Source organism: Mesoplodon densirostris, chromosome 2 (assembly GCF_025265405.1).
Source record: "Mesoplodon densirostris isolate mMesDen1 chromosome 2, mMesDen1 primary haplotype, whole genome shotgun sequence".
In the NCBI taxonomy this organism is placed as follows: Eukaryota; Metazoa; Chordata; class Mammalia; order Artiodactyla; family Ziphiidae; genus Mesoplodon; species Mesoplodon densirostris.
Genome location: NC_082662.1, coordinates 24,521,867 through 24,666,045, shown reverse-complemented (window position 1 = coordinate 24,666,045; position 144,179 = coordinate 24,521,867). Strand labels below are relative to the sequence as shown.

Here is a 144,179-nt window from a genome sequence, read left to right as displayed (position 1 = left end):
GGCCTCCCAGGTTCCATTACTTCCCAACTGCAATGTGTTCCCAACATGGCAGAAAAGAAATCTCAGAGTACATAACTGGTCACTTTCCTTCCTTCCTCTGGCCCTCCCTTCACTGCTCCATGGCTCCTCTTCTCTTGGGATAAAGCAAAGACCCACTCTGTTGGCCTGAAAGACACTGCACAGCCAGAACCCTCCCATCCTGGGATGCTACATAACAGCCCCCTCCCTCCAGACCTTTGGGCATCTTCATCCCCTGTGAGTGACACTCTTCTTCCTGCCACAGGCCTTTTCACAGGCTCCTTGTGCTTGTAGTTCTCTCTTGATCCCCCTTTCCACAACATACCCCTCACTCTTTAATCCCAGCTTACCCATCATCCCCTCAGGGGTACCCTCTCTGACCTTCTGTGACAAGGTCAAACCTCCTATCTATATGTCTTCATAGCACTGCACCCCTCTCCCTTATAGTATTTATTACAGTTGTGAATTCACATTAATTTATGATGTTCTTTAGTATCTGTTTGCCAAACTAGACTGTCAACTCCACAAGGGCAGAGACTGTACTGGTCATGGCTTACATTGTAGTCCCCAGGGCCTGGCACAAAGTGACAGTATAATAAAAACATGTCACAAGGTTGTGTGGTTAGGAGTTTGGCCTTGGAAAACATGCTGCACATCTCAGTCTTAGGACTCATTTCCTTTTAGGAATATGGTTTTGACCCTTGAGTGTGGTTTACCTTAGGCAGAACCTTTCTTTTTTAAAAATTTTTATTGGAGCATAGTTGATTTACTATGTTGTGTTTAGGCAGAACTTTTCATTGCAAAGGCCAAATGGCTTAAGCCATCTTTCCCACAGGGTGCAGAAAGCCTGCTTGAGAATGAGGTCAGCACAAGAAAGTAGAGATAGGAGACTGAAGGCAGGAGATAGAGCCCCAGATCCAGCCACCAATGAAGTGAGTTCTTCCCCTGTATTTTCTGGTTCCATGGGCCAATAAATATGAATCCCCTTTACCTTAAAACTTATAATATTATTTTTACAGAAAGAAATGTATGAGTTCATTACTTAAAGTTTCCAAGGTAACCAAAAGAAGAACTAAAAATATAATAATGTTAGCAGAAGGGGAGACCGGCTGGTAGAATGAGCTAAAGCCTCAATCACTCCGGAAGTCAGGAGATGTTGGTACAAACATGTTATTTAGCTTTATGAGGAAACTGGTAGGAGAAACAGCTAAACAAGTTAAAATTTGTTTCCTCTGACAAGCAGAACTCAGGGTGAGAAGTTCAAGAGACCACTACTTTTCATTATCAGTCTCTCTACACAATTTTTTTCAACTGTATGCATGAACCACTCTGCAAAATGAAATATACAGAAATAAGTTTGGCACATAACATAATTGCAGTTCCTTAAGCTGACTTGGCTGAAAGAGCCCATTCACTTTTTGTTTTATAAAAATAAACTCTCACACTTATAACTAAGGTAAACATTAAAAGCCGCATAGTTTATTTTGTTGAAGTGATTGTGTAATTAAGGTTTAAAAATAGAACCTGGGATAACTTTCTCCCTGGTGTTTAAAGAAAAACGGCTTGGACAGAGGTGGACTCAGTCATCAGGACCACTCCAGGGAGGCTTTTCCTGGAGGAACCAGGCTGGGCAGCAGGGGCTGGGCTTGGCCCCCTGTGGGGATCACCCAAGACATCCATGGCCTGAGGTCTCCTTCCATGACCCACACAGAGGCCCATCAGTGCCCAAGCCTGGGTGGCCTCGAGCCCACAGGTGAGCGTCCCAGAGGTGGAGGACGCAGCCATGGTGGGTGGGCAGATAGCCAAGCCTCTCATTGCCTCAGGAAGCCTGTTCCCAGCAGCCTCTGGCAGGGTTCACCCTATTCCCTCCTCCCTCCCTCCATGGCGGCCTTTGGGTAGCAACTCATACTGGGGCAGACTCCTGGGGCAATGGCAGATAGTGAGAAGGATGTGGGGACCACAGCCTTGGAGTGGATGAGGGGCCATGCTCTCTCCTGCATCCTGATTTCTTCCCTGGTTCAAAATAATCTTCTTCCTTCTGACCTCCCCTCCCAGGTCAGTCCCTCCACAAGCCTGGCTTTTACTTCCTCCTCTAGGGAGATAAAAAGATGAAGCTAAGAAACTCCCCTGAGTCCCTTCAACTCTGAGTTTCTGTGATTCTAGAATGGACCATCCATGGGGGTAGAAACTGTACATGTCTTGTTCAGCCCTGCACCCCTAGCACCCAGCTCAGCACCCAGCACAAAGAGGACATTTGGAAAATATTTATTGAATGAAGTAATGAATTCTAAGATCCTATAATTCTAAGTGTCTAAGACTATGATTCTAGGACTGTGTGGCTCTATGATTCTAGAGTTCTAACTTGCTATTACATTTTACCAAGGATCCCAACACCAAATGCCAACAGGGGCCAGTCAGGGGCCGTGTATAAGTGAAATAGCCAGATGCAGGTGCAAACTGACAGTTCCTCAGGCCCTGTGGAGCAGGGCTCGTGCAGGACTCATAGACTGGCTCAGCCGGGGCCTCTGTATTCAGCCTCGCTGACAGCTGGCCACCCTTCCTGGTGACACAGCCCGTTTTCTGGCATCTCAGCTCTGAGGCTTCTCTGCTTCTCCATTCCGGGCCTCACTTCCCTTCTGGAGTTTGGCCCTGCCCCTTTACTGCAGCTTGTTTGAGGCAGAACCTTTTCTTGCTAGGGGCAGAACCCGAAGACTCCTAGGAAAAGGTGTAACGATCTACATACCTGGAAAATACAGCAAGGTGGAACTGCCTTCAGGGATGGGTCGAGGCAGGGGCTCAAACCATCTCCCTGGGGCTCTACTTCCTTCCTCTATCTTCTTCTCTCTTCCTCAGTCTGTGCTGACCCCCTTCTCAAGAAAGCTTTCTCCTTACTGCGGGGAAGAGGCAGCCGCTCGAGGCCTCCATGGTCCTTACAGCTTGGAATCGTAGGGAAACAGCAACCATCTCTCTCCAAAGGTCCACACGTCCGATCTCAGGGAACACTCTGATTGGCTGAAGCTGGGTCACGTGCCCTATGTGGGCAGGGCCAACCACACCACAGAATTTTTTCCTCCTCACAAAGAGGATTCTGTCACCCGCAACCCTGGGGCTGGGCCTGGGGGTGTTAGAAAGTCAAATGCTCAGGTGTCCTCTACATGATATGGAGGAAACAAAGGTCTTCCTGGTGTGACTGCATTTCCCCTAAGTCACAGAGGGTGAGAGTGAGACCCCTGAGCTGGTAGACCAGCTCTACTCTGTCCAAACACCGTTGGCAAGGGTGCGGCAGCCGTCAAAGGGCTGGGAGACAGGCCTTGAAGGGGAAGCAGAAAAGTCGGAATCTGCCTCCTCAGCTCCTTGGGCTCTCTGCGTAGTTGCAAGAAGAGAGGAGGGCCCGGAGGCCCGGACCAGACTGCCCAGCACAGTCCCCAGGCCTCCTAGGATAGGTAAATGCCCCAGGCATTGTCCAGGTCTCTGCACCTCTACTAGGCTGCCTCGTGGGCTGCAGACAGAATGAATAAACAATAGGATGGTGGATGCTTTGGAATAACCTAGAGTTAAGAATGAAGGTATTTATCACAGTCAACCAAACAGACAGCTGTCTGTAGTTGCAGCAGCCATGAATCATAGGAGGAACGAATCAGCAGCTGCCTCCAGTCAGCTGGACCAATCAGATGAATCTGTTCGGCCAATCACACACTGATCGTTGATAAGCGTGCCTATTAAGAGATAGGTGGATAGAATTGGTGGTGGTCCACGTTCTCCATGACCTCCAGGGGTTCCCCACCTCTCCCACTTGGGGAACAGCCTCTCTGACAAGCTCAGAACAAAATGGCCTCCCGTGGGTACCCCCAGCTCAAGGCACACAGGTGGGGTCCTGCCTGGCATCTCAGTGGCACTTTGATATATACTTGAGTCATCAAGCTCATCAGAGGTGTCAAAATGTTATGACAGGAAAGAGAAGTGATGAGTGGGATCAGGTGGGATTAAATATTTGTCAGGTTCCTGAGTGGCATACTCAGGAGACATCCCCACCATCTCCACAGGGTCATCAATGGGTCACACATGGGCTGGGAAAAAGAAGCCTGTCCCCACCTGTCTGTCTCATTCAGGGTCTCTGAGGGTATTAGACTATTTTTTAACATTTTAACTATTTTTTAACATTATTGCACTAAAATTGCTGTACACAAATCTGCACATATTGAAATTGTACAGTCTGGAGAGTTTGGACAAATGTCTACACCCATGAAACCATCACCACAATCAAGATAATGAACATATTTATCTCCCAAATTTCCTCATAGGCCTTTGTCAGCCTCCCACCCAACCCTCCAGGAGCCACCAAACAGCTTTCTTTCATGATAGGCTAGTGTGCATTTTCTAGAATCATATATAGAATCCTGGTGTCACTCAGCGTAATAATTTGGAAATTCTTCCATGTTTGTGTGTGTGTGTCAATAGTTTGCTCCTTTTATTGGCTGAGTAATATTCCACAGTAAAGATACACCCCAATTTTTTTATCCATTCACCTGTTGGTGGACATTTGGGGCTATTACAAATAAAGATGTAATGTACATCTATGTACATGACTGCATAAGCAAATGCTTCCTTTTATCTGAGGCAAACAGCTAGGAGGGGAATGGTTAGGTCATATGGCAGGTGTATGCCTGACTTTTAAGGAAACTGTCAAAATGTTTTCTACAGTGATTGTACAGTTTTACATCCCACCAGAAGTGTATGAGAGATCCTGTCCCTCCACATCTTTAGTATTGTCAGACTTGGGCTTTAGCCTTTCTAGAGGGCACTTAGCTATAATTTCTACTTCCTTAATGACTACCGATGTGGAGAATCTTTTCATGCCCTTATTTGCTACTCATATATCTTTTTAAATAGAATATCTCTTCAAATTTTTTGTCCATTTTTTAAATTGAGATGTTTTACTTTATATTATCAAGCTTTAGGAGCTCCTTACATGTTCTAGGTAAGAATCTTTTACCAGATATATGTGTTGGACATATTTTCTCAATTCATAGTCCACCTTTCCATTTTTGAAAGTGTCTTTTGTGTGGTAAAGTTGTTAATTTTGATGAAGTCTGATTTATTGATTTGTTTCAATTATAATTTGTGTCATAATAAAGACCTTCAAATTTGTTCATCTAGTCATTCCCTCATTCATCAGATATTTACTTGGTGCCTATTATGTTCTAGACACAAAAAATACAACAGGATGCTCCTGCTCTCCCTATGTCCAGGGGAGGGGCAGACATAAATAGATAATCAAACGAATGAACATATCATTTGAAACTGGTATGCTTGTTAGACAGGGAGAGAATGGGACAACATGAGGGAAAAGAACAAGAGCCTTATTCACGTGGGGACTCAGGGAAGGCCTCACTTAAGAAACTCAGTTTAAAATGAGTCCAGGAGAGGTAAAAAGGAAAGGGAAGATCTTTCCTGATGGCCGGAACTGCCTATGCAAAGACCCTGGGGCAGGAAGGAGCTTAGGGCATCTTAGGAACAGAGCTAACTGCATGGCTGGAAAGAGGCTGGAAACTGACAAGGACCAGGTCAGGTGGGACCACGTGGGCCGTGCCAAGGTCTAGCGGCTTATCCCAGGGTGGTAGGGGCCGTGAGAGAGCTTTAAGCTGGGTTTTGATGCTACTGGGCTCGTTTTTTTTCAAGTTCTTTTGTCTGCACTGTGGAGCGTGGACTAGGGGAGGGTTAGGAAGGGAGAAGAGCATTCCAGGAAGAGGGAGCAGCTCGCAGGCAGGTCAGGCCTGAAGGAACAGGATGTGTTCCAGGAACTGCCGGGAGCCGGTGGGAGCATGGAGGGAGGGGAGGTGCTTGAGATGAGGGTGGGGATTTGGGGCGTTAGGGCCCTGGCTCTGTCCTTCTCAGCTGTGTGGCCTTGGGTGAACTCCTGAACCTCTCTGAGCCTCATCTCCCTCTTCAGGAAACAGGGTTGAGACCCCTCACTCCACAGGGCTTCCCTGAGGGCCTGACAAGCTCCTGTGTGTGGCTCAGTCCTCGGTGCTGTCACCCGTGGCGTCATGAATCCATCTCCCCACTGGTGAGGGGGCATCACAGCATCCCTGGGAGGCAGAAGGGCCAGGGCTTTGTCACTTCCATTTTCCAGATGAGAACCAAGGTCCAGGGAGGGAAAGTGACTTACCCAAAGGTGGCGAGTGGCAGGCAGTGCCCAGGAGACAGAGGCTGAGGATGGTGGGTGGTTAGCGTTGGCGCTCTCTGGAGCCCCATGGACATTGGTTCAAATTCCATCTCCCACACATTGGCTGGGTGCCTTGATCAGGTGGCCCAACCTCTCTGGGCCTCAGTTGCCTCATCTGTATAATGGGGCTGTGCTTGTACTGCTTCTCTCATGCGGTCGTTGTGAGAACGTAGGAGATGGTGCAGGTGAGGGGCTGCACCGTTTGGGCAACTTCACTTCATAAAGGGTGATTGTGGTGCTGGAATCTGGAATTTTCCCCAGACTTGGCAGAGTAACCGAGGCTGCTCCATATGTGGAGCCCAGGAATGGGTAGAAGCTCCTTAATACACTGGCAAAAAGGAAGAGCATCAGGGCGAGAGGCCGAGACGCTGACAGCACACTAATGAACTGCCCTCACAGCTCGGGGGGACCAGCCTCCCTGCACCTCCCCCACTGCCCTTTTCCCACTTCTCTTGGGTGGGCCAGCTGTCATTTCTCCACCATGACAACAATACCGATAATTACTGATACCCCTAAATCAGCAGCAGCAGTCTGAGGGGGGACTCTGAAAGAGGAATCTGCAAGCGGCACCATCTACCCTTTTCTCTGTGACCTTGAGCTGGTCCTTCCCTGTCCTGGGCCTCAGTTTCCCCAGTTGCAAAACAGTGACCCGTGGCCAGAGGGTTCAGCTCAGGACTGGGCAGTGAGAGGGCAGGGGAGGCTCAGAAACAGGGGAGATGAGCAGCTCAAGGAAAGAGTGAACACACAGTTTGCCCACAGGATGGGCTTAGGGATATGGGGCATACTGGGCGGTGAGGCAGAAGGACTAGGGAGGATGCTGAGTGGGGCTGACAGGCCAACAGTCCTAGTGCCCTAGTGGGGCTGAGCAGCCCAGAGCACCCGCCTCCCACCCAGCTTCCAGCCTCCCCTTGGCCTTGCCCACTTTGACAATGGTCCTCCCAGAGGTTAGAGGTGACCTTTGAACTCCCTCAGCTCCCAGCCCTCCCTGGCTCCCCTTTACACTCAGAGGAAAAGCCAGAGCTCCAGGCAAGCTCCCCACCTTGTGCCAATCTACCCTCCAGACTGCCCTGAGACCTTGTCCCTCTGGTCCCTCCCCAACTCACCAAGCTCCAGCCACACTGACCTCCTGCTGTTGCTCAAACAAGCTAAGCCCATTCCAGCCTCAGGACCTTTGCACTTGCTGTCCCCTCTGCCAGAAACATGCTTCCCTCTGCTCTAACCAGGGCTTGTCCCTTCACTTCATTCAGGTCTATGCTCAGATGTTCCCAGAAGTATCACCCACCTCAGCTTATCACTCTCTGTGATAAGCACCCGATCCTGCTTTATTTTTCTGTATAACACTTATCTGCTCTGACATTATTTAGATATGTCTTGTTTGTCACCCCCCCCCCACCTTATACACTATAACAGGAGCTCCACAAGGGCAGGGACTCAGACTCTTCTGCTCCCTGCTGTGTCCTCAGACCACAGGACAGCACTTGGCACATAGTAGGTCCTCAATAAATGAAGAAGTTGGATCCAAACATCCCTGAGTTCAAGTCCGGACTTCTTCACTCTCTTGCAGTGTGACTTTGGACTGGACCTTGTCCTCTCTGAGCCCAGTGTGCCTCATCTGTAAAATAATCGTGCCAACTCACAAGGGGGTTATGAAGTTGTCAGAGTTGATACAGACAAGGAGCCAACTGTGGGGCCTGGCACGTAGTAGAAACTCCAAAGGTGAGATACAGTTATTGCTGCTGCTATTGTTATAACAGTAGTAAGGAAGGGGTTTGGATGCAGTGATCTTGTTTATTTATTCCCTTCATAAACCCATATTGACACATCTGCTTTCAGATGCTGAGGACACAGACAGTTAGGTCTAGGGAGAGTCACAGTTTAGTGGAGGGAAGACCAAGAAGTTGGTAATGAGGGGCCATGTGTGGAGACAGAAATAGGCTCATTGGTAGAGACATACGGTTGGGGAGGATAAGCTTTACAGTAAGAATCACAGAGAAGTGGGTGTTGGAGTTGGGTCTTGAGGAGCGAGTAAGAGCTCGCCAGGCTGACAGTGAGGGAAAGGCTTCCAGGCAGAGGGAAAGGCAAATGCAAAAGTGGGGGCAGGTGTTTGTTTGGTGTGTACCTGGCTAATGTCCGTTCCTCTGCGTGGCTGGTGCAGGGCCAAGGAGCTTGGACCATGGCTCAAAGACATTGCAGAGCCTGAGATGGGTTTCCAGCAGGAGGGACCCAGTCAATTTTGTGCTGTGGAGTGTCACTCCAGGGCAGAGTGGAGGGCGGGCTGGAGAGGAAGGACTTGAGGGCAGAGAGGCTGTCAGTACTTAGAGCTGGGGCATGGATGGGGGATGGAGTCAGCCAGAGTACCAGGGAGGAGCCCAGTGGTGAGGACGGGCCCCAGATCAGCTCTGGAGAAGCATCCAGGCCAAGGGGCTTCACACGGCAATGTCTGAGCTGCAGAAAGAGGCTCCTTCAACTCCCAGATTACATCAGATCCTCCCACCTGACGAGGGCTGGGATGACAGGAGGCCGTGAGGTCAGAGAGCTGAGAAGACACTACAGTCAGCCTAGGAATCCCCCTCACAACCCACAGGGATGTCAGGAAGCAGTGTTCTGTTGACTGAAACCTCCGCAGAGAAACCTGACAAGACTAGAGAAGTGTCCTCTTCCAGAAAGCCAAAGGGCGACACATTTGTATCCATGACACATTCATATTTTTCAAGAGACAATGTGATTGTTTTCCTAATTTTGCTCTGGAAAGCAATGAATGGAAGATTCCACCTGCTGTGACAGCCTCTTCCTCCCTCAGGCACTCAACAATAGAAGTTTCCAGGCCCAGCTCACTGATGCCTGAAATTCAATCACTGGAGCGTCATTCCTTTGGTTTGCAGTTTTGTCCTTTGTAAAAATGCAAATGCCTACACAGCAAGAGGTATTCAACAAAAATAATTTATCTTCATTCACTCAACAAATATTTACTGAGCCCCTTCTCTAAACCAGGCAGTGGTCAGAGGCTGGAAATAGAGAAATTAATTAAGACTCAGTCCATACAAGGAACTCACAAGTTCTGTGTGTGTGTATCTATTTTGGGGAAGGGCAAACACAGAAACCTAACCACAACAGTCTTGCATGTGATGTGATGGTGGTGGGTACAAGATGCCATGGGAATCCACAATAGGCATGATCCAATTATCTGTTGCTCAAGGTCATACTAGGAATCTAATACGTCATGGAAGAAGAGAATCCCAGTTGGGGGCACAGCCAGGGTGAATGCATGGAGTCATGAATTAGTGGGGGGTGGGGATGGGGGACTCCTTGCCTCTCAGCAGGCTTGGACACAAGGCAGGACATGGGAGATGGGGCTGGAGCGGCAGGGAGAGCTCCTCATTGACTGGATGGAATTACCCATCTCAGGTGGTGGAGTCTGTCACAGTGCTTTGCTGCCTCCCCAGCTACCATCTCACCTCCACCCACCAAGCCCTGCCCTTTGGGAAACTGCCAGGTCCCAGCGCATACTCAGCTCCAGAGGTGGGGCCTGATTGGCTTAAGCCATCAGTCCCGTCTATCCTGCTGGTACATGATTGGTTCAGGGAAAGGCACACGATTGGTTCAGGGAAAGGCACATGATTGGCTCAGGGAAGGGCACATGACCCAACTCAGGCCAAGGAGAGGAGGCGAGATGTTTGCAGGGGTTGGGGGGTTTCTGGGAAAAGGATCCTTTCCTCTCCTCCAAGAGAGAGCCCACAAAGGACCCACACTTTTCTTCTGGCTCCAGGGAGTGAGGGTGTGAGTGGCCAGGGATGAAGACAGCACTGGAGGAGATAATGTCAGAGAAATGGAATCTGGCTGGGCCTACATCTGTGGGTCCCAGTTTTCTGACCCAGCAAATCTCCATGGTTGTTTAGTCACTTTATTGTTACTTTCAAGTGAAAAGTTCCTTATTGGGACAGGGCAATTCTGGAGGACAGAATTGGATAGATCTGGAAAAGAAGCAGCCAGGGGTGTCCGAACCTGAGGTGGGATGGGGGTGATCAAGTCTCTCTCCTTTTGATTTCGTCTCCAAGCAAAGTTCTTAGGAGTAAGATCTTTCTTCAGAAAACATCCCCTGACCCCTTACACTGCCCTAGCACCTGGATGGTAAGTCCTGGTTAGGGGACTGGATTCTATCCTAACCCAGCTTGCTGCCTGACTGTGGATTCTGGTGTAGTCGTCGCCCCTTTCTGGGCCTCTGTTTGTGATTCATCCCCCAGCTTCCAGACTGAGCTCCCCAAGGGAAGTGGTGATGGTCAAGCCAACCCTGCAGTTCCAGAGTCTAGGACAAGCCTAGCATAGAACCGGTGTCAATGAGGCTATTGACCAATCAATGTGGGAGCTACCCCTTCCTGCTCTAACCTGCCCAGGTCAGGGCCATGTGTGATGCTGACATTAACTGGCTGCTGTTCCTCTGTCCATCCCAGGAGTCTCATGGAGACCTCAGCCCCATGCCAGGGCAGCAGACCACATGGGGGAGGTGTCAACTCACACAGAACTTCTAATACAGCAGCAATTAGACTGAAGTGCAAGAAAAATCACCCCAAAACTCAGCCGTTTACTTTCTAGCTGCAGCTGACCTGGGCAGTCAAGCTCTGGGACTTTCTCTTCAGTCTGCTTATTGGTGTGTGTGTGTGTGTGTGTGTGTGTGTGTGTGTGTGTGTGTGTGTGTGTGTGTGTGTGTGTGTGTGTGTGTGTGTGTGTGTGTGTGTGTGTGTGTGTGTGTGTGTGTGTGTGTGTGTGTGTGTCTGTGTGTGTGTTGGGGACGGGAGAGAAAAATGGTCAAATGGTCCCTGCCAGAGGACAGACGCAAAGGATGGAGTGAACCAATGGGGGCCAGCCCAGAGCCACTGCTCAGCTTTGGTGGTGTGGACTGCACCTCAGAGTGCTTGGACGGGGAGGACACACGTCTGTATTCACAGGCATGATCAGAGAAGGCAGGGGTGGGGAGACCCACTGGATGTGGGTCAGGTGCCCAAGGACTGGACTTGCAATCTCAGGTCTGTCTCCAGTCTTTCTAGGACTAGGGTTCCTCTCTTGAGGGTAGGTAGGAGGCAGTGGAGTACAAAGAGTGAGAGCCTGGGATGGGGTACATTGGCCTTGAGAGGGTTATAAGGTTAAGAAGAATCATCACAGGACACGACATCACTCACTCACTTACTAATTCATTCGCTAGTGTTTTTCTTCTTTTTTTTTCTTTTTTTTTTTTTTTTTTGCAGTACGCGGGCCTCTCACTGTTGTGGCCTCTCCCGTTGTGGAGCACAGGCACCGGATGCACAGTCTCAGCGGCCATGGCTCACAGGCCCAGCCGCTCCGCGGCATGTGGGATCTTCCCGGACCGGGGCACGAACCCGTGTCCCCTGCATCGGCAGGCAGACTCTCAACCACTGCGCCACCAGAGAAGCCCTCATTCGCTAGTGTTTTTAATCCTGGGATTTGTTGTTACTAGTTGGGGAAGTCGGTAACAAATGGAATTACACAAATGTAATATACTATATTACATGCACTATATTATGTTATATTGTATTATAAATTATAATAAGATCCATGAAGGGGGGTGTGATGAGGAGTCAACTGGAAATGATGAAAAGAAGTGCAATAGATGTGGCTGAAGGGTGGGGGTGGGGGAAGAGTTAACTGATACTTATTTTTGCCAACATCTTAATCCTCACGATAACCCAGCATGTCAATAATCTAAACACGTCAATTAAAAAGGCAGAGATCTTCCGATTGGATAAAAAAGAAAGACACGACTTCATGCCATCTACACAAGAAAAACACTTTAAATATAAAGGCATGTAAGTTAAAAGTAAAAGGTTGGAAAAAGATATACCATGTAAACATCAATCAGAAGAAAGCTCAAGTGGCTATATTTGTATCAAAGTTTATTTCAGAGAAAATACTATTACTAGGGATAGAGAAGGTAATTTCATGACAAAGAAGTCAATTCATTAGGAGGACATACAATCCTAAATGTTTATGACACTAATAGAACTTCAGAATACATGAAACAAAAACTGATGGAACAACAAGGGAGATACATAAATTCAAAAGTATAGTAAAAGATTTCAATATTTCTCTTTCAAAACTGATAGAAAAGTACACAGAAAATCAGTAAGAATTTAGAAGGTTTGAACAACACAATCAATCAACTTGACATAACAGCAGAATATACATTCTTTCAAATGCACCTGGATCATTTACCAAGATAGATCACAGTCTAGACCATTAAAATGTCTCAATGAATGTAAAAGGATTCAACAATGCAAGTATGCTCTCTGACTACAATGTAGAATTGAATTAGAAATTAATAACTGTGAAAAATCTCTAGAAAATTACTATTTGGAAATGAAATAATACATTTCTAAATAGCCCATAGGTCACAGAAGAAATCAACAGTGGAATTAGAAAGTATTTTGAAATGAATGAAAATTAAACACAACATATTGAAATTTTTGTGATGCCACTAAGTCAGTAATTAGGATCTTTATTGTAACACTAATGGCTTATAATAGAAAAGAGGAAAGGTCTCAAATCAATGATCTCAGATTCACTCTTATGAATTAGGAAAAAAAGATCAAATGAAACCCAGAGAAAACAGAAGAAAGGAAATGATTAAGATCAGAGTAGAAATTAATGAAATAAATAACCAAAAAATAAAGCAGAAAACCAATAAAACAAGAGCTAGTTCTTTGAAGAGATCAGAAAAACCGATAAACCTCTAACCAGACTCTACAGGGAAAAAAAAAAAGACACAAATTACAAATATCAGAAATGAGAGAGGTGACCTTAATGCAGATTCTACAGATATTGAAAGGATAATAAGGGAATATATGAACAACTTTATGCCAGTAAATTTAACAGCTTAGAAGAAATGGATGAATTGCTTGAAATATATAAACCACCAAAGCTCACTCAAGAAGAAATATATAACATGAATAACTGTAAATCTATTAAATACATTTTGAAGTTAAAAATCTTTCCCAAAAGGAAAATCCAGTTTCAGATGGCTTCACTGGTGAGCTCTACTGATCATTTATGGAAGAAATGGTACCAATTCTACACAAAGTTTTTCCCCAAAATGGAGGTGAGTGACTACTTTACAACTCATTCTTTGTGGTCAATGTTTCTTTCATGCCAAAAACTCTGTAAAGACATAACAAGAAAACTACAGCCAATATTTATTATGAAATTAAGTGTAAATTTTCTAAACAAAATTTTAATAAGTGAAATCCAGCAATGTATGAAGAGGATACTACATTATGGCTAAACGGGACTGATGCCGGGAGTGAAGAGTTGGTTTAACATTTGAAAGTCAATGTAATTCATCATATTAAGATGATAAATTACAATGAAAACTCAAAAACAGAAAAAAAAACTATATGATTATCTTAAGATACAGAAAAAGCATTTGATAAAATCTAACATTCCTTCATGATAAAAATTCTCTGTAGGGTAGGAATAGGAGTGAACTTCCTCAACCTAATAATGGGCAGCTACCAAAGCCCTATAGAACCTGTCTCTCCCCAGAAAGACAATGCTCTACTCCTAAAATTGGGAAGAAGACAGATGTTTGCTCTTACCACTTCTACTCAGTATTGTACTAGAAGGGCTGGTCAGTGGAATCAGACCAAAAAAAAAAGTTAAGTCATTCAGTAAGGAAAGAAACAAAATTGTGTTTATTCACATATAACACAATTATTAATGTAGAAAACCTGATAGGATTTATAATACAGAAAAGATATTGGAACTTAGTATCTTTTAATAAGTGAGTTTAGCAAGGTTGCAGGATATAAGATCAATCTGAAAGTATCAGGTGCATTTCTACATGCTAGCAACAAATAATCAGAAATAAAAATTAGAAAAACAATACCATTTACAATAGCATGAAAATATGAGATTCTTAGGGATGGATCTGATAAAAGATGAGCAAGTCCTATACACTGAAAACTACAAAACACCGTGTTTCCCTCTAACTATTCTATAGATTCAATGCAATCCCAATCAGAAACCCAGCAATCTTTTTTGCAGATATTGACAAACTGATTCTAATATCTATCTATAAATGCAAAAGACCTAGAATACTCAAAACAACTCTCCAAGAGAAAAACAAAGTTGGAGAACTAACAGTACCCAATTTCAAGGCTTATTATAAAGCTATAATAATGAAGACAGTGTGATATTTGCATCAAGAATGACATATAGATAAATGGAACAGAAGAGAGTCCAGAAATAAACCCATACATACGCAGACATTTGATTTTTGACAATTCCCTTGAAAAGTGACAGTTTTTCCAACAAATGGTTCTGGGACAATTGGATATCCATATGCAAAATAAACAAACAACTTTGATCCATATTAAATGTGAAACCTAAAACTATAAAACTTCAGAAGAAAGCATATGAAAAACTATGTTGCTTAGGCAAAGATTTCTTAGATATAACATCAAACACACAGCTTATAAAGGAACAAACTGATAAATCAGACTTCATTAAAATAAAAAATTCTCCTCTTTGAAAGATACCTTTAAAGAGAATGAAAAGATAAGCCACAGACTGAAAGAAAATATTTGCAAATCATATGTATGCTAAAAGACATGTATCCATAATATGTAAACAATGCTCAAATCTCAATGTAAGAGAACTCACAGTTTTTAGAAGGGCAAAAAAAAAAAAAATTGAAATACCTCATCCAAGCAGATGGCAAATAAGCACATGAAAATAGGTTCAACAACAATCGTCATTAAGAAAATGCATATTAAAACCACAGTGAGATATTAAAATTCACCTGTTACAGTGGTTAATATTAAAAAGACTGCTCATACCTTGCACTATACATTTTACATGTAAACCTCTAGCAACTTACCAAGGAAGATTCTGTTACTATCCTCTTTTGACAAGTAAGGAAGTCCTAATCCTTACAGTGTGAGACCTGGGAAGGCCTAAGGGAATCAACCAATCCAACCCCTGTCCTGACCCACTTCCCCTACCACCTCTATTTTATAGGTAAAATAAGGGACCCTCAGTAGAAGTGGCTGCCCAAACTCACAATTGATGACTTTATTGAGTTCCTATGGTTTACTCCTACCTGGAGCTAAGTTTATGGATTTGAAAGAGCTGGATCACATTATGAAATGCTCCACCTGTTTATTCACTTGGTGTGAAATGAAGGTTGTACATATATATGTATATCTCTGTGTGTGGCCATGTGTGAATACACAGTTTTGTATGGGTAATCATGTCAATGTGCTTCTATGTGTATGTTCTGGTGTATGCATATATGTACTTATGTGTCTACAACCCTTCTAAATTTCTCAGAAACCACTCTGGATCTTTTTCCAAAAGCCTTTTTAGGATCTATAGTGACATATATGACTTACTCAACTTTTCAGCAGACCAACTCAATCCCCTCTGTCCCCAGGTGGAGGGTAGATGGAGTTGCTTTTGCCCTTTTCCTCATCGGTGTAACCACTGAAGAATAAAATCATGGTCCTTGGAAGGAAGGGTTAGCTGTTATTTTTATAGACAAAGCTGTGAGCTTGGATGGCTCATCTAAGTAAGATGTGATCCCAGAGAGGTATTCTCCTTCAAAACCACAAAGCTAAAATAAATTAGACACATAAGTGATATCAACACAAAATACAGACCTGAAGTTCTCTTCTCCACCACCTCTTTGCTTGACTAACACCTACTCACATCGGGTTAAAGTTCATTCTCCCCAAGAAGGCTCCTCTGATCTTCACATTCCCTTCCCAGTTTCCACAATCCCTTGTGCCTATTCTGATCCATGATATCCTACAGCACTGGATAAGGAGAGGTGGAAAGAGATTGATGGCTAACCGTCATGGGGGGACTTTCCATATCTTGATTGGGATAGTGTAATCAATATGTGTATAGGTTTGTCAAAAGTCACTGACCTATATATTTAATATGTGTCCATTTTTATGGCTTATAAATTATAATGTAATTAAATTGACTAAAACATATTTACCCCTCTGCCCTCAGTAGTACTCAGTTCCTCTATTCTACATTCACCCCTCCCAGAGCGGGGACAGAATAGGGAACTTTTGTTGAGAACTCATCTACTAAAATGTTAATCCTGTTTCAGTACCATGGACAGAGGCTGCTCTGTTGAAGAAGGGCTGGAGGATGTTTGCATTGTACTGGCCCAGGAAGGATAGCCTAGTATCTTCTGGCTAATGGTGTCAAGACATGTGGGAAGCCCAGGTCATGGCAGTTCATCTGGTCCAACTCATTGCATCTACTCAGCATGTTATCTAGACCACTACATATTTACAAATGTCCAGAGAATATCATCAAGCCGTGATGGGGAAAGCAAAGAGGGAAGTTCGAAAAATATAGGTCCAGTCCCTGCCTCCTTGCCATGCCATTCCACTTGCTCATGCCATGACCTTGAGCAAATCACCTTCCTCATCTGGACCTCAGGTTTTTAATCTTTAAAATGATGAGCTGCACTTTATGATTTCTAAGGGCCCTTCTAGTAATGACCCCCATAGGGACTTTACAACTTCCATATGACAATATATGTGGGTCCCCCCCTTTTACAGATAATCCTGACTTCTAGCTTTGCAAGCCATAGTTCCTGGTTATATAGCATTTATAGCCCATCAGCACTGTAGGATTCCACCCTTCTCACCCTTGATGTCCACATCCCTCTGCCCTGAGCCATCCTGGTACCTAGTCCCACTGGGCAAGGAAAGTCAGGAACAGTCATGGACAAAGACTCAAATATGGTCAACTGTGATAGGTAGGTGGAATTTTGGCATCAGACAGAACTGAGTCTGGGTCTGGACTGCTACCCACCCTCTGTGGAATTTTAGAAACATCATTTCATTTTCTGAGCCTCACATGATATTGGATATTTGCCTGACAGAGTAGTCATTCACAGTCAAGTTGAGCCAGTAAATTCCCCTCTCCCATCCTTCTAACATTTGCACCCCTTGTTTTGCAATTGTACACGGGATAATGATTCACTCGTAATTCTCCATTTAAGTCTCTTCTTGATTGATCTACTAGATGAAATTTGCCTTCAGCTTCTTATTACAATACTCATTACAGCCACCATTAGAACATGGATTCATGACTGTTCTTCCAACTAATATAATTGCTGTTAGACTGATATGAATAATCCCTCCTGCCATTAACATAATCAAAAGTTGTTCACTGCACTCCTTCACTTGCATGGTTTGGATCTCTGTGCTTGTCCAGCTTTCCCTCAGCTTGGGCCAACCCATCTGCTCCTCTCCAAAAACACAGGCTTTTCTCCTCCTGTTGCCACAGCAGGTTCTGCATCCCCTCCTTAAAGAACATCTCTTTGTAGATTTGTAGCAACTACTGCCGCTGCTATTGTTGCCCCTTCTAGAAATGACCTGGGCCAGGTATGGTGCTAAGGACTTTGTCAGCATCATCCCTATGAGAGAGTTGCCATTCTCATTCCCCATTTTATGGATGTGGAAACTGAGGTTTAGAAACGTTGAGTGAATGTCCCTCAATCATTTGACTAAAGAGTGATGGATCCAGCATTTGATTTCAGGTGTTTCTGATCCTAGAGCCCATAGTTTTAGCATTTTTCACCACAGAAGGGAGCCTGTCCTGTCCCTTTCCTGCCCTACCTCCTCTGCATTCCTTTCCCCTCATCCCCTCATGATCTTTGTCCACAGCACAGAACTTCTGCCTTGGATAGAGAGCCTGAAGTCTGTGATTCCATCTAACCTTCTGTGACAGAGAAGATATCCCTTTTCATAGGGAGCATTCTGCAGACCCCAAGCACTGTAGCCTAGCCTGAGACCCCTCCCCTGACTCTAGACCTTGTCTGGGAACTAACATATCAATTTCCCCTTTGCTCCTGCCAGCAGCTCGGATGTGTCCTTGACTCTACATCAAGCAGCACTTCGCTACCAACCTGTGATGTATGGATTTATTTCTGTCAGGGTTTATTTCACACAGTTCTGTCAGGGTTTATTTCACACAATTGTGCTGCGGAGGTTTTGGAGCTCATGTGATCCTCAAGCATTTTGGGAAGTAGAATATTATACCCACTTGAAAGACTGGAAACTGAGGCCAAAGTGACATATTTTTGGAACTGAAAGAAACCTTAGAAATCATCGACCTCCTTGTGCACATGAGAAAACAGACCAAGAAGGAAAGCAACTTAGCAAGGTAGCCAGTACCAGATCTTAGGGCCCTGGATTTTCAGTCCCCATCAATAACACAGCCTGTGAATAGGTTCAGGGTTTTGTTTGTTCATTTGTTTGCCTTTTCAGCATGATTCCCACTTAGGCTGTTTTTTAGAAAACGCTGAGTGGGGCAGGAACTGTCTGGATTCAGCCTCAGAGTCCCAGGTCTGTCATTGATTCAATGTGTATGGCCTCAGTTTTCTCATCTGAAGAATGCTCTTTCCCTGACCAGCATGCTGAGTTTGAGTCCCCAGGGTATTCTGGATATGCTTAGAGTATCTTGCTCCCCTGCCCCCCACCCCCGACAAAGACATCAAAGCCAGATGTGGTCTTTGCAACTCAGCTGATCTGAGCTTGGAAGCAGGCATTTCAATTCTCCAAAAATGATTTAATTCCTCCTACTGGAAATCCTGACCCATACATGTGGGCTCAATAATGTGTTGAAATTACCATTTCCTAGGGCTGCTCTCATCAGCTGTGAAAAAGTAGTTGTCCAGGTGTTTCTGAATGAGCCCTGGAGTCCAGCTGGGACAAGTCTTCTCTCCATAGTGACATTTCCTGGAAGGTGGCATTGAATTATGTTATATTATAAGAGCATTTCACTCTGTTCTTTAACCTTTATTTAACTGGAGTTGGAACTTCCTGCTGAGTCTGAGGACTCCTCCCAGCAGGAGGGTGTCTGGGTTGTATAGACCTGACTGTGTTACGGATGGTGGAATGGGACAGAATGGGACAACACAGTGAAGGCCTCAGGGTGGTGGGCTGTGCAGTCGACAGTCCTTTGGGTGTGGTGGGAGAAGGCTTACTGTGGCAGAGCCAGGCATGCTGGCATAGATGTCTGCAGTAGACGCCCAGCTTAGATGCCCTAGAGAGACTACTGTTTGTTCATTCACCCATTTATTCACTTATGCTCTCACTCACTCAAGAAACATATATTGATCATCTCTTTGTTGGATGACAGGGATACACCCTCGGTCTTGCACAGGAGAGAGGCTATGAGACTTGTCTTAAAAGACATCGCAGCATTTAAAGCTCTGACGTTAAATGCTCTGAGGGGAGGAGAGGAAGACATCTGTCTTAGAGTGGGTGCCCCAAACCAGACCCAGGACAAGCACTTGGGTTCTGGTGATTGATTTGAGAGGTGATTTCAGGGCACACAAGTGAGAGTGTAAATAATGAAACAGGGAAGAGAGTGAAGCCAACACAGGGAGCATCACTGAGTGGGTACCTCTGTGAGCTGCCAGGGCTCAGTCCCTCTGAGGACCTCTGAGGAACCATGTGGAAACACCTCAGAACCATCTTCTTGGTGGCTGGGGTCATTATCCCCCAACCCTCAGCCCCACAGTGCGAGAGGTGTTCCCAGGATGTGTGAAGCCCCCTGCATTTGGACTTCGTGGTGCCAGAGAAAACCCACAGGCAGAGAGGAGGAGAGAACTAGCCATTTGAGGCAGGAGGCTGTCTGTGCTGGGAGCCGCCCACAGCTGCAGGACCGCTCGGGATGGGCCAGGGGACATGGGCTGAGGTGGCGACAGCATCTGCTGCAACATTTTAGAAGAGGTGACATCTGAGTGGACCTTGAAGAAGGACTAGGAGTTTTCAGCTGAATCGGGCATGAGGCATGGCTCACCCAGGCAGTCGGGAGAGTGCCAGATAAGACAGAAGGCAGGATGTTGTTTAAAAAACACTTCCTGCTGATAGGAAGGAGAGAAGCAGCTTGAGGGCCAGGAGAGCTCAAGAGGATCTATTTTCGGACCTAGAATGGGAGAAGTTTGGGCAGCTCGTACGTAGAGAAGGTTTGGGCCACCAAGGTGGAGTGTCTGAAGAAAAGAGAGAGAGGTAGAGACGCTGGATGCCGGGAGAGACAAGCCCTTGCAGACACCTCTGCTGGAGGTGGGTTCATGTACAGAGAGCCTTCCTCCAGGGCAGGGCACCTCTTCCCCTGAGATGGGTGGGAACAAGTAGATAAGGGGAAAGGCGGTGTATTCCTCAGCCTCCATTTCCCCATCATTGGAGGAGGCAATGCCTGGCAGCAGACAAAGAGCCAGACAGGAGTCTAGGATAGTCCTGGGTAAGGGGAGGGGACGCAGAGCAGTGAGGAACAGGACGAGGGTGATGCTGGTGCCAACAGATGCTTCTCAGTTTACAGACGATCGGAAAATGATGCTCCTGAGCAGGCTTCCTCTTCCCACTCCAGAGATAGAGGGCAGGAGGAGGAGAGTTTAGATTTGCTTTCTCATGAAAAGGCTTTCTCAGCTCCTGGGCTCCTGCAAGCTTGGGTTGCCACCACCATGTGCACATTCATCAGACACTGGTTCATCCAGTGGTGCTTTCTGCGGCCCTACTGCATGCAGAAAACCGCCTCAACAATGTGCAGTTTTCTCAGAGCTGTTCCACACTCATCTGGGGGTGGAGAAAGCAGACGATGCCTCACAGTGACCAGGGCTGGGACTCAGCAGAGAAGGGATCCCACAAAGAGAATGTCCCCTGACTGCAGACAGGAAGGCTCTCCATCTCTTGGACCCAGGGAAACATGGGCAAGACTGGAATTGTTAGGGGGCTGATCCTCTTCCTCTCACTTTAGCTTTGCCTCTGGGCTAGTTAGTCCCCCTCTCTGGGCCTCCAGTAATTGGAAAGATAATGAGATCTGTCCATCCAGCCTCACAGGGTCCTCATAGGTCCCAGGAAGTATTGGACATTAATGGATGGAGGAATCTTTGGAAGTTGAATAAAGAAGCTCAGATGATAGGTGTTATTTATCATGATTTCTCCTCCTCAGTTTCTCCATCTGCAAATGAGGGGGCCTAGAACCCAGATACATCTGGGCTCCTGCCAAGCCATCTTTGCAAATCACCCTGAGAGAAGCTGATTGAATCAAAGGCAGGGGTTTTCAGTGCCTCTTTTTGGCAAGTTCTCAGAAAAATCTTTATCTTTGCACAGCTACCAGATGGTCCTCAACATAGATCTGAAAGAGGAGGAGGTGAGGAAAGAGGCCCGGATGAGAGGAGCCAGAGGGAGCTCAGAGGACACTGCGCGCCAGACAGATGCTGCTGCGGGAAAGAGGCTGGAGCAGCAGGGGTCTCTGGCTGCTGGGGATCAGGCGAAGGACCCTGCCCCCAGCTCTCTTCAAAAGACGTTCAGAGAATAAGTGCAGCTGAAGAAAGAGCAGGGACCACTTTGAAATGAGAGAAAGTGCCGTTCCCGGGCAGCCTCCCTCTTCCCACACCAGGAGAGAGCTGCTTAGAGCTTAGATGTGCTTCTCTGTCCTTGAAAAGGCCTCTCAGCTCCTGGTCTTCTGCTGACTCAGCAGCCCCCCCACCCACCCACTGCCAACCTGCCCTACCCCACCGCATGAGAACTCAACAGACAAATAAGCACTCAGCAGTGCTTTCTGCAGGCCTACTCTGTTCCAGCCCTGTGCCTGGGGAGGCAGCTGATATTAGGGCTCAGGGGAAACTGAGACTGGCTAGCGTGGGTGTGCAGATGGCAGCCTGGTTCAAAACGTTCAAGTGGCTGATGTGGTCCAGCTTAGATTGGCTGGTACTGCTGTGGAGTTTCCATGATCCCTGGCTTTGCAACACTGTGGTGGCCCTATGCCCAGTACATAGCAAGGAGGTAAACCCAGCCAGACCTGAAGCCTGAAGCATATCCATCCAGCCAAGCCCTGTCTAGACTAGCTGACCTCTAGCCATACTGTAAGAAATGAATGAGAGTGCATTGTTGTTGTCTAAACACTGAGTTTGGGGGTAGCTTGTTACACAGCAATGGCTGACTGATACAAGTGCCTAGCATATGTCAGTCATTGTGTTTAGCACAGGGGTCAAGGAGGTGACAGGATTCCCATGATTCCTGCCCTCTTGGAGCTCACAGTCTTGTTGGGGACACAGTCACAGTCAATGAACAAACCACCAACGAATAAGCCATGAAACCTAAAATGAGGGAAATATACTAGGAAGTGCCCCACAGAGGAATGAGGTGGCCAACTATGGGTGCTCAAGGAGAGCCCCTGGAGGAGAGTACATGTATGCTGAGACCTGCCTGATAGGAAGAGCCAGGTGAAGAGCTGAGAAGAGTGTTTTCAGTAGAAGCAACAGCAGGTGCAAAGGTCATTTGTCACAGGAACTCAATGGCCAGAGATGGAGGAAACAAACAGACAGATGACTATGAGAACAACAATAGCGAAAGCCAGTGTTTACCGAGCGTGTGCTAGGAGCTGTTTTAAACCCTTTACTGAAATGATCTCTTTTCATCTTGACAACATATCAAAGAAGAAGTAAGTCTATTAGAATTGTTTTGGTTGAAAATTACAGAGACCCAACTCAAAGTGGCTTCACCAAAGGGGAAACTGACTGTCTCGTAGAGGTGGGAAAAGAGAACAAACAGCTTTAGGCAGAGCTGTATTCAGGAACTGCATTCAGGTCAGTGGAGTTTCTCTCTCTCTCTCTCTCTCTCTCTCTCTCTCTCTCTCTCTCTCTCTCTCTCTGTTTTCTGCCTCTGTTCCTTTGACTTCTTTTTCTGTGGGGCCCTCTCTCTCCCTTTGTGTCTGAACTTCCTCAAGAGAGAGCAGAGCGGAGAGATGTGAGAATCACAACCATCAACAGCTCCAAGCTCCCATCATCCCACCTGGGGACTCTGGAGGGAAGAGAGGGCTCTCTCTCAACATCCACATATATAATCCCAGAAAGGAATCAGATCAGCACCTGCTCACTCCTTGAACCTATCATGTGATTGGTCCAACCTGGTCCTTTCACTCCACCTGAGTAGATAGGATGAGGGCTGTGACTGGTAATCCTATCAGAATTGTGTGGTTTAGGTAGCGGTGATGAAAAAAAAGGTGGAGGGGGTACAGTTACCAGAAAAAGAGAGGAGATACTGAGTAGACACAAACAGTAGCTTTTATTATTCCAGCTTAACAAATAAGAAAGCTGAGTCTCAGAGAATAAATGACATTAGTCAGCAGTTAACAAAGCAGAGCTTCAAATCCATCTCTGCCTGACTCAAAAGCCCCAAATTCCTAACCATCGGACTCTTAACCAGCCCCTAACTCTGAGCCTCAACAGACCTCAATTCATGATTGCAACCCAGACAGGAACACACTCAAAGCTCAGATGCACAGGCCCCCAAAAGTCTCGAGAGTTTGCAAACCTTATCTTCATGATGGCTTTAATGTGAGGCTGCATTGCTTCCCTTTCCACAGGGTGTGAACACACGGCGTCAGGCTGTCTCCTGTTGTCTGAGCAGTGCTGAGAGTGAGTGTATCAAAGGGAATAGAGACCCCAGTTGTTATTGCCAGAGGCAACATTAGCCAAGAGTTAGATCTATTAAGGGCACTGCAGTATGATCTATTTGTCATTTGAACACGCTCTCCAGCAAAATACATAGCCCCAAACAGTCAGACACAATTGGAGTCTCTCTTCCTGCCCCTTGGTTCTTCCCCTGGGTTCCTTCCCAGCAGCCAGATCCTCTTTCTACCTCTCGGCCAGGCCCAATCTGGTAAATTTCATTTAAGGGGTGATTCATAGCCATACAGCGCATCAAATCTGGAAGGACCTTAGGGAGTCTCTAGTCCAACCTGTTCATTTAACAGAGGAGAAAACAGAGCCCTGGAGAGGCTGGGCACTGGTTCAAGGTCAATAAGTAAATGATGGGACATATTATAAGCCAGGCTCTAAGTTAGGCACTTCCACATAGCTTATCTCATTTAATCCTTATATGATAACCTGTGAAGTGTTACTATCCCCCAGCTTACTCCTGGGGAAACTGATTCTCAGAGAGGTTAAGTGCCTGCCCAAGGTCACATAACTAGTAAGTAACAGAGTTGGGTTTCAAACTTATTTATTGTTCTTACAAAAATCCAAGCCATGAACCAACTCTGCATATCATTCGTCTATTTGAAGTTTCTCTTCTCTCCATCCCTGCTCTCCTGTGTCCTCTGGACCTCTACAGCCTGTATATACCAGACTCCCTTGTCACCCGGCTTGCAGTTACCTGCTGTCATCAAAGGGAGGTGCCAGAGGAAAATTGGAAGGTGCAAGGAGGTGGGGTGCCACTGGGTGTTCTTTCTCTCTTTTTTTCTGGCATATTCAAAAGGAAGAATTTCCTGCTTCTTTGGTGCTTTTTTCTGTGTGTGCTGGCTTCTTTCTGTGTTGAGTGGCCCTGGCAGCTGTGGGGTCAGTGATTGCAGCAGTAGCGGCAGTATCACACACCCCACTACAGCCAGCAGGAAATGTGGTCCCCAGTTCTGTTAACAGGCGTGCTAGCAGCTTCCTGAAGTTACTGACCTCTTGGTTCTTTCAACTTCAACTTTTACTCCTGTCGCTCTTTTAAGACAGCTATAGGCAGTTCCCCGAATTGAATCTCCAAGTTTGAAAATTCTCTGCGGCTTCCCTAAGTGAGTGAAGGTTATAATACTTGTCCCTGGGAGTGATCGCAGGAAACAAACCATCAAATATGGGACTTGGGGATAAATTAGGAGGTTAGGATTAACATATACACACTACCATATATAAAATATATAGATAACCAAAAAGGACCTACTGTATACCACAGGAGCTTATACTCAATATTTTTTAATAACCTATAAGGGAAAAAAAATCTAAAAAAGAATATATATATATATATATATATATATATATATATATATATAACTGAATCACTGTTCTGTATACCTGAAACTAATACAAAATTGTAAAGCAACTACAAAAAAAAAAAAAAAAAAGGAATGGGACTTGGGTGTTGGCTGGCTGGTGAGTGGGGATGACCTCATTACTAGTGAACAATGGGATCCTGGGACCCCCTAGATGCAATGACATCAAAATCGCTTAAATTATCAAAAATTATCAAAGTTACTTAAATGATGTGGTTGTGTGGGGTGCAATGCCAATTGAAGGCAAAACTGTAGGTGGACACACTGGCTGCATCATGGTAGTAACAATGACTATTTACAAGGGTCATGGGATATGATGATTGCATATGACTGATGCCTGTACTGAATAGTCTACAGAAAGAAATTCACCAGCTCAGGACTTTAGACTATCAGCTCAAAGCGTGGCCACAGAGCTGGGGAATTTCTATTATGACTCTACAAGGATCTCTTATCTTTGGTAGCCACAGGACAGATACTGCTGAAAATCAGACTCCAAATTCATTCACATGAGTACCAGAATTACAATCCAAGTTGACCTCAGGGCTTTGTCAGTTCTCATATGTGAAAGTTAAGGCATTTGTTGGGAAGTAGAGGGTCCCTGAGAATTGGCATGAGAGCTCAGATGAATCCAAATGTTTTGTTCCTCCGCATCTCTCTGAGACCCCCTCTATCATCAGAAGCTGTTGTCCCTCCTCTGCCTGAGGAAACTAACAATCATTTCTTGAAGATCCTATAATAATAAAAACTCAGGGGTGGTAATTCCAATCACAACTGCATTTGACTTACCAGATTGGCCTGTGCAGAAAGCAGTCATATCTTAGAAAATGATTGTGGATTATCATAAAATGAATCAGGGAGTGAATCCAATTGCAGCTTCTGTTGAGATCAACACTACCTCTGGCACTGTGGAAAACAAACAACGTTTCAGACACTGCTTACAGTTATTGAGCTGGCAGATGCTTTCATCTCTATAGTAATTTACAGTGACCACCAGAAGCAGTTAACTTTAACCTGGAAGGCATGTCAATAAACCTTAGCTTGTCTTAGGTATTTCTCGGCTCTCTTGATCTGCCATAGTCTAGTCTGAGACACCTTGATCATTTTGGTATCTCATGAAACATCGCTCTGATTTATCAGATTGATGACAGCATGCGTATTGGAAGTGTTAATCAGGAAGTAGAAAGTACAGTAAGTGCCTTCCTAAGGTGCAAGCATATCAGATGGGTGGGAAATAGAAATAAACTCCATGAGTAATCAGTGGCTTGTCACCTTGGTAAAGTTCCTAGAGTCCAGTCGTATGGGGAACTGGGGAGTATATCATCCACAACGAAAGAAAAGTCTCTCTGCCTTGCACCACCTACCTCCAATCAAAACTGCTTGATAAATTAACATGTAAAGCTGCCTGTTTTGAGTGGAGCTCAGAGCAGGAAAATGATCCGCAGCAGGTCCAGGCTGCAGTGGAAGATGCTTTGCCATCTGGACCTTTTGACCCAGGAGATCTGTCGGTCACCAGAGTTTATATGACAAACATGGATTCTTTAACAAGTCTCTGTCTAGTGCTAGTAGGGGATTCACAGTGAAGAGCCTTACTTGTTTGAAGTATAAACATGCCCTCTTCTGCAGATTTTTCCCTATTTGAAAAGTATTTCCTGGTTTGCTCTGGGGCCCCAATAGAGACTGAACACCTAACTATGGGAAAAGTGATTGGATCTGAGTGCCCGTCAGGAACAAGTCAGAAAGCTGGCCTTATACAGAAGAGACCCATCATCGGGTGAAAGGAGTCTGTGCAAGTTTAAGCTCAAGAAAGTTTCAAGGCCACAAATAAGTTATGCAAGCAGGGGGCTCATCCCACTGCACATACTCCTGATTCATTGTTAGTTTTCCCTCAGCTCACGTGGATGGTCTCAAGGGAGGTTCCCAAGATGAGGTGAATGTAACAGAAAACACTTGGGCTTGGCTTACACATGGTTCTTCATGCTATGCTGGCACCAGTGGAAATGGAAATGGAAATGCAGCAACACAGCCCCATTTGGGAGTGTCCCTGAAAGTCAGAGATGATGGGACATTCTGTCAGGAAACAGAACTTGAAGCAGCACCTCTGTTTGTTCACTTGGCTTGAGAGGAGAGGTGCCCAGAGTCAAATATTTATTTCCCTTGATTCATGGGCTGGGTCTAAAACATGACCTGGAGATTAGGGAAATCACAAGATGGAAGTGCTGGAGACAAGGAGATTTGGGGAAAAGATAGGCTCTGAGTTCTCTTGAGATGGCAGAGTGTACAAAGAGCACCACTGTAGAAGATGCCACCAATAATCAGTTGAAAAGATGACCATCCTGAGCACGTGAGCTGGCCTGTGTCCCCAGACTCTCAAATGCTTGTAATATTTTCAGGTACCATGGCTATAGCATCAACGATAGATGCATGGGCTTAACAGTATGGGCTTTCTCTTACCTAAGCCTAATCTAACCATAGCCACTAACGAGTGCCCAATCTCTCAGTTTCAGAGTCTAACACTGAGCCCTTAATATGGCAACATTTCCTGGGATGACCAGCCAGCCACTTCGTGGCAGGTTGGTTACTTTATATCCCTTCCATCAGAGGGGGCAGGTATTTACCTTTAAGGGATAGACCTTAATATTTCTGTCAGTTCCTCTAACCATGGATCTACAGAATATCTTACTTACTATCATAATGTCCCATACAACATTGCTCCTAAGAAACTGATTTTCCAGAACAAGGTATGAGCAAGGGGCTCATGCCTGTGAAAGTCATAGTATGCCTTGCATCTCTGTGAAGCAGCTACACTGATTGAATGGTGGAATTGTCCACTGATGACTCAATTACAGGGCCACCCAGGAAAGAGCACCCTGCCAATTCTGTGTGGGGTCCTACAGGTTGGGGTACCAACGCATGGTCTGTCCTTCCCTTAGTGAGGATTCATGTGTCTAGGATCAAGGGTAGAAGCGAGAGTATTTCCTCTCACTATTATACGTAATAGCTCACAAAACTTTTGCTTCCTGTTCCCACAATTTGAACTCCGATGATTAAAATATAGTAGTTCCCAAGGAGAGATGTTTTCACTGGGGAATGCGGCAATGGTTCCTTTGAACTAGGAGCTAAGAAGGCTACTGGGTCAGCCTGGGCTCTTCATGCCCCTGAAGCACCAGGCAAAGAAGAGGGTTCTGAACTGGCTGTGTAATTGATCCTGACTATCAAGATCAAACTGGCTGCAGTTACACAAAAGGGGGCGGGGGCATCTCTGTTTGAAACTCAGGGGATTCTCTGAATGTCTCCAGTAGTGAAATGTAATTCAAGGCTACATACCAATCTTGTAAAGGCAGACCAACCAGAGATTCAAACCTTTTAGGAAAAAGGTTTAAATTACCCAGGAGGTAAATAGAACTGACCAAGCAGGGTACCATCGGGAGCCAGAGGGACAGGAAAAGGGTGGTCGGAGAAGAACGTTATTATAAATATTAACTACAGTCTATTGGTCAGTTATGATGGTAGCAGTTATGAATATTTTATTTTCTTGCTTGATATTTATATATATTAATGATTTGCTATAGACTGAATGTGTCTCTCAAAATTCATGAGTTGAAACCTAATCCCCAATGTGATGGTATTAGAAGGAGGGGCCTTTGGGAGGTGATTAGGCCAAGAAGATAGAGCCCTCATAAAGGAGATCAGTGTCCTTGTAAAAGGGACACCCAAGAGCCCCTGTGCCCCTTACACCATGACAGCCATCTATGAACTAGAAAGTGGTCTTCACCAGACATGGAATTTGCTGGTGCCTTGATCTTGGACTTCTCTGCCTCCAGAACTGTGACGAAAAACTTCTGTTGTTTATAAGTCACCCCATCTAGGTTCATTTTATTACCAGTGGCCCAAAAGAATTAAGACACCATGTATGTTTTCCTATTCTTTTTCTCTGCTATTTTATACTAGACATTTAATAAGGATTTAGATAATTATAGGGTGTTTTTTTTTTGTTTTTTTTTTTTTGGTGAACTGAATATCCAGGTGATACTTTGATAAAGTTGGAAGAATTCTCAGAGTTGAAAGAAAGTGGCTGGTGGAACTTAGTGTTTTCCTCTCTGGGAAAGGACAAAGAAGGATTAACCATACTGGTTAGAAGTATGAGGTTGTCATGGTTATTCATGGAAACTGTTGCTATTCATGGACACAGGTGAAAGGGTGAGCATGCATGCTGAGCGGTCAGCGAGTGACAAACAGGATATCTTCCTGTTTGCTGTCAGCTCTATTCCCACTCTCCCCGCCTCTACTCTATAATGTAGGGATGGACCCAGGAAAATACATTGCCCAGCATGCTTTGCTAGCTGCCTTCCTGTTACATCAGCCAATGGGAGGTGTCAATGGAGAGGGGCAGGTGGAAGGAGGAGGGAGGCCATTGTTCTTCCATTCTGTTTCTGGAGGCTTCTCTGCAGTGGAGGATGACTATGGGCTCAGCAGATGTGTTCCAGCAGATTGATAGTAAAATAATTCATTCACTCAGCACGACTCACTGAGATACAGAACTGAATGGAACACAATTTCTGCCCATAGGGAGCTCACAACTTAGAGGAGGATTAGAAAACTGTGATCCCCAAGCCAAATCAGGCCTGTCTGCATTTTGTATGGGCTACCAGCTAAGAGTCAGTTTCAAATTTGTAAATTATTGACCAAAAGAAAAATCAACAGAAGAATATTTTGTAACACACGAAAACTATATGGAGTTTACATTTTAGTGTCTATAAATAAAGATTTTTTGGAGCAGACTGGAAGAGCTGAGAAGTTGCAACAGAGACAAGAAGGTGTAGGGGCTTCCCTGGTGGCGCAGTGGTTGGGAGTCCGCCTGCCGATGCAGGGGACATGGGTTCGTGCCCCGGTCCGGGAAGATCCCACATGCCGCGGAGTGGCTGGGGCCATGAGCCATGGCCGCTGGGCCTGCGTGTCCGGAGCCTGTGCTCCACAACGGGAGAGGCCACAACAGTGAGAGGCCCACGTACCGCAAGAAAAATAAATAAATAAATAAGAAGGTGTAAAGCCTAAGTTATTTGCTGTCTAGCCCTTTACAGAAAATGTTTGCAGATCCCTGACCCAGAGGGTAAGGCAGGGATGTGAGGCGTGTACTGAGTCCTGCTGGATGGTAGAGGAAGGGGGACCACTTCTGGTAGGAAGGAACAGCTTCCAGGCAGAAGAAACAGATCCTACAAAGGCCTAGATCTATGAACCCCCATGGCTTGTCTGGGATGGTTTGTTGTTTCGTGTGGAGTGAGAGGTGAGGAAGAGCTTAAAGGGTCAGAGCCAGACTGGAAAGGGCCTTCAGCACCCAGAAGTGGGTGTAGCAGAGAGACACTGCACACTGTGGAGGATGTTTAGGGAGGTCACTCTGGCTACAGAATGAAGGAATTGCATGGGGATGTGACAAGTAGCAGGAGACGGGTTAGGAAGGCAGCTGGGGGCAGGAGGAAGATCTTTGGTTGTCCATCCCTGGCCTGCCTCTTTCTAGCTGCATGGCATTGGACAGGCACTTAACCTCTCTGAGCCTTCCTCATCAGTCTGGCAGGGATCACAATACCCTCCTCTGAGAGTTGTGGGGAGGATTAGATGAGCTGCTGTATTAAGGTGTTTGGTTCTCAGTGGGTATAGAGAAATGGCCGCGGCTATTACTGTTACGGTCACAGAAACAGTCCTGGAGGGCAGACCTCCTACCCCAGCTGGGTGCTCCCTGAGTTCACGCCTGCAGGACTGCTCAAGTCCGTGAATTCTGAGACCAAAGAAGGAAGGATTGTCATGACTGTCCTGGGCCCCAGGGGACACCCCGGGGAGGGAAGTGGCTGCGAGAAGTAAAACTCACACCCTCAAGTGACTTGTCATGTTGCCTTCAGACAGCAGGGCTGGCAAGAGACCACAGCTTTCTCACCCGTCACTGCCAGGCTCTGGGACCTTGTGAGGGTCCCTTCTGGAAAATCAAGGGGTTGGAGTGGATGACCACCAAAGCCTCTTTTACTAGCAGCTTCCAGACATCCTTCACAGCTGCCTGCTCCAGCTCCTAGGAACCAGGTGTCTTGTCTCATCAGTGGGACCACGAATGACCCCAGCCCAGAGCCTGGACTTCATGGCTGCCATTCCTCTTCCTTCCACACTGCCTGTTAGTCTGGGCCTGATCCCACTTGGAGGGAGCCCTGCCTGACACAGTGCCCACCAGCCTGCCTGGCCATGCAGTGTGGCCCCTCAGGTCCATAAAAGCCATGGTTCCAGGCCTGGGTGTGTAGGAGAGAGACATTGGGGAAGCCACAGCCATGGCACCCGACAGCCGGCAGGAACGGAGTGACCACCTCCCATCTGGAGGTGGGACCACTGTTCCAAACTTCAGAGTTGGAAAGGACATCAGGCCACCCAGTCCCAGCACACCCAGTTCATGGATCTACCCAAAGAAGTCCGTGTTAGAGCCGGGACTGGAGCCAGGACTAGGGCGCAGGGCTCAGGACTCCCCATCCAGGGCTCCTCCCCCCATGCCTCCCTGCTCCCCATTTGTCACACGCTGTCAGGCTGATGTAGGCACAGGCCCAGATGGCATCTTCCATCACAGGCAGGTGTGCATCTCAGTCATAGTGTGGTGTCTGGTTCTTATTTAAATGAATAGCATGGGGAGGACAGAGTTATGACCCAGGAGAAATGAGAAAAGCCTTGTGAGCTGAGGTGTACCCGCCCCACTCCTAGACTCCCGGGGGCTCTGAAGCGAAACTCAAGGGCAATTAGATTTTACATATTTTCCTTTTTCTACTTCAATAAATATTGCCCATGAAAACCGATTGACATTTTCTCTACTTCATGCATAATAACTAGTCTTATAAATCTAAATTATCCTTATAAATCTAAATTAAAGCCTAGGTTCAAATGGGTCGAGAACATAATTAATAAAGTGCTAACACGTCACCATTACTAATCTGTTTACTTCAAGCCAAACTTTCATTTTCAAAGGAATTTTTCTTTGTCATGTGGGAGTGGGAAGAAGACGGAGAGCTCAGGGAACCCCAGAGAAGTTTCCAGGCTTCCATGGCCATTGTTCATCTCATTTGTTAGGACAGCTTGCTGGGGCCCTTGGGTGGCCACCCCAGGACAAGGATCAGCTGGATTGTACTCTGGCTCCTGGCCCGCAGACTGGACCACTTTAAGAGATGAATGGTGCTCTAGTCATCCCCAGGTGGTTATCACATCCTCACCCCCACGTCTAATGATAACGAAATCTTCTCTCTTCAGCCTGCCCCCAGCATTTCCTCCAAACACAGCCCCTCCCTCCACCCCAGCTGGTGTTCCCACCACGGTCCATGGAACCACTTGTCTGGTCTGAATTAATGCAACAGCCCCTGCATTTCTCTGGTCCTGGGTCTATCCCTCCTGCTGCAGCCCATGCTCCATGAAGCAGCACTGGGATCTTTCTAAAATGCACATCCCGCTGAGTCTTCCCAAGGCTTGCTGTCCCCCAGAGCCCCTCACTGTGCTCAAGGTCAAGGCCAAATTCCTCCACATGTCTCCTGAGGTCCCTCAGGGTCCAGCTCCTGCTGCCTCCCCCATCTTCTCTTTTCATGGTCACTCCCAACCTCCGCTACCTGCCTGGGCCACGCTGACCTGCCTGCCTCTCCCACCACCCTGCCTTTCACCTGACCTGGTTCAGCCTCCAGCCCCATCCCCCAGTGAGAAGGGTCCCACTCCTCTCCTCCCTGGATGGACAAGCGGCTGAGCCCGCTGACCCATGTACCCAGGAGCAATTTGGGGTCCTGGTTTTTGCCCTTTCCTTGAATAACCTAAAAATTATTACTAAAAGGAAGCATTTGAACTCCCAGCCATGGGGAAGGAAAGGATCCTTGGTCCACAGATGGGAAGATGAGGTTTCAGTCTCTGCTCCACAGCAAGCTCTTGGTTCCCAATTCAGGGCCTCTGCCTTCTATTCTGCAATGGGGGCTTTGAACTCAGCAATATAGGAGTCCATCTCACTCTAATATTAAGGTTCCCACCTGGTGCCAGGGAGACCTCAACATCTCCATGGACCACTGTGAGGTCTGTGCTTGAAAGAGGATGGGCCCCACCATCTACTGAGCACCTACTGTTTGCCAGGACCAGAGCTAAGTGCTTACCAAATGCCATCTACATCCGTTTCCAGGAGAGTCCTGCCCACGCATGTCCCTCCTACTCCATTTCCAGATGAGGGATGTGAGGCTTAGACAGAGACCCAGAGACTCCAGGCTGATGTTTAAATCAGGTTGGAGTCACTCTGGAGCCCAAGCTTCACCCATATTCACCAACTGTGAGGCTTTGGGCAAGTGGCTGTGCCTCCGGACCTCAGGTTTCCCATCTGTAAAATGGGGATGCTACAATAGCACTTTCTTCCCTCAAAGAGCTAATGTGAAGCCTAAAATGGGTTAGTAAGTGTGAGCTCCAGGGCCCAGCGCTGGGCACACAGCAAGTGCTCAATGAGTGCTACCTATCATCATGCTCAGCTTTTCTGAGAAACTCTGTAACAGAGTTACAGAGATCAAAGCTGGAAGGATGGGTTCTCCTGGCTCTTCCCAGCTCTCACATGACATATTTCATGTCCCAAACCCTGTGTCATTTGTTCTCACTAATGTGGAACAGACTTAAGAAGCTTAAACATGAACTAGTGCCTGATTTCAGCAAGTGAGATTGAGGACCCTTCTCCCAGAAGCCACTTTGAGAAATGTCTCAGCTGGTGAGTTTGAACAATTCCCCCCTTAACCTGCTGCAGACACTGGTGTTGACCCGATCCGAGAAATTCCTCTTGCTGTTGCCCAGTAATCACTCTGCTCTCTGTTTGGTCACTCATTCGACACACACTGGCTCTGCACTGGGCACTGTGGGATGGCAGGGAAGGAAGAATTAGAGCCTGCATTCTGAGCTCAATCTCTAGTCACACAAACAAATGAGCATCGAGAACATGACATTCCACAAAGGAGGGACCATGATACTCCAAAGGGGAAAATGTGTGTGATTGAATCAGGCCAGCGGGTCAGGTCCTTTCTCAACCCCTCTCCCTCTGCAGGAGGGACCCGACCAGGCAGGTGAGAGCAGACAGAGCCAGAGCGAGATGGTGGTTGATTAAGGAAAGATCCTGTCCCCACTGAATGTCTAGAAATGCCCCTAATCTGTCACTACAATCCTTCCTGCTCCCCTCTCCATCTGGATCCTTCCAGACAGTCCCAGAGTGGACCTGCAGGTGAGGGTGGCTGATTCCTCCTTGGGCCATCAGTAGCTTCCTGCCTCCTGGGGCTGGTTTGGCAAAGGCCTGGAGCTATGGGAGAGACAGCTGGGGTCCCACCCGGCAGGGATGGGAGGTACCCGGGGTGAGGCCAGCAAGGTGTGGCCCCTCATTCTTGTCACTGTGAGGCCCAGGCTGTTAGGATGTTCTACTTAACAGCACCGAGAATTAAACTCTACACCCTGACATGAGCTCACTCCCCTGAGAGCGTTCCAGCTCAAATACTGATTAAATATGAAACGGTTCCACCTTCTGAGCAGAAGTCAGGGAAGCACAAGCCAGAGATGGAAGCTGTAATTAGTAGCTGATTATGCTGTGTGAGTTATTAAAAGATAAAATAAAATGGAAACCAACATCCTTCAAACAAAAACAACTAACGACACTCACAGTTATTTCTGATCTATTTAAAGGGACATGGTGTTTTTATTCCTTACTCCCTTCTCATTTTTATAGATCCAGTGTTCATTTAGGTCATTTCCTAAGCACTTGCTATGTGCCATAGATACTGGGGGCAGGGGTGAGAAGTAAATAAGTCAGGCCAGGTGCTGGCCTCTTGAGGTTCACAGTCCAGAGGGCAACGTGGCCTTTCAAGGAAAAGCCTTGACAGATGTGCAACACCTTGTAATGGGGCCAAGCATGCCATGTATAGGAGGCAATGTGGGAGGATCTTGAGGGGGACTAACTCAAATGGGGGTCTTAGGAGCTGATAATTAAGTTGAGACCTGAAGGAGCTGGTTACCTGAAGAGTTGAGGGCAGAGTGATCTATGGAGCAGGAACAGCATGTGCAAAGGCCCTGGGGTGGGAAGGAGGGTGTCAGAGGGACGAAGGAAGGGCACTGGGGCAGAGTGTGATGAGGAGGGAGCATGATGGAGGGAGGAGCAGCCAGACTCTGCAGGGCTCACGGCCTTGGCTGGCAGGGCTGGGATTACTCAAGGTTCCCCGAGCAGCACTGAAGGGTTTGAAGTAAGGGAGGAGCCCGATCAGCCTGGGGATTTAAGAAACTCCTCTGGCTTCTCCGTGGAGGATGGAAGGAGAGCAGGAGCCCAGTGAGGAGGTGAAGGGGGTCGTCCAGGCAGGAGTCAATGGTGGCTTGGACCAGAGCAGGGCGGAGCGGAGGGACACAGGGGCGGGTCCAAGAGGTGTTTTGGAGGGTGAAACGCCCCACCTTGGGGGTGGTGGGGGTAGAGATGAGGGAGTTGTCGTGAAGACACCCGGGTTTCTGGCTGAGGAGACTGGGGATAGAGCTGCCATTTCCTGAGTGAGAAGGTAGCTGAGGCAGTAAGGCTGGGGGGTGAGGCCAGTGGCACCTGGTGTGTGTGGCCCCCAAGCTGCATCACATAGAAAGGGGTGGGTAGCAGCTGGGTGTCCAGAGACCTCCGCCAGAGACACCATGAGGGCTCCATCAGAGGACAGCAGTGTGTGCCTCCAGGGGAGAGAGGGCGGATGGGGGGAGAAGGGACCAAGACAGAGAGAGGAGACCATTCTCAACCTCCATCATCCCCAATTACAGACGGAGGTCTCAGATGGGAAGGACACCTGGCTGCCCCCAAAGGCCCCAGGGGAGGCTGAGGTGAGGACCCGACTGCAGGGAGGTCTTGGGGAAGCTGGGGTTTCTCTCCTGGGACCTCCCAGTTCTCCCACTTTGTGGACCCCTCCTACTTTGTGGTCCTGGCCTCCCCTACTGCTCCGGCTCCCTGCCTGTCACTCTCTCCCAGGCAGGGGAGGGGAGGCCCAGAGCTAATGTGGAGCAGCCCGTCTGCTCCTGGCCACTGCAGGCTGCAATTCTCTGCACACCTCACCCGCCTTCCGCTAGGAACTAAGCCACCCGCAGACCTCCCTCCTGCCCACTGCCCCAAGATGTTTCTTCGATATTATGTTCTTCTCCGCCCAGGGCAGGAACGGCCCTGTCTATTGTCTCAATTTGATTTGTTATACTTGTTTGTAAGCTTTCTGGTTTTTAAACCTGAACATTCCCATCAAATGACTGAACTCTGCTCTTCCTAGAGCTTTTCAAAGAAAAAATAATGCGCACAGAAAGGCTTAGTTTTACTGTTGTCCTGTCAGAGTCCCACTTTCCATCCGTCTATCAGCCCCCTCACTCAGCCAGCAAACACTTGCCCATGTGTGTCAAGTACTGAGACCTGCACTGGGAGATGGGCTGACACACAGCCCAGCCTGGACCTGGTCCTGACAGTGCACGGCCATGTGTGAGTCTGTGTGTCTGGGGGCAGCTTGGGGTAGCAAACCTGGAAAGTGGTGATTGCAACTCAGTGTGATCAACACTATTTAATCATTGTTCATTCTTCATTCAACAAACATTTTGATCACCTACTATGTGCAGGCACTGTTTTAGACACTGGGAATACAGCTGTGAACAAAAAAAGATTTAAAAATTGCTGCCCCATTGGAATCCCTGGTCTGCTGGGGAGACAGATGATAAACAAACATGGAGTCTGTCACCTTCTGGCAGGTCGTGGCATGTGCTGTGAAGGAAAGGGCCACGGAAGGGGTGGAAAGGGATGGAGAGCCTGGGGGACCTCTCTGAGGACGTGATATTTGAGCAGAGACATGAAGGAAGTGAGAGTATGAGCCATGTGAATGTCTGAGACTTACTGGCAGAAGGAACAGCAAGCGCAAAGGCCCTGGGGTGGAAACATACCTGGGATAATCTGAGGAACAGCAATGATCTGCCTGGCAGAGGAGGCACAGGGAGACTTCAGAGGACAGAGAAAGAAAGCCCTGTCCCTGTGTGGGTGAAGGTGCAGGAGTGTTCAGGAAAAAGTCTCTGGAGGAGCCACTCTTGCCCTGAGACTTGAAGAATGAGAAGGAGTTGGTCACCTGGTACATCCCACCTCTTTACTGTCTTCCCAGTTAGAAATTAAGTTCCATGGGGGCAGAGATTTCCATCTGTTGTGTTCACTGCTATATCACCAGCACCTAGAGTGAAGTCTCAGACATAGTACTGATTCAATAAATATTTGCTGAATGAACAGCTTTAAAAGTGTGCCACAAGGCAGATTTTATCCTCAGGGAAGGACTTTTGAGGTGGGAGTGAATTAGAGGGGTCTGATTTAGGATGACCTTCTGTCCACATTGAAGGAAACTAGAGGCTAGGAGGAGAGAGGAGGCTGTGCTGCCCCTGGAGCGTGAGTTGACAGGTCTGGACCAGGGCAGCAGCAGTGGAGGGGGCAGAGGGGCTGGAACGTGGAGACCCCAGGAGGTCTCGGTGCCTGCTTGGCTGTGGGGACTGCGGGGCTGGGAGAGCCAAGGGCAACTGCCCAGTCGCTGATGTTGGGGGCTGATTGAGAAGACAGAGCAGGCTGGAGGGGTCAGAGGGGTTCAGAGACCGGCTGTGCCAGAGGGGCCTGCGGACATCCAGCTTCACACAATGTAACAGTCACACAGTGCTGACTAAAAGGATAAGTATGAATTAGAAAAGCGAAGCTGGGACTGAATGGTGGGTGGTCGGACTGTGGACTTCTCTGCAGAGGAATGATAGATGTAGAAGTAGTGCTGGTCCAGGAAGACAAGCCAGGGCAGAAGGTCTGACTCATGATGTGCTAAGAGGTGAGTCCCAGAGCCGGGTCACATCTGAGTAGGGCCGTGTGGACCTGGCAGAGCCACCAAGTAAGGGGGAAACCCCAGGCTGAGTGTATTAGGAAACCACGTCACAGGGTTCACACACAGGGTCCATGACTGAGCCCACAGTCCATGACTGGACCAGGGCAGACCCACTTGCCATCCCTCCCTGGCATGGTGCCCACTGTCACACATGAGAGACTTGGGCGCAAGGAGGGCTTCTCAGGTCGTTCTCATACCCCAGGCTGGGGGCCCACCTGTCCTCAACAGGATGGCCCTGAGAAGGGAGTGGCCCAAACCCAGGTTCTTACCTTCCTTTCTGGTACCTTTTCAGTCTCCAAGAGCTGCAGCGTGTTTTACTTTCTATACGCTTTTCCTCAGCTTTCGGGGAGACCCTGCTCTCATGCTAAAAGGCATCAAAAGCAGACCTTCTGCCCTTGCTGCTCTGAGAGTGGGGCTGCCTGCAAGAGCTGATCCCCACGAACTCGAGACTGGTGGCCTTAAGGAGAGTTGGAGAGCAGCTTCCCCGCTTCCCTCAGCATCAGCCAGTGTGGAGGGCATGGGGTAGGATGGGGCTGAGCCCAGGCCGGTGATGGGAGCTGCACACACAGGCTCTTCCTCAAGGGCTGAGCTTTGGGGTGGACGTGACGTGGTTCCTGCCTCTGCGCTTCCTATGCATCTTGGAGAGAAGCGCTGGCCCTCTCTGAGCCCTGGCACCTCACATGCACACAGGGATGCTGAGAGTGCCAAGGGTGATGCTGGGCAGCTCTTGGCACGGGCCCCAGTGCATTGTGGGAGCCCCGTCAGTGGCAGCCGCTCCTGAGATGCGCTGACTCTCCTCCTTAGTCACTGCAGGCACCGTGCCTCCCAGGTTCAGTGTCCAAGAGCGGAGTTTCTTTCTGAAAAAGAACTGAGAGCAGGTCAGGACCCCTAGCTCAGGCCCAGGACAGGAGCCTCGTGTCTGCCTGGCTCTCAGACTGGGGGTGGGGTGCGCGGTGGGGAGGCTGCACCCCCTGGGGTGTTTTCTGATGCCTCCATAATGTGCATTTAACCTTGCGGCCTCCCTACACCACACCCTCCTGTTCCATCACTCGCTTCAGTGCCCAGCACTCGACCTGCCTGTTGTCTTCAGTCTCCCAGGACATGGGTGAGGTCACTGATCCTGTTCACAGATAAGGGAACAGAGAGGGAGAGTGACCTGCCCAAGGTCACACAGCGGGCAGTAACAGCACCAGGTGGCAGAGGTCCCTCAGCTACTTAGAGGTAGAGATAGGGTGGGACCCAGGGTCTGGCCTCAGAGCCTGTGCCTTGACTGTGCCCGTCCTGTCCCTCATGATGCTGTCCCTGTGTCCTTCACTATCCTGTATGCACTGAGGCCTCATGACCACCCTGCTAAGTTGGCCTCATCGTCCGCACTCTACAGATGAGAAAACTGAGGCTGGAAAGAAGGGAAGAGGCGTGTGCAAGGGCTGGGGCTGGAACCTGGATGTCTGTTGCCTCCAAAGCCTGAGCCGCACCTGGGTCCCTGTCAGGGACCCACCGCCCCCTTGGAGAGATCAGTAGGAACCAGTGGGCAGCAACCAGGGCAGGGTCAGACCAGAACTGAAGTGGGTTGAGCCCAGGGGGGACCAGGCCTCTGTCAGCTGCCACCCCAGGTACCAGGACTCCCACCAGGAGGCTCCCACCAGGATCCATCCACCTCACCAGCCTCCGGGGCCCCTGGTGCACAGGTGTGAACCTGGGCCCTGCCCAGGAGTCCTGCTTTGACATCTTGGAGGACAGTTCATTCAGCTTCACAGGCTGAGAAAAAAGCAGAAGCATCGGCCTCCCTGTCCTAAAGCCTCCCTGAGTTGTATTAAAAACAAGTGGGGGCAGAGGATGCCTGGATTCTAGTCATCTCATCACCTGGTCATGGATGTCACAGCCTGTGACACCCACCCAGGCTCAGCTGTGATGTCCTCCCACCTCTCACCTGGGGTAAAAGCACACTCCCTCCCTAGGGGCAGGGGTGGGGTGGGCTGGGGAGGGATGGGGGGGGAGCTGGGTGGGGCCCAGCTCCAGCCAGAGGGCTCTGGTCACCATGGAAACAGGTAGCTGGCGAAGGCAGGCCCTGAGGCAGAGGCCCTCATCCAGGCTCCAGAGCTGGGTCCGCTTAAGCCCAGGCGGGGTCTCAGCCCTCAGTTCTTTCACGGTTCCCACTGAACAGGCAGAAGGGGCCCCTCCCCACTTCAGAAGCCCAAGGCAGGTCACCCAGGCTCCTGGAACAGCTTCATCTGCCCCCCAGATCCTGCCAGCAGAGGTGAGAAGAGCAAAAGCTGAGCTCAGCACCTGTGGGGTCAGAGACCGGGGCTGCGGGGCTGGAAACAGGCTGCGGAGGCAGGGGGTGGAGGGAGGGGACACCAGGACATTGGACTTGTAAAGGCCCCTGGAGGCCTTGGGCTCAGCCTGCTCCTTCTCTGGATGGGAGTGCTGAGGTCCTAAGGGTGCAGGGTGCCAGTGGGGGCCCAGCTCACACCCCTGACATGGAGGCAGGGCCCATTTGTGGGGTGTGGCGGGCATGGGGGGCAGCGGGGCTGCGGACCCAGTGTCTCCCCTTCTGCTCTGCTGACCTCGGCTCTCAGACTGGACAGGCCCAGTGTCCACGGGGGAGCCAACTGTGGTGGGTCATGGACACCTGCCTGCCCTTGCCTCCACTTTGGAGATCTGTTTAGGGGGCCCTGAAGGACCACGTGGGATCTCTAAGCCTCTCGTGACCCCACAGGCGGCCTCCCGCTGCACCCCACCCTCTCACCCAGCACCCACAGGCTTCTCAGGATGCTTTCCTCCTGTCCCAGAGCTGAGCCCCATGCAAGCGGGCCTTACTTCTCACTGGTCCATCTCTCATCACAGCAAAATACATGTAGCAGCATCGGAGACGTCTATTTACTCTTGCCTTCTTAAAACAGCTTTGCGGTCTATAAGCATGCCACCCCTGACCTTCCCTCATGTCCCAGCATGAGAGGATCACAGACTCCCCCATAAACTAGAAACTGTCAGGGGACCTGGGTGAGATCTGGGTGCCCTGACACCAGCAGTTCCCACCCTGGATGCCCTCTGGAGTCACCTGGGGAGATCCTAAAACTGACCAATGCCCACTCCAACCCCACCAGATTTTGATTAGTCTTCAGTGACACCGGGCTCCTCCTCAGATGACTCAAATGCTGAGACACAAATGAGAACTATTGGTTTCCACAGTACCATAGCCCAGTCCCAGGAAAGCCTGGATCTGACTTCATAACTCATGCTCCACCCCTCTCCTCTCTCAGGTCCTCAGGGGAGCAGCTGAAACCAAAGGAACAGTTGCAGGTGGAAATCAAAGAGCCATCCTGCAGTGGCTTGATGCTCTGTCAACTTGGTTAATTAGGGACCACGCTTCCCCAGTTCTCTTCCCCTCGTGGTTCCGAGTTAACACTGGCTACATGAGACTACCCGTGGTTTGGAGGCAGAAAAGAGGCGCTGGTCGTGCTTTACCCTCTGTTGGCTCACTGCGTGGGTGTGGGAACCACCTGCACGTGCAATTCCTCCAGCTATCCCCCCATTCCCTCCTGCATCTTCCCAAGTCCTGGACCAAGTGCCCCCGGGACCCTGAGATGGGAGGCGCCAGCTTCTCTGCACGTTGTACAGCGACAGCAAGGTTGGAACAGACGGGGCCTCCAAGGTGTCCAGTTTGTGGGTTCTAGTCTATCTTTTTGTTTGTTTGTTTGTTTGTTTGTTTTGTTTTGTTTTACGGTACACGGGCCTCTCACTGTTGTGGCCTCTCCCGTTGCGGAGCACAGGCTCCAGACGCACAGGCTCAGCGGCCATGGCTCACGGGCCCAGCCACTCCGCGGCACGTGGGATCTTCCCGGACCGGGGCACAAACCCGTGTCCCCTGCATTGGCAGGCGGACTCTCAACCACTGCGCCACCAGGGAAGCCCTCTAGTCTATCTTTGGGGTGTCTGTTTATCCTCAGTCCCATCCACAGTCAGCTTTCCTCCCTGACTTCCCGTCCAGCTGACCTACAACAGCTTCAGGCTTGGCGCTAGGTGGAGACGCAGCAAACAGCCTTCAAGCTCAATTGCAGGAGGTCTAGCGCCTCTGAAAACACAAAAAAAACTCAAAATAAATAAAGCCCACCTTTTCCTCTAGTACTTAGACCATTTCTGCTTCTGAGTGAACCTTGATGTATAAAACTCTTATTCATAACTACATAGATACCTGATGTGCCTGCCACCCCTCACTTAGGGAGCCCCAGGTAGAGGGGAGTTGGAGACCCATCACTGGCCTACTTGCTCTCGGATTCAGCTCTTGCCCCTTCGCTGCTCTGCATCTCAGGGGGCAACCCTTCCCAGGCACCCTGGCCCTCTGAATGGGTGAAGCTGTAGGAGATACAGGTGGAAGAGCAGAGGTGCGGAAGCCAGGACGTTTTGCTCCCTCTCTCTCTGTTTCAAGAGCCATTCTCAGCAGCAGCTGTCTCTCCCGTCTAATTCCAGCTCCCATTGGACGACCTCTCGCCCTGTGGTTCCAGAGCTCCCTGGGTGGCCCCCATCACAGCTCTGGCTCCCACCTGATAACCCCAGGTTCTAGGCTCTGAGGGGTGGAAGGAGAGAGCTGGTCCAACACCATCACCTTCCATGCGCTGACCCTGCCCGCTAGTGAGCGTGGCCCAATCAGTGCCCTGCCTCTGACCAATCAGATCTGCACGTCTTCCTTTCTTGGGAAGCATGGAGGGGTCTCAGAAGGACACCAGAGGTGAGTCTGCCATGGGACAAAGGTCAGAAGTTTTCTCCCCAACAATAATAATGAGTCAGACTGTGATTATGATTTAAACAAAGTGCAGTGGAAACACCAAGCAGGTCATTGATTATTGTCTTCAATTGGAAGGTGAACTAAGCCTCAGGAAAGTTCTACTTGCAACCTAGGTCTTGAAGGAGAGATTTCAATGGGCAGATATGGGGCTCATTTGGCGAGGAGAGGGAGGAAGAGCCGTGGTGCAGCGGGTTCAGGAATGTGGAGGGGTCTGGTATGTCTGGGACCAAGGATCCAGTAGGGAAGTCTGGATTTAATCAAAGTGGGCCCCAGCAGAATAGAAAGGCTGGTGAGAACAAAGACAGAAGATTTGAAGCCAAGTGAGGAATAGAGCAAACACTCCTTGTCCATCACACAGCGTGGGGCTGGGATTAGCGCTACTGATGGGGCACAGGTTCAGAGTGTGATTTTTTGAAGTGCACAGCCTCAGGTTACTAATAAGCCTTAGGCAAGTAGAGTAAAACAATCATAATTTCTAAAAGCCAGAGAATCTTAAGGAATCGTATAATTTCAGGATAATTGAATTATTGGAGCTCACAGTCTTGGGTTTTTAGAACTACAGCAACTTTCAATCTTAGCTCTCCCAGGGTGTCTCATCTCAGCCTCCCCCCGCCCCACCCCACTGCTGGTTATGAAAATACACGCTCTGTGCTCAGTGCTTTGCACACATTATGTCATTTAATCCCCATGACAACTCTGGGAAGTGGAAACTTATTTGCCTGATTTTCCAGATGAAGAAACAAAGGCTCCATGAGCATAAGTCATTGTAGAAGGTCAGACACCTTGTAATCGACACAATCAAGACCCAGCACATACCTCTTGGCCTCCGAAGCTCATGCCTCAGCCTCTCTGCTGGTTTGTCTCTTGAGAGACCTCTCTGCTGAGTGTTCACCCTTCCTCTGTGCATACCTCCAGTGACAGGGAGCTCATTACCCCTCCCCAGGGCTACCCAAACATCCCAACTGTGGACACATCTCTCCTGCTGTTCCTGAAGAGAACAACAGAACATAACTTTCACCTGGGACTCCTGCACAGAGGGGAGCAGCTGCCTGAGGTGGGATGACGATCACACAGGAGGGGGGAGTCGGGCTAGGGAAGCCCCAGCTGAAGCCCCTCCCTGGCGATAGAGAGGGGGGTTCATCCTGAGGGAGGGAATCAGCCGGAGACATTGGGAGCAGGACGTCTCAAAGACAAGTGAAGACGGAGCCCAGAACACTGGGCCCTGGGGGTGAGGGATGGATTATAATACAGAAACACAATTCTCCAGCAGTCAGAGGCGTGCGGCCTAGTAAGATTGGACTCGGAAGTGCTGTGCTTTAATTTCTTGGCTCTTCTCCCCGAAAACTTATTCTACAGAATGTGCCTTTGCGCCATCCAGCCTCCCAGATGGCTTTTTAAGTGAAGCTGTTCGTTATGTGGGAGAAGAAAAGGGAGGGGTGGGGGAGCGGCGGAGCCACTGAAGCCCCCAGGCCCTGAGGGAGGAGATGCAGTGGAAGCAGTGGTGCAGCTGGCTTGGGGAGTGGGCTTTCCGGGACGGACACTCCCAGGTTCAGCCAGGCCCACAGTGGGCCAGAGTCCCGGTTATAACTTCTGAGGCTTCAGATACATTCCCCTGATCTGTGTACTTCAGATACAATCCCCCCCCACCCCAAATCTTTAAACTGAAGACTAACCAATTTACCGATGGAGAAACTGAGGCCCTGAAGGGGCAGGAATTTGGACAAGGTCACAGGGCAAGTCACTGGATGAGAAAATGGCCCTTGCTTTCAGCAAGCCTGTGATGAATTCCATTCCCATCTCTGCATTTTGTGGTCACTTTGTTTTCCTCCCCACTCTTTCTCCTTCACCGAGATGGCCCAGCCCCTCCTGTCCAGCTGGGCCTTAAAGGGCTGCAGGAATCATTTTCTCTCCAGTGGGCATCAGATGGCAGCAGATGGGCCCTTGGTCACTGATGCTCCTGCAGTTGGAGACCTGAGAGGTCCCTCTTCACGGCCACAACTGTCCACCCGGTAGTCCATGCACTCCTATGGCTTTCCATGGAGGTTTGGGAAACAGCACCTCTGTGGTTCCCAGGGACCTTCCTTCCTGAAGGGAAACTCAGATTTCTGATGCAAAGCACAGCTCCAATTCCTATATACATATTTGATCTCAGGGTGTAACTGTTGCTCACTGCCCTCCACTAAGCTTTCTCAAGTCCCCTCACTCTCAGCTATCACCTCATGCCTAGTAGGACGCAAACCTGATTCCTGGGGAATAAGGGGGAGGAATCACTGAACACTTGCTAATCCTTTTCATGACAGGAGGACTACACATGTCCCTTCACAGTGACTACGGGGTTACCAGGGGTCACCTGGGCTCCCTGTGTCCTCCCCCTGCCCCACCTTCCCCTGTGGCTATGGCGACTCCTTCTCTTTGCCTGCTGGCTCCAAATTGCCCTGGGAGCAGCTGGAACCTTGCCACTCAATGGAAGCCTTGCTGTGTGTCCTGGCAAGAACATACCTCTTTGGGACCAGGACCTCCAAAGTTGAAGAGTCCAGAGTAGCAGAGCTGTAAACAAATACTGATGTCTCTCCTGTGGATGTGAGCTGTTCTCTATCCTCTTTTCTAATAGGAATGGAAAGGAGCACATCCTCTAAACCCAGGCCATATACTATCCACCTGAGGCCTCTTTAATCTGTTCTAACAATGATATCACGTCCAGCACATTACCTCCAATCAACCGGGCTACTTGGTTGAGACTAGTCTGAGGCCATTTCCCAGTATACATCTGTTTCTGCAAGGGTCACACTTGCAGCCTAGATGGAGACATGATAGGGATACTGTATATGCTTGATTTTTAGTGATGGCACTCATCTTCACCATCCTCCACCCCCTGGCCCAGATGTGACATTGTTTTTGATAGTAATCTTGATGAGGGTGAGAGATGGTTTCAAAGATTTGTATTTGGCCTTCTTCACTATGCTGGCTCTTATCCCACAGTCCAGGGATATCCAAAGGTGGGGTTATCACAACTCTCAGGTGTATCAGTTCTAATTATCCACTCTGGGTCTGGGGAAAGGGCCACTGGGTGGGCCCAATGTGAGCCAGACTTTAGCCAGAACGCCACTTAACGCCTGGTTCCCACAGGCCCCCACTCTAGCAAGTGGGTCATGGAGACACTGAGTCGCCAGGCACCAGTGTCTAACACAGACCTTATGCCCAATAGTCCTTAAAATGGTTATTTCCTTTCCTCAGTGTACAGTCACCTGAATAAATAGCTATCGTCCCTTTCGGGAAGGATGGGGAGAATCATGATGGTATATACCTGCCGTGATGTTCAAGGATCCTTCTTCCCAGGCACCTGGCCACCTCTCCCATCAGTGGGGTCCAGATCTGAAAATTGGCTCAGGTGTGATAACTGAGCAAATGATTATTACGTTTTATTGGGGTGGCTGCTCTAAGCCGCCTTCTGCATTCTTGTTTTTTTTTAAACTTTTTATAGATTTATTATAGATTCACATGAAGTCGCAAAAAATAGTCCAGGGAGGTTCCATGTAATCTTCAACTAGTTCAATAGTCACAGCGTCATAACTATAGTACAATATCAAAATCAGGAAACTGACATTGGTCCAATCTGTATATATAGTTCTATGCCATTTTATCACAGCTGGAGAATTTTGAAACCACACTGCCCTCAAGATCAGGGCCACTCCATCACCCCCAAGATCTCCGTCCTGCTCTCCTCTGTAGTCACACCTACCCTCCTCCACTTCTCCTGCTATTCCTAACCCCTGGCAACTGCTAATCTGTTCTCCAGTTCTGCAATTTTGTCATTTTAAGAATGTTACGTTAAGTGGAATCATGCCCCTTTGGGGACTGGCTTATTTTTTTGTCACTGGACATAATGCCCTTGAAACCCACCCAAGTTGTTACAAATATCAATAGTTTGTTCCTTATATATCGCTGAGGGAATTGCACGGTGTGGCCGTCCATTCTTGTCTTATATTTGGTTATAAATGTTAAGAGGCTGCCTGCTGGCCTCTCTTTCCACACCTACACCTACCCACAGCTCCCTTTGGAGTCCTTCTGACCTTGACGGTCACTTTGGTAAGCGCCGCCTCCTTGCTTCCGGCAGTACGTGCCTCTGGCCAGCCTCTGTCACTTCAGGGGCTCCTCAATCCCAGAGGAGAGGCGAGCCACCGCTGGGCTTCTCAGTGATGCGGGGGCCCCCTCAGCAGCCTCCTGGTGACCTTGTGAACGGTACATCCTCCGCCGTGGGACATACTCCACGCCAGCCAGCCCCTCTCCCCAGTGTCTTTATTCCTTCCTCTGCCACCTGCCAAAGCAACTCAGGTGTCTTCACATCGTTGAGAATTGGCCATCACTTTTTCGAGGCCATATCGGGGTCTGTGCTAGATTGTTAAATCCAGATGTTCCCAAGTCAAGGAATTCTGTTCATTCAGCTACATATCCTGGCTGCCTTGATCAGCATACCCTTCATCCACTGCCCTGAACGAGATGACTACAAGTCGAGTCATTCTTCCCACTCTTTTGGTGGATGGTTTACTTCCTCCTTTATCAGGCCCAGCATCTCCCCAGCTAGATTCTGCTGGGATTGAAACCCTACTTATCAGCCTGGCAGCCAGAGGAAGAGGTGGGCCAGTTTCTGAGGGGGCCACCTGTTACCTGAAGGGCGAGGCCTGTACGGTGTCTTTCGGCCAGAAGAAGCTGTGGCTCTTCCTTGGAAAGGGGGATGGGCTGTCCCTGCAAGCCCTGAGGGTTTGTGAAGGGTTGCAGAGTCAATATCCTCAGATGTCCTTGACCCGTGCTTCAGAGTTCCTGGCTTTTCCCATCAAGGCCCCGACCAATGTACAACAGACCTGCCTCGGCTGAGCAGCCTTTAAACATCTCTAGAGCTCTGTGACGCTGACAGTTAGACCTGCGGTCTGCTTTTCAGCCAAGTCCACTCTTCCGCTACAGGAGATAAGGGCCTCTGTGAGCCAGCGGCAGGCAGGCCCTTTGGCTCTCAGGCTGAGCACTTGAGGACTGGTCAGGAGCCCCCAGTCTCTCAATACCCCTCTGCTTGTGTGGATGCAGCTCATCAGCTCAATTCTCAAAACTCTGAAAAATGTCTGAGTTGCCTTGACAGATGGTGGAGGAAGTGCCCGGCCAGCTCTGCTGTCTGTAGGAATTGCCTGTGCCCCCTCTCCCCACCTCCCACCATACACACATACCTTCTGAATGCCTGCATCATCACACCTGCCACAGGATGCTCCTCCCCTGGGGCATCTTCCCAGGTAACCGCAGATACAATCTTTAACAACTGAGGTACCACTTTCAGCCAAACACTATCTGTGCCCAGACTTCCCACTGGTATTGTATCCTTTACCCTACGTGGGGTGGTGAGCCAGTCCCAAAGCCCTTCTCACCTGTTTCCCTCTTTCTTCATACCCCTAACTTGTGTTAGTCTGAATATTCCAAGAAGCATACACAGAGATGGGGTTGTAGGTTCAAGAGATGCGTTACAGCGAAGCCCTGTGAGGGGCCCATGGGGAGGGAGCTGGGGGCTGGCACAGCCGTAAGACCACTGTGCAGGTCTGATCCTTGGAGAGAGAGAGAGAGAGAGAGAGAGGCAAAGGGAGGCTGAGGCTTCAGTGAGCAGCTGTGGAAAGTTCCCTCTTCATGGGGAAAGCAGGGTGAGAGTTCACCTTTAGCCAGCACCGCTCTCGGCCAGGCCCTGTGAACCAGTGTTTACATGGCTCTTAGGGCTCCTTGTAAGGTGGGCATGTTCACCCTCATTTTACAGAAGAAGAAACTGATGTTCCGGGAGGTGGTCAGCTCTCACAGGGTGGTGATCTGGGGCCACAAGACAGACTTGATATCAAAGGCCATGCCCTGTCCATGATACCACACTGGCCCTGGGGAGCAGCTTGGACAGAGGCCCAGGTAGGTGACCTGTCTGTGGCTAAGTGGGGACCAGAACTCAGGGTTGGGGTCTGGAAACTGTGGGAGAGGCCAGACCATGATAGCCTTTGAATGCCAAGCCACAGGGTTTAGAGTCAGTCACGTAGGCCTGAGTCATGACAGGGGCCTCTGGGCATAGCTGGTCTGCAAGCAGGATTTGTTTGGCTCACCCAGCATTTTTTGAAACCTTGGTTTAATTACCAACACTTAAAAGCTGTCAGATTTGACATAAGAATCCTCATTCCTGACTTCTCTGGAAAAATCAGAACATCTAAGCTCTTTTGTCCCTATTTCCTACAGCGGGAGGTTGCAATCAAGTGGCTTCTGCCACATCAGGTAGGACAGGAGCTGTCCAGTTTGAACCACTTGCAAGGGGCTGATCCCACACTCACATCCCACTGGGGCTCCTGTGTATGGCCAGGAAAAGCGAGGCCTGGCTGCAGAAACTACCCCGAATCTCACTGGCTTCACACAACAAGGGCACCGTAGGTCCGGCTGGCTCTCCTGGGCAGCCATCTTCCATGCAGAGATTCGATGATGCAGGCTGCCACCGTGGCTCCACCATTAGAACACAGACCTGGTCCGTGATGCCTGGGGCAAGGAGACGGAGCTAGAGGGTCTCTGCTGGAAATGAAGTGCTCTGGCCTGGGGGTGCCATACGTCACCTGCTTCCCACCCACCAGAGAGAGCTAGTCACCAAGGGGCAAAAGAGTGGACCGCTTCTTCCCAGGAGGAGAGGAGACCATTCATGAATGAGCAAAGTCCCTGCTCCGTGCCTGTAAGCTTTAGGGCTGTGACCGGGAGATGGAGGCAGCATCTCACTCACTCCCACGGTGCTTCTGTCTGCAAGTACCGTACTGACACTGACCTGTGGTACTTTAGCTAATCCTTACAGTAACCCTGTCAGGCGGGCTTGGCTATCCCAACTTCACTGAGGGGAAACTGAGGCATAAAGAGGTTGAGTAACTTTGAAAGCCAGTGGTCTGGCTTTCTTAACTACCACCTTGTACTATCCTCACTGAAATGCTGTTGTATCACCAGCAATCCCATTTTACAGGTGAGACGGTTGAGGCAGTGTCTTGTCGATCAAGGCAGTGAGGAGAAAGAAATGTAAGTGATGGGGAGCTGGAGCAAAGGAGAAGGAGGAATGATGAGGCCGTGTGTGTGTGTGTGTGTGTGTGTATTTAAAAACATTCTGGTAGTTCAGGGTTCAACACATTTGCTGAACACCTACTGTGTGTCAGGCCCTGTTCTGGGCACTCCTGTGCTGGGCACTGACTGGACGGGCTGGAGCGAGGGAGAACAGCTGGGGAGTTATTGCAACAGGTGTGTAGGCGGAGACCCAGAGGAGGAGAGGGGCCAGGCCATGCACCCAGCAGGTGAGGGCAGGTGGGGCAGAACCAGGTCCTCTGACTCCCTGCCCGAGCGGCCCTCCCCAGGCTACCTCTGTCTTTGTTGTCAGGCTTCCAGACACCCGGGAATGTGATTCGATGATTGTGTACCTTGGGAAGCAGGTGCCACAGGCCAGAGCTGTGGGTGCTGAGATGGACACCTCGTGAGTTGCTGGGGGGGTGTCCATCAGGACAACTTTCAGGAAGATGATTGGATGAGCATAACCCCGAGTCTGAGAAAGGGCTGCTCTGGGTGCCGTGATTCTGTAGCAGGGATCTGTCCTGAGGATGCGGTCAGGGACTCGGCTCATGGGTCCCAGAATGTTCATCAAAGCCTGATGTGCATAAGAGGAAAGGCTGAAATCCTCCAAGTGTCTGGCAGGCGAGGATGGTGGGGTAAATTATGGTGCATCTAAATGAGGTACAATTGCGAAGCTATTAACATCATGCTTTCGAGGAATTTTCAGTGATGTGGGAAAATGCTGATGATGTATAGTGAGTTTATAAAAAAAAACCCTGAATAGCTGAATAAATTGTATGATCTCAATTACATAAAATTCAATATGTGCAGAGTGAAAGATAAGAAGGTTGGGGAGGAGGAGGGAGGGAAGAAGAAGGAGCAGAGGAAAGAAGAGGAAGAGGAGAAAAGGCGAAGAGGAAGGAGTAGGTGATGGAGAAGGTGGGGGAGGAGCTGCCGCTTTGTGGTCCAGCATTGGCCGCGTATCCACTGTACCACACACTTTTATTCCCAGCATCCCTGCCTGGCGGTGCTATTCACTTCGTTTTACGGAGAGGAAAGTGAGGACAGAGAGGCTAAGTGATATGTCCAATGTCACGAAGCTAAGACACTGAGCCTGGATTTGAACTCACGTCTGGCTGACTCAAGCCCTGGATATTTGCTAAACTGGGGGAGCTGGGGCAGCTCTGAGGCTAGGACATTTAGCCTCAGGGTTCAGGGTTATTTGGCTGGTTGGGAAAGGAGAACCTAGCTTTACAGGGACGTGGTGGTTGCAGATGAGGTTGGTATCATCAACAACCCCAGTTTGCAGATAAGAAGGTTGAGGCAGTGTCTCAGTGTTCAAGGCAAATAGTGGAGGTGGAGTTTGGGCCCAGGTCTGTAAACTCTGTAACCTGAGCTCTTATCTCTAGTGCAAGCTGGTGGGAGGGAGCTGGGTAGGGGAGCAGGCATGGACAGGTCACTACCTCCCTGAAAAATCCCTTGTCGTGACCCCTGAGGATTCCACACATCTCCATCTGGGGAGGGGAGAAGACTCCCCACCTGCATTGGTGAGTTCCATGAAGTGTTCCCCTCCTACAGGGAGCCCCGGTGACTCCGCTTGCTTGTACCTGCCCCATTAAGAGACCTCGGAGTTCATCCATGTGTCTCCCTAAAGCTGGAGCTGTTTAGTCAGGGATGGATGGCCGAGGGGCTGCCTGGTAAACCAGCCTGCAGCACTTGACATCTCACCCAACACCTGAGAACAACAAACAGCAGGCACTGTTACTCAAAGGTTCCTCGAATGCAGGACCTCCCCCGATTCACCCCACCTCCCCTCTCCCCGCCCAGCCAGAGACTCTTGGGGAAACTCTCCCTCTGTCTGCTCGCTGACTCACCGGTGATGACCCACGATGAGTCCCCATGTCCCCAACTGCTTCCTGGACTTTATCCCCTCTGCCTCTTCTCGTCCACTGCTTGTGCTGGTGGAGCAAGGTGTTCTGAGCTGAAATCTGTTGCAGCAGTTCAAGCAGGCAAGTGAGGCTTCTGGGAAGGAGGAGGGAACGAAACTCTTGTCCCACCCCCTCCCCTCCTATCCCCCTCTGCCTCCTACTCCCTGCTCCTGGGTGACTTAGGCAGGAGGCTTTGATGCGGGCCGTGCTGTGCTTTGGCTGTCAGAGTCTGGCTGCCCAGGCTCTTTCCCAGCAGAATCTGAGGCAGCCCATACCACATGCATTCAAGGGGGCACAGGAGGATGCTGGGAGAATTTAATTAACTGTGTGTATATGTGTGTGTAATCCTTTACAAAGCACTTTTTTCCTGTGCCTTCTCCACAGCCCATAGAGGCTGAAGGAATTATTAGTCCCATTTTACAGATGACACAGCTGAGACAGAGAGGCAAGCTATTTGCTCCCGGAGTTTCCAGCTAGTTGGTGGTGGCAGGCGGACTTGAACTCAGGTTCAACTAATAGAAAATCACTGCCTCCTCAGACAGAGTGAGGTGTCTAGAATCTCTGGCTGAAGGAGGAGGAGGAGGGTCACAGGTGGGGAGGCCAGGGGTCCTCAGTACAATCATGACCCCCCAGGTCAATGCCTGAGTCTCTTGCATCTAACCTCCTTCAGGGGGTCTCCCAGCTTCCTTCAAAACACCCCCAATCAGGGCTTCCCTGGTGGCGCAGTGGTTGGGAGTCCGCCTGCCGATGCAAGGGACACGGGTTCGTGCCCCGGTCCGGGAAGATCCCACATGCCGCGGAGCGGCTGGGCCCGTGAGCCATGGCCGCTGAGCCTGCGCGTCCAGAGCCTGTGCTCCGCAACGGGAGAGGCCACAACAGTGAGAGGCCCGCGTACCGCAAAAAATAAAATAAAATAAAATAAAAACACCCCCAGTCACAGAGCAAAGTCCCGTCCTCCCAAGGCTGCCCCCCACCAAGAACAGCTTGACTATAGACGTTCCTCGTTCCAGTGAGCTGAAATTCCTTCCTTCACCCCTTCCTTCATCTGTCATGCATATTGATGCAGACACGTGCCAGGATGCAGCCCAGGGTGACAGCAGTGAACAAGACAGACATGCCTCCAAGGAGCTGAATCTGTTCAAAGGAATATACACAGTCAGACGAGGAAAGAGCCAGGGGCCCCGGGGGGAGAAGGAGTTGATGTTGGGCCACTTCTGGTCACCACTGGGGACCGTCTGCTCCTTTGGCTGATCCATGGCTGTTCAGGAGGAGGCTCCCCCCAGGGTCCCCCTGCCAGCTCTGAGGGGTCTGCCCAACCCCAGGCTCCCTGAGTGTCAGAGCATCTTCTCGCCCTGCGGATGGGGAGGCCTCCCAGCTCCTCCTTGGCCATGTGCTTGGCTTCCTGCTGCGGCCACCATAAAAGGCGGAGTTTGCAAAGCCAATCTCAGCTCTGTCTTCCTCCCCTTTGCCAAAAAGTTAATTGATTTTGCAATTAAAAATGCAGAGAGCAGGCAATGCAATCAATTTTACGAAAACTTGCTCAGTAATGAAGTGTTTACTTCCAAATAGGACACTTTCTCTGCATATCAATCTGGGCCTCTCACCCAGCATGAACAGGATCCTCTCCAGCCTTACTTCTCAGGTTCTCATGCATTTCACACACTGGGTCCTGGAAGGACTTAGAGGCATTTGGCCCCCGGCTCTCCTTGAGGGGCAAGTATAATTTTCTCAGTCTTATAGAAGAGGAGCCTGAGGGTCAGGGAGGTGCATTGTGGCTCCCCCAAGCTGCACAGTGAGGCAGGGGCAGAGGAGAGTCCAGTGGAGGGCAGCTCCGGCTTCTGGACTCACTGCTCTTTCTGTCCGACTGCACGTTTAGAAGCCAGAAAAGTTTGAGCTCAAAGACAGAGCAGAAGTCTTTTCTCCAAATGAAGCAGACTGGAGTATTTAGTGCCCACTCTATGCCAGTTCCACACCGGGCCCTCAACTTAACATCACCACTTCCAAATCTCACAACAATCTTCCAAGGGAGCGTCATGTTCCAGTTTTACAGGAGGAAACCAGGGATCAGAGACGCTCAGTAGCCTGCCTGAGACCACACAGCACAGGCCTCCTGGCCAGCCTTTTGGGGCAGGTATGTTGCAAATGTGTGTGCGTTGAGGGGTGGGACATAGTTCTGTGTGTACTTGTGGGAAGAGCATAGACTTTGGCAACCATCCATCCATCCATTCAAATCATTCATGAATTTGGTCATTCATTAGACAGATACTGATTGAGCGTCTATGCGCCAAGCTCTGTGCTAGGAGTCAGCGATAAGCAAAGCACACCAGACCCACCCCCACGGGGCTCACAGGCTGGGAAATGGGGAGAGACAAACTCAATGATATAATCATGAAAATAAATGTAAAATGGCACCTTTGGCAGGACTAACAAGGCAGTGCAGATGGAGCCATGAGAGCCTGTAATAAGAGCTCTGATCTGGTCATGGAGGGCTTCCTGGGGTAGGTGACACTGGAACAAGATCTGAGGCCAGGAGGCCACTTGCTGGAACCTCGTGGAGCAAGCTTGCCTGTGGGCTGGGTATCTGAGCAAGGTGATGACTGTGGTCCTGGAAATCCTAAAATTCTGTGATCTGACATGTTTCAGATTCTGATTCTGACCCATTATTTTCTAGTTTTAAGAGTCTATTAAAGTAAAAAGTTTAAGATTTGAGAATCTAGGATCCCGGGATTCTGACTCAAGCTTTCATACTTAAGATTCTATTAAGTAAAGATCTGGGAATTGAAGACTCTGGGATTTGAGGACTGTCAGTCAGTTCCTTAGAGTCTGGGATTCCAGTGTAGGGGCCTTTGCGCTAGAGAAGCACCTGCCAGGATCTTTTATCCAGTGGGAATGAGCTTTCCCCTGGTTCACAAAGTGGATGTATATGCAGCTCTTTGTGGCGTGGAGAATGCAAATTTATTCTGCAGTTCCAGTGTCAGACGGTTGCCTTATCTGCATGTTCCAGTTCCCAGAATAAATATTAGAAGACAAGTCTGTGGAGATTTTCTGTGTGTACACGAGTTAATTCCTCCAGCCAGGGGCTCGTCCAGACACGGATTTTAACACAGGGCGCCATTCCCGCACTCACTGCAAGGCAGGGCTGGTGACTGGGCTGCAGCGAGCCCAGAAGAGGGACGAGGGCCCTGTCTCCCCAGGAAGGGACTGAGGGGGCCCTTTGTGTGCAGAGGCTTGGGACCGAGGTGGGACGAGGCAGGAGGGAGGGCAGCCCCCGCGGGTCTGGGCCATGTGCGTGGATGGGGCCGTTCTCCGCGAGCATCTGGGGGGTCCGTGTGTGAACCCCGGGGTCGGGCTCACCCGGGGCTGGTGCCAGTGGAGACTCACCAGTGGGGGGGGAGGGGCAGGGCAGCCCCCACCTGGGTCAGACACTGTGCTGGACCCCGGATGGGCTGCGAAGTCAGATAGACGGGGCAGCGCTCACCAGCTCAGCCCTGTGATCTCTTCAAGCCCCTTGGGATTCAGTTTCTTCAAGGGGACCAAGGGTCTCAACGACCCCACCCACCTGCTGGTTCTAAGAATTAGAAACAGAGCATCAATCCCAGCAGACACTCTCATAATGCATGCTGGGGGCCAGGTACTGCTTAAAGGGCTTCGCATAGTTTAATCCCCACCCCAGCCTGGTGAGGGGGGGTGCTGTCGTTATCCCCACGTCACAGATGAGGAAACTGAGGCACAGGGAGTTTAAGTAACTTGCTCAGCATCAGGCTGTTACTCTAAAAACCTGTGAACAGGTATAGCAACATTTAAGTTTTTCCAGCAACCCTCCTAGCTGGGTGCCCAGGAACTGGCTAAATTTCAGCTTGGGCACCCAAGGGCCTGGCCCTCGTTCCGCTGTGACAGATGCTCAGGTTGTAACTGGGTAACAGCAAGATGCAGTTGATGCCCCCAGGCCTTTGCTCGTGCTGCGCCCTCTCCCTGGAACACACTTCCCCCTTGTTTATCCAGGAAACTCCTATCCATACATCAAGGCCCAGGCCAGGCCCCATGCTCTGCGGACAGCCCCCCACCCCCTCCCTGCACCCTCTGCAGCCTCCTGGATGGCACAGAGTGCGCTGCGGGGCAGGCTTCAGTCCTCAGGACCTGCCACCCTCTCTGTTCACTTGTCCCTTCCTTCCAGCAACATCCGCCGAGCCTGGCCCCTGTCCTAAGGCTCACATTCTGGGAGGGAAAACCAACCAACCCCACGGTGTTGGTATTATTGCCCCATTTTAGAAAACCTCCTACCCACCAGGTTTGTCATTTCCTGAGGCCACAGGCCCCGGCAGCAGGTAGCTGTCCGGGAACTCTGAGCCCCTTCCAGGCTGCCAGGATCCCCCTGTGGGGCGATGGATCAGCGGTTCCCTCTGGGGGCTGTACAGTGCCCCCTCCTCTCATCCACGTCTGTCCCTCCTTCCCGCAGCCCTGAGATGCCTCCTTCTGTCACAAACCACAGCACTGTTGCTTAGTCACGTTAATTAACTATGAACAGATCACTAGAGCCTTACCTGAGATTTATGAGGATATGTTTAGGTACCAAGTGATTAACTCAAAACAACAGGCGATACACATGGAATATATTAATACACAAACCTGGCAGGCGGCCTTTCATTCCCGTACCTTTCCCTTAGGGACTCACCGGTGGCCGGTGGCCCAGCTCGTATCGATTAGCAAACCATTAAAAATTTATGACAAGTTGGAATTAATTGGCCACAGTGAGGGGTGAGTTTGACTAAGGCCAAGGTTCCATGGCCCTTGGAACAGGGCCTGGAACAGGGAAAACTCTGTAAAGGAAGCACCAGCCACACGGACACTGAGGCCGTTGTTCCTCAGATGCTCTCACGAGGTCTGTCCTGGCCAGGTTCAGGCCGCCGTCCTCCCTCACCTGCACTGTGGCCCCAGCTTCTTGCAGGCTCTGACTCACCCTCCTCCTTATGTGGCAAACTGGCCAGAAACCTGCCGTGGCTCCCTGTCTCCCCAGATGGATGGCCTTACCCTGGCCTTCAAGACCCTTCATGCTGCATCCAGCCCCCTGCATCCCCATCTTCCTCCACACACCCACTCTTGGATCTGGCCATCCTGTCTCATTTCCAGAACTTCCTTGAACTATGTTCTTCTAAGCCTCTGGGCCTTTGCACATGCTGGTTCTCTCACCCTCTCTTCCTTCTCCTTTGGCCAGTTCCCATCAAGATGAGGCAGTTCTCTGCCCTGGGTCTTCCCTTTCCCCTTTTCACCCCCAGACCTCTCTGGGACTCTGAGCTGCTCCCCTGTCAGCAGCCCCCAAGGAATCAGGAACAGAGACCCAGGCATTTGGCAAGGGCCAGAGGCCAGGCTGCCTGGCTGCAGGAAGGAAGCTCATCATGGGCCTGATCTAGTCCTTTCCAGGAACAATAACGGGGCTGCTTGGATGCAGAGGACAGCCCTGCAGACCTGCAAACCTCCTGGTGGCCCCTATCCTGCATTCACAGAGACTCAGAGACAGGAGAGGCTGTGGCCTGGCCTGGGAGACAGTCAGATGGAAGAGCCAGGCAGGGCTGAGGAGAGAAAGGTGGAAAAGAGCAAAGTGGAGGGGAAAGAAAGGGGTTGGGCCCTAGAGACAGGTGAGCCTCGTCCACCCACCCTGGGGCAGTGTGCTCCTCGGCCGAGTGGGTGACCACAAGCAAAGCAAAGGCTTGGGTCAGACACACCCGGGTTCCAGCTCCGTTTCTGCCCTTCACTTGCTGAATGACCTTGGGTAAGTCCCTCAGCCTCTCTTTACCTCAGTTTCCTCATATGCAACATGGGCATCATGACAGATACCCATGCCTTTTAGGATCCTGCTGTGGATTAAGAAGGTAACGCAGAGAAAGGATTAGGCCCAGGCCTGTGTTAGCTCCATCTCTGAATGTCCACTTTCTCGGGTGACTGAGGATTGGGGGGCACATACAATCACAGCTCTACGGTGCTGTGTTTGTGTCACTCTGTCACCCCCTCCTGGAGAGCCTGGGCTCATCTAGCAGCTGAGTCCACCCTTGCCAGGCTTCCTGAGGCCCTGGAAGAGTGGAATGGAAGCATCAGCTTCAATTTACAAGTTTCTGATGAACACGAGTGTTTCCATCACTGAGTGAATATCTCAGTGGGGCTAGGTGGATACAGAGCAGGGAGAGTTGACTCCTGCTCTTCTGGACAAGGCTGCCAAGGGAGGGAGGGAGGGGCAGGGAGAAGGGAGGAGCTTCTGCGCACACACTGGGCATAACTCCCCTGCCCCCAGACCCCAGGCTTTGGGGGAGACCCAACCTTTTTTTTTTTTTTTTTTTTTTTTGCGGTACGGGGCCCTCTCACTGTTGTGGCCTCTCCCGTTGCGGAGCACAGGCTCTGGACGCACAGGCTCAGCGGCCATGGCTCACGGGCCCAGCTGCTTCGCGGCACGTGGGATCTTCCCGGACCGGGGCATGAACCCATGTCCCCTGCATCGGCAGGCGGACTCTCAACCACTGCACCACCAGGGAAGCCCAGACCCAACCTTTAATGTGCCCATAATGGAACCCCAACCCAGACCCTGAGCTGTGGGAGGTCCATCCTCCAAGCACCCACTGCTCCTAAACCCAGCTCTCACTTTGATCCTGAAAACCTGCTTGCTCCTGTCTGGTCACCTGCAGCCACTGGTCTTTTCTCTGCCCCAAGTTATCCAAACCTCAGATCCTGTCCCCAGAACCCTCCAATTCCTGCAGGGCCACAGCAGTGAGGCCAGTGAGTTTCTGGAAGGTTAGGGCGCAGTGGGGAGGCTTACACCCTTCCTCAAGCTCCCAGGGAGTACCCCTGCCCCACGCCTCCTGCAGACGATGACAGGCTTCGTTATTTACCGACGCTAGTGGTTAGCGTGTTAAGAGAGGGGCAGATTGCCGGGAAAGGAAATGGCAAGGCACTGGGGCCAGTGAGCGGCCCAAGGAAGGGTCTCAGAGAAGTTGATTTGACGGGGAGACCTGGAGGGTGAGTGAGATTTAGCTAAAGTATGAGGGTGGAGAGAGCAAGGAAGAACATTAGACAGGGGACCAGCATGTGCAGAGACCAGGAGGGGAGACCGAGCAGAGCGGGAACAGGGAAAAGCCTGCAGACCAGAGTGGCTGTGGGGTGGCGACCCAGGGGGACGAGGCCAGGACGAAGCTAGAGAGGCGGGCCCCAGCCACACAGGGCCTGGATGGCTCCAGTCAGGTGCTTGCTCTGCCCCTCAAGGACAGGGGTGGCTCCTGAGGGGAGATGACAAAAGACAAGATCTTGGGAGGAGTTTGGACAATTCTTGTTGGAAACGATGGGGATTGGCCCAGCCTCCCTGGCGATGGCACAATCAGTAAACCTGCCACGAGGTCCAGGCCTCAGAGGTCCCCTCTGTCCCACACGCAGGTAGGGGCTCCAGACCAACCAGAGTCACAGGTTCCAGAAGTTCTGGAAACCAGCCCCTGTTCCCAGGACCTGCCTTGCCACATAGGCATGAGAAGCAGTCTTCACACAGTAGAGACAGTCCAAATGACGTGGGGCAAATCCAGGCACCCTGGATCTCCTGGGATGTGGCTTTGCTCCTGGCTTTGGTAAGCGCCTCGGGGATGCCCTATCATGATAGGGCATCGGACGGTTAGAGGTCAGGAGAGCAGGACCCCAACAGCATGGGCACCGGCAGGATGATTTATTACCCAGAGGGCAGGGGAGGAGAGCGAACACACTCGCGCCTCCTAAGCCTGTGCCCAGCCAGCGCCGTGGGAGATCACTACTCAATCACACCACAGTTTAGACGTCTTAACATTGAAACAGATCCCAAACTGGGTTCAGGGGAACTCTAGTTCTGGCTAGTGATAACTGGTGCTCCAAAAACAAAGGTTTAGTACATGGTCAAATAAGTTGGAGTAACATTATAATCACACACATTTATGGGCTGAAATCTCGGAGATGTCCTGTAGGTGGCAAAGACATTTCGAAAGAAGCAGCTAAAGATGTACTCACAATTCTTTCATAAAAGAAAGTTTTCTCCTTCTCTCAAAAAAGTAAGAATGACGCAGTTTCATAGTAAAAGACAGGCCTTTCCAAAAAGAATAATTGCCAACCGTATACCGACAGACTACCTCGACCTGATTTTTCTTATTTCACTGAGATCCTGTGACAATTTCATCCCAGGCTGCCTTGCCATCAGGTTCAGGTCTGTGCACTGACTCGGTCAGGCCTGTGGGACCCTCAGCCACTGTTCCCTCCAGAACCTGAGGCACCCAGTGTGAGGCATTTATTCCATGGGTTTAATATCACCCACTCCACGCAGGTCCACGCCTCTTGCCCAGACCTGCCCCTCTCTCATCTGTGCCAGAATTAGGGTTCTGGCCCTGCCAGCCCCAGGCCTGGGATCCATGTGGCAAAGGCAGGGCTGAAAGAGCCTCAGCCACGGGTCAGGAGAGCAGGTCCTGGTCCCTGTTCTATCAGTGACCTGGGCAGGTCACGTTCCCCACTCTAGGTCTCAGTTTCCCCAACTGTACCAGGAAGGGTTGGACTGAGTGATCTCTCGGTTCCTCCCTTCTCTGCTGGCCCATCAATCGATGATTCTGAGCAGGGAGACCTGGCTCAGATCTTCGTGGGAAAATGGCACATGTTCTAGCCTGACAGTCTCTCTGCAGGAGGTGAGAAAGGAGAACAGACATTGGCCTGATTATGAACTGAGAACACCAGGACCAGAATCAGAAACACACAGCCTAGGGCTCATCAGCGCTGGCCTGGCTGCGGGGGCGCTGGTTCCCAGCGTGAGCAGAGCAGGATGAAGCCTGGAGCCAAACACAGGTGCCCTCCTTGGAGATGCGGGTTTTAGGATTTACTAAGCCAGCGAGAAGGAGAGAAGCCCCTCCTGCATGACAGAGCCTTGGGGGAGATGGGCCAGCCAGGAGGGGGCTGACGCCTAGTGACAGGAGAGGGGACGTGGGAATGGGGAGCAGGGAAGAGGGACTGTCACCACCACTACCACCACCATCATCATAATCGTCATCATAATCATCATCAAAATAACAGCTAAGAATTATCGTGAGCCTACTATGTGCCCACCTGCTTCTCCAGGCTCTGTAAGCAGCAAGCCCAGGGCCCAGCACACAGTGGGTGCCCATGAGGTTTGGTTGATTAATCCAAGGACCACCAGTGAGATCTATTTTTAATCCTTTTGAAACCACATTTCGTTTCTGGTATCTCAGACCAACTGTTGGCGCACTACTAAGAGTGAGATGGAAAGAGAAAGTGGGCCGCTCTCTGGAATTAGAACGTATTCGTTTGGTCCAGGAAGTACAGTCGCCACCCTTAAGAATCTCATCACCCCATGAAGGAGGCTGACCTAGAAACAAAGAGGGAATGGCAGGCAATCGTCCCTGTTCTTACGGCCCCCATTTTACATGGAGGAGATGGAGTCCCAGAGAAGTCAAGTAATTTGCCCGAGATCACAGAGCTCGGATGGCAGACCAGGTCAAAATCCCAGCATTCTGCCACTGAGGCCCATGATCCTTGCTCCACCCAACCCTGCCCTGCAGAGCACGGGAGAGGAGTTAGGAAAGGAAGAGGCCAGCATGGGCTGGAGGCATCTAGGAGGGCTTCCTGGAGGAGGGGGAGCCCAAGCTGGGCCCTGAAGGACAAACTGGAGGACAAGAAGAACATGCAGAGAGGGAGGACAAGCCTCCCCAGTTTGCTGCCTCCAGATCTCTAGGTCTCTGGGTCTGGAGTTCTCCATGAGAAGGAACAAGGGCTTCCTTGAGCAGATGCCCCAGAACCTCTCCCCAGAGCAGGTGGAGCTGCATCCCAGGCCAAGATGGAGGCAGCCCCCAGGTAGGGGGTGGTGGGCAGGGAGGAGCAGGAATTCCTGGGAACATTCTTTCACTTGGTTTCTGTCCCAGGTGCTACTGAATGGGAGTGAGGAAGACAGTGTCCTTGCCCATCTGCTCTGGGACGACAACGGTCTCACAAGAGCTCTTATGAGGCCTTTAGACCATATTCCACCAACCAAGCAGCCACACCAGACCCAATTCCCCAAAAGTGTCTTATAAGCCTGAGAACTTCACTGCCCACAGACCTTGTGAAGGTAAGAATCCCTCCATTAGGTCCATAATTGTTTCCCGTCCAGTTTCTGCCCCCGAAGCACATGTTGAGAGCCCATTTCCCCACCGTGAGCCCATAGAAACAAAGCACCACACACACGGCCTGAAAATACACATCAGTTCAGCTTTGTGGGGTATTCTCTGCGCTCAGGTAGAGAAGCCATATGCCTGTGTATCGCGCAGAGGAGACATATCAGTTCCTTTCACAGGCCAGCTTTCCAGACCAGACCCTGGACACTGAGTCAGCGATTCTTTTAAATCTCAAGTCCCCTCTCCCTTCTGCCCACCCTCGCTCCGTTCCTTCGACAGATGTTTATTGATGCCAATTATGTGCAGACACTGAAGTAGACGCCAGGCTATGGGGATGAGTGAGACAGATTCCAGCACTTGGTGGACAGCCTGTCTTGGTACGAGCGCCAATAGGAGGAAACCCAGCAGTGACAATATTCATTTACTTATGCAACACATTTGTTGAGCACCTGTTAGGTGACAGCCTGTGAATTAGGGGAATTGTCAGTAAGCAAAACCACATGGTCCCTGCCCCCTGGAGCTCACAGTCTAGAAGGGGAGACAGACATTAATCTATAATCACACAATTAAAGGTATAGTGATGGGGCTACAAAGGAGAGGCTCTTGGGGGGCTTTGAGATCATACAACTAGGCTGGAGAGTCAAGGGAGACTGGAGAATGCTTTTGTGAGGACAAGATGCCTGAGCTGGGGTCTGAAGAATGAACAGGAATTACCTGTGTCACAGGAACAGCACGTGTAAAGGCACTGTGGCTGGAGGGCTCTTAGGGACCAGAAAGAGCTCTAAGACCTACATGGTTGAAGGACAGGGAGTTGGCGGGGGAGGGAGGCTGGAGAAGGAGGCACAGAGCAGACCGTGTGTGGCCTCAAATTCCACATTAAGGATCTAAGTCTTCATCCTAAGAACAGTAGAGGCATTTGGAGTGTTTTAAGTGGTGATGCCATAAAGGAGAGTTTGGGTTAAATTTATTCATCTGCTCACTCATCCATTTAACAAATACAATCTTGAAATGAGTCCCTGGACACCCTCTGCCCTGGCCTCTGTCTACTTTCTTCCCGTGGTCACACTGATCTGATTCATGCCTTAACACTCAGCTCAGGTGTGTTTTCCTCCAGGAAGCCCACCTGGTCTCCAGGATGAGTCTCCCCTCCTTTGTGCTTCCACAGCACCCTGGGAGCATCCCTGCTCTGTCACTGCTGAGTTATGAGCCAGGCCCTCAGCAGTCCCTCCTAGGAAGAGAGACTCAGGAGGGGAACAGGGGAGGAGTGTCAAATCTTAATGTCCTGTGACACTGCTGCAGGACACACAGCAGGATGGCAGTACTGGAAGGAAGGAAGGAAGGAAGGAGGGAGGGAAGGAGGGAGGGGGGAGGGAGGAAGACACAAAGGGACTTGTGGGATAAGCACAGGGTGAGGACGGGAGGCAGAGGAGAAAACTGGAAATTAATGGGTTGTGAGAAGTGAGAAAAGCAGAAAAGATGAAATATTTAAAATGGTCACACTTTGACCTGTAACATTTTGCTTAATCAAGTACAAATTACGCTGTGCCTCAGGTGGATATGAGAACCAGTCAGAGTTTGCATCTCAGAAGAGCTTTCTGCAGTGAAACATTTTTTATGAGGGTCATTTCACACCAAGCTGGCTACATCCGCGATGTCAGAGGCAGAGGTAATCCCAGTCCCTCAGCCTGCAAAACAGCAGAGGCCTTGACAAGAGGCTGGGTTCCAGTGTTTGGTCCCATCCCGCCAAGGAAGTAGGTTTGGGCTGATGCCCCAGGAAGCAGAGGGACCCCTGCCGCGCCCTCCTCACGGCCCTGTGCACAAGGCCGTGATCTCCTGAGACCTCCTCCCCTCGAGGCCCACCCTACCCATCTAAGTGTGAGGGCTGAGCCAGGGCTGGCCCCGAGGTCCCAGGAGCCGCCTCCCAGCTTTTTCCCCAGCGTGTCACACCCAAGGCCAACCAGAGGGTCCCTTGCTGAGGCATCCTGGTGGGTTTGGAGCCCTCTATACCTGGATTAATCTTGGCTGTCCTGACTGCCAGCTGTCAGCTTCCTTGTCTATAAAGCAGGAATATTTCATTCATTCAGCAAGTATTAACTAGATGCCTGGAGTGTACTAGGCAGTGTCCTAGGTGCAGGTACAGAGTAATGGGGACAGACAGGGTCCCTGCTTCCATGGTATTCATCTAATGGGCAACCGTCCTGTGTCCTAGACTTGTGGGGATCAGGGTGAGGCACGTGGGACCCAGGACACAGGGTGTGTGCACTGTCAGAGCCTGGGAACCATCTGTAGGATGAAGGTCCACAGCCGAGAGAGAGCTGGGGCTCCAAGGGTTCCAAGGCACTGACTCACCTCCTCTCCCTCACTCCACGCCCCAGCCCCTTGGGTTGTTGCTGCTTCTCCATAGGCATGAGGAAACCAAGGCTCAGAGAGGTCATGTGCATTGCCCAAGGGCACACAGCTAACTTGGGAGGGTCCAGGTCAGATCCCGGCCCCATGCTCTTCCCATGACCCTGAGTTGTGCTTCTGACACCAAAGATGCCTTCTGCAACCCTTGGGGTCATACCTCTGTGGGTCAGAGGAGCCTCTCAGGCCATTTCACAGGACCCTGACACTCAGACAAGCCAGGCCACCAAGCTTGTCTTCCTCCCTGGCCCTGACCCCTCCCAGATCCATGATGACGGGTTGATCCTGACCAGGCCCTTCCTGGCTGTGTGACTTGGGCCCTCCACTCCACCTCCCTGGGGCCACAGTCCCTCTCCTGTAAAATGGGCACTAACAGTCCCCAGCCCCCTGAGGTTGTTGTGAGAATGGAGTGAAGAAATTGGCATAAAGCTGGGGTCACACGGCAGCATAGTGGGGCTGCACCTGCTGTTCTCTCTGTAGGAAGCTCCTCCCACCCAGCCGCTCCCCCCCCTCCTCAGGCGCTTCCCAATGCCCCCACACGGCCTCCCCAAATCTGGCATTTGATGTCTTATCACCCTATTTCCTTCACAACAATCTCCAGGCTAGTTGACAATTTTATTTGTTTATTTAATCTTTCTTCTGGCTGTTTTCCCAACTGCTTCTGAGACCTCCTGCTGATCTCATTCACCACTGTGTCTGGTGCTCAGTACAGAGACTGGCAGCCAGAGGAGCTTGATAAGTACTAGTTGGGTGAAGGGCTAGATGAAGAGTGTGACTGGGTTGTATCAGTCAAAATGGATGAAGTAACAAATAGCCCCAGTTCCCAGTGGGGTCACTCAGTAAGAGACGGTTTCTCTTCTGTGCAAAGTCCAAGGAGAGGTGCCTGGTTCTCTCTGGGTAGATGCATTTTGCAGCAGTGATGGGGGATCCAGTCCTCCCATCTGAGAGGCCACTACCTTCTCACAGGGCCTCTGAGCTCTGGAAAGGGAGGCACGGGAGAGGAAGACTCTCTGACCACTCATATTCTCTCTGGTTTTCTGGTCTTCTCAGTTTGCCACAAAGGCTGACCCACCCACAGCTGGCTGTGCTGAGGGTTCCACATTCAAAGCAGCTCAACCTGGGTTAGGATCCTGGCTCTGTTCTTCTGTGGCCTTAGAAAGCCCACGTGATCTGACTTCTGTCCACTGAACTGTCGTGATTTCTCTTCCTATTCTCTCTGCCTGGAGCACTTTTTTACTCTCTCTTTGCCCAGCTTCAACCCTCCTCCTCCTTTGATCTCAGCTTAAAATTTCCTCTGGGAAAACTTCTCAGACTCTCCCCCAACCCCAGCTGATGTTCGTTTCCCCTGGTCCCTGAGCCCCATTAGCAGGAATCGTCCCATATCGTCCTCATTTGTTTCCATGTCTGCCTCCCGCGTTTGGCTTCCCCAGTGCAGGGCTGACTCTGAGTCACAGCCACATCCCCAGTGCCAGTCAGATGCCCCATCAAAGGGGAAGGAACAGAAGAATGAGCCAAGGAAATTCTCCCAGCCTCAGCGTCCGCATCTGAAAAATGAGATTAATAACTCCTCGCTCACAGGATGACTTCAAGGATCTGATGCTATCGTGGGAATAAGGTAGGTTGTTTGCAGAGATGTCTGTGATTATTCCCCATGCCTGCCTCTGTATCCTGGTCCCCTGCAATGTGACATTCCATGTGACTTGACATCTCCTTCCATTGAGATGTGGAGTCTTTTTTCCCATCCCTTAAATCCAGCCCAATCATACGACTTGGTCTGGCCAAGAGAATGTACAAAAACAGCTTCGTGCCACTTCCGCACGTAGACCTCAAAGAGACGGCCTACTTCTCCCTCTGTATCCTGTGACTTCCACTGAGGAAGGACAGGCTCAGCGACATGGGCCAGAGCCACATCAGTCCATCACCAACAGCAGAGGCTCCAGGCTCAGGAGACAGCCCCCCCCAAACCAGCAAACCACCCCTACATTGACTGCTCGCTGACTGTACACAGACAAGCTAGGTGGTCCTGGGCCAGCTAGGCTCAGCAGATCCCCAGACTCGGGCAAAACCGGCTCTTCTTGTTTGAGGCCTCTACACGTTGGAGAGGTGTTTCCCATAACAGCTCAGTGGTCCAAGGGGCACGATGCCTCAACGTGATTGCCTTTCTGCGAGTGTCACTCCCTTCACTCATTCCCACAAGAGGCAACAAGAAAAAATCAATCACAAGTGTTCCAGCGCATTGCCTGTAATAGAATGGGAACGGAGTTATGAGTTTGGTCTGTGTGGAATCGCTGCCATCTCAGGATGGATGAGGTCTGAGAGATTTCCCTGCACTCCAAATACCAGGGAGTCAGAGGAGGTGGGGATGAAGCCCCCTCTCTGTGCAGAGACACTCTGAGAAGATAAAAGAAACCTGACTTATCAGTCGCATTCATGACATTGGCAGCAGGGGAAGAGGCATTTTTAACAATTCAACCTTGCAGACTCTCACAATTTATCTCAATAAATGCCAGGGTGTCTCTTTTTCTTGCCCTGTTCTCTCACTATGAAATATTCAGGGAGTAGTGCAGTGAGAAGATGAAGGGTTGACAGGCAGGAAAAACTCATATTTAGATGTTTTGATAAAGTGCCAGCAGCCGTGCTCTGTGCTGAGCTGAGACAGACCCGGCAGAGCTGGGCGAGGCCGGAGTGGGTGGAGATGGGGGAGGGAAGGAGACAGACATCTAATGCTGCCCACCCTTAGCTCTGGTGCGAGGGTCCCCTGCCCTGAGGCCCACTCTGGACAGCCCTGCTCCAGCCATGCTCTGGCTGAGGATCGGCCCACAGCTCCACAGGCACATAGGGATTCCGCAGGGCCCAGAAGATGTGCCCACCCAGAGCCTGCACCTCCCCTCCTATACCATGCTCTGTCTGTCCAGGTTCCTGGAGTTCCCATCCCAAATGCCCCAGAACACTTTACATCCTGTGCTGGCCTCTCCCCAGACCCTTCCCCCAAGAGCAGCCCACAATGCCTATGTGAGCACCTCTAGCCCACAAAGGGCCAAGGAGTGGACAGGATGGATGGTTCTTGGACTTGCAGGCCACGGCATCCCATGCAAGTCAGGCGTCACTGGTTGAGGACAGAGCAGGGGGTGGGCAGAGGAGGGAGGCCGGGATGCGGTCCCCATACATACTCTAGCCCTAAGTGACAGGGTGGAGCCCTTTCCACCCTCCCTGACAACATTCTCCTGCACTGCGGGTGGGGGGCATGACTCCTATCTTGCATCAATAGATGGAGAAAGTGGGGTTCAATATGCAAAGCACCAGCTGAGCCCACACTCAGCTGGAGGGGGGCAGAGCCACCATTAGAAGCCCCTCTGTCTACACTCGGGCCTAGTGGGTAGCCGGAGGACTCTTCAGCACAGAGTTTGGAACACGAACGTGCACCAGACTGCCTGAGTGTGCATCCCGTCTCTTCCCCTGGCTGAAGGTGACCTCACACAATTACTTACCCTCTTGGTGCCTTGGTCTCCTCACCTGTACCTTACATAAAGATTCAGGCTCACAGTCCGCCTTAGGCATCTCAGCTGTTATAACAAAATGCCATAGACTGGGTGGCTTAGATCCCGGTATTTATTTCTCACAGTTCTGGAGGCTAGGAAGTCTAAGTTCAAGGTGCATGCAGATTAGATTCTTGGTGAGGGCTCACTACCGGGCTTGCAGATGGCCACCCTCTGGCTGTGAACGCACATGACCTCTTCTTTGTGTGAACAAAGAGAGAGAGCTCTGCTTGCTCTTCCTCTTCTTATAAGGGCACTAATCCCATTATGGGGGTTCTACCTTATGACCTCACCTGAACTTAATTCTTTCCCAAAGACCCCAACTCCTAATACCATCACACTGGGGGTTAAGACCTCAACATATGAATTTGGGGGAGACACAAACATTCAGTCCATAACATAATCCCTTACCTAAAATTCTCAAATCCCCAAAGTTCCCAGAAGAGAGAGTTGGATTTTTCCCTTAACTTTGGTGTCAAAACTAATTTGATGGCAAAACTTGACTGAAACTAACATGAGGTTATTTATAGTCTATATTTAAACCACCGGACACTGAGCACAGATCTCCAGGTTTGATCACTGGGGTCTGCCCCGGGTAGGGTAGGGATTATGGGCCCACAGGCGCTACCTCAGAGGTTGTTGTGAGGCTTACAAGATAAATGATGCAGTTTCTGTGACAAATAAATTGGGAGGAAAAATGAAGAGCACATAAAGGAGAAACTATTGATGAAAAAACTATTGAGAAACTATTGATGAAACTATTGATGAAAAGAGACATAAAGGGTTTATCAACCAAGCACCGTGTCAACTTTATTTGAATCCTGAGTCAAACAAACAAACTATAAAACAAAGAGAAAAAGGAAAAAAATAATGAGACCTTTGGAAAAATTGAATATTGTCTGGACATTTCATGGAATTAAGGATTTATAATTCATTTGGGTAAGTATAATAATAGTATATTGGTTATGTTAAAAAATTAAAATAAAGCCAACTTGGGTGGAAAAATACCTTTGTGTCCCTAAGACTACAAATGAATTGAAACCACCACCTTGTGTGTCAATCTTCAGCTGGTAGGGACCACGATTTTGTTTCTCTTTCCACATGTGACAAATAGGCTGACTGGCTCTGGGTAAGAACTCAAAGACTGTTTGCTCAGTGATGGTTCAGTGAGAATCAGCGACTCCCCTGCAGGACACTCCACACAATGGGAGACTGGGGTCTGGGATCTGGTGACCAGGACTCTGCCAGCTCAGTGCCCTCCAGCCAGGGGTGGCTCCACCATCAAAAGACCTAGTGGCTTCAGGAGCTATGAGAGACACACTGATGACGATCAAAGTTTGAGACATTAAAAAATGTACACTAGGGAGTCCCCTGGTGGCGTAGTGGTTAGGATTCCGGGCTTTCACTGCCATGGCCCAGGTTCAGTCCCTGGTTGGGGAACTGAGATCCCTCAAGCTTCGCCCCATGGCCAAAAAAAAAAGTAAAAATAAAAAACAAAAAAAAAAAGTACACTAAACAGTGTTGCCTAAGGACTCCTCAGGGCGTAAAAAGGGCAAAGCTGGCCACAATGGTCGGCAGCCCCTCCCATTAGCAGGTGGAGTCTATACCCCCCCGCCTGGCCTTGCCACTCGCTTTGATCCACAGAATGCAACAGAATGCAACAGAACTGGCATCGTGCAGGTGTAGGAAAGTGGCAAGCAGCCTAGTCTAGAAAAGATGGCCAGCAAATTGTTAGGGGAGGTGGGAAAGACAGAGGGGAAACGCCTGCAGCAGGTTTGAGCCATGACCGCCCTTGTTATATAGTCACAGAGCGATGGACAGTAACTTAGGAGATGGCGGGTATTTCTGACAAACCCTCAGACCTCGGCGAAATGATTTCCAGGCAGAACAGTGAAAGCGTCTGTTGGCGTCTCATCTGTGATGAAGCTTGTGGAGGCAGAGATGGGCTGAAGTGAGACTGTCCCATTTGCAGGCCAAAGTTCGAGAAAATAGAGTTGCGAGGCCTTGCTGGACTGGAAAATGAAACGGATTCTTATCCTCGGTCTCCCCAACCTGTAAACAATTTTCAGTGAAACCAGGCCTGCTGCCGAAGACTAAATCTAGGCTGAGGCTGTAAGATTTTTCAAGACTGAAGATTTAAGGCAGTAACTCCAAGACCCTCTCAGCTAGAGAGAAGATTTTCTAAGAAGCTCAAGGATACGATCCTAAAGCAGGATGCAGCCTTTGTACAGAGAGGCATGTCTTGAAGACAGTCTTTTGTGGGCCTCTTGCTGGATGGAGTAGGGTGTAATTGGATGCTTGGAAAACCCAAAAAGTTAAGAGTGTGTTGTACCAGCAAAAGGGATTCCAATTTGGACCAAAGGAGCTGGGCCTCTGATGCTCTGAGGGCAGGAAGTGGGCTGAGAAAGACACTTGGCTGCAAACACAGGCTGTTTCTTACTGAAAAGAAGAACCTAGAGGCTGAAGGCAGCAGCATGATGCTAAGTCAACACCTTGGGAAACAACATCCTAGGAAACCACTCCCAGGGGCAGACAGGGCCCAGTCGAGGACCATCCCTGATTCTGCAGAACCAGATAATATTTGCCCACCAGGATGTTAGGATTGCATGAACTCTGTTCTTCCCCTCTTCTGATGGGAGGGTTCATTACATTTATCCCATCTGTGCCTCACAGTTCTTTGATTGGTGTGTGGAGAGGGGAGAAGGTGAAATAACCCATCATTTGAGCTTCTGGGTCTTTTGATAAAGAGAATCTTCCTCAGAGAGCCTCAGACACATACAGACCTGGTTTGATCATGAGATCCAGGGCGTCCTCATTTATGCTATAATTGGATGAGATGTGGTGGGGGGGGGGTCCCTGAGGGGGAGAATATTTCGCATGTGGGAATTGTATAATTAATTATGGCCAGAGGGAGGATAGTGCCAGAGAGAAAGAAAGAAAAAAAAAAAGGCCACAGTGCTTGCAACTCTTCACACCAATAGAGGAGGTTTAGTACTGCATCCCCTCTGCCAGTGTGAAGCAGTTTGTCACATTATTTTCCTTCCCAGCCTTTTCTCTGAAGGCATGACTGGCGTTAACTCATTTTATCCTCACAGCATCCCATGACGATGGGGATCATCATTGTTCCCATTTCACAGATGAGGAAGCTGAAGGACAAGAGATGGAGTGAGCTCCCCCAGGCCACATACTTGGTAAATAATTATCAGGCCAAGACCCATGCCCAGCCAGGCTGCCCTGTAGCCTGCACACCACCACCCCCTGCCACTCCACCCAGCACTTCCTGACCCTGCTGTCCTGAATGGGTCACACGTGGGCAGAGATACTGCTCCCCCGGGTCTAGGGCTTGGGGCAGCCAGATGTCCCAGCTCACAGTTCTGGCACAGGGAGGGCGTTGTCCCCTAGGGTGCCGGGCCAAGGCTGCCATTTTCCAGGCTGGCCCTGATGGTGGAGTTTTAAGGCTGCCAAGAACAGCCCTACTCTGGGCTGCGTGTCCTCTTACAGCCAGCACTTAAGGAAGGCGATCATTGATCCTTGCTGTTAGTGTGGCTGGAGATGTTATTGTGATCACAGCCATGGGCTGCATGCCTCTCAGGACATCTACACGGGCACTTCCAGGGAAACGCTCACCTTATGGGAGGATTCAGGACTCAGCCACACGTCCCTGCTGGATCTCCCGACTAGAGAAGTGGCCCAGGCCCTGTCTGAGCCTTTTAATCCAGACCAGAGGAGGTCCTGCAGCCTGCTCTGTGCCCAAGGCTCCCCTGGGCCTTCAAGGGCTGAGACATCCTTCTTGTTATCACAAAAGGTCTGGCTCTGACCCCATTAGGAGCAAATACCTGAGAGAAGGGGGCATCAGTTATGACAACTTGATAAAAGGAGGTCATCACACACACACCCGATTCCTTCATCACTTACCTGGGCCCCCCACCAGGGACACTGACTCCCCCCAACATCCTCTGTTCTTAGGTCCCCAGGGGAGGCCACCTTCAGGCCCACATCCCTGTGAGCTCCATGCTCTGAGCTGGGGGGTGAAAGGAGGGCAAAGACAAAGGGTCCCCATGCCCCTGACTCAGAGCAGACCAGGCGGCCTCCATACAGGAGAGGGCTCTGTGCTTTAGTAACTTCTTATAAAGCCAAACAGCCTGTGGTAGAAACACGGGTGTCATCTCTAATTTCTCTGATGCTTGAGGTCTCTGCATGTTTAGAGAAACAACATAAGAATATGGCTCCTGTCTTGTGTTCATGGGGAATTATGCTCCCCCTGGGACCCTGGGCATGTTGCCCATGTTTATTTTCAAACCAGAGGGATCTCAGCTGTTATGAGGGGGAGGAGGCTGCCATCAGAGGACAGCTGGATGGACCTGGGCAGCTGAGGGGTCAGGACCAGGAATTTCTTTAGACTACGGGAGTTGCCCAGCAGGTAAGGTGACCAACCCTCCCAGTTTATCTGGTACTACGGAGGGGGTTTCCTGGGACCTGGGACTCTGAGTGCTAAAATCAGAACCTGGGCTAAAATCCTGGGCATGCAGGGATGGCAGGCCACCCTACAGGCAGGGACAAAAGCCCAGGTCAGGGTCACATCAGTCAAGACTGGGAGGCTGAGTGGGTGGGTGTGGTTTGAACTCTAGGATGGGAAGTCATAGGACGAGCTTGATGATAAGAAGCTAGCGTTTCCTGGTTCTATCCTCAGCACTTTGTATTTATTTACACATGCAATCCTCTTAATATCCTTCGAAGCATTATTGTTCCCACATAGCATGTCAGGAAATGGAGGCACAGAAAGGCCTGGTGTGTCCCACGGCTGATGAAGGGCACAGATGGGATTTGTGTCTTAGAGCCCACTCTCACAGCCACAGTGATAAACCCCAGACTCTCCAGCCAGACACAGAAGGCCCAGCCTAATCCAGCCATCCTCTCATGCATCAGTTAGCTTTCACTGCGTAACAAACCATCCCAAAAGGTAGCAGCTTAAAACAACAAATGTTGATTATCTCTCATGATTCTGTGGGTTGGTTGAATGGTTCTTTCTGTCCGAACAGGCTTGACTGGGGCTGAATTGTCTCTCATGCTGGCCTCACTCATCTGTCTGGTCTCAGCTGGGAAGACTCTGATGGCTGGGACCACTCTCCACGTGGTCTCTCCTCCGAGGGGCCAGCCCAGGCTTATCCACATGGTGGTGACCACGGGATTCCCAGTAGCAGGACAGGACTAGCCCACATGCACAAGGCTTTTCGAGCCTCTGCCTGTGTGTGCTGATGCCCCTACGCCCAGCTTCTGGGTAAAGGGAATCAGGAGCAGCAACAACAGAAAAGAGGGCCTGAGTTCAGAGGTGCAGGAATTTATGGGAACTTATCCACCACACCCCGTCTCCAGCTTCACCTCTCTCTAGCCCTCTCCCCCAGTCAGCTGCTATGGCTCCGTAATGCACCCACCTTCTCTCTTACCCACTGCACGCACCACAAACGCTGCCCCTCCACAGGGAATACCTCTCCCTTGACTTCACCTGGACAGCTCTTTTATATTCAAAACTCAGATCAGGGATCACCTCCCCTGGGAAGCCTTCCCTGACCATTGCCCCAGAGACCCAGCAGACTGGTTAGGGCCTCCCCTGCTCTTCCCTGCATCCCTTCTCATCATCTCACAGCACTTATCACCTAGTTGTGTGTGTCCTTCCCCACCAGCCCCCAGGGAGGCCAGGAGTCCTTCAGTAAATGTTCCAGGGAGGAAAGGAGGGGCTGAGCCTTAGGTGAAAAGGCCAGGATAACCAGGGGATGGACGCCAGGCCAGTGAGCAGGCAGTGCCAGGCCCAAGCCCAGCTGTGAGAAGGCCAAAGAGTCTGAAGCCAACGAGCCAGCTTTGAAGCCTGAAGCCAAAGAGTCTCCTGACATATCTGTTGCTCAGAGAGCCTGACATCCGCATTATAGATGGACCTGACCTGACAGCATATCTGAACTACACACCTGGCTGGGGTCAGGGAGTGGGGACATGGGGGGAGCTCTTTGGGGAAATTTCCAGTATTTATTGAATGTGGAAATGATCAGGCACTGAGAATACAATAGGGAACAAGATACACAGACCCTGGCAGGGAAGTAAATATTTCTTAGTCAATTACAGTAAAATGAATTACCCCAGCAGGGTATGGAGAGGGGAGAGCACCTGAGATGATGACAGGGCTTGACCTGGTCCTGGGTGAAATCATGGAGGCTTCCCTGAGGAGGTGATATTTGAGCTGAGAAGGCATTTGTAGATGAGGAGAGAGGAGGGGAAGTGCTGAGCAGGGAAGTGAGTGTGTCCCATTCTGAGGTGGGAGAGGGATGAGTATGTCTGAGGGATGGAAGGAAGATGACCACCTGGGCTGCTAAACAGAGAAGGGGTCTGCCTGGAGGGTCTGGGGCTCAGGGGGAGAGCAGCAGTTCTCAGCCACCAGGGAGCAAAGCAGGAGCAGTTCCTGGGGGCTCAGTGCTCCCGAAATCAACTACAGTAGGGCAATAGGAAATGCGTCTTCAGTGCCTGCCATGAGCCAGGATGGAAACGTGTACTTTTGCTCATTTCACTCTCAGCAGCCCCATGTGGTAGGTAGTTATTGCTCCATTTAACAGAAGAGGCCTGCAGGAGCTGAGTGGTTTGCTCTGGGTCATACAGCTCTGTGAAGCTGGACTCCATAATCAGATGGTGCTACAACAGAGGCTGGGCTCTAACTCACTGCCTCGAAATCAGAGGGTTAGTCCACAAACACTAAATAATCAGCTACATGTGCTCTCCACACTGAGGGCTTGCAGGGAAGAGTCAGGACACTGTCTTTGCCCTGGGGAGTGAGGGGAGGCTAAGGTTCTAACCTGGACAAAGACGTAAACAGCAAAGGTCAGCGATGTGAGCTATGATGAGAGGAAAGCAAGGAAAAGTGACAGGTGGAGTGGAGCATGGGGACAAGATTGGATGGGTCGTTAGATGGCCCCTGGGAGGAAGTGACACTTGTGCTGAGACCTCAGTGCCATGAAAGGGTTAGGAGGAAGAGCCCCCTAGGCCAAGGAAACGGGAGGCGCAAAGCCCCTGAGGCAGGAATGAGTTCAATGTACTTGAGAAGCTGAACAAAGGTCAGTGCGGGGGAAACAGGGTGAGTGAGGGGCAGAGGGCAGAAGACAAGGCCCAGGGGGCAGGCAGGGCAGATCTGCTTGGGCCTCGGGGGCCACATGTGCTGCTGTCCCCTGTGTGCCCTCCAGATTCACCCTCACCCACCTCCCCTGCTCTGTGCCCGGGAGACTGGCCTGCAGGGGCCGCACCGACAGGGCCCTGCTCCCTCCTGGGGACCCGTTTTCTGTTGGGTCCTGGAGGCCAGGGGCAGGAGGAGAGAGGTCAGGTGTTGGTTCCCCAGGTCCTCCCGTTGACCACGCTTGGCAGTGGCTGCATCTCTCTCCTGTGACCCCAGCTCCATCGGACGGCCCCTCTCCCACGGCTGCAGCTGTCTCTGGGGTCTGGTAAGCGCCCCCTCCTTTGGTCCCTTCTGGACTGGGATGGACACAGCTCCCCACTGTCGCTCGCCTGCAGGTGCCTCACCAGCCCCTGCTGGTTTCCTGTCTCTTGCGCTCACCTTGATGATCATCCGTCCATCGAACGCCCTGCGATTGTTCCTTCTCCTGAACCGTCTGTTCCTGCCAGCAGCTTTACTCTTACTCCGAGATGAGCAGTTTGGATTTCATTCTAAGATACTAGAAGTTTTAAATGTGGGCAGGACTTAATGTTTGATTCAGCATTTTGCTACGATCTCCCTACCTGCCATGGGGAAGGATGGTAAGTGAGGCTGGAATAGATGGGGGACCCCCTGGGGGTGACTGCAGGGTCCAGGAGAGTCTGATGGGGTTTATTCCAAGGTGGAGGTAGTGGACACAGGGCCCAGGTCAGGCGGGACAACAGTACTGGGTCCCGAGACCCTAAATGAACCCCATAATCTTCACCCTCACCCTTCACCCTCTTTGTTGCCCTTCCCCCATGGGTGTGGGGATAGGGCACAGGGCAGCCAGGCCTATCTCACGCCTCAGGTCCGGCTCTCTACTCCCAGCAGCACCAGGCAGGTGCTGGGCGACCTGGGGTGGCTGAGAGGTCAAGATTCGCAGCTGTCACGGTGACCCTGGACCTTGAGAAGGAGTGTGTTGGCAGGAGGGAGCAAGAACCATGGGCACGGACCCTGGGCCCCCAGGCACCCCTGGGAGCAGGGCGCTCACCTGGAGACCCGGGAATAGACACGCTGGGTGCCTGCGTGAGTGCTGGGCGGCGGCGGCGGCAGCTCTGGACCTGCAGCCTGTCGGCACCGGGAACAATTAGATCCTGAAAAAGGCCTCATTAGTTCTCCCAGGGCCGAGGCACCCTTTGGAAAAAGGGATGTTTCCTGCCAGATCGGCCCCTGAAAGTGCGTTTGTCACAGGCTATTGCGTAAATCCGTGTTTGGCCCATTTGAAAAGATGTGATTTATCCACTTGACCAGCCTTAAGGTTCCTTCTCCAAACCCTCAAAATGCGGCTGTGATTAGGAGCCATGAAGCATGACAGGGCGAGGCTGGTGAAGTCACCCGCTGGGCTCTGAGCCCCTCTTCCTCGTGCTGCACAGGAGAACCGGAGGGGAGGGGACGGCATCGTGCTGCTCAGGAGCTGGGACACTTCAGGACGCAGGTCAGTCCTCAAGGAGACAACCTGGGATGCTGGATAAAGGCCCAATGTCAGGTCCGCTCATGCCAACTGGCTTATTGAGGCCCTACTATGTGCCGGCCCAGTTGGGGGTGAGGGTGCAGCAGCGAACAGACAAGGTCCCTGCCCCTAGGATCTGACGTCTGGAGTGGGGAGGCAGGAAGGAACAGGTAGACCGTCATCCACAAGAGTATCCCAGGTGGGAAGAGGTGCTGGAGGAAAGTAAACAGGATGAAGTTATAATGTCTGGCTCTGGGGCTGGGGATGGACAGTGACAACCTTGTACTGTGAGGACAAGGAAAGCCTCTCTGAAAAGGGGACCTTTGAGCAGAGACAGATATGGGGAGAGGGGAAGAAAAGGTGGGGAAAGGGGCTCACCCCGAGACCTACACTGTAATGCTCTCTGCCCTCCCCTTCCCCTGATTCTCCTCCTCATCCTTCAGGGCTCAGCTGAAATGTCCCTTCCCCCAGGAGGCCCTCCCTGACTGGCTTGGCTGCGTGGGGGTATTATTCACAGTCTTGACTCTTGCCCTTTTCTGCGACATTCAAGGTCAGTGTCTTGTTCAACTTTGTTTCCTGCTGGACACTAATACTCATGAGGGGAGACAGGGTCTGGCACAGCAGCCATCCCAGCACCCAGCACAGTCCTGTCCACATGGGCACTCGGTAAATGTTTGTTGAATGAATGAGTGAATGAATCCATCCAGTCCCACATGGTTTTCTCCTGCCCACTCCTAAATCCTCCTTTATTAATTACTGTTCTTAGGAAGTCGCAGGCTGATGTCATGCCATCGCTCTGAGATACTGAGCTGTTGGGAACTCCTTGCAGTAGGCAGATTTTTACAGGGTACCGGTGATCCCCACTTCCTGGTAGTCACACTTTTGGATAATGCACTCCCCTTGAGTGTGGGCTACACTCATTGCTTCACTTTTGTCAGATAGAATACGCCAGACAAGATGGGAATTATTTCTAATTTTTGATTTGGACGGTTCTTCCTCACTCTCTCTTGGGTTACTAGTCTTGGGTGTAGCCAGCTGCCACGTCGTAAGGAAGCTCAGCGGAGAGGTGCATGTGAGTGAGCTTCGAAGCAAATCTGCCGAGGCCTGCCCAGAGCCACAGGAGTGAGCTGGAAGCAAATCTCCCCTACTCAGCTGTGAGATGGATGCAGCCCTGGCTGATGCCTCAATTGCAGCCATGTGGGAGATCTTGAGCTAGAGGCCTCCAGCTTGGCTGTGCCCAAACCCTTGACCCACAGAAACTACAAGATAATAAATATTTGTTGTTTTGAGCTGCTAAGTTTTGAGGTCCTTGTTAGACAGCAATAGATTACTAATATACAGTCATTTGCCTGCTTAAAATTCCCTTGTGGTGCCTCATCACCTTTAAGATAATTTTCAAAATCTCTTTGAGTAGGATTGTCAACACCTTGAGGTCACAATCTTGTCCTAATCTTATATGTCTCTTCAACATGTGGCACAGAATCTGTATTATAATAGCTGTCTATTATTTGTTTGTGAGTTGAAGGAAGGATGGAAGGAAAACCAAAATTCATGTTTTTAAAAAACAACATTATGTACAGCCTTGTGGTTTGGATGGGACTGACCCTCCTGAGAAACTGAGGAGGGGCATGATTGGTCTAAGCCACTCAGGAATCACATTCACTTTGCCATAGCAATTGTACTTAAACCAGTGCAAACCTTAAAGGTTTTGCCTAGAATTATGGGACATGGATGCTCTCCATCTTTTTGAATGGTTGGTGTCAGGACATGAAACTGAAACCTGATGTAGCCACTTTGTCACCATGAATGAAGCCAGCCTGAGGCCAAAATCAACATATGAAGAGAGCCACAGCAGAGAACACTGTAAAAATTTTTTTAATTTAAAAAATATTTTGGCACCATGATCAAACCCCTCCTGAAGCCCTACCTACCTGGAACTTTTTAGTTCTGTGAGCCAGTTAAACTCCCTCTTTGTTTTAGGAAGTTTGTGTTATGTTTCCTGCTACTAGAAACTGAAAGGATTCCATTTGATACAAATTTCTACTTTCAAAATTATCTTCCTCTTTTTCCCTATTCAGTTTAGTGAACAAGTGAGTTGCCCAGTGAGTCACTTACTCAGTGCTCTATGTGCTAGGCCCTTCTACTTGCCCTCCTATGAACACTTATCCTAAGAACATGAAAATGAAAAACAGAGAGCCCCCAACTTAAAAGGGCTCACCATCTCTATGAGAAGGAATGGCAAACAAATGACAGAGGTCAAGGCTTCATATTTTCTGATAGAGGTGCTTGGAGCATGAAAGACAGAACAGTTAGTTTTTCCTGGTGGAATCAGGGAAGGCTTCCAGGAGGAGGTGACACTTCACCTAGTCTTTGGTGAGGGCTGAGAATTTCACCAGGTAGGAGAGAAGATGGGGATGGGAGGCATAGGTGCAAAGGCCCAGCACTGGGGAGGTGTCTCAGGCATTGGGACAATTTAGACTGTGGTTAATACTGAGGGTCCAGGCAGGGCAGAGGCTAGAGGCAAGGCTGGAATCCCCTGGGGGTCAACAGGTCAGCATGTGACCACTAATATGTGCTAATGGGATCAGGATCTATCCAAACGGAAGGGGGGCCCATCAGAAGTGTCTGAGCAGTCAACAAGTCACGGTCTTTGAAAGGTTAGACCTTATAAAGTCAAAAGTCCCTCCTGGCTCTAAAATGCTCTGAATCAGCAAAGCCAGCAATGGATGTTGACTTTAACTGGGGCAAGTTAACAGACTTGTTTGAATTGAAGTTACACAAATAAGTTCATGAAGTCTAGGGAGTGTGGGGGGAGTAGGGGACAGGTCACAGAGATCAGAGCTGGTAGAGGAGACCCGAGTCTTAGTCACCACGGCTCCCTCACATGGGGCTCCACACACAGAAGATACAGGATCATGCTCCTGGGGACATTTCCCTCTCAGATCTCCTCACCCACCAGAGACATCAGCAGCACCCAGCTTCTGCTGGGAATTCCCACATAAACAGGGCAGCCCCCCAAGACCAGCCCCCCCAAAACCAGTCCCAAATGAAATCAAACCTTTTTCCTCCTCTTTTAGATGATTTAGAGTCAGCTTTTCCTTTTGGGAGGTGGCGGATGCTCATCTCATCAAATGGGTAGAAACCAGTGCAGCAGTTATTAGGGGCCCTTAGAGGAAAAAAGTCAGGTCAACAAAACATCAAAGACAGTTTGGCTTCCTGGGTAACAGTGAGTCATGGAGATGGTGCCTCAATTCCCCCAGCAAAGCAGAGCTTTGAAGGTCCTCAGCAAAGAAGGTAAAGAAGAAAATGCTTCTCTTGAGTATAATCAGGAAAAGCATCCTCAAACAACCCAATGTTTGATAATAAAATATATTATCCTCTCACTGCAATCCCACTGGACAGATGAAGAAACTGAGGTCAGGTAAGCTGAGCCCTTATCTGATTCCTCCATTTGGGAGGCCTGGACACTGGCCTGTCAGACTCCAGCTGGCACTCTCTTCACCTCTCTGCTCACCCGGCAGGACTCAGGGACACATAAAATCCTGGAGTGTTTGGTCATCTGGAGCCGGAAACCTTGCCAGCCATGGGATCCGGATCTGGAAGACCAGAGTTTGAATCCTGGCTCATTCCCTGCTCTGGAAAAATGGGGATAGTAGATCCAAGGTCACGGTCCTGTTGTGTAGGGTTAAAGGGCAATTGTGCATCATATGTGGAGCATGGGGTCCTGCCTCAGTGAATGCTTATTCCCTTTTTCATTTCTCCCATTTAGATGAGGAAAGAAAGCCCTGAGTATTACTGAAGACAATGTTAGCAGTTCTAAAATCCAAGCTCTAATGTAGAAGCGTCCAACATGATAAAAGTTGATTTCCCTCCCTTGCAAGGTGGAGAATTAGGTCTCACTGACAGGTGGGTGATCCCCTCCAGGGGGCAATCCTGGGTCCAGGCCCCTTCCATCCTGTGGCTCTGCATCAGTCTGGTGGAAGAGGGAGGAGTTCACGGGAGTTTCTCAAGAGCCAACTGTGGAAGCAGCACCTGTCACTGCTGCTCACATTCTATTGTCTGGAAGGCAGTCACTTGGTTCCACCTACCTGCAGAGGAGGCTGAGAGATGTAACTTTGCCATGTGCCCAGGAAGAAGAAACATATTTGGTGAACAGCTGGACAGTCTCTGTCACTCCCGGAGAGGTAAAACTATGTCCCAGGAGACCTGGCAAGTCAACAGCAGAGCCCTCCTTAGAGCCCAGGCTCCCAGGTGTGCACAGGGCCCCAGGCTCTTCCTTCTACCTGTCAATAGGAGTGTGGCAGAGTCACAGGACTGACCACGGGGACCTGAGACAAGGTCCACCTGAGAGCAGGTAAGGAAGGCTACAGGTGATCTACACATTGTCTCTCTGTTGGAAGAAATCATGGGTGGGGGACAGAGTCACAGCTCCAGGGCACTTGGCTGTGAACTTGGTCCAGGTACGGAGTTGGTCTCAGTGTCCCCTTGGGACCCCTTTTTTCATAGATTGGTACTCTTACCTTCATACCCCCACTGACCTGTCTTTCTGAGTGCTGAGTGAATAATCCTTGATCCATCTCTCTGGCTCTTTGCACACAGGGACACACTTACATCTTGCCATTCACACCTCTTGTTCCTCTCAGGGTCCTGCTCCTCTGCTAGGAAGATTTGATGTGACCAAGCCATGATACTTTGGATGATGTTGGTTCAGGGCTGCTGGACTCAACAGGAAGCCTAGGAGAGGGAAGATAATCTCATGCAGGTCACCAATTTCAAATCCCTCCCATCAGACAGATGAGAAAATGACACTCCAAGACAGGATACTTCATAAATACACATAACTCCCACCTAGAAATCCACCTCTAGGAATTTAACCCTTAGAAACAAAGGTTAGAGCTATTAGCCTGCTGAGGTCAGGTCATGGCATGGGATGCTGAACTTTAAAAATAACATTATTCCTCCACTGCTTTAAAAGTAACACACACTTATAGTGAAAAAGCATGAAGGGGAAAATTAAGATCGCTATAATTCTACTTCCTCAGATGTTCCCTGGTAGGATTTTGCTGCATTCCCTTGCACTATGCCCATCAAAATGCATACTCAAATAAACACAAGCATCTTTTTATATATAACAAAGTAGAAGCATACTTTATTTGCTTTACACTATCTTTGTCACTTAATCTCATTTTGTGAGCTTTTTCTTGCATGATTGAATATTATTTTTAAAACAGGCCTTTCCATGATTGTACCATATTCTAAAGTTGGGTGGCAAATTATCTAGACATACATTCTCCAACGTGGCAGCCCCAGCCATAGGTGGCTGCTGAGCATTTGAAACGTGACTGGCCTAAGTTAAAATGGGTGTAAGTGAAAAATACACACCAGATTTTGAAGACTTGGTACCAAATAAAAAACTTAAAATAGCTCACTAATAATTTTTATACTGGTTACATGTTGAAATAATACTTTGGATAGATTGGGTCAAAAAATATGTTACTAAAATTAATTTCACCCGTTTCTTTTTACCTTTTTTTAACATGCCTACTAGAAAATTTTAAACTAAATGTGTGCTTACATGTGTGGTTTGCATTGCATTACACTTCAGTTGGATGGCACTGATCTGGGTAGTCCCCCACCACAGTTAGATAGTGAAGCACTTTTCAAGATTTTATTACTTTCTAAACAACAGTGTAATGAGCCATGGAGAACAGTCATAGTTGACATTTACTGAGTTTTTTTTTGCACTCCTGGCTCTATGCTAAGCATCTTCCATGCATGACAGTATATGAGCCTCCTGCTTCCCTTTCCAGGAGGTACTGTGTCTGTCCCCATTTACAGATGAGGAAATCAGGGCTCAGAGATGATAGGAACTTGCTCAAGGCCACATGGCAGCTAATTACTTGGTGGAGCCAAGACAGAAACACAGATCTGATTGATTCTCATGGTTTTCACTGGTAGCTCACTTCCGATTTTGCGTGTCTTTCTGATAATTGCCTTGGGACTAATTTCTAGGAATGAGAAGCATGGGTCAAGGGTTTGCACATTTTAAGGTCCCTAGGGCATATTGCTTTCTGGAATGAAGTTGTCAGTTCAAACTACCAACAGCAGTCTATTAATTCTGCAAATAGCCGTGGAGTGTTTACTGTGAGCCAGGCACTGCTCTGTGTGCCTGAGGCCACAATTGCCAGGACAGACGTGCCCTTGCCCTCCTGGGGCTCACATGGCCCTGCTCCCAGGGTGGGGGAAGGGGTCAGCCACTGAAAAGGGACATTATCCGTTGCGATAGAAATGTACATTGTGAGGTGGACAAGTAAGGAGGATAGAACAGGGACTGGGGCAAGACAAGGTGGTTACGGGAGGGGGGCTCCACTTTAAGTAGGATTATCCCCAAGGGCTTCTCAGAGGAGGTGGCCTTGAGCTGAACCCTGAATAACCAGAAGGGGAAATTGGGAGAAGACATTCCAGGCAGGAGATACAGCAAACACAACATCACCACGGTGGGACAGAGCTGAGCAGTTAGAGGAACAAGGAGAAGGCAGGTGCGTCTGCAGCATGGTGAGTGCAGGGTAGGGGTCGCAGGGGGAACAGAATGGGCAGGATCGGGAGGGCTTGCAGACCTGGAGGAGGAGTTTAAGTTTTATTCCAAGTGCAGTAAGAAGCCCTTCAAGGCAGCTGATCCGTGTTTTGTGGGACCTGAAACAGAAAATTTGGGGCTTTCTTGTTAAAAGAGCCCAGAATTAGGAATCATACTCTAATATTCATTTCAAAGGAGAAAAGAAATTACAATACATCACAGATTTTAAAAAGCTGAAAATTACCCCCAAAATTACAGAATTGAGAAAAAACAGCAGGATTTTTTTTTTTTTTTTTTTTTTTTTTGCGGTACGCGGGCCTCTCACTGTTGTGGCCTCTCCCATTGCGGAGCACAGGCTCCAGATGCACAGGCACAGCGGCCATGGCTCACGGGCCGAGGCGCTCCGCGGCATGTGGGATCTTCCTGGACCGGAATTTTCCCGGACCAGGGCACGAACCAGTGTCCCCTGCATTAGCAGGCGGACTCTCAACCACTGCGCCACCAGGGAAGCCCAGCAGGATGTTTTTGAATTAGCATCCTGACATACCTCCAGAGTACTTCTTCCCCTTATATTTTTGGTCTGCATCTTCTCAGAAGACATCTTTTATGGTGATAATTTGTGATATCATTTTCTATAGAAAGGATAGGAAAATAATTTAGCCTTTCCTCGAGCAGAGTTTGACAGAAATTATTTTTATTATTATTATTATTGATGGTTTCTGAATGTTTTATTTTCATCATCACAATTCATTATTGATGAGTTGTCCTGTAAATTTTTAGGATTGTTGTCAAACTTGGGAAAACCTCTATCAGGTTATTTCACACAGGAGCTGTGAGATTTCAGGGCCTTTTAAAGCTTCTTGAGCAGCCGTGAACCCCAATTAATCCTCGAATTAGGTTGCTTCTTAACCACATTTCTGCCCCACCCCAGGACCTAGGGAGGGGCCTGGGCGTGGAAGGCTATGAAGCTAAATCCACATGTAAACCCACCTCTAACTGGACGACGTTGGGCAGGGGAGGGACGGGAAGGGTCTAACCACCTGGATGCTATACAGAGAATGGACTATAGGGAACAGGGGAGGCAGCTGGACCACAGCTGGGTTGTCCAGGAGAGAGACGGTGATGCATGGACCAGGCTGATGACCATGCAGATAGGAGAAATAGACAGATTCCAGGAATGTCTTGTATGGGCTGACCTGGGGGAGAAGCCTCAAGGATAACCTGAGTGTATCAGGATGTCAGAGTGTCTATAACACCACAGTCCAGGCTAGACTGGCTGCTTGATTCTTACCTTGCTTCCTTGCATTTGGGGTCCAGGGCCTTGCCTGCCCCCCATCTTCCTCTTTTCTATGGGGGCCCATCACATGTAACTGGAACCAGATCTTCACCCAGCAGAGAGGAGGGAGAGCCAATGGCGGGGTAACAGAGCCTGCGACATCACTCAGAATCAGGAGAATTAATGAGGTGCCCACCTCGGTAAGAGCCTGGATCCCCCAAGAAGCATGAATGAAGATCCAAGAAGAGAGCCAGGCCTGCGTGGCTGCAGAGAAGACAAGCTCATTCGGCCCCGAGGGAGGGGAGACATGGCTGCCCCGGAGAGATCAGGAGAGGACAAACCCACCACCATCAGTCAGGGTTCACACCAGCCATGGACTGGCAGCTTGATGCCTAACCTACTTGGAAATGGGCCTACAGGTGGCCGACAGACTCCATCTCCTGCTGCACCAACAAATAAGGCAGGTCCATTAGGCTGATTTGTCCCATCGTTTGCAAGAGGAACAAAAAGTTTGCAAAGTTGACCAGTGGACGTGCTGACGTCTTAGAGCTGGGACTAAAGTTGGAGGTGGCATCTTCTGACAGGGGTCACTGCCAGCCTTCATTCTGTTGCCCTTCCTCCCTGGGGCCTTCAGCCAGGAGCACGTAGTACGGGTGACCAGCTCCAGGGTCCTCACCAGCAGACCTAGGCCCTGTGACAAGAGGGGTCCTGGGCTGGGTACAATTGTCCAGAGCTATCCGGACAATGAACTTCAGTGTGGTTGATAATGGTGGGTGGAAACTCATTGCAAAATCAATAAAGGATGAAAAAAGTGGGAGAAGATGGTCCCCCTCTTCTATCAGGCAAGGAAATGCTACAGCACCAACCTCCTCACTTTGCTGAGAGCCTGGAATACTGTGAAATAGCTATGACGATGGACTCTGCAGATGGGCTCCGACCTTGAGCAGGACATGGATATCTCTGCGTTCGTGCGTTCATTCATTCCCTCATTCATCCCACAAATATTTAGTGAGGGCCTACGGAGTGTCAGGCCCGGTTCTAGGCTCTACTGATCTTGCATTAGTCAAAATAATTTCCCCGTCTTTATGGAGCTTATGTTCTAAGAGGGAGGGACAGATCACCAACAAACAGAATAAAGAAATAAACGGCACATAAGCACCAGAGAAAAAGAAAAAGTAAAGCCAAGTCAAGGGGGTTGAGAATACACAGGGTGAGGGCAAGATGAAGTGTGAAATAATGTAGCCAAGGGAGACCTGGTGAGAAAGTGCATTAAGGAAAGATTTTCAAAGGTAAGGAAGTTAGCCATGCAGATGAGGGTATGCCTTCTGGGCAGGGGGAACAGCTGGTGGTGAGGCCATGCAGGGGCATTCCCGGAGCATCAGGGAAGAGCAAGGAGGCCACGTGGATGAGGTGGAGGGAGCTGGAGGTTGGGGGAGCAGGAGAGGAGGGCAGAAACACGCTGATGGTCAGAGTGGACAGGGCTTCATGGGCCTGAGTGAGATGGGAGCCCTTGCAGAGCTGTAATGCAGGGGAATGACAAGAGGTTAAAGGGCTTTGGTGCAGAGGGACGACATGAGATGTCATATTTAGCAGGACCACCCTGCTCACTGCATCAATGTGGGGGCAAAGCAGGAAGGAGGGAGACCAGTTAGGAAGCTCTGACAGTTTTCTAAGCAAGAGACGGTGGTGGCATGGACCAAGGTGGTTGCAAAGTAGGTGGCAAAAAGGGGAAGAATTCTGGACACATGTTGAAAGGGAGCCAACAAGATGGATCTGCTGATGGATTCATGGTGGGATGTGAGAGAAATACAGGAGTCAGGGATGACTTCCAAGTACTGGAAGGATGGAATTGTCATTCAATGAGATGTGAAGGCTACGTTCTACATGAAAACATCCTTGAAGGATGGGGCAGTGACCTTTAGATTGGGGCGAGTTGGGGTGAATGTGTGACTATCTAATCATTGCCCCGATTCAGCATGGCAAGGGTGATGGGCTGAGGAGACAGATCTCAGGCCGACAAGCCATTGCCAGGGTCGTCTCTGGTCTCCTGGACACACCAAGATGAAGAGAGTGAGGTGGATCTCAGCTCACAGCCCACAGAGAGTCTGTGAATGACTGACTGGTATTTTGCCCAGAGGCATTCGAAATTCTTGTCCCCTGAAAACCGACCCCCTGCCTTTGACAAAGGAAATGACACATTTGGGGTAAGGGTGTTTGAGATCACAAACCCAAATTGAAGCTGAGGATCACCCTGCTCCCAGCACAATTGGCCAACTCTATTCAGAAATGGATAAGGACCAACAAGGACTTGCACACAGAAACAGCCCCTCACAAAAGAAAAAGAAATGAGAAAAATGGAACATAAACAAAAGGTAGATGCAGAACTTACTTCATAAAAAGAATTACTCAAGATCCAGAAGAGAAGTTCAGATAACCTAGCAGGTTGACTAAACATAAAACAAAATAAGAAACTCAAGGAGCCAAGAGCTCAAAGAAAAGCTTCTGATGAGAATTATAAAAAGAGAGAGTTGAAAATGAGCTGGTGTATCTCAAGAAAGAAAAGAAAGAATGAATGAAAATGTTACAGAGATGAATGCCATGAAAATCAATAAAAGTGAGTAAGCATGAATGGAGATTCCATGAGGGACACCGAAAATCAGCTTCAAGAAATCACTCCAATCAAAATGGAAAAGAACAAATTTGGAGAAGTGAACATAGGTGTTTCTCACCCTGCCACATGCTGCCTGGGACCCGCGTGACCTCCAGTGGGTCTGCACAGCCGGTCAAGATGGGTTACAGGGGCAGCAGGGGCTGTGGTGGCCTGTGGACCATGCTCAGGACCCTGACCTGAGGTGGCCGGTCCCACTTCAACCTCATTAGCCTGTTCACTTACAGACACTTTCTACTTACAGTCCCTCACCCCCTGGCCAAAGTATTTCATAGCTCCAAAGGCCCTGGGTAGAGGGTTTACAGGTTACAGGACAGGTCAAACTGTCTCAGCAACCAGGAAACTGGGGCACAAGCACTGCACAGCCTTTTTCTGTTGTTCTGGAATTTCCATGCCTTAGTTTGGCTGCTAAAAAAATGGAGTTATTAGAAGACGTTTCAAAAGGAATCAGAGATTTATTTTTATTGATCTCTTTGTAAGAGCACCCTATCAAGCTGCGATCAGCATGTACCAGCAACCAGGCTAACAGCACGGACAAGGCCATCACGGAGTCCTGCTCAGCCTGCAGTGAGTTCACTGCCATGTAAGGAAAGCATTTTCCAGGGACGCAGAGAAGAAACCCCTCACACCACTGCCTCATCCCGGGAGGCCTGAAGCTACTGAGTTATGGGGCAGTGGTTCCCAAGTAGTTGCTTGAGTTATTTCACGGACAATATTATTTTCTTTGGACCATCCTTGGAGTTTCATTAGGATAAGAACAATCCTTAGGTCTTAAAGACTTCAAGAAAATACAGTTTATAAAGTCATTCTCATTGTTTCCAATTAGCAATAGGGTATCTACTAAAGATGTTTGCTACCATAAAATGCAATAAAAAAGGCAGCAAGGTCAAAAGAAGACATTCCACTATCATGGTTCATAGTATTAATTACATGCTACATAAAAAAAGATATGTGTATATACACACACATACACATACACTATATATACTATATATTACTACATATACTATATTATACTGTATATATACCATACTATACATTATGTGTACTGTATACTATATATTTACAATATATATGCAACTTTTTTATTGAATTGTTAACCGAAGCTTTAAAGTCACATATGAAATGTATCAATCTAAGATGTATAAAAAAACACATTGTTGACTGTAAGAAAAAAATGAATATAGAGAGGGTGGTAGATGTGGAGGACAGACCAAGGAAGTTGGATAACAACACAGGGCTGCTGGGGAAGGAAACACAGTGACTGGGGTGAAACAGTATTCAGAGAATCCCACTGTGTTCCACTAAATCTGCCACATGTACTGACACCTGTTGCACAGCAGACACTGGGCTTGAGGCTAAGAATACAAGCAAGATGTGATTCCTGTCCTCAAGGAGGTCTTGGGCCTGTGAGGACTACAGGCAAATAAACAGATGATTAAAATAAAATGGGAGGGGGCTTCCCTGGTGGCGCAGTGGTTGAGAGTCTGCCTGCCAATGCAAGGGACACAGGTTCGAGTCCTGGTCCAGGAAGATCCCACATGCAGCGGAGCAACTAAGCCCGTGTGCCACAACTACTGAGCCTGCGCGTCTGGAGCTTGTGCTCCGCAACAAGAGAGGCCGCGATAGTGAGAGGCCCACGCACCGCGATGAAGAGTGGCCCCTGCTTGCCACAACTAGAGAAAGCCCTCACACAGAAATGAAGACCCAACACAGCAAAAATAAATAAATAAATAAATAAATTTTAAAAAAACAGTAAAAAATGCCAATGTTATAAATAAATAAATAAATAAAATGGGAGAAATTCTAGAAAAGAGGTTAGCTCTAGGTACTATGGGGGTAGGTGAACCATGGTATTGTATATGACATGTGTCAATCACCAGGCTTGGCCTCGAAGTGACACTGTCAGGTCACTGTTATGGAGAAATCTGAGATCAAAGGGTGAGGAGTGACTTGGTAAGGTCACATGACCTGCAAATGGTAAAACTGGGATCTGAAACCAGGTGTGTCTGCTTCCCAGTTCATCTTCTTTCTCCTTGAATGTGCTGCCTCCAGTCTTACATCAGCCTGAAGTCATCCATCATGTCTATAAGGAAAGCACCAGTGATGACAAATACTAAGTATCTTGTCATGAGCATTTATGACAAGGGGTTTTGTCCTCTTGGGGCTGGAGAGGAGGACATGACTAGTACCCGTGGGTCAAGCACAAGTGTACAAAGACTTTGTCTAGGGATGGTTTCCATACCTAGGCAGGTGGGGCTTGGAAGAACAGCAAGCACACTCATCAAGCAAAATTACAACTCAAGGCAAAGGCTATTTCCAAGATGAACAGTGCAGCATCCATCAAACCACAGGCTGGGGTCCAGGATGAGCTAAGAATTCAGGACCACAGGACAGTGGGAGAGGCCAGGCGTGAGAGGGGACACATGCCAGAGGAAAGGGGGGAACCGGTCTACTGAAGAAAGAGCATTTGAAGACCATCCTGTGCTGAACAGAGGAGAGATGCAGGATCCCCGTCTCAGCTTTAAGGTGGCCTGAGGTGTTTGGTCACTCTGCTCAGATCATCTATTGTAGCCACAAGAACAGAATATATGATGTAGGAATGATTGCGCTGGAGCTGCGAGTGGCTATGGAGATGTAACCCGTAATAGTTCCTTGAGTCCAGCACTGGGTCCCTGGGAACTTGCCTTAGGTCTCTTTCTAAGGTTTTGTATTATTAAAAAAAAAAGAAAAGAAAAGAAAACCAGCAGAAAACGAGCATTATCTGTTGCCATTATCATGGTTTTACTTCCTTCCTGTGCCCATTGCCCGTAATCCTGACCTACAGGTTCTTAAGTCTCTTTTTTTTTTTTTTAACAACTTTATTGGAGTATAATTGCTTCACATTGGTGTATTAGTTTCTGCTTTATAACAAAGTGAATCAGTTATACATATACATCTGTTCCCATATCCCTTCCCTCTTGCGTCTCCCTCCCTCCCACCCTCCCTATCCCACCCCTCCAGTCGGTCACAAAGTCTCTTTTTAGAGTCTCTAAGCCCCAGATCTGTTAGCAGGTCAAGGAGAAGGGACTATGGAACACAGCTTGGGGCATCTTCAGAGAAGAAGCAGTGAATGGAATGTAGGAGCAGAAACAGAGTGGACAGAAGCTGAGGGAGGGAAGGAGGGGGACCCAGGAGCACAGAGTCAGGGGCGACCAGAAAGAGGCTGGGACTGGGGCAAGGTCAGGAGCTAAATGTCCAGGCAAGCACTTGCTGATGAGACCTTGTCATGGAGAGCTGGCCCAGGAGACAATTTGCAAAGGGTTAGGAAGTGGGTGACGGATTAACATGTGCAGATTCCTGGGGAGCCCAGGCCCCAGATTTCTTGCGTCAGCTCCCCAAAACCCACTCCCACTGCATATCTCAGACCTCTGCTCCAGCAGGAACCGCCTGCCCCCATCCCCTTCCCCACCAGCCTTCTTTCTACCTCAGAGCTGGGCTTTCCTCGTGGAATACTCCGTATGGATTTAATTTTCAAGGCATTAAAGAGGTTTGACTATGAGTTCATTGAAATCTCTCCATCCTCAGTTTACACTGGATATTGCATATCTCATCTTTTCCTGATTTTTTTCCTCTTAAAATGTCAAGGTGCTCCGTTTTTAGAAGTACTGCATGGAGATAAAGGGGATTAGAGTGTAATTGGATCCTCTTTAAAGGTAAAGGGGATGTGGGAACAGATGTATATGTATGACTGATTCACTTTGTTATAAAGCAGAAACTAATAAAAAAAATAAATAAATTAAAAAAAAAAAAAAAAAGGTAACTTGGAGCAAATGGGAGTAAACACAACCACTCCGAGTTCATCGTCTCATCTCCCTTCTCCCTCCCGGCTCCTACCCTCCCACTTCTCCATCTCACCCCCTCAAAAGCTGCCCTCCTAGCTCCTGAAGTAGGGGGATTCAGTAGGCAGGGTCAGCCTTCTAGAAATCCTGTGGGCAAGTCTAGGATGGCAGGGGTGGCCCGAGAGGTGAGTAGAGGCCTCCAGAAAACACGCAGGGCTGGGGGCTGGGAGCACAGAGCCTGCTGCCCCTGGGAGGTGAGTCCCATCAGGATGTGGTCTCTGCTTCCAAGCTCTTTGCTCAGGGGCCTGAGGGATGGTGCAGGTCACCAGGAGAGGCTGGTGCCCCCAAATGTGGCAAGAAACCCCACCCCCAAGAGCCTTCAACTTTGCAGCTGAGGCCGGCAGAGGAATTCCCTCCTTTGCTGCCAGATCCAGGGCTAGAAGCTGGAGGGATCGTCTAATGCCACCTGATCATGGTCCAGGCAAGACACCGAGGCCAGCGAGGGACTTGCTGAGGCCACTCGCCAGCTGGCAGCAGGGTAGAGCTCCAGTCTGTTCCCCTGTACGGCGCAGCTGCCCTCCCTTGGGCAGTTCCTGGAAGCATTTCCAGGAATCTGAAATCCAGAAACAGCCTTTTGATATTCATTTTGCATGTCTTCAATTTGGGGGTATCCATTTTAAACTTTCCAGAACAAAGATGCTTCTTTCAATTGATCTATAAATTCAATTTCATTTTTCCTTTTGTTTTCTCCCCCCTTCAAAAGCTGTTATTAAATCAATGGTGTTCTGATAGACGCCATCGCAGAATACAGCAAATAGGTTAATGGTGAAAAATAGTTCTAGTGTTAAAAATTCTTACTCTAGTGGGTTTCTGTGTTTCCAGCACTGTGCTAAATGCTGGACTTGCTTTTTCTCAGTAAATCCTACCAACATCCCCAGGAAGTGGGTACCAGCATCACCCCATCTCACAGCTGAAGAAACCAAGTCTCAGAGAGGTCCAGTTACTCGCCCAGGGTCACACAGTAGGCAGTGGAGCTACCATTGTACTTAAACCCAGGCCACGTGGTTGGAATCTGCACTGGATGGATTACATCAGCGTGTAGGTTTACATTACATTTATCACCAAGGATTATTCACTAATCCTTGCTGGACACTGGTGTCGCCAAGCTGACCATCTCGTGAAGGACATCAGTAGCCGCCTTCTGTCACCAACTTGCTGTGTGACCTTAGAACAAGTTCCCTTTCACCCTCTGGTGGTCAGAGCTCTATGTAGAATGAGGGGCTGGACACTCAGAGGCTTCCCGCACTCAGATGTGACGTCCAGCCGGCCAGAGGGGCACCTGTCCCCAAAGGGCCTTGTGCTTTTCTCCCCCCTGGTTTCCTGGAAAGCCCCCGTCCGGGGAGAGGCTGTGAGACCACACACTTTGCTCTTCCTGCCTGCTGTGCAGTGGCACAGAGGCTGCTGCTATCCAAGGACAGCGTTTGCATTCTCTGGGACCCCGATTCTCCCGTCATGTCCTTAGCCACTTGCACTGGTGCCGGGCTGAGTGCCCCCAGATAGGAGCACTGAATAACCCTCCCACGAACTCCACCTCCTGCAAATAAATAGAGGCCAAGGGCCCTCATCACAGGGAGGTTGCACATAACTAAAAATATCTTTCACACATTATGAATGGCTGTTCCCCCATCTCTCTGTGACAAAGTTGACGGTAAAATGTATCCGTTGTCCAGGCCTGAGCTGTGAGCGCAAGATAAAAGTAAGGAAAAGCGTGGGGGCCACAGTGCAAGAAGGTGGCTTTATAATGAAATAATGGTTATCTTTCTCCTGGTGGTGTTTCTTCTGTGCCGCCATGGCAGACAGCTCTCTGAGTAAGAGCAGATCTGTATTTCATTAGGACACTTCAGTTAAAAAAATCAGTGATGCTCTGGGAACCGCTCTGCTGGTCCACGGAGGCGGATGAGCCTGGTGAGAAGCCTGCAAAGATCCAGCTAAAATTAGGCAGCTGCCGACAGATGCTGGATTCACAGTCTTACAGAGTCGATTTCCAAAGTGATGCTGAATCCAAGTGACTTTAATTGGTCTCCTTGTTTTGTCTTTTTGAAGAGGGGCCTTTTGTAATGAAGTGTTTCTTCTTTTGTAATGAAGTGGTTCCCTCTCTGGGAAAATGGAGCTAGTATTTGAAGGCAGGCTTGGAATTTGCCCAAGGGCAGGGTGGGAGTGGTTGGTCCAGCAAGGCAGGGAGAGCCTGCTTTGCGATTAATGATCTGTGTGACCTTGGGCACGTTATTTCACCTCTGAGAGCCTCAGTTTCCTCATTTGGGAGCAATAACAGAAGTAGGATTATTTCTGTTTTATGTATATATAATTAAATGACATAAAGCTTCTAAGAGCTTATGGGATGCCTGGCACATAGTAATCAATATATTTTTGAGTTTTTCTCATTAATAAGCCATAGAACCCTAGAGTGAATGGGAGCATAAAGCCAGCTTTTCTCTCTCTCTTTTTTTTTTAATTTTATTTATTTATTTGTTTGTTTGTTTATTTATTTATTTATGGCTGTGTTGGGTCTTCGTTCCTGTGCGAGGGCTTTCTCTAGTTGCAGCAAGTGGGGGCCACTCTTCATCGCGGTACGCGGGCCTCTCAGTATCGCGGCCTCTCTTGTTGCGGAGCACAGGCTCCAGACGCGCAGGCTCAGTAATTGTGGCTCATGGGCCTAGTTGGTCCGCGACATGTGGGATCTTCCCAGACCAGGGCTCGAACCCGTGTCCCCTGCATTGGCAAGCAGATTCTCAACCACTGCACCACCAGGGAAGCCCCAGCCTTTCCTTAACAGAGGAGGAAACTCAGAGGTTAAATGGCTTGACCAAGGTCAAAGCAAGGCAGGAATGATTAGGCTGCAGCATCATGGACAGCATCTCAGCATCTGTCACTCAACTTCAGACATCGGAATTCATGGAGGAAACAGCATAGGGCAAGGCAATGTCAGCCCCATTCTTATGTATACACACACCACATACACAGACACACAAACACACACAGAGGCACACATACACACGCTGCCCAGTCCCAACCTCCTTCAGTTTTCAATGGACTTGATGGATAGGATCTGAGAGGCAGGTTTGGACAGAAGCTTGTGTTCTCGTCTTCCTGCTTCTCCCGAAGAGTTCTCCACATATATCCTTTGTCGTTCCCTCCTCTTTATTGTCCCAATCACCAACCTTGTCACCTGAGATCATGGCCATTGCCCTGTCGAAGTGCTTCTTATGCTATTGGTGAAACTCTTTCCTATGATTGGAGAATTTGCCATCACCGGACATAGAGCCGAAAATGCCAGACATGTTTTTTTTCCCAGCCTCCTTTGCAGCTTGGACCAGGTCATGTGATGTGGCTCCTCCAATCAGATCCCCCACCTCACGGTCTACACTTTGGGCAAAAAGCCCAACAGGAAGCGGTTCTCTTTGTTGAGTCTGTTCTGGTGATGGTGGGGACAGAGGTTGGAACATGCCCCCTATCATCCATGGGAAATGAGATGGCAGTGGTCCGCTGTAGTCTGAGGCATCTGGTGGTGGTGGTGAGGGTGGTACAAGCTGTGGGTCCAGGGCTCCATGGAGGAGGCTGAGGTGCTGTCACCAGTGGGATGATTTGGGGCATTGCCCCTGGTGCTGCAGCCCCCAAACCTGACTCTCCAACTCTCTCAGTGATTCTGCAAACAACCCCCAACTATTTCATAAACTTCTTTTCTGCTTAAATCATCCAGAACTAGTTCTGTTGCTTGTAATAACCACCATGATTGGTTATTATACCAATTATTATTACCAATTGGTGTTATTGGTAATAATACACCGACTATGAAGACCTAAAGTTCGACTCTTACATGTTACCACTCTGCTCTTCAAACACTCCTTAACACCAAGGTAAAATGCTGCCTCCTCCTGGAAACCTTCTCTGATCCCTACAGTTAGAAGTGACTGCCCACTACCTGCCTTGCTGGTGCTCTTAGCCTGCGTCATGGTAGCTCTTCCCAGGCAGTGGCCCAGCATAGTCATCTCCTACAGCCCGTGGAAAATGATGGTTAAGAGCTCAGACTCAGAAACTACTGTCTGGGTTCAAGTCCTTGCTCTTCCACTAACTAGCTGCATGACCTTGGGCACGTTACTAAACCTCTCTCTGTCTTATCTGTAAAATGGGGTGATAGCAGCACATACCTCACAGGACTGTTGTGAAGATTATCACGTGTCCGTGTGAAGCCCTGACGACAATGCCTAGCCTGTCATAAACACCACGTGTTTGTTTCTATCACCTCCTATCACCCCACCACCATCACCTGTGGTCCCCAGGTGGGTGAGGTGCTCCTCATGTCGCGTGACTCATCCACTGCCGAGTGACCCTTCAGGGACCTGCCTGTCATCCCTGCTGGTGGCTTCCAGAGCACTCGGCCAGTGTTACCAGCTTTTCTGTACTGCTGAACCCCCTGATCGTAATCAGTGCCATGCCCGTCACGGGCCCCAACTCCTTTTAGCTCCCCTGAGGCCACTCATACCCACCCACTTCCTGCCGTCTTCACTGCTGCCGCCCTGCTCTCATCTGCACCCAAACCATTGCAGAGGCCTCCTAACTGACGTCTTTGCTGCCAGAGTCTCCCTCCCTGTTTCACCTGCACCCAGGTACCTTCCCAAATGCGTGGCCCTGAGCACATGCTCCTGCTGAAACAAGAAAGTACGCTGAGTCCCTGTGGCCCATGGGTTGAAGTGCAAACTCTGTACCCAGCATTCCAGGCCCCTCCTGCTCTGACTCCTGCCGGCTCCTGGCCTCCTGTGCTGCCAACGCTACAGCATCCCGAATGCTCCCAGTTCCCTGACTGCGTGGCTCTCTCTCCGTGCACCTGAGCCTCTGCGGGCCGGCCACTCACCCTCCCCTTCCCTGTTGGTGACTCTACACATCCTCTAGGCCTCAGCCCAGAGGTGACCCCTGCAGAGACAACCCCACCTCCTCCCTGCACCCCCATCAACTGTGCCCAACAAGACCTCCACCTGTGTTGGCCCATGGACCCCAGTGTGAGCCCCTGAGGACAGAGCCAGCCTTTCTTCTCTGGATCCCTCAGGACTTCTCAGCTCAGGCTTGGCAGAGCAAGACCCCCCGAGGCCCCCAGCTCTGCATCACGTGAGTAGGCTCAATGTCATCACAACCCCAACATGCCCAAGTGGAAGCTCACGAGCTCCCTGCCCTAGAAACCTGGCTTCTCCCCAGTCCTCGCTCCCCATGAAAGACACCTCCATCCACCCATCCAGTTACCCAGCCAGGATCCTGGGCGCCATCCTTGACATCTCCTTCCCTCTGGCACCCAACTTGACGTCCAGCCCTGTCATTTATCCCTAATGACTCTGCATCCATTCTGCCCTTTCCATCTTCCAGGAAGGACCCTCTTTACAGGCCCCCTAGGACTCCACTCTCCCCTTCAGTGCTGATCTGTTTATGATTCTAATTCGGCCCTCTGATCAAGACCCTAAAATCCCCGAAGACAGGAACTGCACCTGTCTTTTCTTCACCACTGAATTCTCAGTTCAGGGCCTGGCACATAGCAGATGCTCACCTAATACCTGCTCACTGGGTGTATAAATAAAAGCTACTGTCTAATAAGCACCTACTGTGTGCCAGGCATTGGGCCAAGCACTTAATTCAGTCTTCCCAATGTCCCAACATGATCCCGTTGCAGAGATGACAAATCCGAGGCTCAGGGAGGTAAGTAACTAGCCCAGAGTCCCATAGCCAGTCAGTGGCAGAGCCAGAACTCAAGCACAAGTGCCTCTGACCTGGCTTCAGTGTCTCTAAAATACAGACCCAATTTTACCCCCATCATGACAAGAACCAGTCTGTGTTGTGCTTGTCCTCTTAGGCACTGGCCTCCCTCATCAGACTGTGAGCCCCTGAGGGTAAACACACTATTTCTACTCCTGTATGTCCCCAGCTCAGGGCCTGAAAGCCTGAGTAACTGAATAAAGGAGATAGGAAGAGGGAGGCAGGCCTGGCTCGACAATACTTCTTGAATGAAGGATCCAAACAGCACCCAGAGATGTTGCTACATGATGGGCTGCAGGAGGAATCAGGGAAGGCAGGGAGCCCCCACGTGCCCACAGCCCCTGGGATCCACCCAGGCCACTACTGGTGAATCACTACTGGTGACACCAGCATGGCTGTCCTTGGTTGCTGATGCTCAGCCACACCTGTGTGACTGCATGTAGATGCTTCTAAAGACCCTCCTAAGGTCAGAGGAGACACACCAACTGCACTGTCCTCAGATCCTCTGAAGCCTGCCATATTCGTTCTTTAATGAGGTGCCCAGGGAACATCCACGCGAGGCTTGGGCCGGACACAGACCACGTGGTTATGAATCAGTCATCCCTTCAAAGGCTCCCGTGTCCTCAGCAAACACAGCTGACACAGATCAGAGCCTCCGGTGCCTCCCACGGGCTCCTGTCTACGTGGATGGGTGTGGTGAAGCTGGAGGAAGCAAATCAGGATGAGCCTGAGCCTGCGGGGAGGGCCAGAGCAGGAGGCAAGCGGAGTGCGGGTCACTGAGCGCCCTGGGCTGGACAGCCTGTGACTGTGAAACACAGACTTGGGGAAGAAGCATCTCTTCCAGCTGTGACAAGGCCCGGGGGGTGGTGGGGTGGGCAGGCCACAAACTCCCTGGAGGTGGCATTTCTGGGCGGCCTATGGGACCGGTGGAGCCCAGGGACTGACCCCAACGGGCCTGGGTTTGAATCCGGCTCTGCCATCTCCAGGAAGGTGGCCTTGGGGAGTCTTGTTGTCTCTCTGAGCCTCAGTTTCCACACCCGGGTCAGTGTGGGTGGGGCTGGAGGGGCCGGGGCAGGAGCTGGCCTCCTGGGGTCTTGAAAGCCAAGCTCAGGATTGGTGGTCTTTGCTTTAGGAGCAGCGAGGTCTCTGGTGCTTTAAGGAGCTGGCAGACAGAAGTTTGCATTTCAAATGGATCACCAGGACCCTCATCTCAGCCCGCCTGTGGGTTATGAGGACAAAGTGGTAAAATGCTGCTGAAAAGCTTAGACCAGTGATGTCTCAGCAGCATCCCAGGAAATGGCAGCAGATGTCCTGGGGTGGAGGTGGGTGGACAGACGCCCTGCCTGCCCCACCTGTCAGGGTGCCAGGGCTGCACCCGGCATCTCACGCACATCTCACTGTGTCCTCACAGCCCCGGCGAGGTGAGGGGTATTACCGTGCCATTTTACAGGAAGAGAAACTGAGGCCCAGAGAAGAGCAGAGGTTTACTCACGGGGACTGTCCAGTTTGGTTGCATTTGAGAACAAAGTAAGGGACAAACCATCATGAACCTTGATGAGGGCTGGGGACACAGAACTGAATCAGACACAGCCCCTGCCCTGAGGAAGTTCCCGGTTGTAGGGCAGGGAAGTTCTAATATAAATTATATTTCGATACTTACGTAAAATGAGCAAGAAGGGAAGCATGTGGAGGGTACAGATACAGTGAAGAAGAGGGAGGAGTGAACTCCATGTAGATTGGGGTGTTCAGGGAAGGCTTCTAGGTAGAGGTAGAGGTGTCAGGAGGAACCACCTTTCAATTGGCAGGTGATGGTGTTGGTGGTTTTGCAGGGTTTCCAACATCCTCACCCCCAGACGGCATCCGCAGCCCTGATGGGTTCGCAGCATCGACGTTTGATGAGAGATTTGAAGAAGGTGACTCATCATCCCCACATTGTGCTCGGTGACACCAGAGTCCCCTCATCAGGGGCAGGCCCCCTGCCCCCCCCTCCAGGAACGCCCAGAGGTTGTCTGAAACCCCTCCCCAGGGTCTCAGGGAAGCACCCTGTGTCCCAGCCACACCCCCACTCCCACACTCTGCCTCTCCCAGGGTCGGCACCTCACCTCTGCCTCTCCCCCTCCCCCTCTCCCCCTCCCCCTCCCTTCTTCCCTCCTTCCCTTCTGCGCCGATGTTTATTTTCAGAAACTCAGACTCCTTCCCAAGCCTCTGACATTTACTCTCTGGAATTAGAATATTTTCTATTTCTCTTTCTCAAAGCAAGTCTGTTGGCTGCGATTTCCCAGGGATCTTGCCCGCTCTTCTCGAGGTGAAGTGCTGGAGCAGAACCGGCTTATGTCAGCCCAGCACCGACTGTGTCAACCAGCAATTATTAGGCACCCACTGTGTACCAAGCCCTTTGCATGAACTACCACATTCAATCTATTTAAGAAGACTGTGGGGTTGGCATTACCAGCTCCACGTGCAGGATGATTGAACCGAAGCTTGGAACAGTTAAATAACAAGTCTAAGGTCACCCGGCCAGTGAGAGGTGGGGCGGGGATGAAACCACAGCCCTCTGACCCCAGAGTCCCTTTCTGTCCTCTGTGCTCTGCCCCCAAGGCCCGTGGGTGCTGATGCATTGAAGGATGTGCAGCATCTTGGTGAACCAAGAGTTTAGGGGATGTGGCATCCAGGCGGAGGCAACAGCAAGGGTAAAGGCACAGAGGCAGGAAGATGCCAGGCATGTTGGAAGGGCCAGTCGGTAAGGCTGAGGTAGGGGGTTCAGCTCCAGGAATAGGGGAGGATGAGGATGGTTGCAGAGGCACACTTGGCCTGTGTGGTTGCAAGTGACAGAAAATCCAACTCCGGCTGGCTGAGTTAAAAGGAAATGCATGGGCTCCTCTGAGCGCTCATCCCAAGGGTAAGGTGAGCAAGAGTGAGAGGAGGGCCTGATCTCAAAGGAAAAATGCTGACCAGACCAAAGGAAAAAATATATTCACAAGAGTCAGCACAAACGAAGAGCTGACATGCATCTGACACTGTTGTAAGCCTTCTACATGTATTATCTCATTTATCTTTGAAACGACACTCGGGGGTGGATATTAGGATTTCTAGTTTATAGATGAGGAAACTAAGGCTCAGAGAGGTTAAGTAACATGCCCAGGGCCACACAGCTGGTAGTAGGTGGCAGAGACCTAATTTGCATCTCTACTCTAGAGTTTAGGTCTTAATCACTGCACTGCCACACCCTCCTGCATGGCTGTCACAGGCCTGATCCTGGTGGCCTGGCCTGGGAAGCTGAGTGGCTTCCTCCAGTAGCAAATGAGGAGCCATCAAATATAGCGGCTGTGACGCTGTCAGAGCTGTGCTTTAGAAACCCACTCAGAGGGGCTTCCCTGGTGGCGCAGTGGTTGAGAGTCCGCCTGCCGATGCAGGGGACACGGGTTCGTGCCCCGATCCCGGAAGATCCCACATGCCGCGGAGCGGCTGGGCCCGCGAGCCATGGCCGCGGAGCCTGTGTGTCCGGAGCCTGTGCTCCGCAACGGGAGAGGCCACAGCAGTGAGAGGCCCGCGTACAGCAAAAAAAAAAAAAAAAAAAAAAAAAAAAGATTTTAATGCATTGGCAACTAATTAAAAAAAAGATTTAAAAAAAAAAAAAAAAAAAAAAAGAAACCCACTCAGAGGCAGTGTGGGGGCAGGTCTAGCGGACAGGGACAGTGTCCAGGCAGGAGCTGGGGTGGGCCTGACTTGGCACAGCAGTGGGGAAAGAGAGGGGGGACACTGTGAGATGCTCACTTAAATTCCCTCGGCCAATTGGCCTGTGCTGGTGGAATAAGCGGCAGGTTCATGGATGACTGACAACCCAGCTCTGAAGGTGCCTCTGGGTTTGCATCATTATCCAGTCCATCCTCCTCGCTTCTGGTAGGAGGAGGCATCCAGGGCCTGGCCCTGCACATTCTGTTCACCATCAGCCTCCGGGACCTAGCCCAGGTGTGGGGAGGGCATCCTAGCAGGCTCACGCCAATGACCAAGGGGTTGAGAGCAGCTGAAGTCCCACAGCCCAGCACTAGAGGCCTAGCTGACCTGTGTCCTCCCTCCAAAGAGGAATCAGGAAGGATGTGAGTAAGGCCTGGGATTCCCTGCGTGTTTGACAGGTGTCAGGGACACAGCCTGCTCCCTCTGGGCTCAGCCTAGAAAGGCCAGCTGGCCCCTGTGCCTTCTGGGTGGAGCTGCTCTTCACAGGGTGTCAACAATGGAATAACGGACCTTGCCAGAGAGGAAAGTCAGGCATACAAGATATCCATCTCCTCCTGTTGGTCAGGAAAGAACAGGGCCCGGCTGCAGGGAGGACATAGGAGATTATTTCTGGGGCCAGTTTGGAATGCAGTGGTGCAGGCCCACTATCAAGGTTCCTCACTGCTGTCCCCCAGGGATTCTATTCCCAGGAATCCCAGGAGGCCCTGATCCTCAAAGACCAACAAAGGCCATGGGCCACCAGCGCCCCTTTCCTCAGTCTCACGGGCCTACAGGATGAAGCTGCCTTTTCCCATCATGCCTTGCCTCCAGTCAAACCCACAAAAGGCTCCCATTGCCTCTGACACCACCGGCCAGCAGGTGGCTTCCCTCCACATGGTGATTCAGGGTCCAGGCTCCTTCCATCTCATGGCTCCACCCTCCTCCAAGGCCTCATATTTCTCTGCTTCCAGAGGAGAAATAGAGACTGGAGAAGGCACACTTGCTTCTTCATCACCTTGGACCAGAAGTGACACCTCACTTGTCCCAGTGCCCTGGTGTGAGCTGGTCATGTGGCCCCACCTACATGCAAGAGGGGCTGGGAAATGTGGTCCTGCCAGGGCATCCCCTTCCCAGCCACAACTCTGCACAGCCCCTCACACTCATTACCCACATCCCCATGGACAGCACGGCCGTATTTGCCACTGTCATCACCTCCTCATATCATTGTGGGGTCCTGGAGAAAGGTGGAGAGTAGTTAAGAGTCCAGGCAGGTGTAGGTTCAAAGCCTGGCTCTCTCCCTTAACAGCTTGTGTAAACTGGGCAGGTCCCATCACCCCCCAAGCCTAAGGCTCTGAATCTGTAAATAGAGGTCCTGATGCCCACCTCACAGGGCTGCCATGAGGCTGTGAGGTGGCCCCTCCTAGACAGTGGTCAGCACAGGGCCTGGCCCTCGGTGACCATTCACTTGGTGGGAGTGGCTCTCATTGGGGAGACCAGCCCACTGGGGGAGGGGGAGGGGGAGGCGGTGGGAGCAGGAGGGCCACGAGGAAGGGCATTAGCTCAAAATATGGCCTTTCCAGCTGGCCTTTTATGTTGCAGCTTTTGAAGTTTGATTCAAAATCCAAAGGAAAGACTCCATTGAAAGGGGAATTCATCATGACAGGTAATGCAGGGAAAGAACGGAAACTGTGCGTTCTTTAGAGACATGTTTGGATCTCTCCCAACAGGAAATCACCTAATAAAAACAGTCCTGATGCTAATTGGGACAATGGAGATGAGAGAGCCTGGAGCTCCCGGGTTGAAAGATGCCAACAGTAACTGTAGCTGATTCAGGGGAAACATCATGCTGGAACAGCCAAAAGGGAGGACCTTCCTGATATTGAAAGCAGACTCTTTGCTCCCTGGGCTCCAAGTTTGGATTTCAATCCTGGCCGTGGGGCTTACTGTGTAACCTTTGGAAAGCCACTTAACCTCTCTGTGCCTACGGGCTGAGGGTCCTGTCTTATTGCTGTTTCACTGGATCCATTACTCAGACCCATGGTCCAGCTCCCAACCCCGGTGGCCTAAGCCACCAGCCCCTGGCTGTCCTGACACGACCTTCAGCAGATCAAGCCTTTGTTCCCTAGTGCTCCAGGCTAGGGTCCTGGGTCCCTACCTCAGCTGATCTTTCTGGCCAAACCTGGTGGCCCTGAAGTGTTCACCTCACCCCAGACCTGTAAACCAGATCCTGGGATAGATGAGGTCTACCAAAGTCGTGTGCAAACCCCCAACAGCCTGCAGTTCCCCTTTACCCCAACCAGGGAAGGGAATGTGAGGTAGGAGGTGAGAGGGGCTGAGTATGTGCCCTGCTCCTGGGAGGACCCTTTCCAGGCCTTCCAGAAGCTGGAAGGAGGTTGGGAGATGCCCCATGGAGGAAATACTTCTGACTCTACTTCCTGAAAGAATTGATTTTTCTTATTTTTGAAGTCAAAGCTCACAGGGTCAAATTTAATCCAGAGAAGATTTTACATTTGGTTCTGAGACAAGAGAGAGGTCATAAGGGCTATGGGTGGGGATGACCTCCATCCTCTGCAAACACACAGCAGGGGTCCAGGGAAAGTCTTTAACAGCCAGCCTATCAGATGTCTCTGCTCCAGGCAGAGGGTTAGATGTGAGGTCTCTGCGGCAGCCCATGCCCTACTCTGGTTTCTTTCTCATACCTCACAGGTGCTCTGAATCTACCCACAACCTCCCAACTTCAAGCACTCAGGGAATAGATGGCTCAAAGCCCCATACGACACAGACACGTCTTCAATGGGTGGCTCAGCTCGGTCTACATTTAAAGGAAAGTCCAAGGAGAGCTTCCTGATTGTGGAGACCGAACTTCCCCGCTCAAATCCCTTAAAATCTTCTTGTGTCCCTACTAGAGCGATGGAACTTTCCAACATGGCTTTTAGGCCCTTCCCAGCCTGATCCCAGCCTCTGCCCTGCCTCATCTCAGCCTCCTTCTTCACATTATCTGATCCACTCACACTTGCTTCCTGATCTCTCTGACCTTCTACCCCAGGGCATTTGCATACACAGTTTCCTGCACCTGAAAGGCTCTCCCCACCCCTTTTTGACCTAAACAACTCCTGCTTAACTTCCAGTGATCAGTGATCAGATATCACCTCTTTGGCCAAGCCTCAGACCTCCCTATGCACTACCCCACACAACTCTACTTTGACACACTAAGCTGCAGTTTCCCACATATGTGTATGATTTGGGGGTACAATGCCCCTCTCCCACTGTAGTCTAGTCTTTGGTTCATCCAGACCACATCTGTTTTCACTCACTGTTGTATCCCCACTACCCAGCATAACGTCAATATACAGCAGGTGCCCAGTAAAGATTGGGTGAACGTGTGAATGTACAAGGAGATTCCACAGTGGTCATTGGAAAGGGCTAAGGATTCATTAGGAGAATATGGCACCCTCACTAACTAAACTGTCTGTATGTTCAAGTGGTCTCACTAGCTTGGGACTCCCAGAGTTAAGGAGTGTTACAGAGGGCACTTTGGGAGACACAAATTAAGGCAAGAATAGAATGACACATCAGTGTCAAGGTTGAGAAAGCAGAAAGAAGGCCCCTAGGAAAGAGGGAAAATGGAGATGCAGAATAGACCCATCTCCTTCCCCCTCACTGCCAGTCCCACCCAATTCCCAGGAACATTGCCCTAATACACACTTTGCATTGTAGTGGAGCCTACCAGTCGCTTCCCAGCATATCCTTCTCTACTTCTTTTGGTAACAGAACCTGCCATTCCAGGTGTTTATATGGCTGCCAAGAATAGTTACATTTCCCAGCTTCCCCTGCAGCAATTAGTTATGTGACTAAGTTCTGCCAATGGCCCTTGAGCAGATGGTATGTGTGTGTGCATGCGTTCATGTGTACACATATATGTACAACCTCTGGACTGTGCCCTAAAGACATCTTCCCTTCTTTCTGGCTGGAAGGTGGCCATGGAGATGAGCTGTATTTAACCAGTGGATGGGGAAATAGCTTAGAAGTGGCAGAACAACAAGCTGGAGGGAGTCCAGGTCCCTAACACATTAGCTCAGGACACTGACACTACGATTATTCCATGAGAAATAAACATTCTTCTCTTCTATGTAAACCACTGTTATCTGGTTCTCATTTCCTATATCTTAATAATACACTGATCAAGGCACCTGACAGCTTTTCATGGTAGTTGAAGTCTCTGAAGTAAGTCTACGCAAACAGCCTGTGTATCAGTTACCTAGACTATGTAACACACCATCCCAACATTAAGTGACTTAAAACAACAACCTTTTATTTAGTTCACAGTTCTGGGGTTCGAAAATTTAGACTGGGCCATTCTGGCTGAGTTCCTTTGTGTCTCTGAGGTCAGTGGCAAGTCAGCTAAATAACTCTACTTCTTCGGGCTGGCTGGAGGTTGGCTGGGACAGCTGGGTGCTGTGGTCTCTCAGCCTCCAACAGGATAGCCTGGGCTTGTTCTCAGAGTAGAGGCAGGGTTTCTAGAGAGGGTACACATCCATAAGATACATGGGCTCTGGCATGTCACTATTTCCATGCATTCTGTTCACCAGAGCAAGTCAAGGGGTGGGAAAGAGACTCTACCCTCTGATGGGAGGAGCTGTAAAGAATATGGATACAGGAAGGGGGAGAAATTGGGACCATTTTTGCAATTGATCTGGAAGAGATTGATGTCTAATTCTGGGATTTAGGGCCCTATAAGGCTAGGGGCTCAGAACCATTTGAATAGGAAATTGTCTCAAGTCTCATTCCTACTGGTGCTCTGGGCTACAGCAGAAAATGTCAAAGGCTGTGAAGAGGAAGATAAAGTGGGTCACGGTGAGAAGGCTTTGCCAGCCACTGGCCTATCTCCAATCTCTCTGGGCATGGGATTCCACAATCCTAGCCTTGGAAAGAACATCAGAAGATGTCCAGTCCCTCCCCAGGCCTCTACTTCATCAAGAGCTTGAGCTGCCCATACAACTTCCTGCCAGCACATAGCCCACCCTCTGCTTGGCTCCTCCCTTTATGGGAAACACTCTCCATCCTCAGAGGCGGCTGCACCCACTGGGAGAAAGGGGAAGGAAAGAAGGAAGGAAGGAAGGAAGGAAGGAAGGAAGGAAGGAAGGAAGGAAAGAAGGAAGGAAGAAGGAAAGAAAGAAAGAAAGAAAGAAAGGAAGGAAGAAAGAAAGAAAGAAAAAGAAAGGAAGGAAGAAAGAAAGAAAGAAAGAAAAGAAGGAAAGAAAGAAAAAGAAAGGGAGAAAGAGAAAGAAAGAAAGAAAAGAAGGAAAGAAAGAAAGAAGAAAGAAAGAAAAAGAGAAAGAAAGAAAGAAAGAAAAAGAAAGAAAGGAAGGAAGGAAGGAAGGAAGGAAGGAAGAAAGGAAGGGAGAAAGTGAAAGAAAGAAAGAAAAAAGAGAAAGAAGGAACCGTCTGTGCAAGTGGGCTCTAGGGTCAAGTCCTTTTCACTGCAGGGCTCCTTCTGGCCCCCACCACCAGGCCTAGTGGAGTCATCAAATAAATCCAACATTTAGGAAACGGAGGACAGGGATGAGGGATCAGCAGACACTTTCCTGAAATTCAATGGTAATAAAGGAGACAAATTGACCAGCTCGCTCCCAATAACTACCACGAGAGAAGTACTTACACCTCTCCTGTCCTGAGCGAGGATGCCGGTGGCACCTGTCCAGGTAATTCATCAGCCTCAGATTAATGGACCTCTCAAGAGCATCTGCACACGTATCCATCCAGGTTTCTCAGGAAACCTCTATTTAGATTTCATCAGGACTATTTATCTCTGTCATCCCTGAGTGGGGAGGTGGGCTACCATACTAGATGGCACAATTGAATATTGATTTGCTGGCACTAACCCAGCAGAAAAACAGTCCATTCAAGTGAACCAGTTGTTTCCAATTGCCCGAGACCTCCCCAGGGCCTTGGTTTCCCTTGCAACTCACTGAGTTGTTGGTATCACATCAGGTAAGCAGAGAACCTAGCTGTGTGTTTGCTGGGACTAAGGCTTGGCCATGTAGAAAGCACAGTAAGCCTTGGTTCCCTCATCTGTAAAATGGGAATAACAGGAATGGGATGATGGAGACTGTCACTTTCTGGTATTTACATTTTTCTAACATTTGAATTCTTTAAAACAAGCATATATTTTTCTTTATGATGAAAAAATCAAATGCAATGGAACTATAAATAAATAAAATTACGAAATATGAATAAATAAAATTACATACCTCATTGAGTTGCAGTGAGGGTTAAAGGAGATGGTTCAATGCCCACAGTGCAGGGCCAAGCACGTGCTGGGTGAGCAATGCTTGTAGCTGCCAGGCTCCTCTAATTATTATGGCTGATAATAGTTGTGGCCACTGGAAATCAAGGTTCTTGTTATGAGAGTTGGGCAAGTGTGTCAACCTCTCTGGCCTTGGTGAATTCATCTCTAAAATTAGAATGTCAGAAAACTTCCTAAAAGGAAACAATAATGCAAAAACCCACTCACACCCTACTTAATGGTAAAGATTGAATGCTTCTTCCCTAACATCAAGAACAAGAAGAGGATGTCCACTCTGGCCACTTCCACTCAAACCTGGGGGTTTTAGCCAGGTTAGTTAAGCAAGAGAAAGAAATAAAAGGCATCCATACTGGAAAGAGAGAATTCAAATTATTCCCTTTTACAGATAACATGATCTTGAATACAGAAAATCCTAAGGAATTCACAGAAAAAAAACTATCAAAACTCATAAATGAGTTCAGCAAGATTGCAGGATATAAAATAAATATACAAAAATAAGTTGTATTTCTATAGACTAGCAACGAACAATCTGAAAATGATTCAGTAAACAATTCTATTTATAATTACACCAAAACAATAAAATATCTGCAAATAAAAGTAAGATACATGGGAAAACTTTATACTGGAAAAAAGGGAAGGCTTCAGATACACCCTATTGGAGGCTGTGGTCCTGGGAGAGCTGCAGACAGGCTGACTAGAAGCAAGGTATCCCTTGTGATTGGGTAGGGGGCATATTTGGCTTCCTCTGGTCGGTCCTAAGTTGGAAGCAGAAACAAAAATTGAGGAAGCTGTCAGTTACTAACATATCCTAACCCTTTGGGGCCACCATATTACAGAAGCTATTGTTTAGCTTACTAGATGGTCACTAGAGATAGCAATCTGGCTTCCTGCAAGTCTGACTGACAGCAGGCTGGCTTCCTGGGCTATTTATTGTAGGTAAGAGATTGGCTTCCTGGGCAGGTTGCTGCAGGTTGCGGGTCAAAGTTCTGTTTTTCTCTATGGCCGGCCCATGGTCCAGTTATATATTCGGTCTCTCAGTGTCTTTTGTGCATTTTTAATTGGCTTTAATTGTATTGAGCTCTTCACTTAGCCCTAGATCCCAAAGGTTTTCTTCTATGTTTCTTTCTGAAACTTTTATAGTTTTATGTTTTACATTTAAGTCTGTGATCCATTTTGAGTTGATTTTGAGGTTTCAGTAAGATGTGGTTTATGGATGCCTATTGTTCCAGCAAAATTCATTGAAAGGGCTATTTTTCCTCCATTGAATTACTTCTGCACCTTTGTCAAAAATCAGCTGGGCATATATATTCACGGGACTGTTTCTGGGTCTCTATTCTGTTCCACTGATGTCTGTGTCTATCTGACCACCAATACCATGCTGTTGTGATTACTATAGGTATGTTTATGTTATGCAACTTATATCTCAATAAAGCTATTTTTTAAAGAATCAGAATGACCATGCTTTCTCGCCTAGAGGCAGAGGGATGGACTTGAAAATCTTTTCACGCCATTTCCAGTCCGAAAAATCCATTTGTGAGTCACAGCAGGGTTGGTGACATTTGATGTTAACCCTTCAGGAGGACAGGGATGACTGTAGGGGTCCCTTCACCTCTCTATGGCCTGATGCCTTCACTCACTTACTCACTGATTCACTCACCTGCTCACTCATTCATTCATCCAGCCTCCCAGGAGCATTTATTTAGCACTTTATAAGTCGTCACTAGGTCCTCCGGGAGGTCTAAGCCTGGTAGGTGAGGAACACACAGAAGAAGGTGAATCTAGTGCAGTGGGAGGTGCCGGCTGCAGGGACATGTGGGGGCTTGGGGAGCTCCGAGCAGGGCTGTGTGAATCTGCCTGGGGAGGTCAGGCGAGCTTCACAGAGTGACACTGAACTGAGAAGGGGGAGGGGGAGTTTGTTGGGATGTCGTGGTGGAAAGGGCACACCAGACAGAGGGAACAGCATGTGCAGAGGCTCAGAGGCTGGGAAGCATTTGGCCTGTTCAAGGAGCAGCACATGGTCTGGAATGGCTGGAGGATGGGGTGCATGTTTCAGGGGTGGAGCAGAGGTGAGAGATGAGGCTGGAGAGGCTGATGCCTGGGATCCCTTCCCCCTGTTTTCCCATCAAAGATGCCTACAGGACTTCTTTCCATGTGTGAATTACAACATGGGCTTAGGTAATGTCCCTGCTGTTCCCTCTGCCAGGAGCCCAGCTCCCTGCTCTGTAGGGGAAATTCTACTGATCTTCCAAGGCCCTGCCCTTATGAATTCCTGACCCCTTCCTCCTCCCAACCACCCTCCTCAGGGTTCCCATAACCCTGATACACATCTCTGACTCATTCCCCGAAGGTAAACATTGTGTCTTAGTCCTTTTTTTTTTTTTTTTTTGCGGTACGCGGGCCTCTCACTGTTGTGGCCTCTCCCGTTGCGGAGCACAGGCTCCGGACGCACAGGCTCAGTGACCATGGCTCACGGGTCCAGCTGCTCCGCGGCAAGTGGGATCCTCCCGGACCGGGGCACGAACCCATGTCCCCTGCATCGGCAGGCGGACTCTCAACCACTGCGCCACCAGGGAGGCCCTCTTAGTGTTTTTTTTTTTAATTTCCATAATCTACCACATCACTTGGCACATCACTGACATTCATACTTTTTTTGATTAAGTCATTTCTACCTGAAACATGTGGCGTGATGGGCAGAACACAGCTCATGGTCATGAGAACTGGTTAGGGAGTCAGACAGACCCAAGGTCAAATCCAGACTCTGGCATTACCTCTCACACCTGAGTTTCTATGGTAAAATGGGGATAACAACCCATTTATCCATTCAGCAGCTATCTATTGAATAGCTACTATACACCTAGCTCTTGTGCTAGACACGGGGCCACAGCAGAGATCATCACAGCTCCGGCCCTCTCCTCAGGTAATCAACAGTCCAGCTGGGTCATGGCTCACAGATGTTAAATAGCCACTAACTGATATATGATTATAGGGTTTGATGAACTATGTAAAATAATTAGTGATACAATGATCAGTGAGAGTCAGGGACCTCATTTGGATTGGGGGAGGGGTGGCTGGAGGCTGGTGTGCAGAAGTGGCAAGTTGCTAGAGCCAAGCCAGGCAGAGGGCTTGGGGGTGGGGTTGCTAAGGGGAGAGACCAATGAGCTTTAGGTGGCTTGGGTGCAGTGGGGCAAGATGCACTTATGGAACAGCCAGAGGCTAGCGAGGCTGGAGAGGGTCAGTGAGAGACAAGACAAGCAGTGAACTCAGGGAGGGGTGTGGAGGGTGGATCGTGGGGCATGAACAGAGCAGGGGGAGCTGTGTCCTAAGGCAAGGAGACGGTCTGTGACCCGAGCCTATCGCTGGTGCATTTACTCTGGGCCCTTGATTATCCATGGCTGATGTGGCCCTACTGTTGCTGTGTGGCGGCTCTGGTGACTGTGGTGACTATACTGTGACCTCTGGACATGGCCATGCTGGCCTGGCTGCTGGGCAAGGAGGTAGCCGCTCAGGAAGGAGGCCAGACATATGCTCTAGGGAGAAGCACCCTCCCAGCTTCTGCCCTGTCCTCTCCCTTGCTGCCTCCTGGGGCCACTCTTACCCACCTATCACCAAGGAGGCACAGGGTAGTGGTTCAGGCTTTGAGCTCTGGAGCCAAACAGACCAGAGTTCAAATCCCAGCTCTCAGTGCTACATGCTGTGTGACTTCAGGCAAGTCACTTGGCCTCTCTGAGTCTCATTTACCTTCTCTGTTAAACAAGTATATCTCACGAGGTTAAATGAGATGAAATATGTGAGTGCCTAGTAGCATGCCAGGTATACAGAAATCACTCAATAGTTGCTCACTATTGTTAGTGTGACTAGTATTCAATGCAGGCCCAGCGCCTGGGGCCTGGGGAGCATTTGATGCAGGTGGGTGGCTGACATCAGCTGGAACCATATTCTCTCTCCTGCTGGCCAGTGCTGACTTGAGCCTCAGCCTCTGTCTTGTTCTGTGCTCCAACCCTCCCTGCCAGGGCTCCCGGGGGTCTGCTCATGGTTCCACCCCTGAGCTCCATCCTCCTGCCTAAAAAGCTCCTGTGATGCAAATCCTTCATCTGCACACCTGTGTCTCCCCAGAATCCCACCTCCCTGGAGCCTCCGAACTAACTGCTGAGCTGCCACAGGCAGGTGTCTGGGCCTTGGTCCTGCCCTGAGCTTCTCCTCCCCAGCCCACCACCACCCCATTCCCCTGCTGGCCCAGGTCCAGGCCGGCCCCATCCTGCTAGCAGAACAGGGAGTGACATGGAGAAGGGAGGCAGGTCCCAAGGGTAAGATGTGTCAGCATCCGTGCCTTTCTGATCCCTGGCTCTGTACGGTCTCAGAACAAAGATGTTAGTTGACAGGCCTCTGTGATGGCCCCAAACTTCAGAAAATTGGAATAAACCATAACCATATGGGTATACTCTATGCAGATAGCTAAATGAGAAGACAAGAACTAATGGGAAAGTTCTCTGCCTCCGCCTTCTTGGCTCCCCCAGCTCTCACAAAAAGCAGCTTAGTGATGGTCTGCTGCTCCGAAGATGAGACACAACTCCAGCTTAACCAGACTCCTCCTCTCTCCAGCTTCAACTATCCCACCACCCCTGACCCTAAATTTTTTCACCTTAGTCATGCAGGCCTTCAAAATGTCTGTGCTCCCTCTCACCTCAGGGCCTTTGCACATGCTCTTCCCTCCATCAGGAACACACTTCTCTTTTTGCCCAGTTAAGACAACTAGCACGTTCCAAAGTAGGGGGTGACCCTGAAAGTGCGGTGAATTATAGGGTCCATTCCTGGCTGGTGGGGAACCAAGACTCTGGAAGGGCCCTGCTCACTCCTGGTCAGCCTCCTCTGGAGGGAGGAGGACTTGCTTTCATAAGCTTCCTTGAACTTTCTTTAAATCATAGTTTCAGAGACAATCTTATCAATGTGTAACCTAAAAAATTCATTCATAACATGTCCCTTTTGTGTAACATGCACAGTTTTGGTGAGAGAGGCAGGAGAGCTGTTCCCCCCTCCTCCCTCCAGCTCCCCTTCGGCCTGCAGTCGAGCCCCCCTGGACACCCCATGAGTCTGTGAGACCAGATGTGACTCTGCCGTCTGGTTCTGGGCGGATTTGGGAACATTGAGCAGGGTCTTGCTAAATTGCCCCTGGGCTCAGCTTCTGAGAAGTTCTTTCAAAGTCTCCTCTGTGGGGGAGTGGACGGTGCCAGTTTCCCTTGGAACACAGAGCTTATTTTACTGACCTGTGCCCCCTCTCAGGGCCAAGAACAGTGCCGGCGCTTAGTAGGACCTTAGAAAATCTCTGGTTGAATTGGACAGAACATGAAACAGGAAGTGAACAAGCTTTCAAGGGGTGCATCAGAGCATGGAAAGCAACTGTTTGTAAATTAAAACCCTTTTCTTGGCCCCTGGAGGGTATAGCGCTTTCAAGGAGGGCTTTGACCAATACTTGGGTAAAGTGCAGAATTTCTTTCAACTGTAAATAGTCCTGACTCAGGAAGCTGGATCCTTCCAACACCGCCCCCACCACCACACACACACATAACACCTCTCTCACTATATATAATGAGTCGATCATAATTATTCATGGATTCCATATTTGAAATTTTGCCTGCTTGCTAAAATTTATTTGTAACCCCAAATCAATACTTAAGGCACTTTTGCTGTCATTCATGTACACGCAAAAAGCAGGGAAAAATTTGAGTGACCCGATGCCAGCCGAGTCAAACAAAGCAATGCTCTGCCATCTTGTTTCAGCTCTCGTTCTATAAACTAGTGTCTTTTGCCCTATTTAGTGCCACTTTTTTTCATTTTTGTGCTTTTTGTTGGTGATTTCGCTGTTTAAAACGGCCTCCAAGCACAGTGCTGAAGTGCAAGAGGGCTGTGATGTGCCTTCCGGAGATAATATGTGTGTGAGACAAGTTTCACTGAGGCATGGGTTTATAGCGCTGTTGGCTGTGAACTCAATGTTAATGAATCTACAACATATATTAAATAAGTTGTAGTTAAACAGAAACACCCATAAATCAAGGTTATATATTGATCCATTTACTTTTGTAGAAACTGCCATACTTTTTTCCAGAGTGGCTGTATCATTTTATATTCCCACCATCAGTGTATGAAGTAATCCATTTCTCCACATCCTCACAAGCATTTGCTGTTGTGATTAATTTTCATTTTATTCATTCTGATAGGCATGTACTGATAGTTCACTGTGGTTTTAATTCACATTTCCCTAATGGCTAATGATACGGGACATCTTTTTGTGCGCTTATTTTCCATCTGTATGTCCTCTTCAGCAAAATGTCTCTCCACATTATGGAAATAAGCAAAGATCAACCAAATGATAAAAGCAAAGGCTATTTATTCTGAGCTCACCAAAGCAAGGGAGTCAGCCACCATCACTTGCGTTTTGGCAGAGACTCAAAAGAAGGCAGAGGAGTGGGAAAGCTTTATACTGGAAAAAAGGGAAGGCTTCAGATACACCCTGTTGGAGGCTGTGGTCCTGGGAGAGCTGCAGACAGGCTGACTAGAAGCAAGGCATCCCTTGTGATTGGGTAGGGGGCATATTTGGCTTTCTCTGGCTGGTCCTAAGTTGGAAGCAGAAACAAAAATAGAGGAAGCTGTCAGTTACTAACAAAGTCCTAACGCTTTGGGGCCATGTATTACAGAAGCTATTGTTTAGCCTACTAGATGGTCACTAGAGATAGCAATCTGGCTTCCTGCAAGTCTGACTGACAGCAGGCTGGCTTCCTGGGCTATTTATTGTAAGTAAGAGATTGGCTTCCTGGGCAGGTTGCTGCAGGTTGCAGGTCAAAGTTCTGTTTTTCTCTATGGCTGGCCCATGGTCCAGTTATATATTCAGTCTCTCAGTGTCTTTTGTGCATTTTTAATTGGCTTTAATTGTATTGAGCTCTTCACTTAGCCCTAGATCCCAAAGGTTTTCTTCTATGTTTCTGAAACTTTTATAGTTTTATGTTTTATATTTACGTCTGTAATCCATTTTGAGTTGATTTTGAGGTTTCAGTAAGATGTGGTTTATGGATGCCTATTGTTCCAGCAAAATTCGTTGAAAGGGCTATTTTTCCTCCATTGAATTACTTCTGCACCTTTTTCAAAACTCAGCTGGGCATATATATTCACGGGACTGTTTCTGGGTCTCTATTCTATTCCACTGATGTCTGTGTCTATCTGACCACCAATACCATGCTGTTGTGATTACTATAGGTATATAGAAAGCCTTAACATCAGGTAGAATGATTCCTCCCACTTTATTCTTTTTAAAAAATGTTTTAGCTGTTCTATTCCCTATCCTTTTCCATATAAAGTTTAGAATAAGTTTGTCTATGTCTACAAAAGACTTTCCTGAGATTTTGATAGGAAATGCATTAAACCTATAGATTCATTTGGGGATAATTGTCATCTTTGCTATGTGGAATCTTCCAGTGTGAACATTGTATGTCTTTTCATTTATTTAGGTCTTCTTTGGTTTCTGCCATCAGCATTTTGTAATTGTCAGGATCCGACACAGGTTTTGTTGCATTGATACCTGAGAACTCAATTTTCTTTCGGGAAACTGTAAATCGCATTGTGTTTATAAATTTTGGTTTCCTCATTTTGTCACTAGTAGAGAGAAATGTGATTCAGTTTTGTGTGTTGATCTTGTATACTGTGACCTTGCTGAACTCACTTTCCAGTTATAGAATTTTTTTAATAGACTTTAGTTTTTTTGAGATGTTTTAGGTTCATGGCAAAATTGAGCAGATGGCATACAGATTTCCCTTATACCCCCTCCCCCCATATTCATAGTCTCCCCATTATCAACATCCCCCACCAGAGTGGTGCATTTTTTTACAATTGATGAACCTGCATAGACACATCATTATCACCCAGAGTCCATAGTTTACATTACTATTTACTCTTGGTCTTATATGTTCTATGAGTTTGGACAAATGTACAATGGCATGTATGCACCATTATAGTATCACTGCTCTAAAATCCTCTGTGCTCCACCTATTCATCCCTCCCTACCCTCCGAACCCTGGAAACCACTGATCTTTTTACTGTCTCCACACTTTTGCCTTTCCAAAGTGTCATATAGTTGGATTCATATAGTGTGCAGCCTTTCACATTGACTTCTTTTACTCAGTAATATGCCTTCAAGTTTCCTCCATGCCTTTCCATGGCTTGACAGCTCATTACTTTTTAGTGCTGAATGGTAATACCACAGTTTGTCCAGTCATTCATGGAAGGACATCTCAGTTGCTTACAAGTTTTGGCAAAGATGGATAAAGCTTCTATAAACATCTGTGTGTAGGTTTTTATGCGGATGTAAGTTTTTAACTACTTTGGGTAAATACCAAGGAGTGCAATTGTTGGATAGTATAGTAAGAGTATGTTTTCTTTTGTAAGATACTGCCAAACTGTCTTCCAAAGTGGCTGTGCCAGTTTGCATTGCCACAAGCAGTGAATGAGAGTCACTGTTGATCTACATTGTCACCAGCATTTGTTGTTGTCAGTGTTTTGGATTTTGTCCATTCTAAAAGGTGTGCCGTGGTACCTCACTGTTGATTTAATTTCCCTGATGACATACAGTGTGGAGCATCTTTTCATATACTTGTTTTGCATTTGTATATTTTCTTTGGTGAGGTGTCTGTTAAGGTCTTTGGCCCATTTTTTTAATTGGGTTATTTGTTTTCTTATTGTTGAGTTTTAAGCATTCTTTGTATGTTTTGAATAACAGTACTTTATCAGGTGTGTCTTTTGCAATTTTCTCCAAGTCTGTAGCTTGTCTTTTCATTCTCTTGACAGTGTCTTTTGTAGAGCAGAGATTTTTAATTTTTAATGAAGACTGGCTTATCAGTTCTTTCTTTCATGAATTTTGTCTTTGGTGTTATATCTAAAAAGTCATCACCAAACAAAAGGTCATCCAGATTTTCACCTATGTTATATCCTATGAATTTTATAGTTTTGCATTTTACACATAGGTCTATGATCCATTTTGAGATTATTTTTGTGAAATGTGGAAAATCTGTGTCTAGATTCATTTTTCATCTTTTTGTATGTGGATGTCTAATTGTTCTGTCACAATTTATTGAAAAGACTGTCTTTCCTCATTGTGTTGTCTTTGCTTCTTTGCCAAAGATCAATTGGCCATATTTATGGGGGTATATTTCTGGGTTCTCTATTCTCTTCCATTGATCTATTTGTCTATTCTTTCAGCAATAGCACATTGTCTTGATGACTGTAGCTTTATAGTATGTCCTAAAGTTGGGTAGCATCAATCCTCCAACTTTGTTGTTCTCCTTCAATATTGTATTAGCTATTCTGGGTCTATTGACTCTTCATATAGGCTTTAGAATAAATTGGTCGATATCCACAAAATAACTTGTTGAGATTTTGATTAGTTTTGCATTGAATCTATAGATCAAGTTGGGAAGAACTGACATCTTAACAGTATTGAACCTTCCTATGTATGAACATGGAATAGCTCTCTGTTTATTTAGTTCTTTGAATTCTTTAATCAGAGTTTTGGTTTTCCTCATACAGATCTAGTATATATTTTATTAGATTTATACCCAAGTATTTCCTTTTGGGGGTGTAAATGTAAATGGTACTGTGATTTTTATTTCAAAGTCCATAAGTTCATTGTTGGTACATAGGAAAATGATTGATTTTTATGTATTCATCTTGCATCTTGCAATCTTACTATACTGTAATCACTTCTTAGTTCCAAGAGGGTTTGTTTGTTTCTCTTTTGTTTGTTTTGGGTTTTTTTTTTTTTTGTCAATTTGTTAAATTTTCTACATGGACAATCAGGTCATCTATGAAATAAGACATTTTAATTTCTTTTTTCTAAATCCATATACCTTTTACTTCATTTTTTTGTCTTACTCCATTAGGTAAGACTACCACTACAACGTTGAAAAGCAGTGGTGAGAGGAGACATTCTTGACTTCTCAGTGGAAAAGCCTCAAGTTTCTCACTGGTAAGTATGATGTTAGCACTAGGGTTTTTTTTTTATAGATATTCTTTATCAAATTGAAGAATTTCCCCTCTACTCCTAGTTTACTGAGAGTTTTTATCATGAATGGGTGTTACATTTTGTCAAATGATGGCTCTGCATCTATTGATATGATCATGTGAGTTTTCTTCTTTAGCCTGTTGATGTAATGGAGTACATTAATTGATTTTTGAATGGTGAAACATAAATTTTTGATTTATGCCTGGGATAAATCCTACTTTGTTGTGGTGTATAATTCTTTTTACATATTGTTGGATTCTATTTCCTTATATTTGGTTGAGGATTTTTGCATCTATGTTCACGAGAGATATTGGTGGGTAGTTTTCTTTTCTTGTGATGTCTTTGTCTACTTTTGGCATTAAGGTGATGCTGGCCTCATAGAATAGGCTTGGAAGTATTCCATCTGATTGTATTCTCTGAATGAGATTATAGAGAATTGGTATAATTTTTTCCTTAAATGTTTGGTATACTTCACCAGGGAACCGTCTAGGCCTGGTGCTTTCTGTTTTGGAAGGTTGTTAATTATTGATTCAATTTCTTTAATAGATATAGGCCTATTAAGATCATCTGTTTCTTCTTGTGTGAGCTTTGGTAGATTGTGTATTTCAAGGAATTGTTCCATTTCTTCTAGGTTATCAAATCTGTGGGCATGGACTTGTTCATAGTATTTCTTTATTATCTTTTTTTCATGTCCATGGGATCTGTAACGATGTCTCCTCTTTCATATCTCATATTAGTAATTCGTGCCTTCACTCTTTTTTTCTTTGTTAGCTTAGCTAGAAGCTTATTGATGTTATTGATCTTTTCAAAGAAACATCTTTTGGTTTTATTGATTTCTCTATTTATTTCCTGTTCTTAATTCCATTGATTCTGCTCTAATTTAAATTATTTCTGTTTCCTTTGGGTTTTATTTCCTCTTCTTTTTCTAGATTTTTAAGGTGGAAACTTTGATTGATTTTAGATTTGTCTTCTTTTCTAACATACACATTCATTGCTATACATTTCCCTCTAAGCAATACTTTCACACTATCTAACAAATTTTGATAAGTTCTATTTTCATTTTTATTTAATTCAAAATATTGTTTAATTCCTCAAGCTTTCTCCTTTGACTCATGTGTTATTTTAAAGTATTTTGTTTAACCTTCAAGTATTTGGAGATTTTCCAGCTACATTTCTGCTCTTGGTTTCTAGTTTAATCACACTGTGGTCTGAGAGCAGACATTATATGATTTCTATTCTTTTAAATGCATTAAGGTATGTATTATGGCCCCAAATATTGTCTATTTTGGTGAATGTTTCATGTGAGTTTGACAAAAATGTGTATTCTGCTGTTGTTGGATGAAGTAGTCTATAGATATGCATTATATCCAGTTGGTGGTGTAGTTGAATTAAATTATGTCCTTACTGATTTTATGCCTGTTGCACATGTGCATTTTGACAGAGGAGTGTTGAAGTCTCCAATTATAACAGTGGATTCATCTATTTCTTGCAGTTCCATCATTTTTTGTTTCACATAACTTGATCCTATGTTATGAGCTGCATACACATTAAGAATTGTTATGTCTTCTTGGAGAATTGACTCCTTCATATTATGCAATGTCTTCTTTTATCCCTGATACCTTTCCTTGAACTAAAGTCTGCTCTATCTGAAATTAATATAGCTACTCTGCCTTTTTTATTATTATTAATGCCAGCATGGTATATCTTTCTTCATCCCTTTACTTTTAATCTTTATATTTAAAAATAGGTTTCTTGTAGACAACAGCTATCAGTTAATTTTAAAATAGGAAAAGAATAGAGAAAACCAATGAAATGAAAAGCTGGTACTTTGGGAAAATTTAACAAATTAATAAAACTCTAGAAAGACTGACAAAGATAAACAGAGGACACAAATAATCAATTTCATGAATGAAATGGGGGATGTTATTACATATCTTACAGCCACTAGAATTATAGTAAAGTAATAATCTGAACAACTTCATGCACATAAACTTACAGTTAGAAGAAATTAACCAATTTTGTGAAAACCACAAACTATCAAAACTCAACCAAGATGAAATAGACAATCTGAATAGCCCTATAACAATTAAAGAAATTGAATTCATAATTTAAAAGCTCCCCCAAGAGAAAATCCCCAGGAGTAGATGGTTTCACTTAAGAATCCTATCAAATAATTAAAGAATTAACACCAATTTCACACAATCATTTTGAGAAAATAGAATAGGAGAGGGCACTTCATGACTCATTTTATGAGGCCAGAATTACCTTGATACCAAAACCACTCAAAAACAGTACAAAAATGAAAATTATAGACCAAAATCATTCATGAGCTTAGATACAAAAATTCTCAACAAAGTATCAGAAAATTGAATCCAGTAATGTATAAAAGCAATTATAAACTTTGACCACGTAGGATATATCCTAAGTGTGAAAGTCTACTTCAATATTCAAAAATCAGTCAGTGTAATCCACCATATCATCAGGCTAAAGAAGAAAAAATTATATGATGGTATAAATTGATGGGTAAACATTTGATAAAGTTGAGTGCCTATTCATGATAAAAAATATTCAGCACACTTGGAATACAGTGTGCTGAATTTCTTCAATGTAATAAAAGCATCTACCAAGCAACAACAAAAACAACAAACCCTACAGCTAACATTGTATTTGATGGTGAAGGACAATACTTTCACCTTAAGATTGGGAACAAGGCAAGGAGGTGTGGTCTCACTTTATTCAACATAGTATTGGAAGTTCTAGCCAGTGCAATAAGGCAATAAAAATGAAGAAAAGCATACAAACAGGTAAGGAAGGAATAAAACTGTCCCTACTTGTGGATGATATGATTGTCTACATAAAAAAACCCAAGAAATCTAAAACAAACAAAACAAAGCAAAACAACATTAACAAAAAACTTGCAGAGACTTCCAATTTCCAATCCAACACGTAAGAAGCTGGAAGTCACGACTCTGTCTTCATTGACACAGGGCAAGCAGACTAGAGTGACAAACAATCTTGCCTCACAAGCCCACCTCATTCTGCCTTGTTGCTGCCAGCTGGGAGTGGAAGCTCAGTTCTTCACTGAGCCCCATGGAAACAATAGAAGGTAGGGGAGACCAGAAAGCTGACTAACACTGCCTCACTTTCCCTCACTCAACCTTGCTGCTGCCCAATGTGTGTCCATCTCTCCATGGTTCCCTGCTGAGACCAGAGTGGGGTGGCTGGTGAGTGGAGCGTTGACTAACCCTGCCTCACATTACCTCACTCAATTGTACTGATGCTAGATAGAGGTGGAAGTTCTGCTCACCACTGGACGCTGCTGACACCACCAGAGGGGAAATCAGAGCACCACCACCCACTTTTCAGGGGTGTGGGGAAAGTGGAAGATCATCTCTCTGTTTGCCCTGTTGATATCATATGAATGTGGCGTTGTTTTCCCATGGATGTTCGGTTAGATCAGGTGGTATGGCCTCAAAATGTTCTTGTATGTTAGACAACCCTTACCCTTGTTACTTGCCTAGAGAAAAATAGGATTTTCTTGGAATTTATGTTTTTGCCTGTGCCTGTTCATTGTTCCACGTTGGAGACATCTACAGAACTCTGTCTAGGGTATATGAGACACAATAAGAGAACTCAAAGAACTCACCACCATGTTATTCTTAAAGTCTTGTGGTCCTGGGAAGTCTGCTTCCTTCTTTCCACCTTCCAGAGTGTTCCTTTGAGTTTTTGTTGAATTATGTCCAGAGATTTTAGTTGTCAGAGGGAATACCTGGGTGAAATGAGGCTACTCCAAGATGGCCAGAAGCAGAGGTCTTGACATAATCTTTAGACAGAATGAATTTTAGACAGACATTGACGATCATTTCATATCCTCTTCTCTCTGTGCTGACATGTACTCTTTCTACCAGAAGGTCACTCAGAATCTTGTAAGACTTTGTTTAAGAACAATATACATTATCTGTGTCAGTTTCAAAGCATGTCTGCAAATTCTTTGACACTCCTTCAACAGAAAGATAAGGTCTATGCCACTTCATCTTAAACCTAGAGTAAGCTTACTGTCTGGTCGATCAATAGAATACAAAAGTGACACTATGTGTCTTCCAGGCGAGCTCATAGAAGATAATAAAGCTTTCTCTTCATTCTTAGGAACATTCATGCTAGAGCCTTGAGCTGCCATATAAATATTCTGACTGCCCTGAGGCCTTTATCATGAGGAAATTCAAACTCATCCACCAAAAGAGACCGCATGGAGAAGCTTTGAGACAACAAGAGGGGAAGAAAAAAAATGGCTAGCCAGTCCCCAGATGTTACTCTTCCACCCCCACTCCAGCTCTACCCACAATCTAATTGCAGCTGCATGAAGAGGGAGCAGGGAGATAGTAGGTAGGAATAAGGTCAGCAAGGTGGTTGGGTAGGGGTAGGGGCTCAGTTCATGTAGGGCTGGGTGAGCCATTGCAAGGACCCTGGCTTCTTCCATGACTGAAATGGAGTCACTGAAATGTTCTGGGTACATGATGGACGTGATATGACAAGTTAACTAGGATCACACAGGACCTTTTATGAAGAGCTGACTCTTAGAGGAAAAAGGAAACAGGGAGGGCAGTTAGGAAACTATTGCAATAATTCAAGACAGAGATGATGTGACTGGGGTGGGGGACCAGGGAGGTAGCTGTGGAGTCGAGAAGTGGTCAAGTTCTGCAAATGTTTTGAAAAGCATCCAGCATGTTTGCTGATAGATGTGGTATGGGATGTGATAGGTCAAGCATGACTCCAGGTTTCTGGTCTGAGAAACTGTGAGAATGGAGTTGCCTTAACTGAGCTGAGGGAGACAGTGGGAGCAGCAGGTTGGGAAGTGAGGCAGGTGAAGAACAGGACGTCAATTGGGATGTGTGAAGGATATTGGATACCTGCTGGGCTCCCAGGTGGAGATGTTGAATAGACAGTTGGATGTATAAGCCTGGCATTCAGGAAGAGGTCTAGGCTGAGATTCACCAGTATATGAATGGCTTGTAATGAATATGAATCTGACGAGGTCCCCAGGAGAGTGAGAGAGGGTAAGGAGAAGAGGACCAAAGATGGAGCCCAGGGACAGCACAAGTTTACAAGTCGAGGAGCCAAGAAGAAACCAGCAAAAGAGATGGAGAAAGACAGCCAGGGAAGTAGGAGGAAAACCAGGAGAGGATGGGCACAGAGGGGAGAGAGGGTTTCAAGGAGGAGGGAGTAATGGGCTGAGTAAGATGACAGCTGAAAACTGATCACTGGATGTGACAGTGTGAGGTCATTGGTCACTTTCACAAGAGCAGTTTTGGATGAAGAGGTGGAGATGAAATCCTGATATGAGTGTGTTAAGAGAAAATTGGAGGAGAGAAGTAGGAAGTGATGAGTATAAATAATGCTTTCAAGAGGTCTGACCGTAAAGATAAGGCAAAGAAATGTGTTTGTAGCAGGAGAGGTGGTTTTTCTTTTTAATTTTATTGCATGTTTTATTCTTTGTGGCTGTAGAAATAAATACTGGCGTGTTTGCACACTGATGGGAGTGATCCAGTGGAGAGGGGAACTTTGATAATGCAGAAGGAAGAAGAGAATTGCTGGGGTGATGTTCTTGAGCAGACGAGAAAGGATGAGATCTAATGCATAAATGGCTTTGGAAAGGGACATGTGAGTTTCAGACCTGTGATGAATTTTCCCAAGGGTCTCCCAACAAAGTTGCACATCCTTCCACATATTTATCTGTGCCAAACCAAGACAGATAGAGTATTTTTTCATCATGCTGCTCATATTTTTCAAGAAACGTGTTTTCTTTGTTCAAAACTATGTCATAGAGATTCTCCTATGTTAGTACATGGAGACCAAACTCAATCTCTTTAATGACTGCTTAGTATTCAGTAGCATGGATGCATCATTATTTATTTACCCAATCTCCTGTTGATGGACCTTTATGTTGTCTCCAATGTTTTATTTGCTATTGCAAATAATGCTGTAGATAAGCTCCTTGCATAAATGCATATCCTTGAGCATTTCAGAATCACTAACTCCTAGAAGTAAAATTATTGGACCAAAAGCTAACTGCCTTTTGAATTGTGATAGATGCTGCTCAAGTGTCCTCCGCAAAGACTACTGCAGAGAACATCCCACTAGCAGTGCAGGAGTGTGACAAGTCAATAGCAGGTTTATTTAAAGTGGGTCTCAACTTTAAAGTGTTGCCAGAACCATAAGTGATAAACCACTGACCCCTCCTCTCCAGGCTGGGAGAATGTGCCAACCCCAGCTGGTCTGGGGAGCTGCAGAGGCAGAGAATTGGGACGGTGAGAGCGGAGAGAGCAGACAACGCAGGGCAGGAGGGCAGATCTGGGGAGCTGCAGGGAGCCGGGCTCTAGCCTGGTTCCTCAAGCCACTCCTGTGGGGTCCCGGGCAAGTGGCTCAGCCTCTCACTGCCTGATCACAGCAAACATGCTTGTGTGGATCCAGGGGGGTAGCAAACATGAAAATGAGATTGTAAATGTTGGGGCAGAGACTGCAGGCTGCCCACCAATAGTCACCCTCCTCTTCTTTCCTCCTGACATGACCCCTATTTTGTCCGGGACAACAATTTCCCCTACTTATAAACATCACATTTCCCCTTCGGCAGGTAGTCATGTGACACAGCTCCGGCCAATGAGATGGGAGCAGAGGTTCCTGGGGCATTCTGGGAAATTCCGTGGACAACCTGCCACTGATCCTAAAAGGCGCCCCGAGGCCCTGGTGAGCAACGGCGATGCGACCTCAGGGGCGCCTGAGTGCGTGGAGGACATCGAGGGGAGATAAAGGAGGAGACTGAGCCAATGGCATCTTGGAGCCACTGGCCCTTCGCCAGCCCCTTCCAGACACCTCGTTGGGTGAGAAAAGTAAGCCTCAGATTTGTCTACGCCTCTGTTGGTCAGGTTCCCTTTACTCTCAGGAAGGCCGTCCCTGGATTTTCCACTAATGCCGCATGAGAACTTTCTGCAGTCTGGTAGCCTCTCCGAGTCGTATTATTATTATTTTTTTTGGTGGGGGATGGATCAAGCCATTTTATTGAAGGGCTTCGGAGGAGGGTAGAGAGGCTGGGAGGACAATGAGATCCGACGTCCTTCTCCCAGCGGGGACCTCCCCAGCTTCACAGTCACTGAAAGATCTTTGTTCACGTATTAAAGTGAGGGAATCAAGCCAGGAGTGGGGTTTTTTTAATCCATTTTTTTATTTTTGGAAGAATTTATATTCACAGAAAAGTTTCAAAAAGAGTATAGGGAGTACCTTTGTACTGCTCACCCCCGTTCCCTTGACGTTAACATAACTAGGGTTCATTTGTTAAAACTAGGAAACTGGGGCTTCCCTGGTGGCGCAGTGGTTGAGAGTCTGCCTGCTAATGCAGGGGACACGGGTTCAAGCCCTGGTCTGGGAAGATCCCACATGCCGCGGAGTGACTAGGCCCGTGAGCCACAACTACTGAGCCTGCGCGTCTGGAGCCTGTGCTCCGCAACAAGAGAGGCCACAATAGTGAGAGGCCCGCGCAACGCGATGAAGAGTGGCCCGTGCTCGCCACAACTAGAGAAAGCCCTCGCACAGAAATGAAGACCCAACACAGCCAAAAATAATAAATAAACAAATAAATAAAACTAGGAAACTAACATTGACACATCACTGTTAAGTAAACTCAACTTTATTCTATTTTCACTAGTTTTTCCTCTAATATCCTTTTTCTGTTGCATGATCCCATCCAGCACACCACATTACATTTAGTCCTTGTATCTCCTCACTCCTCACTCTGGTCTCTGACAGTTTCTCAGCCTTTCCTGCCCCATATGACCTTGACAGTCTTGAGGAACATTTTGCAGAACACTCCTTAGTTTGAGTTGGCCTGATGTTTTCTTCATGACTAGACTGGGGGAGAATTGCACAGAGGTGAAGTGCCCTTCTCATCACAGCATTTCTGGGGCCACATGCTACCCACAGGATTTATCACTGTAACGTTAACATCCGTCACGTGGTTAAGGTGATGTTTGCCAAGTTATTCCCCATTCACCCCCTCCTGCCCTTCCCATGCTTGATTTTTTGCAAGCAAGTCATTGAGTATGGCCCAAATTCAAGGGTTAGGGAGTTAAATTCTATTTCTTGGAGCAGGGAGTATAAATTCTTTGGAATTCTTCTGTAAGGAAGATTTGTCTCTCCTCTTCTATTTATTTATTCATTTATTTATTCATATCAGTATGGGCTCATGGGTTTTAGTTTTAGTATTGTATGATTTATCTCGTTTTTCAAATTGTATCATCTTTGGGGGGGCTCTTTAGGTTCCTTTGTCCCTTTGCCATGCTCCCATCATTCTGTGTTTGAGCACTTCCTTACTTTCTTACAGGATGCCCCAGGCTCATCTTGTATATTCCCTTCCTCAGTCCTAGAATCAGCCATTCCTCTGAGGATCTGTGGTTCCTTTCATTTTAGAATCATATTAGAAACCAAGATCTGGGCACTCGACCAAGGGATTGTGAAGGTACTTTCACCTCTAAAACTATAGGATTCTAGACTTAGGATAAAAGTGGTTCCAAAGTCATTCCATCATAGGGGGGATGAAATGAGATCTGCCATGTTCCATAAATATTCGTGTGAGCCGTGCCTGATGGAGGAGGTGCCTGTGATACCTTCTGCTGTTCCCACTTTTACCTCCTCCTCATCACCATCCTTGGGGAGGGGTGATGGGCTCCTGCCTCACTCCAGAGACCAAATCCCCACCTCGGACCCTTGCCTGGTACCGAGGTCCCCCTACCACAGCTTGGGTCACAGCTCTGCTCCCGTGGGGCCACTCCTCCCCTTTTACCCCCTGTCTTGGCTTCCCCAGAAGCAGACCCTGCGATAAGGGTTGGAGGGTGAGTGGTTTATTGGGAAGGTGGTCCAGGTAAGCATCAGGAGGACTGGGGAAGTGAGACAGGGAAGGGAGGGAAGCCAGGAAACGTTGCGTGTTGAGCAGGTGACTGCGGCAGCAGCAGGGCCTCAGTCCCGGCTTCGGGGCAATCTGGAAGGTGATGGATGCAGAACACATCTCAGAGCTGCCCCACGGGAGGGGAGGGGCAAGGCAATGGGAGGGTTTACATCCAACCCCAACCTTCGCTGGCTGAGGACTGGTCCTAGGCATCAACTCCCCAGCACCCCAGCTTGCTCTGTGTGCTGGCCAAAAGGAAGCCCTCAGAGGAAGCACCAAGGATCCTTAAAGTAGGAGACTCAGCAAGTCTGAGACAGGGGTGCCAAGGGGACAGGGGTGGAGCACCAGCAGCACCCCAGATTCCACAGCCTGGAGCCTTGTTCGGAGCCGGAGAGCAGGCCTCCTTGATGGATGGAACTGCTCCTGTCTGCATACTACCCATTGCTGGACACCTGGCCTGGTCCATCCAGCCATCTCTCACTTGTACCAGAATGTCAGGTTCTGTCTCCCATCACCTGTCACCTTCCTGTCTACCTTGGTGGAAGGACATTGTCCAGACCCTCACTGCTCCACATCCAGGCCATCTCAATGTTGACCCACCCTCCTGCTGCCAAGTGGTGCCCAGAGCATCCTCAGAAGACCAGGGATGGGACAGGTGAGAGCTGGAAGCTAAGGCTCCCTACCCCAGCTCAGCAAGTTGCCTGGGCACCATCTCAAGTCAACAGCCACTTGCTTCTCTGAGCTCCTGCTGTGTGCCAGGCACCATGCTGAGAGCTTCCTGTGACTCTCACATCCTCCCTGTGAAGGAGTGTTCAACAGCTGTACCTTCTGGGTGGGGAAACTGAGGATCTGAGAGGTTAAGTCTCAGCCCCAAGGTCACCCACCTGTCGCTAAGGAGCCTTGAAGGGGACCCACACACATCCCACGCTCCCACTGCCCTTATCTGCAGCGATGTGGTTTTCAGTAACCTCCAGGTATAACCCGTGCCTCAGTCCCCTTCCCAAATCCTGGCCATTGTTTACCTGGAATAAGTCTGGAGCTCCCACTAAGTCACTGTTAGAGATGGTCCCCAGGCTGGTGCTCAGCAGCAGAGACTCTGTGTGAAATCCAGCCCTGCTCCCCAGTTGTGACTTACCCGACAATAATTAGTTCATTATGTCTAAAGTGCATCTGATTCCTCTGGAGGCTTTGCAGTAATTACAAGGTGGTACATTATTAAAAATGATTTATGGAGGCTAAAAGCTTTGGATGAAGAGCTCAGTGGCAAGATTGCTGGGCCACTATGAAAGAACTTGCCTGAGGTCACAGGCTGGATATGAACCAGGACCTGTGGCCGACTCCACCCCCGGCCCCCAACCACTGCCCTCACTGCCCCTCTGCTCCTGGGTGTCCATCTGTGCAGCTTTTAAGGCTCATGTCCTCAACCACCCTATGAGGGCAGGGCTGGTCAAATCACTGTCCCCCATCTACAGATGTGGAAACTGAGGCCCAGAGAGGGAAGGCAACTTGCCCAAAGTCACACAGCAGGGAGTTGGGGGATCCCCGTGTGCCTAACTCCTCCTCTAGGGCTGCCTTGCCTGCCCCCCACTGCCCTCCCCACAACAGTCCTCAGAGGAAAGCACAGACTGAGGCCCCCTTCTCCCTGGGGCGGGGGTGTTGTGGGCTCACAGAAAAGCCTCCATTCGCGGTATCTTCTGTCCTGGTGGCCAAACCCCTCTTTCTAGGTCTGCACCACATCCCCCCTTATCCTCCCCCGGCCAAGCCCTGGGGCTGTCACTTCCCTAATGTACCCACTTTACTTATTACCTTCAAGGAAGACTTCATCCAGGAGGCAAACACAGAACACCTGCTTCTGATGATTGAAGGCATCCTGCCTCCCTTGGATGCAAAGGGAGCCCCTGCAGTAACACACCATTAACCTCTGCCAGGGCTGCACAGCCCCCGACACCCCGACACGGTGCATCCCCGTCCCCGTCCCCGTCCCCGCAGGCGCTGGGCCCTGGGCAGTTTCTCACAGTGGCTAGTGCGCCGGCTCGGGACACACTATGCTTTGCATCCCGCTCTGCTGCTCACTAGGTGTCAGATTTCAATCCAGCCACCTGACCTCTCTGAATCTACTCTCCTTACCTATAAAGTGGGAATGTTACTTACATTCTCCAGAACTCAGTTTTCCCCTCAAAAAAATAGAGAAGTGAGTTCAATTATTTGTAAGCTCAGCAAGGACCTGGACCTTTTGCTGCTGTATCCCTGGCACCTCAAAAGTGGTAGGATGGGCTTCCCTGGTGGCGCAGTGGTTGAGAGTCCGCCTGCCGGTGCAGGGGATACGGGTTCGTGCCCCGGTCCAGGAAGATCCCACATGCCGCGGAGCGGCTGGGCCCGTGAGCCGTGGCCGATGAGCCTGCGCGTCCGGAGCCTGTGCTCCGCAACGGGAGAGGCCACAACAGTGAGAGGCCCGTGTACCGCAAAAAAAAAAAAAAAAACAGTGGATGACAAAATGTTTTTGTGAAGCCATCCACCTGCCTTCTTGCTCCCATGCCCTCCCTTCACTGGGCGAGGTAGCAGACAGGGCTTGCTGAGCTGTGCGACAAAGGCCCATCTGGCCCTGAGGCCCAGGGGCAGGGATGTGGGGATCAGGCAGAGGAGACTGGTGGGGCCCCTGCCATGTCCGCGCGGCCTGTATGATTCCAGCCACCCTGCGAGGGAGGGGCTGAAGCAGCCAGGGAAACTCACCTAACGGGGGTGGAGGCTGGTGAGAGCTGGGGAAGGAAGGGGATGAGCTTGGGAAACCGCGAAGTGGCCAGTCTGTGTGCACTTGGACGTGGGGCACGTCCCTGGGGGACCCTCCCTTTTCCCTCATTTTTCTGGAGCCCAGCACCAGGTGCCTCCACAGGCAAAGGGCTGAGACAGGGGCCGTTACACGGAGGAGTTATGGGTCTGAATGGCCAGTGGGAACCAAGCAGGACTCAGCTCCTCAGTCATCCCTGGGGCTGGGGATGACCTGAAGATGAGGAGAACATGTGTGTTTCCTCTCCTGTGAGATCAGGGGGGGCCTGGACCACCTCCAGGTCTCCCCCTCCCCCAAGATGCCACAATTCTCCTTACTCCTTTCGGGGTCCCTCTCCCCTCACAGAGCCCTTAGGGCAGCAAGGGGAAGGGCATGGCCCCCGGGGCCCCAGGGCCACACGTGGAGGGGCCTGCAAGGCCACCTGACTCCCAGTCCATGGCCAGTGGTCTTCCATGCACCCTGGAGAGTCAGATGTGAGGGTTCCTGCCTGCCAGCTCCCTCAGAAGGTGAGGGTGGTGGGCCTGTGCCTCGAGGGCCTGCACTTTCTCACCTCCTATCTGCACGTGGACAAACTGAACTTGGAATGGGAGGCGCCCAGAATCCACTGTACAGATGAGGAAACTAGGTCTTGGAGAGGTCAAGTCATTTTCCCAGGATCCTACAGGCAGGTAGTGTCAGAAGTGGGATCCAAACCCAGGTCTTGGTAGCTGCAGAGGCGGAGCCCTTGGTGACAGAGCCTGGACCCTGGCGGTGGCCTGCGCTCCCCTGCACCCAGAGAGCCCCAGCAGCGCCCAGCCCGCTCTGTACCCTGAACTGTGGGAGCAGCTTGGTCATTTCCCAAAGACTCCGCCTTTTCCCAACCCCAGGCCTCCACATCTGAGCAAACCCTGTCCCTGTAGTTCCTGACAGCCTACACGACTGTGGCTGACCTGGGCCTGGGGCACGCCTGGGCTCCGTCCCAGGACCAGGCACCCTGGGTCCCTGGGTGCCTCAGGGACCTAGCCCTGGGATTCTGGCCTTGCTCGTTCGTCTCATTGGCAGGTCTCTCCTGCTGCTTCAGAGCCCTCAGCTCCCCCAGACTCCCCAGGAGAGCAGGAATAGCCAGGCCACGCCTCCCAGAACACAAAATGCTCAACTCCACCAACAGGACAGCTGCCCAAAAGGCTGAGCCCATGCTGAGCAGAGCTGGAGGCCAGTGACCAACAGCACAGACGCCCCAGCCAAGCCCTTTCTCCACCCGAGGGGAGGGCAGGGCTGAGTGGTGGTGACCCCGCAGATCCCTTGGCCTGGTGGCAGCAGGAGGCAGTTGTCTCCAAACCCCACCCTTCCTTGATTGACAACCTAGCCCCAGCCAAAGACAACCCAATTTGTTGCATCTTCCCACACTTACAAAAGCACTAGGACGCTATTCCCGGGTTGGGCGGCCCGGGTCAGGGAGGGGTTTGTGGGTGAGCCCCGGGTCCCCCGCCCACTGAGGAGACGGATGGGGACGGGCTTCCTCTCACGGGGTTAGGCATAGACCTGACTAAGGTGCCAGCTATTCCACAGAGAAGAACGGTGGCATTTCTAAACCAATTTGTGGTGCACACTGTACAGTTCCTCAACCCCTTTTCTACAGTTTCTGAGGAGAAACTGGCAGACCTTTCTCTTCGTATCCAGCAAATTGAAACAACTCTCAATATTTTAGATGCAAAGTTGTCATCTATCCCAGGGCTAGACGATGTCATATTTGAAGTATCTCCTATAAGTGTCACTAGGATCACAAATGAAACACATTCTGAAACCACTTCAGAGCAATCACAGAACAGTTTACAAGACTCTGGACCACGGGAAAGTGAAGTAACACCAGAAAATATCTTAACTGTAGCCAAGGACATAAGATATGCCAGATATCTCAAAATGGCTCAAGTGGGTGTTCCAGTGATGGCAATAAGAAACATAATGATATCGGAAGGACTAGACCCAGATCTTCCTGAGAGGCCAGATGCCCCAGTGCCTGATGTAGAAGGTGAAAAAAATACAGAAGAGGGCTTCCCTGGTGGCGCAGTGGTTGAGAGTCCGCCTGCTGATGCAGGGGACATGGGTTCCTGCCCTGGTCCAGGAGGATCCCACATGCCGCGGAACGGCTGGGCCCGTGAGCCATGGCCGCTGAGCCTGCGCATCCGGAGCCTGTGCTCCGCAATGGGAGAGGCCACAACAATGAGAGGCCTGCGTACCATAAAAAAAAAAAAAAAAAAAAAAAAAAAATACAGAAGAAAGTTCAGACAGTGAATCTTCTTTTAGTGACTAAGCTTAATTTTGATAACAATTACAGATACATGTGTTGGTACACATTTACATTCTGTAAGAAAGAGAGCCTGAACTTTAACTCTTAGTCATAAAAGCATCAAATGGCTACATTTCCACCACCAAGCTTCCTCTGTGAAAAAAATAAATAAATAAAGCATTTATAATAAATAAAAAAAGAAAAGCACTAAAATCTTTAGCTGAGATACGTGTGCCTTGTGACTAGCAGCAACCTTCTACCAAGATGCGTGTGTGAGTGCATGTAGCCCTTCTCCAAAATCACATATATGCTCACCACCCCCTGCCTCTTCCAAGCAGTTCCTCGGAGCTCTCTGAGAGACTGTGTCCTGGGCTGTAGTCCTCGGTAACTAGGTGTTCCCTTGGAATTGATCTTTCCATGAAGAGCATGCTTTGGAGACATGAAATAACCAGCAGAGAGCCTTAAATGAGTTACACTTGTCGACTGAAATAAAAATGCACCACGTGAGAGCAGGTGCCCACGGTGAGGGGAACTCACACCCCTCCCTGAACAGCTGGGCGTAGGGGCAGCGCCAGCTCCGGATCAGAGGAGACCCCACAGGTCTATGCCGGGTCCCTCGGGCTTGTGCTGACTCACGGTGGCAGGGCCTGCCTCTCCACAGGCAAGGCTGGCAAGAGTTCCTAGTCTTCACATCTCCTGCCTGTGAGACCCCTCCTGCCTAAGAGCCAAATTGAGGCGGGAGAGGGGCCAGAAGCAGACATTTTCCAGACGTCTGTACTTTGCAGGGGAAACAAACGCTGTCCAGCTGGACCTGCTGATGTGAGATGCAACGTGGCCAGTGGGGAGGTCATGGCCCTTGGGCTCAGGCAGCCCCCGCTGTGGATCCAGGTTCTTTCGAGGTCTGTGACCCTGGCCAGGCACTCAGCATCTCTGGGCCTCAGCTGCTTCACCTGACACATGAGGCTAATAACAACTGCCTCTCAGGGACAGTTTTATTTTTAGAGTCAAATGAGATCTCCAACATGATGGCCAAAGCATGTGCCTCCATATGTCCATTACTTCATAAATCAATGACGAGGAAAATGCAGAGAGTCCGCTAGAGGTTTGGATAGTTGGCAATATACATTTCTACTTTTCTCCTCTCTTACCTCACCTTGGACCAGCTGACCTGGCCCTTTATACAGAACCCTCCTCTGGCCCAGGCATCTCTTCCATGCTGTCTCCCAGACTCTCTGTGTCATTCCCCGCTACTCTGACTCTGTCTCCAGACGCTTCCCACTCTTCCCTCTCCCTGCCTTTGGGACTGGACTCTCTCCAGTGCCCTGGGCTCATTTGCCCCACTCACATGTGAACTGCCCAGTTGGGAAGACCATGGTGAGGTCATCTCTGCCTTGAAACCAGGCGTGTGCCAGACCCCAAGGGAAGCTGTATGGGATATGGGTGTTGGGTTGCACGTCAGGAAGGGCACCCCTACTCCTCTGACCCCCACCTGCCTGACCCTTCACCAAAACCCAAGTCCAGTTGGATGGACCAGGAGCTCAGCTCACAGCAGGCACACCAGCGTTGCTGAGCATCCACAATGTGCTGGGAACTTTAGTTCACTCAGAACCTGGGGGTTCACAGCGGGTGTGCTCCTGGGCCGTATGGAAGCCAGGGTCTATCCGAAACCCTGTGATCAGTGTGCCTTGTATGGTAGTGAAGAGAGAGCTTCTCCACACAGCTTTTTTTTTTTTTTTTTTTTTACATCTTTATTGGAGTACAATTGCTTTAGAATGGTGTGTTAGTTTCTGCTTTATAACAAAGTCAATCAGTTATACATATACATATGTTCCCATATCTCTTCCCTCTTGTATCTCCCTCCCCTCCACACAGCTTTAATTGAGGAATTACAGGTTTCTGGAGGATGGAGTCAGGAGGCTTTGAAGACAGACCACCAGGAGGGTGAGGCTGGGGGTAGGAGTGGTGCTTGCTCAATGGCCAAAATTCACTCTGAGAGCAAAACCGTCCCTTTTTGTGGTGTCCATAGGCAGGGGTGGGGTGGGATCTACAGGCAAGCAGAGCTGTGGAATCAGAGAGACCAGTTGGGCAGCTTGGACATAATCCAGGCAGGAGGCAATGGTGGGAGCATAAATAAGCCTCCACATTGCAGAGTTGCAGTGAAGTTTGTCTAAAACCCCCAGCACCACTCCTGGCACATAGTAGGCCCTCAGGAGATGGTCGCTATTATTAGTAGTCCATGATGGAAATGACAGAGCTGACATATAATCTCTCAGCTGCCTGGCCTCGTGTCCCCTGGCCCAGGAGCTGTGTCCAGTCTCTTCAAGGAGATGAAAATGGCAAACTCAGGCTGCAAAGAGAATTTGCTGGTGATGAGTTGCAGAAAATTGGGTCTTTGCAGCAGTAGAGAAAGACCAGAGGGTGGGATTAGATAAGTGACAAACACCAAACTTTCACACATTCCCCATGTGCTCACACGGCACAGACCCAGAACATTTTGAAGGAAGGTAACCTTTAAAGGCTACGTTCTCTTTCTCAATTTAAATGAAGTAAGTGTAGGCACTGAAGTGCATATATGGTGACTGAATTGTCCCAGGTCAAACCCTTTCCTCCTATAATATATCCTCCAGATGGGACTTTAACGAGATGTACTTACATCATGCATGCTCTGTTCATAGGGGCAAGTGATCACATGCATTTCTTTTGGCTTGCGGCTAATGGGCACCTTCCATCTGCAAATGTGGCTTTTAAGTGTGTCTGTTTGGGGGAGGAGTTCTAAAAAGCAAAGACAGCCCCCCGGAGCAACTCAACCTCTGGCTTTTCAAAGGCAGTAGCTTCTGTTTGCTGGTTTTGTTCTTGGTGAATGTTTCTGGCAGAGAATTCAGAAGTGAGGTCAGAGGTCACCTCAATCTGAGCAGAGGCCTGGGTGGGGCTTGGGTCCTCGCAGAGCTGACCCAGTGATCTGGAACCTTTTGCTTCTACTCTCTGGGCTCACTTTCCCCAATGCATAAAATAGAGCCCTCAGGCCTGTTTGTGATTAAGGATCCTTCTGAGTCGAACGTGACAGTAAGTCCAAGTGAAAGTGGGATGGAGGATGGTAAACAGGCAGGGACTGGAGAGGTGGTGGGACTGGTGACCCTGCTGATGGGCTACCGTTGAAAGTCCTGCATTTACCACTTCAGTCCAGGACCAACTTCCAACCACCAGCCCCTGCATTTCTTGGCCCCGGGGGTGTTTTTTTTGTGTGTTTTTTTTGTTTTTTTTTTGCGGTACGCGGGCCTCTCACTGCTGTGGCCTCTCCCGTTGCGGAGCACAGGCTCCGGACGCGCAGGCTCAGTGGCCATGGCTCACGGGCCCGGCCGCTCCGCGGCATGTGGGATCTTCCCGGACCGGGGCACGAACCCGTGTCCCCTGCACCGGCAGGCGGACTCTCAACCACTGCGCCACCAGGGAAGCCCCGAGGGGGTGTTTTTTGATCACCAAATCCTACCCCAGTACCCTGTGTGGCAGAACTTTTTTGTCCCAGCATTAATGCCCCAGCCCTGGGAAGAGCCTTCGACCTAAGGCAGCCAACGGCGAGGTAGCTGGGACCTATGGTGACCAACGGCAAGGTAGCTGGTGTGTAAATACGCAGCCAGCTGTCCTGATGAGGGCCCCTTTCTCGTGCACGTGTGTGCAGCACTGCCTCCTGGTTTGAACACAGGCTTTTCTGGAGGGCTTCCCTTCCCCGGCTCATTTCGCCTCCGCCCTCAAGTGTTTCTTTTCACCTCCCAACTTAATTGCAGTCATTGAAGCCTTAAGTTCTGCTAACACGGGACCCAAAACTAAGATGACAACTGAGAGAGGGAGAAGAGCACAGACAAGTTCCAGGGTGTGGGCGCTCATCCCAATGGTGTGTTCAATTACTGGGAGCTCTTTGAGCTGTAGATTTACGATGTGTATGCTTTCCTCTGTGTGTGTTTTACATTTTACGATAATAATAATAATAACAGGGCTTGCCTGGTGGCGCAGTGGTTGAGAGTCCCCCTGCTGATGCAGGGGACGCGGGTTCATGCCCCGGTCCGGGAAGATCCCACGTGCCGTGGTGATGATGGTGGTACCCGCCTTATGGGGCTGTTGTGAGGGCAAGTGAGATGGTGCTCGGGACACACAGGGGACATGCCTGGCATAGAGCATCTATGATCACAGTGATAGCTTCCTCCCCTGTGGTGCTCACTGCATTGATCCTCCTGGCAGGCCTTAGATGGATGTGCGATCATAACCCTTAACAAAACATGCCGTGGTCTCCAGTTTGCTGGTGAGAAAAAGAAGACTCAGCAGAGTGGAGTCATTAACTAAAATCACAAGATGACAGCTAACAGAGTCGGATCCCTTCATCTTTCCTGTGCATTCTATCCACCCCGATTTTCTCCTTTGCTTCTTCCTTTGTTTTCTTTTTGACTCATTTGCTTCTGTCCATTGTATAGATCAAATATCCTTCATTACCTTTCTGCTTCTATTGGTTGCAAAAGTCTGCACCCTATTTCTCTCCATTTATTAATTACCTTAAAATGAAATGTGGGGCTTCCCTGGTGGCGCAGTGGTTGAGAGTCCCCCTGCTGATGCAGGGGACGCGGGTTCGTGCCCCGGTCCGGGAAGATCCCACGTGCCGCGGAGCAGCTGGGCCCATGAGCCGTGGCCGCTGAGCCTGCGCGTCCGGAGCCTGTGCTCCGCAACGGGAGAGGCCACAGCAGTGAGAGGCCCGCGTACCGCAAAAAAAAAAATATAATAATAAAAATAATAATAATAATAGTAACAGGGCCCTTTCTACTGAGATGCCGTGAATATGCTGGGGGTATGGCGGTGGCAGGGACATCCAATACATAGAGTACAGTCATAGAGTAGTGAATTTTGTCAAATGATGTGTGGATGAATGAATTTATTAGAAAACACATGAACTGTTGAGTAAATGAATGAACCAAAGAATCATGGAATAAGTGCATGAACGAAGCGATGAATGAATGAGCACCATCAGGAGTGAGCGAATGAATGATCCAAGGAAAGAAAGGATGTAAGAAGAAATCCCTGGTGACTGTGTGAGGAGCTGGGTGCCCAAATGGACAATGGAAGGAAGGACGAGTGGATGAAAGGACACGCATGGGAGTAGAATGAATGAATGAAGTAACACATAAATGAGCATGTGGAGAAACCAGTGACAGACCAACAAATGAATGAAAAAAACCTGAAGAAGCGAGTGAATGAATGGACATAAAAGTCTAAGAAACAGTAAGCAAATAAATAATTATATAAATGTTTAAGTGCATAAATGATTTGATATGTTCTGGCTGCACATGAGGGGGAAGTAATTTGCACAGCAAAAATCTCTCAAGTCTGTGACAGCATCTCCACTCAGACACCTGGGGCCAAGGTCTTAGAAAATCAGCATGTTCTCAGAGAAATTTCCAAAAGTGACTTCAGTTTGGATTTAACAGAAACATTTTTAAGCAAATATCTTTGATGTAACGGACTGGGCCACTCCCCAGAATAAACCCTGGGTTAAGCGGGAAGAGCTAGATGGAATTGGCTACATTGTTTTCACAATTAGGTCACAGATAATTACCTATTAAGGAGCAAATCCCCAGCAGGATTTTAATAATCACTATTTAAATAACACATTTTCACTGTCTCCTTACAAATTAACCTCTGGAGTTGTAATTATTTTCTGCATGGGAAAGTTTGCTATGTGGCTTGGGAATGAGGAAGGGGGTTGGCATTGTCACCGTGATTGTCCCCTGAGACCCCGAGGCCAGGTGATTCTGGGGACAGAGCGCAGGTTTGGAGAGACCCAGGTCCAGGATGTCAAGCAAGTCCCTCCCCCAATCTGGGCCACCTCGGTCAGCTTCCCTGAGAAGTGAAGATGGTCTCCAAATGCCCAAACTCCCTGGGTATTCAGGGAGCTCTCACTACAGACCCAGGTCAGGGTCAGAGTTAGTCACCCCCAACTGTTTCCCCACAGCTCAGGTGTATCCTCATCACAGGGTAACAGCGTCTCCATTTCTCCCCCACTGACTGAGGGCAGGACCCATCTGGTCCTCAGCACGTGCTCAGCTCCCAGCCAGGGCCCGCACACAGTAGATGCTCAGCGAACACTGGGGGAGGAATGCATGGATCTTGCTGTGCAGTGTGGGTTTGAGAAGCCACTCAGTCCCTTTCAGAACTATGACGTTTGATGAGCAGGCGGCCTCTCACCACATGCTCACAGAGCTTCTCACGGTGGCCCCGTCACTGACGCTCTCCCAGGTGTCACTCCTTCCCTGGACTCCACCTGCGTCTGCCCATCTCGGCCACTCCCCCTCTCCCTGTGCACTGCCTCTAGCACCTGGTGGGCCTGAAAGTATGGAAACTGGTGTAATTGTGCACAGAGTGAGAATCAATGAGTTTTGATGCGGGGCTGGGGCTCTGCCCTGATCAAAGTGCATGAGGGCTAACGTGTCTCTCGGTCCCCACACTGACCCTGACCCGGTGCCACCGGCATTGATGAGAGGTCAGCATGGGGTCTGACCCCCACAGGGATGGGAAAGACCTGTGAAGTTCCCCATGAGCACCTGGATGGCGTGGAGGAGCCGGATGGAGGATCCAGGTCCCTGACAGTGACCTGGATGCCACCCCTGCTGTACAGCGTGTGGATTGAACGCTGTGTATTTGCACCTGGGATTCTGGAATTTCTTCCTGCTTCCAGACGTCTGCTTCCCTAAAGAGTCCATCTCACTCAGACTGTCTCTTTCTGTCTAAGGTGTTGGAAACCGCACCTGACGAGGTTCCATCTGCCGGTGTGATGGACAGTCCATCATCCCCTTGTCTCTGTCTGACCCTCCTGACCATTTGGGTGACAGCCAACCCCTCCCCCAATCAGCCCTGATGGAACTGGCCACGGGGGCAGGAGGAGAAGACCAGCCGAAGAGGGAGGCCGAGCCGATCACAAAGACCTGAACTCCGTGGGGAGGAGTGCGGACTCCCTCCTATCAGGAACGAGGAGCAGGTGGGAAGGGCACAGCAGTGAGTTCCATGCAGCTGAGCTGAGAGGCACCTTCGTCCAGGGGATCAGGAACCTGGAGGGGATCCCTGGTCAGCCCAGGTAATCCGCAACCACAAGTTACCTTGGGGTATGTCACCTGTAGGACCCCCACCAGTTCCAGGACCTACCTGTCTACCAGCTCAGCTGATGGTACTGAGCACAGAGAGCAAGTGACCATCCGGCCGGTCACCTCCACGGGCTCTGCCTGGCAGGGCTGTTCTGGCCAGACTCCTCCACGCCTCCTGCTCTCCCGCAGCAAGTCCAGCCTCACAGGGGCAGCCCTAGCAGGTGCCCTGGGAACTGGACCAAGGGATCCCTGCTCACCTTTCCAGGATGCCAAGGACACCCCCAGGCTGCCTCTGGGTTGGGGAACAACAGGTGGCCAGACAGGCAGCTGAGAATCCTCTTATATTTGCTACATTCTTCACTTTGTTCTTGATCATCACAAATTGCCCTTGGAGACAGAGGAAGAAGTTATAAAAATGAAAGGAGAAATAGGCAACAGTGACTCCCGTGAAATGAGATCAAGTTTCCTTCTACACAACTAAACATGAATAGTTAAAGCATCCTTGTCACACGATGCACTGACTGCTGTTAGGGAAGATTATTTGATAATGAAAGGACTGGGGGTTTCTGGATATTTAAGGAGCAAAGAACCAGGGGCTTCAAAGTCAGACAGACCCAGATTTGAGTCTCAGCACATCCACATCCTCAAGCAGGTTTCACCACACTTTCCAAAGCCCATCGTGTAATTTCTTAAGTGGGAGATGGTGCCTCTCTCTCAGGTATAAATGAAAGAACTTGGGTACAAGAGCACAGCACCTGGGAACACTGCAAACATTCAAACCATGGCTGTTGCTGTTATCGACTACATGAAGAATGAAGACAAAGCAGAGGTTGTCTTGGGAGAGATGCTTCCTTCCTTTGTCCCTTTGGAAATCTCCTTCTTGGGCTGTTTAACTAATTTAATAATCTCTTATTCTTCTGATAAAATAAAGCTCGACTGCAGAAAGCTTTATCATCAAAGGAAAAAAGAAAAAAGAAGATGCTCACACTGCAATGTCCATAAAAATCCATTTCTTACGCAAGGTCCCTGGTTGCAAAGAGGCGAAGGGAAGCCCCTCGCCCCTGCCTGTGTCCCCTGCACTGAGGACAGGTCGGGCAGAGTCTCGTTGCATCCCTACAACTGCTGCAGGGGGGCACCATCCTCCCATCCTGCAGGTGAGGAAACCAAGGCTCAGAGAGGTGATGTCACTTCAAGGTCAAATGGTGTCACCTTCCTACACACCTGCCAGGTGAGACCCAGCAGGAACCAAATTCCCTGCTCCACGGAGCTGGCGTTATGCTGGGGGGCACAGGCCATAGGGATGAAGTCGTAGTACGTGTCAAGTGGTGATCAGTGGGAAGGAGAAAAATCAAGCTCGATGTCAGACGGCCTTGTTTGTTCTAATGAAGCACCTGCCCATGTCCTGCAGCCTTGAGGCATCTCAGAGCTGCTTCCTGCTAGGGAGGCTTCTGGGTGTGAAGAACACTCTTATGGGAATAATGGGTGCGTGGAGTAGGACCAAGGACCCTTCCTTCCTTCCTTCACTCATTCACTCCTCGCCCATAGCCCAGACCGGCCCTGGTGTAAGTCTGTGGAACCAGGCCCCCCAGGCCCCATCCTGGGGCTCACACTCCAGCTGGGGCCCTGATCCTATGAGTCAGATCAGACCAGGAGGTCGTGCCAACTCCGGCCTGTCTCAGTCCCTGGTCCCTTGTCTGTACGATGCAGGCGATAACAGCGCTTATTGACCTGTCACCCACCCGTGCTGGGAATGTGCTGAGGGTTCATGTGCTTCGTCTCTGCCCAGCCTCACAGCCGCCCTGCGCTCCCACAATGCACAAATTAGGAAACCGAGGCCCAGAGAGGTGACATCAGCTGCACGATCTGAGTCAACAAGCGGTTTCAGGGTTAGAGGACCCAAGTGTGTGTCCAGGCTCGGCCATTCCCCGGCTGTGTGACCTCAGCAAGCCTCTTGCCACCATGCCTGTGTCCTCACCAGCAAAGTGGTGATGATGGTGGTACCTGCCTTATGGGGCTGTTGTGAGGGCAAGTGAGATGGTGCTTGGGACACACAGGGGACATGCCTGGCATAGAGCATCTATGATCACAGTGATAGCTTCCTCCCCTGTGGTGCTCACTGCATTGATCCTCCTGGCAGCCCTTAGATGGATGTGCGATCATAACCCTTAACAAAACATGCCATGGTCTCCAGTTTGCTGGTGAGAAAAAGAAGACTCAGCAGAGTGGAGTCATTAACTAAAATCACAAGATGACAGCTAACAGAGTCGGATCCCTTCATCTTTCCTGTGTTGTCTATCCACCCCGATTTTCTCCTTTGCTTCTTCCTTTGTTTTCTTTTTGACTCATTTGCTTCTGTCCATTGTATAGATCAAATATCCTTCATTACCTTTCTGCTTGTATTGGTTGCAAAAGTCTGCACCCTATTTCTCTCCATTTATTAATTACCTTAAAATGAAATGTGGGGCTTCCCTGGTGGTGCAGTGGTTGAGAGCCCGCCTGCCGATGCAGGGGACACGGGTTCGTACCCCAGTCCGGGAAGATCCCACATGCTGTGAAGCGGCTGGGCCCGTGAGCCATGGCCACTGAGCCTGCGCGTCCGGAGCCTGTGCTGCACAACGGGAGAGGCCACAGCAGTGAGAAGCCCGCGTACCACAAAAAAAAAAAAAAAAAAAAAAAAGAAAAAAAAAAAAAAGAAATGTGTACTTATTTAGACTTAATACAGTTTAAAGCTAATCAACATCTCTGCCCTCCCTTTGAACAACACCAATATCATCAAATACCTTAACTCTAATCTCCCATCTTAATGTTGGTTTTGTCTAGTGCTATGATTCCATCTTCTTTTTCTACTTCTCTCAACTTAGTTATTACTATTATTGTTGTCAGTTTTCCTCTTGCTTCATATAGGCAATAAGCAATTAGATTTATCCCAAGTGCACAAATATTTCTACATGCTTTTCCTGCTTTCATCCTATTCCTTCCTTTTAAGCTCAATGTCTTTCTTTCTGAAGTGATACTTTATTCATGCTTTTAGTAAGATCTGGTAAATTCTCTCAGTTTTTAATCTGAAATATCTTTTTTTTTCTTTATCAATTTTGAGTGATGGTTTACCTAGAACTAAAATTCTCCTTTGGTAGGTAGTTATTCCACTTGGCACCAAAAATAGTATTCCAGTGTTTTCTGGTCTCTATTGTCACCATGGAGTAGTCAGATGTCTATCTATCTTTCTCAACTGATCCTTTCTTTCTCTGGTTGCCTTTTATAAAATATAAACTTGTTTTTAATGTATATCCAGGGGTCCCTCATGCTCCCTTCCATTCACTACCATTCCACCAGTTCTAACCAGTTCTAGCATTATAGATTGGTTGTTTCTGTTTCAGAACTTTTTATAAATGGAATTATACAGTATGTTCTCATTTGTGTCTGTTTTTTTCTTTCTTCTCAGCATTATGTTTGTAGTTGTAGTTTATCAATTCCTGTTGACGTAGATACAGGTATAGATATAGGTATCAGTAGATCAAGAAGTAGATCTAGGTCTAGATATAAACATAGATTTTTTTCAAGGCCTTCTGAGGATTCATAGGGCTTCTTGAATCTGAAAATCATCTTTCCATAAATTCTGGAAAATTCTGGGTTCTTATTGATTTGATTATTTCCTGTTTCATTCCTTGTTTTCTTGTATTCTAGAACCCCATTTCATGTATGATGGATCATATTATTCCAGTCTAATATGTCTTCATCTCACTTTTGTATTGTCCACCAATTTACTTTTCTGATCTATATTCTGGGTAATTTCCTTTTGTCTACATTCCTGTTTACTTATTTTCTCCCTAGCTTTGCCTCATCTGCTACTTTATTCATTCATTGAGCTTTCATTTCAAAGGTTATAGATTTCATTTTTAGGGAAATATTTTCTTTTCCAATATGCCTGCTCCTTTTTTCATAGTATTTGGTTCCATTCGTATGGTTTTTTAAAGACCATTTTTTTAAGACCAGTTTTAGGTTCACAGCAAAAGTGAGAGGAAAGTAAAGATACTTCCCGTATCGCCTCTGCTCCGCCCCCACACGTGTAGCCTCCTTTGTTGTCAGTGCGCCCCTCCTAGAGTGGTACCTTTGATGAACCTACAGTGATAAATAATAAACATCAAATTCCACAGTTTACATTAGGGTTCTTAGTGTTGTACATTCTATGGGTTTGGACAAACATATAACCACAGGTATTCACTATTATAATAACACACAGATAGTTTCATTGCCCCCAAAGTCCTCTGTGACCCACCTATTCATCCCTCCCGCAGAATGATTTTGATTCTTTCTTTTATGTCTTTATTTTAAACATACTTATCTTTTAGAGTTTCCCTTGGAATCATTCTATTATTTGAGGTTCTTTAGATTCTCTTCCTATTCTTTTTTGTCTGCTACTTCTCATGCATTATGTCCATTCTTCACTTGTCTTCGAATTTTGGGTTTTGAGCTCCTCTTCATTGGGGCCTTATCTGTGGGAATCCTCTACAGCCTGAGTGAAGGGTGTGGCCCACTGAACTATTCTGGATTGGCTACTTCAGATGCTCCAGAAGTATCATCAGCCTGGCACCAGTTATGGATTAGCTCCTTGGCTTCTAAGTTCAGAAATCAAACTTATGGGGTAAATTAAAACCCTCAGCCCAAGGGAGGTGCAGGTCTATTTACAAATTCCCCAGAGAACCCTTTGTTGTTGCTCTACCCAGGGTCCAGACAGAGACAGATACGCTTCCCTGCAATGGAATTTCCTCCTAATGGAATTTTTTTCTAATATACTCTTTCACTGAGGGTATAGCTCTTCAAATGTCCCAGCTCTATATGGGGACCAAATATCCAAATTCTGGGTACCCGTGGGCATGAGGCCTTGTTTGCCCTGTGAGAATGTTATGTCTGAGCGCTCAAATTACCAAGACTCACAGTCTCACTCCCACCCCCAGCATGGCAGCTGCTACCCCAGTTCATACACTTGCCACCCTGGTTGTCCATTCCTCTCCACTCCCTAGGGATGTCCCTGTCCTTTTTGCTATATTTGATCAAATGTTTCTAGGGTTCATAGAGGGAAGGTTTTCAGGGGAAGGAGTTAGAAGCCAGTCTGTGAGATGGGTCTGTCCCCTGCCCCACCCACTGTGGGCCCATCTGTACTGAGTCTGAGGATCCCATGTGGTATCTGGAGCAGGGGTCCAGGAGGCAGGTGGGTTTATAAATCAGGGCTCAGCAAATGGGGCTGAATGTAGACACAAATTTGGAGTACAGCAGATGTGTTCATTAACATCTTTGGGAACATGCCGGTATCCACATGGATGTGTTTGTGTGTCTGTTCCTTTGCCTATGCACCTGGGCAGTGCCCAGAACTTCTGCATCTGAGGCCTGGATCAGTGACAAATATGAGTGCAAACTCACAGGGCACCACACCCTGCTGCCTTTAGGGAAGAAATGATTTCGATTCATATGAGCCCAACATGGAAAGGAGGTCGCCTGGGGCTATATCAATACCTGGGTCTCCATTTGGGCTCTGGTGCTTTCTAGATGTGTTAATTTAAGTAAGTCTTTTCTCTTCCCTGAGCCTCAGCTGGAAAATAGAGATAATAAAGCCCACCTGGCAGGATGCCCTGAAGACTGAGACAACATGGGCAGGTGTGCCAAGCTGAGCACACAGTGATGCTCAGGACAAGGAACAGGAGCCTCTGCTCTGTGCTCAGTCAGAGCAGCCAGATCTGCGTTCAAGGTGTCATCAAGAAGGCAATGTTTGGGCTTCCCTGGTGGCGCAGTGGTTGGGAGTCCGCCTGCCAATGCAGGGGACACGGGTTCGTGCCCTGGTCCGGGAGGATCCCACATGCCACGGAGCGGCTGGGCCCGTGAGCCATGGCCGCTGAGCCTGCGCGTCCGGGGCCTGTGCTCCGCAACAGGAGAGGCTACAACAGTGAGAGGCCCATGTACCGCAAAAAAAAAAAAAAAAAAAGAAGAAGGAAATGTTTGAGTTGGTCCTCAGAACATTCATTCCACTAGGTGGAAAGTGAGGGAAGACTTTCTATGCAGAGAAACCAGTAAATGCAAAGGCTGGATATGGTATAGGTGTGGAATGTTCTGGGACAGTGGGTGGTTCTGTGTAGCTGGTGTGATGGGGGAGGGTGAGAGGGACTGTAAGTTCTGGGGACACCTAGACTCAGGGGATGGAAATGGGGACAAAAATGTTCCAACATGTCTTGTTTGGCCAGAGCTGAGTTTGGGTCTGTGACAGCAGCCAGCAGAAAATGGACATGCCTGTCCTCAGAGGACTCAGACCTTCAAGACCCAGGAAGCAA

General features: G+C 49.0%; 1 protein-coding gene across 1 annotated transcript; it reads left to right on the top strand.

Annotated features, from left to right (window-relative positions):
* Positions 1 to 75,657: 75,657 nt before the first annotated feature.
* LOC132502667 (uncharacterized) lies at positions 75,658 to 135,390 on the top strand (the record flags this gene model as incomplete). Its single annotated transcript, XM_060118701.1, has 7 exons — positions 75,658 to 75,670; positions 75,919 to 76,136; positions 76,484 to 76,545; positions 123,003 to 123,063; positions 129,375 to 129,443; positions 129,952 to 130,456; positions 135,287 to 135,390. Coding segments are annotated over exons 1-7 (1,032 nt in total), but the record flags the coding sequence as incomplete, so codon positions are not given.
* Between the last annotated feature and the right edge of the window lie 8,789 nt (positions 135,391 to 144,179).